Here is a 144,179-nt window from a genome sequence, read left to right on the forward strand (position 1 = left end):
TCGATTTCGCTATACAGTTTGTAGCAGCGAAATTTTTTACTTATTCCAGGGAATTTTTCGTATTTCAAGATTCAAATAAAGCTTATACGAATCTAAATGAACAGTTGCGCCACGAGCGCATGATACACCCTTCGTTTTGTGTGTGAAGTTTTATGCAATAATCATAAATAGTTTCATAGATACGGCGCAACGTTTGAAAACGACCTTTTTTTTTTTTTTACAAAAAACTCAATAACTATAATAAATTTTTTTGAATCATCACCAGAAAGTATACAGATCTTTAGATTATTATAACTTAGAAGTGTGTAAAGTTTCAAGCAATAATCATAAATCGTTTCTGAGATACGGCGCGACATGTGACCCCCCCTTTTTTTTTAAACAAAAAACTCAATAACTCTAAAATAAAATTTTGAATAATCACCAAAAAGTATATAGATCTTTAGATTAATATAACTTAGAAGTGTGTAAAGTTTTAAGCAATAATCGTTTTTGAGATACGGCGCGACATGTGAAAAAAACACACCCCTGTTTTAGTTACAAAGTCCCGTAACTCAAAACGTTTGTATCCTATTTTCACCAAAACGTATACAGATCGTTTGACTATCAGAAGAAACAACAATGTTAAGTTTCATGAAATTTGGATAAGTTGTTCTCAAGTTACGATGCGACATGTTTATCACGGACAGACAGACGGACAGACAGACAGACGGACGCCGGACATTTGTATACCGTGAAAATTTTGAAAATCCATTAACGTGTCAATACTTCAATGAATACTCCAAGACATGGTTAAAACAACTGTGAGAAATCCCCAAGACACAATTATGTATTTAACAGTTTAACGGTCACTCAGTACGGTAGGCGTTCCTAAGAATAGATGCACGTTCAACAATTAGTAAAACGAAAATATGATACATAAAGGAACTCGTTGCGTAAACATTTATAAAAGTGGCGGAATGTACCGATGGGACATTCAAATCACAATGCAAAAATGCGAACAAATTTACAAAACACTTTCAACTAAAATAAAAACAGCTGGCTGTACGCAAGTGCTACGATGGAATATTTTTATAAGTTTTTATTGACAAATAATCAGACAAACAATTTGCTGGTAGTTTCGGTGTATAGATTTATCGCTCTAAGTTCCTTCACTTTCCCAGCTCTTACGTCGTTGATGTTTGTTCTGACAGATAGACATATACAACTTCTGCATCTGCTCGAAGCACTTTCAATTCAGAGTTCAAATGATGTGCAACCAAAACGATTGCTGCAGGTCCGGCAATGGCAGATCCAATACCAGGCAATACCCAGTCAAGTTGAGATACTGCTGCAACTGCTCCTAGCTTTAAACATTTCACAAATTGTGCCTTTATTGATTCTAATTTGTTCTTTTCCTTTAAAGACGGATGTTTTAATCCTGGAACTTTTTTGACGTATTGCTGGTCAAGGTTTAGAATTCTGATATATCTGCGCACCTCTCTTGTAACTATTGCAATGTTCACAGGTAAATCAACAAACGGAATTGGGATAGCAGCAACCACCCCTGCTGCAAAAGCCGCAAATTTAATCCTCTTCTTTAATGTTTTGCATTTCAATACAATAAGTTCTGGAGTTAACAAAGGAAGAAAGAAAAGCAGCGCTTCCTCTTTACAATCGGGAATTAGAGAAGTTATATGTTTCAGTAATCTAATCAAATCCCCATAATGAAAATACTCTCTGAAGTTTGAAATAAGAAATAACTTTGAACCTCTTAGAGTACCGTCACGTGCCATTGTATCTTCTAATTTCCTCCTTTTTTGAGCGATCGCTTCTTGTTCGTTAGTTCCATTCTTCCTCGCTTTATCAACAATTACATCAATCTTGGATCTCACGAACGAATATGCGATGTCTCTTTCCTTCAGTTTTTTAACTAGCCATTTATCTTCTTCCATAAGTACGGTGTCAATAAAAACAAAGAAATAGTCTAGGTTCACAGAATTAAATTTGATAAGAAATTGATCTTTCGTCATGTTGAGCGTCCCAAATCCAGGGAAGTCTACAAGCTTGAAAGAATAAAACATAGGGTGATGATATATCTTTATCAATGTTGTACAATCTCCTTCTCCAACTTCGGCATACCCAGGATCTGTTGGACTAAGATTTAGCAGTAAATTGATAAATGTTGACTTCCCCATTGCAGACCGACCGACAATTCCAAATTGTACTTCTTCTGTTTCCCATCTGTTCAATCTTTCTTCTAATGAGGCTTCTGTTCTGGTAGCTCCTTCGGATTCCAGCTGACTGTAAAGTTCAGCGTACAGAGTTGGATTATCGAAAGCTATGAGAAAAGATAATTATAACATTAATTGTGTCAAAATATCATAATGTATTTATTTATTTCCTCTTTATACTTCCTTCATGATGTACGAACCCTGTGCTCATTTGTTTGACTCTACAATTACAAATGATATTTTTTTTATGTATGTCCAGGAGGTAAATAAAGGCAACAGTAGTATACCGTCATCAATCGATTGAGAGAAGACAAATCCGGGTAACAAACTAAAATTAATTGAGGTAAACAAATCAACTATAAGAGGAAAACAACGAAACACAAAAACAGTGCAACAGAAAACCAAAACGACAATGCAACACACACAGAAAAGAACTTTAGGATTACACCTGCAATTTTTCTGACTGGGTCTAGGACATTTTAAGAAAAAATGTTGGTTGAATCTGGTTTTGTGGCTAGCCAAACTAAGCGAAACCTCGCGCTTATATGTCAATGTTAAATTTAACACTTAAATGACATTACATGACAGGACAACAGTACAAATAAATGCAAACATTCAGGACAGAGAAATAAAAATTACAATAGGACATTTCGACATGCTAATAGTAAGGTACCAGGCTTATAATATAATAAACCATAAGTGCGTTTCGTCTACATAAGACTCCCCAGTGACGCTCAGATCAAAATAGTAAAGAAAACCAAACAAGTACAAAGTTTAAGAGCATTGATGACCCAAAATTTCAAAACGTTGTGCCAAATTCGTAATTTATCAATATTTAAGAAACGTATAAAGAAATGAGTGTTGAAAAGGAGAATATGAATACAAACTTATTAAGACCATGTTTTAATATCTTTGGGCTATGCGCACTAATATGAAGGGCTCAAATCTTTTTTATTATACCTGAAAACTAGTAAAAGAAGTTGCCTATACGCATTTTTTTGGGTACATAACGATGCTAATGTTAACATGCTGACATCGAACCCCCAAGTATATTTCGAACAAGCATGCTTTAGAATAGCGCTGGGTTAATTTGTTATGAATATCTAACAAAAATACTGGACTCCAAGGTAAATTCCTGTTTGTCCAATGTAAAGTGTGTACGTATGATTTCTTTTGCTTATTTTGGTATGATCATACATGAAATTACATGGTGTAAGATGTCCAGTTACCCTTCTTTTCTTTTCATGATGAACTAGTTGTTTGTTTTTCTTAATAATTTCTTCATCATTATTAAGCGTATGTCTATATCAACTCTTATTTATTTGAAGTGTCTTTAATGTCTCATTAATCTAATTGGTTGAGTTCTTTCACAATTACGCTTTCTATGGAAAAAGGGCGAAAGATACCAGAGGGACAGTCAATCTCATAGATCGAAAATAAACTGACAACGCCATGGCCAAAAAAGATAAGGACAAACAGACAAATAAAAGTACACAAGACACAAGATGGAATAAAGACAAAGTAACACGAACCCACCAAAAACTTGGGAGTGATCTCAGGTGCTCCTAAAAGTTAAGCAGATCCTGCTCCACATTTGGCACCCGTCGTGTTGCTAATGTTATTACAAACCCGGTAAATAGTTAAGTTCGGTAGGTCACATTCATGAAAAGGGAAGGGAATTGCAGTTACGACATAAGGAACATATGAGTTATCTTTTATCTCCAACAAAGTCGAAATGCATTGGTATTTTTATTGTTTGATTGCTATTTTTCATTAGTTTTAATTGCAAACAAAATGTCATGGTATCAAAATATATAAAATATTGATAATGTAATCAAAATTTAGTTTTTGAAAGGAATATATATCCCTTTGATTGGTTTTCATTCCTTGACCTGGTTTGTCAATGCTTTTGGTCCTTTTTTTAATGACATATGTAGCTGTTCAACGTTTGTAAATATTAGTTCTATTCAAATATGTGTGTATTAAATCTCATGGAAGACACGACATGTCGAAATCGCATCTGGTAAAATAAAATCGGCACAATTTTAGGTTTTTATAAATCAATCAGACAACGTTTTTTTTAACAAGTATTTGCTTTTTTATTTAATGTTTGTTAAGCTTTAGTTTGTCGAGCGCTAATGAATAAGCAAAATACTGCACTAGCTCTGACCAAAAGAATTCAGACTACCAAAATTCTGTTATCAACATCACATTATTACACAACATCGAATAACGAAAAACAGCTAATCTTTTTGAGTGTTTACACTAAATATAAAAATTGGTCGATAAATAACTAAACGCCACATTTTAACCCGATTGTAAAAAGTAAGGCAATACTATAGTCGTACAATCTACGAGATTTGCATGCACAAATATATACTGTAGGTACTTAAATGCCCGCTCAAGAGAAAAGAGAGACTTTTTTTAATTAAACTATTAGAATAAGATGTGCGATGTCAAAGTAAACCTGAAACCTAATCTATTAAACCGCATGATCTTTAATAAATGTATATGTATATTTTATTTCGAAAAATTTATCATGATTTATCCTGGGAAACGACAACAAACATTGAATAATGAAATAAAATAAAATTGTAAAGCAAGAGATTAACAGAAACTCTGATATACTTTAAATTTTAAAAGGTATATCAAATGTGTTAGAATCATGTTTCACAAATGAGTACATAAATCATCGTAACCTACATATTGTCGTCAACAATAAACAGTTGTTCAAACAAAAAAATTAGCAAATACATACAAGTCCATCAATTTATAAATAATCTAACAGTATAAAATTCAAATATAATTCATTTAAAGCTGTCTTGATTTTCTGTTTTCATTTAATTTTCTAACATTTGTTGTTTTATTTGAACAAATATTAACCTTAAGCATTAAAGAACGGAAGACATTCTGGCTAATTTTGGAAAAAAACAATCACCTTCATCTTCAAGCACTGCGTCACTCATATTCGAAATATCTCCACCTTCATCGTCAGTGGATCTTGTACCTGAAGATTCACTGTCAGCTACTACCATATTTGATACTGAGGCCTGTGCTACACGAAAATAGAAACATACGACAATTAAAACATGTATAACGTGTTATTTGTTTAATCATTATTTTCTTGCTTATCCATAACTTTAAGATTCAGGATTGACATAAAATATGAAGATGTGATATAATTGTGTTAACATATCATACTGTATTTTCTTATTTATTCTTTCGTCATAATATACGCCGCCCTATTTTTTGAAAATATTAATAAGTACTTAGTACCAAGATGGAAAAGTATAATAACAAAACTACCGAACTCCAAGGAAAATTCAAAACGAAATGTCCTTTATCAAATTTCAAAATCAAAAGCTCAAACACATCAAACGAATGTAAAATAACTGTCATATTCCTAACCTGGAACCGGTATTTCCATCCGTAGTAAGTGGTGGATCAAACCTAGCGTTTTAGCTAGCTAAACCTGATACTTGTATGACACTTGCATAGAATTTCATTACATTGTCAACCATGTGTCAGCAAAACAAACAGACATAATAGGTAAAAATGTCAAAAAATCGGTTACAGTGAATATAGGTTTGTGTTTTGCACAGTAATGTAATAGAGGTTTCAAATCATTTTGATAATATATAATATCTGAAAATTTATAAACGTAGTTGCAGTAATGCATCCTTTTTAGTACATGGCGTTCTTTCCTCAACCACTTACCAAACAAGAATTAGAAAATACACACGAGTTATAATTTGTGAATTAATCAAACAGTAATAAATTAAAATATCTGCCAATTCAAAACTATTTTGATTTTCTTGGTTTATGCAATTTTATAACTCAGCAATATCCAAATCAATCCATGTTTCCGTACTAACTTTTGATTTTTTTTATAAATATATTTTAACATTTTGCATTTAAAGGAGCACTATCTACGAGATATATGAAAAATCTAAAATATGATTGTTTTTTGTTCAATAATTAATGAAACTGACATATTTCGCTTTAAGCAACCCCTATAGTTAAATTTTGTCAAAATGAGGTAAGAAACGGTGGTGATGAATTATTCACTCGCAAGTGAATAATTTGACCTCATTGAATCCGTATTCATGTAAACTTCAATTTAACCCCATCGCTAGAGATGGATAATACATGAATTGTGCGTGTCCAGTTATTTAAAGGTAAATCATTTGATTGACTGATTCGATCCACAAAAGGCATTCTTATACAGGTAATAACGACTTAAATCTGGTTTTAATCTATAATACAAAATTAAACAGACTTAGAAAATTCCAATTGCACGATTTCGCTATCTTATTTATATTTTTATATTTATGTTTATATTCCTTATATGCCCATCGGAGGCATTCGAATTCAACTCGATAGTTGATTATATGGCATCTATACTCAAATAGACACGAAACAAAGTTACATATTATCGAGCCTATGCCCTGTAAATTGTTTATTTTAGACTTTTATAATTTGGATGAATGTTTTTACACTTTTATAAATCAAATATGAGAATTTGAGTCAAATCGGTGAACCCTTTAAAAAACAGAAGACATTCTTGCTAATTTTGTAAAAAAAATCACCTTCATCTTCAAGCACTGCGTCACTCATATTCCTAATATCTCCACCTTCATCGTCAGTAGATCTTGTATATAATAATTCACTGTTAGCTCCTTCGGTAACCATATTTGATGCTGATGCTTGTGCTACGTTAAACAAAACTGAAGGCAATTAAAGCATACATAACAGATTATTTGTTTAAAAGATATGAAAAGATTTGATATATATCTATATAAAAAACAAGAAACATTTATTAACCACATCAACAAACGACAACTACTGAACATCAGGTTCCTTTTTTCTTGCATACTAATTCCTGTAAGATTTACAATTGATATAAAATTTTAAAGATGTGGTATTATTCATGGTCAATGAGACAAGTCTCCACCATACACGAAATATATCGCCTATATCGCACAGCTAGCCTACAGAGGGGCTAACATGACAATATTTAAACAATTAAAACGCGAAATTAAACAGCGTATTTCATGTACAAAACAATAAAGGAAAAACCAAATATGATATATAGGAACAATCGTCAACCAGAAAATTTGATTTTGCCATTTGTAAACGGATTTTCAGATTCGATTTAGTCTTGGAGTTCAGTATTTTTGTTATTTTACCTTTTACAAGATCCTCAACATGTTTAATTTATTTAGTATTCTACAACAAACGTTCTTTTTGTTAAATAATCAGTTAGTGTCTCATTGTATATTTAGTTGCATCTTTTCAGCATAATGTGGTGACATTTGATGAATATTGTAGACAAGTGACAAAGAAATAGTTATTAAAATTTAGTTTGAAGTAGTCATGTTGATCTTTACAACATCTGAAAAGCCTGAAACTTAAATTGTTAAGTCATGTGCAGTCTTTGATTCGATTTCTTAGAAATATCGACTGCGGTACATTCAGTTCAGATGACATTGAAGAAATTCCAAGTCCATCACTTCAACCTGCATACCAAACTATTGAATGGTCCACTACAGTGAATAACATTTTCTTTGACATTGAAGCAACAGGCTTAGGTATGATTGCAGTAAAAAGATATATCTCTACTATAGAAATTTTGATTTGACATATGTTTTCAGAATTGCTTTCATATGGTCATGTGTTGAAATTGCAACCCTATTTTTCATTAAAAAAATTGAAACTTTATACATGTGTCTAAATTACCAGACAAATTCATTATAAAATTGATCAACTACAAAAACGATGAACCACACTAAAAACATAAATTATATGCAGGTACTCTAAAAGGGTGAGCTGTGTGTGCTATATGTTATACTTGTATACCTCCAATATATTGTGTATTTAAAAAATATGTGGTATGATTGCCCCTGAAACAACTCTTCACAAGAGACCAAATAGCATAGAAATTAACAACAATAGGTCACTGTATTCCCTTCAACAATGAGCAAAGCCCATACTTCCTAGTAAGCTATAAAAAGCCTCAAATATGTATGGATTCTTTGCTCAAAGAACAATGTATGGTCAAATGTTAGGTCTCAAATTTACAAAACAAGTTTATTCTCAAAATGGACTGTTCAGTACCCAGGTTATGTTATAGTCGTTGATTTGACAATTTTAGCTTCAGTTTACTACTTTCTTGAAAACAAAAACGGGGATCAATGAGCATTCAAATATTATAGATAATATGAATGACCGGCTTCAAAAGCTTGGGCTTGTATAGTTTAAAAAATTTCTAGTAAATGCATTTTTCAATTCTTATTGGCATGATTCTGTTGGCTAGTAGTGCTTGTTCAACATGCCTATCATGAAAGTAATTTACCAATGTTATGCCTTTTATATTTCAGCAAGAAACTCTCACATAACACAGATTTCTGCAACATCTGACAAAGGTTCTATCAACACATATGTACTTCCAAAGAAACCAATAACACCTAAGGCACAGGAAATAACAGGGATCAAAGTTGAAGGGAGCAAGATGTTTTGCCATGATAAGGAAGTGAAATCTGTTAGCATAAAAGAGGCGTTAAAGATGTTAATATTATTTTTAGCACAATACAAGAAAAATGTAATTATAGGTCATAACATCAAGTCATATGACTTACCAGTGCTGTTTTGTGCTTTAAATAACTGTTCAATTATGAATGAATTTTCATGTTCCATTCTTGGATTTTTAGACACACTACAACTTTTTAAATCTTTGTTACCTGGATTAACCTCATATGCACAATCAAATTTGTACAATACAGTATTAAATGAAACATATGACGGTCATGATTCAATGGAGGACGTTGTTGCTTTGAGTCGTCTTTTCCATCACTTTGCTCCATCAACAGAAGCAAAACAATTGTCATCTTTTTCCTTTGATTCAGCTGCAAGGAGATATGACCACAACCAGAAAACAAAACTACTTCTCCCTACTTTGACACCTCTTACAGAAAAGAAAGTAATTACATTAAGAACTGCAAATGTAATAGCAGCAAGTGGCATGTCTTTTTCTCACCTACGCATTTCATATGCAAGAGATGGTCGCCAAGGAATAGAAGATGTTCTGAAAGAGGAGGATGTAAATGGAAAAGTGCGTGTTACCAAATCAAAGAAGATAGTTGATGCCATATCTGACTTTTTCAAAAGTTTAAAACCAGATGAGTGATGTACTTTAGCATGTATCTTTCATATTTGTATATCCGAATTTGAACAGCATTCCAATTTTGCTTTAGGTTATTTCATATTCAAAATTTATTATATAGACTATGGTCTTCAGAGTGTAAATTTGTTTTGTTTAAAAAACTAATTGGCATGTAAATTAATGCTCAGGTATTTTTTGTTATTGAGAATGTTAATTTTTCTATCCATTTATTATCTGAAGCATGCAGTTCTGGTCTAAGCAAGAGTGGAGAGTCATCTAATTCTATTGATATTTTGGAAAATACTTATTTCAAATTGATCATAGGGACTGTATTGAGCAAGAATTTATGTGATAATTTTAAAATATATCAGCTATTACAAATGATTTATTCTGAAAAAATAAAGGGGATAATTTTGAGTATTGTCATGGACCTCTTACTGCACTTGTCAATATTTACATTGTAAGGGAACGTTGGTATCTGAATGGTGCCTTACATGTAATTGTTTTAATTCCCTTTCATTTTCAAGGTATAATAACAATTCTAATGCAACAACGTTTGTAACGTTCCTTTTGATTGGATAACGTCACTTTCTTACATGGCATCAATTAACGCGTCGCCAGTAAACTTAATTTGCGACCATCAAATCCCCAATTGATGCCGTCGGAGCTTAAAATACAATACAGTTATCTCCTAATTGTATCATATTATGGTATGCATGATAAGTTTGTTAATTGTTCCAGTTATGATGTTAAAGGGTTAAATTTTAACAAAATTCTGGATTTTTGAACTTGGCTATTTTCCAGAAACTTCCTGTGATGGTCAACATATGACTGTGTGTTACAGATTGACAAAAGGAAAAAGTTGGAGAACTATGTTTACTAGCTAACATCACATGATAATTTGCTCCATAAATATACTCTAATTTTTGTTTATGAAGTTTTTAAAGTAAAATGAGGCAGTAATACTACTGAAATTGAACAAAATATGGGCAAAACCACAGTTTTTGGAAAATTCAAATTCAGTTTATTTTCTAATTCCAACATGGATTTTTTTCTTGTATCAGTTTTCAAGATCACAATACCTTCCTTATTAACTATTAATTATTAAAATATGGTTCTAATTACTATTTTTTTAATGTTTTATCCCTTAAAGGTTATAGAAAGTCTTGATTTTGAGTAAAATCTAGTTTTTGAAAATCTCAATTATGCTTATAAATTTTCGAATTCCAGCATGGATATTTTTCTTGTATCAGTTTTTAAGATCATTAGACCTTTCTTTTTAACCCTTAACTTTGAAATGTGGTTATGATTGCAATTTCCTATTTTGTACGCCCTAAAAGGTTGTAAAAAGTGTAGATTTTGGGTAAAATCCAGTTTTTGAAAAATTCAAATGAAGATTTTTTTTGGAATTCCAACATGGATTTTATTCTTTAATCAGTTTTAAGAATCATTAGACCTTCATTCTTAAATATTAATTTTTGAAATGTGGTTCTGATTACAATTTCTTATTTTTTAAGCCTTTAAAGGTCGTAAAAAGTGAAGATTTTGGGCAAAATTCAGTTTTTGAAAATTGAAATGAAGATTTTTTTCTAATTCCACCATGGATTTTTTTCTTGTATCAGGTTTTAAGATCATAAGACCTTCCTTTTTAACTATTAATTATTGAAATATGGTTCTAATTACAATTTCCTATTTTTTACTACCTAAAAAGTTGTAGGAAGTGTGGATTTTTGGAAAAATCCATGTTATAGGTGGTGCTGAAATTTATCACCATTCTGCAAAACAAGTATTAAATTCTTTGCAATTTGACAAGAATTTATACTAAATATTATGAATTGTAATTGATTTATTGTTTTATGTTTTACTTATATGAGATTTTTTTTATTTAAAGGTAAAGGTGTTTTTTCTATTGAAAATGGGAAGAATTACCTCCCTTTTCTGATTGTATGATAAAAAAAAATTTTGACATGGATTTCTTAATTAAACATGAAAACATGTTAAAAAGTGTTATATCTTTATTTTCTATGCCATTTTGAAGCATTCTAATTACATCAACCTGAGCAGCGTACTCCCTTAAGAAACTTTTAAGACTATTTAGAATGTTGTTGATGTGTAGTGGGGAAAAACTATAACTGAAGAACAGTTTGAACATAGACTAAACAATTCCCAACGTTTTTTAAGAGTGGAGAGTTTCTTTTACACTTATATTGAGGTTTTAAAGTGTTGACCAAAGCACATTTCATATCAATAATGTGCGCACGATCAACGCTTAACAACCCCATTAAATTATAAAACGAGGTATACAATTCTTTCAATTACATATAGATGCTACAACCATGAAATTAAGGGTCAAGCTTTTGTTTGTTTTTCAAATCATAATAATTACATTGTCACGGAAAGCACGTGTAATGTAACAATAATAAAATAAAATCTGTAAGATCCCAAAAGATGTTACGGCATTGTACCAATCATCTACACTATTTGGTGTGAGTTCAACATGGTATATGAGAATATTTTTTCAATGTAAATATGTTCAAAATCTCAAATAGAATATATGCCTTAATGGTTGATATATATAAGAAGATTTAGTATGACTTCCATTTTCATTGTACTAGTATACATATTTTTAGGGGCCAGCTAAAGGACACCTACGGGTGCGGGAGTTCTTGCTACATTGAAGACCCATTGGTGGCCTTCGGCTGTTGTCTGCTCTATGGTCGGGTTGTTGTCGCTTTGACACATTCTCCATTTCCTTTCTCAATTTTATTGGTATGAGTGCAAATGAGACAACTATCCATCCAAGTTTGATACTATTTGTAAAAAGTAAACCATTAAAGGTCAAAGTACAGCCTTCAACATTGGAACCTTGGCTCACACCAAACAATAAGCTATACAGGGCCCCAAAACGACAAGTGTAAAACAATTCAAACAAAAAACCAACGGTCTTAAATATATAAAAATGAAAAACGTGAAACACTTGAAAGTTTTGAACCACAACAACAAACAACAACCACTGAACAAGCGGCATCTGACTAAGTCTGTAACACTTTTAGTATTATTGAATTAAACCTTATCAAGGGGTCAAACGCATTGACTCTGATTTTACCTGAAATATGGCTACGCGTTCCACAGTTTTGGCAAAAACTTGCATCGTTTTTCAGCAATCCTTTACATTGATTTCCATCATCCATTCTGCCCAAGCAAACCACTGCCGATTTGCTAGCTTCTATTTTAAGTCCACAGTGATCGCAAAACCGTTGACCTTCATTGATATTTAGTCTGCAATTCGGACAATTGCCACTTTGTGATGTACTCATGTTACTGAAATGAAACAACATACTGTTATGGAGTGCTATATGAACTGTAACTGATTTTGGTTTTTAAAATTTACAATTATTCATCAATAGAAGAAAAAAAATAACCAAAACAAAAAGTATAATATACCGAATTCCAATGTCAATTCAAAAAGGGAAAGTCCATAAAACTAACAATATATTATTATGTGTGATATTGTTTCGTCCCGGAAGGTATCTCCAGCTCAGTAGTCAACACTTCGGTGTTGACATGAATATAAATTATGTGGGCATTTTTATCATTTTCCTTTTACAAAACTTTGAATTTTTCGAAAAAATAAGAATTTTATTATCCAGGGAATAGATTATCTTAGCCGTATTTGACCCATCCTTTTGGAATTTTGACTCCTCCATGCTCTTCAACTTTGTACTTGTTTGGCTGTATAACTATTTTGATCTGAGCGTCACTTATGAGTCTTATGTAGACGAAACGCACGTCTGGCGTATTAATTTATAATCCTAGTTCCTTTGATAACTATTATTGTATTTTACCTTTTTACAATTCAATTTTTTCTGCACATAATACCACTTTTGTTTTGATAGTATGATTTCAAATTATTTGTTCTGCCGATATCATTTGTGAAACGGTTATTCCATAACGGTCAACCAACTCGTGATGGCGTCCGTAAAATTTGCGGAGGGATGATTTCAACTTCACCATTTGGAACTCTTGGTTTTATAGTTTCCTTGTGAGCAGCGACCCTCTATCAAGAAAATCATGATAGGAAATGCAAGCACGGGAATATCGTATCAATTGGGCGATATATACCCCGTATGCAGGTGCTGCTGGAATGTTGCTACTTAGAAATGAAAAGTTCACAATTGGAAAGCTGAAATCATCTCTTTTGTCCTAAAGGTTTGTTTTCAACCGACCCTCATTGTCAATTTCTAGATGTAAGTCAAGATATCAGGCCGACTTAACTGTATCTGTAGTATCCTTTATCTCTAGTTTGATGAGATAGATGCGTTCAACATAGTCACCAAATTTTGAATTATTTAGTGAAAGAACATCATCTATATAGCGGAAAGTAGAGTTAAAGGATATTGCTAACTTCTTATCTTTTTTCCTAAGAAGTTCCTATAGAAACTATAGAACATTTACTTTCGGGGTTGTCATATTGTAGCTGACATTTGGCACAATCTGAAGTCTTGGATTTTCGATAAAGTTTAGATCAAAATTCCACTTAATTTGAATATCGTCATTTTACAACAAGATATAAAGGGCCCCAAAAAAAACTTAAAACCCAATTAGCACCAATACACGATAACTACTAAACAAATCAAATGTTTAAATGAATTAAAGCTTGTCACTGCTGTTGGACGTTTCGTCCCCGAGGGTATCACAAGCCCAGTAGTCAATAGTTCGTTTCTGTGTGTGTTACATTTTAATGTTGTGTTGCTGTTGTGTCGTAGTTCTCCTCTTGTATTTGATGCGTTTCCCTCAGTTTTAGTTTGTAACCCGGATTTGTTTTTTCTCAATCGATTTATGAATTTCGAACATTGGTATACTAATGTTGCCTTTATTTACCTAAGCCGTATTTTGCCCAACTTTTTGGAATTTTGAGTCCTCAATGCTCGTCAACTTTTTACTTGTTTGGCTTTATAACTTGTTGATATGAGTGTCACAGATGAGTCTTATGTAGACGAAACGCGCGTCTGCTGTATTGAATTATAACCATGGTACACAGATCATTATATCATGCGTGATAGCAAATTTCATTATAATTTTGTATCGTCCGGGTTAATTTTTCAAAAGAAAGAGCTATAGTTCTTTAAGAAAATAACTCCGTTAAGGTATGTAAGACCATATTCAGGATAATTATTGACAACGCAGATATGCTAAATGGTGCCAGCGATGAGATAACCTCCACCATAACTGGCATCGACCAAGTGGTTGTAAATAAACTCATCACCCTAACAATAGATCAGTTAACATTATTATTAATCACTACTAGGGATGAAATTGAAGAGCGGGTCGCCTAAATCATTTTCTTACTAAAAAAAATCAAAATGAATAGATAAAAAATACACAAATTAATAATTAGTGTACATTTTTATATACCAGTTAAGGTTGCACGTGGTATTTCCTGCACCATAAGGATATTGATGAGTTCTAATCATGGCGAAGAACTGCCATACATAATTAACTGAAGTACTTTCATTATAGTATTCAAAAATAAATATGAATCTGTATTATAACCGTTTTCCTTTTTTACTACATGTTCATTTATTAATAAGTTAGCATACTGAATATTCTCAACATTATTATACAATATTCAAAAAACATGTTTTATAACTTGAAATTGACATTTTCTTCCTTGTACACATCAAAATACCACGAATATATAGTTCACAGAAAATCCGAACACATTTAAAATAGAAATGACGATAATCTATAAATAGATCCTAGTAACAGTAGTTCATTTTATTGTTTTGAGATACTAAAATAAACATTCAGTTTTTAAATTGTTAGTACTTTAACTGGTTACGAAAATGATTAATGATCATTACATTGATCATCGAATTAATACTATACACTTCTAATATATAAAGGACAGCTCGTGTCATATTTTCATTTATCTTAATGACATCACAAATAGGAAGAAGTAATATAATTCTATGCGACGGTTTAATTTGGTTTGGACTTCATAAGGAAATTATCTTTTGTAGTTCATGATTTGATCTGTAAACATAGATATACAATATTAGGTTAATGTCAGAAAATATCAACTTTTTGTATGAGGCTGAGAAACTGGGGAAAGGCGAGTTTGTGCCGCATACAAAAAGTTTATATTTTTATGACATTGATCTAATATTGTTTTTATACTGCAACTTAAATTGATACATTGATAGATATTCAAAGTGTAACACAAATTTCAAACTTATTTGTATCTCTTAATGAGCTCCTGATTCTCGAAAAAATGTTCCAGGGTGAAATTGACATTGTACAAAATATAGCTGTGTTACTTTATTTTAGGAATAAACACAACTAGTTGCAACATTAATATTTATATTAACCATATTCAGCACGATTTTGATGTTATGCCATCTTATCGCTATTTCACGAAATTTTCCTTTGATCTTTCTGACTGATAATTTCCTTTCTCAGCGAAGTCGAGGTGATATGAAAATTATCGCTAGAAACTAAGGAGCACTTGCGTTGCCAATGAAATTGACACGTCGTCATAGGTAAAATAGCGATAAACAGATTATCTTTGGTCATTTCAACTCGATTGCTTTTCTCACTTTCGCCGTACCGGCTCAAGCGAGAAAATCAATCTCGTTGAGATGACCAACGATAATCTATAATTATATCTGAATATCAAATGCTACAATTTCTTAGTTTTAGAACATCTCCTTTCATCGCTCAGAAGCAAAATATCGGATGATTCTATAATGATCTGACTTTTACTCGAGTTTCCAGTTTCGGGAACAGCTACCAATTTTGTAGTTTGCAAATTATTATCATACAAAGGTACCCACTTCTGACAAATGATTGCGTCATTGTAATTTCATGTCAAATAATCTTTAACAAAATATTTAATCTTGCGAGAAATTCAGAATATCATTCAAATTTTCAAGCTCCTTAAAATTGAAGCAAAATTTAGTACTAACTTACATGTAACTACGAACCAATCTGTATCAAACTCCAAATTCAGTTAGTTATTATAAACTTGAGTACTTTGAAATGAATAAATTGTTAAGTTAATGACACACTGTTTTGGTGATAAAAACTGCGTACCTGTATGATGTTTTTGTTATCCATCTCGTTCCATTGATTGATTTTGTCACTTAAATGCACATTGCCTCTATTATCGTATCTTGGATTTCGGTATTAATGTTAAACGTTAAACATTTACAGAAAATAACTAAGATGTAGGTCGTCTATTTATAGAGAAACAATAATTTCCTTCATGACATTCTCATGTGATATACATAATATATGATGCTATACAAAAATGTGTATCTAAAAATAAAAATGCTGTGCCTTTTTGTAAACGATTAAAGAGATCATAAAATGTTTTTTTTCTGAAGGTTCATCATAACAAAGGGACAAAAATAGCAGTATTTACACATAACCTGTTATGATGAACCTTATTTTTTCCCATTTGAATCGTTTGCTCATGCTGCACTTGTGTTTCGATATATTATGAATTCTAATTGTTTTTGTAAGCCAATATCTACGTTGGACATTGTTTTTATGAACAACTCTTTCAGCTTGTCTTTTTGTAAGGAATGGAGAATACTTATATATTTTTGAATGATCTCTTGTGTTGTAGAAAAAAAGCTGAAAATGTTGTAATCTATTCCTAAACCAATCTAGTTATTGACAGTTTGACTGTCCCTCTGGTATCTTTCGTCCCTCTTTTAGTTCATGACATCTTCATGTAATATACCTAAAACTACCTGTACATAAATGTGTGTTTTCGTTTGAAAATATGACAATTGTTTGTTAATAATCCATGACAAATTTGCAATGAAATAGCCGTGATGTTTTACTCTTTTAAAAAGAATGAGTCTATCAATAACCATGGTACGTCAATCTTTATAGACCCAAATTTTGCAAAACACTTACCTTCATGACAAATATGTTGTTGTCCCCTCAGATAAAGCCCCAAAACAACATCGTTTTTGTGTTTTAAACTCATTACATAAACTGCTTGATAAGTCACTTGGAAACTCAACATATATCCTAACAACATTTACTAACGAGGAAATCTTGGATAATCATTGGTCTGTTCTATGTTCCAATGGAATATCAACCAAAGATGAAAACTGGATCTTTCATCACTGTATTGGATACCTAAAGTACGAATAACGTTATATTGCTGGGTCTTTCAATTGCTCCACAAAAACTCTTTCTAAGTTATTTACATCAATTTATCAGCAATCAAATCCGGGTTTCAAAGTTATTGTGGAACTGCCTATTCTAGAGATGGCGGGAATCAGGTGCGGATACGAAAAGATCCAAAGATCTTTTAGAGTATATTCAGATTAAGACTCTTTCATCTTGCAATAGTACTAAAACATTGCACTTTTCTTCACTTTACACAAGTATTCCCCATTCCAAACTAAAAGACAAATAGAAAGAGTGGGTATCGCATTAATTCAGAAAAAGAATGGCCAACATAACTACAAGTATCTTGTCTCAGGGAGTGATAAATCATACTTTGTAAAGAATCACTCTGATTCAAACAAACATTCTCTGAACATTATCAAGATGCTTGATATATTCATTCACAGCATATCTTTTAAGTTTGGGGGATGGGTTTTTCTACAAACTATCGGCATTTTTAAATCTGTACTATTGTTTTTCTGTTTTTCTTTTTCTTTTTAGCCATGGCGATACCAGTTTATTTCGATCTATGAGTTTGACTGTCCATCTTGTATCTTTCGTCCCCCTTTAATGTTGTTATTCATATTCAAATTATGTTCCGCATCTCATACATTTATACTACAACTCATGTTCCGACACTTTTTGATTACAAATTATTTGTTCTGCTAATTGTCACAAGGAAAAAGTGAAGAGGATGTAATACGATAAGATTCAATTATCTATATTTCTGTTAACAGCTATGATTTATTGTTAAATACTAATTTGACTAGCATTTGACTTTCAAATCTACATGTCATAAAATGCATCTTCGCTGGCATCTTCGCTAGCAAAGGGTTAGGATCAACTCCGGGAACAGCTTACCAATTTTATGTTTGCAAATAATTATCGCAGAAGGATGCCCACCATTGATAACCTATTGAAAATGCAAAACATATGATTGCGCCATTCCAGGCTTGCCGAGAATGAAGATAGCTACGTATCTGCAGATTCCTTAAAAAATGAATGTTTTATTTCTCAGCTATTTGTTGTTACTTTCTGAACATAACATATTAATTTTATTACAATTATTGTTTTTAACCACTTGATTATCGTTACTTTGCATAGATACAGTTAATATAAAAATTACGACATATGGTTGATTGCAAATGAGACTAAAGTTCAAGTGAAGTGGATGTAAGCCGCTATGATCTTTAACAATGCGTGCGGGGGGGGGGGGGGGGGGGGTCTGCTGTGAATACGATAATAGAGATTTTTTTACTTCCAAGTTTTGACCTATTCATTTTGATAAAGAAACATGCCAGCATTGCCTGCATATGCAATTTACATTTCATGGTTGATACGATATTGCAGAACTTTCATTTTCAATCATGCCTTCTTCAAAGAGTTCCACGTGTAAAAGTTGAAATAATCTTTTTGAAACGTCCTCATTGAGTTGGTTGAACGTTACAGAACATCTCTTTCACAGATGACGACGGATATGTTCAACCTAAGGTACCCGTCTTCCTGCCCTCTTTTCCTCGAACGGGACTTTATCAACTGGTTTTTCACATAAAAAAAACCGGGATGCCGTGTTCAGTAGGTGAAACTGGACGCTATTTATCTAAATGCACGCAAAACACCTTTATCGTTTAAAAGACCTCATAAATTCAAAGTTTTTACGATCATAGAAAATAATTGAATTAGATTGAATAAAAAAAACTACAGACAGTTCATCTCTCAGTCTTTATGATTATGTTACGGGAATTGATAATATATCAAAAACTGATTCTGTTAACATTTTGATATACATTATCACTGTACTATTATGCATATTTTAGGGGCCAGCTGAAGGACACCTACGGGTGCGGGAATTCTCGCTACATTGAAGACCCATTGGTTGCCTTCGGCTGTTGTTTGCTCTATGGTCGGGTAGTTGTCGCTTTGACATATTCACCATTTCCTTTCTCAATTTTATGTAGTTTAAAAAAAAAACAGTTCGTAAAAACAGTTCTCATGCGCCAAAAATAAATCTTAATAAAAAAAAGTTGTACCAACAATACAAATATTTCGGACCTAATTTCTATTTAAAAAAACAAACGGCAAACATTCTCAAACATTTTCGTTTGAATTATTTTACATTTGTCGTTTTGGGACATTTTATAGCTGATTATGCGATATGGGCTTTGCTCATTGTTGAAGGCCGTACGGTGACCTATAGTTGTTAATTTCTGTGTAATTTGGTCTCTTGTGGAGAGTTGTCCCATTTGCAATCATACCACACCTTTTGATAAACTGAAACAAAGGCGTTGGCAAGAAACTTTAAATGATTGATTAGTTTTACATTATGGCTAGGATAGTTCTAACAATTAATTGTTATCTTCCATAGTGACAAGATTACAGTGATTCTTAACTGCTGACTCATTTCAACTTATTATCTCTGAAATGTGGAAGTGTTTTTATAAATTAAAATATTACTTCCTGCACTTTTTAGTAATGTAATTATGTTTTATGCAATAATCATAAATAGTTTCATAGATACGGCGCAACGTGTGAACCCCCCCTTTTTTGTATTAAAAAAAACTCAATGACTATAATAATAAATTTTGAATCATCACCAAAAAGTATTCAGATCTTTAGATTAATATAACTAAGAAGTGTGTAAAGTTTTAAGCAATAACAGTGTTTGAGATACAGCGCGACACGTGAGAAAAAAAACCCATCCCTGTTTTAGTTACAAAGTCCCGTTACCAAAAAAGTTTGTATCATATTTTCACCAAAAAGTATAAAGATGGTTTGGCCATCATAAGTAACAACTCTGTATAGTTTTATGAAATTTGAATAAGTTGTTCTGAAGTTACGGTGCGACATGTTTACGATGGACAGACAGACAGACGGACGCCGGACATTTGTATATCATTATACGTCCCGTGTAAAAATTTGACATATACAAAGGGGCAGTTTTCAAGATAATGAAATATTCATCATTAGCTTAATGAGTGATGACTAAAATCATTAACGTTCCAATACTTAAATAATATACTCCAATACATGGTTAAAACAACTGTGAGAAATCGCCAAGACACAATTATGTATTTTTAAAATAGTTTAACGGTCAATTAGTACGGTAGGCGTTCCTCAGATGCACGTTCAACAATTAGTAAAACTAATATAACATATAAAGGAAATAGTTGCGTAAACATTCATAAAAGTGACGAAATGTAACGATGGGACATACAAAACACAATGAAAACAATGAGAAAAAATCCACAAAACACTTTCAACTAAAATAAGAGAAAGCTGGCGGTACGCAAGTGCTACGATAGAATATTGACAACTTTTTATTGACAAATAATCATACTTAATGACAGACAAACAATTTTCTGGTTGTTTCGGTGTATAGTTTTATCGCTCTAAGTTCCTTCACTTTTCCCAGCTCTTACGTCGTTGGTGTATGTTCTGACAGATAGACATATACATCTTTTGCATCTGCTCCAAGCACTTCCAATTCAGACTTCCGATGATGTGCAATCAAGTCCGGCAATTGCAGACCCAATACCAGGCAATACCCAGTCAAGTTGAGATACTGCTGCAACTGCTCCTAACAGCAAACATTTCATAAATTGTGCCTTTTTTGGTGCGATTTTGTCTTTTCCTTTAAAGACGGATATTTTAGTCCTGGAACTTTTTTGACGTATGGCTGGTCAAGGTTTAGAATTCTGATATATCTGGGTACCTCTTGAGTAACTATAGCAATGTTCACAGGGAAATCAAACAACGGAATTGGGATAGCAGCAATCACACCAGTGTCAACAGCCACAAATTTAATCCCCTTCTGTATTATTTTGCATTTCAATACAATAAGTTCTGGAGTTAACAAAGGAAGAAAGAAAAGCAGCGCTTCCACTTTACCATCGAGAATTAAAGAAGTTATGTTTATCAATAATCTAATTAAATCCCACAAATGAAAATACTCATGAAAAATCGCACTAACCAAACAGAAAACTATACCTACTTTGAACCTCTTTCAACATTATATAAGGATATTATTTTAGAATAAGTATTTCAAAATAACACCGTCACCTTAAATACTTACAAATATGAAGCATCAAATGATCATAAAGTTTTGATCAGATATTGTGGTAGTTGCGGGGTCTTAATGTTCGACGATAAATGTTTTTCCTTAACTTCGGTAAAAGACGTTTTGGTTAATGTACTTTCAAAGTTAAATATAAAAATGTGGCACGCACCTTGTTCTTTTCGTTAAATAAACTCATCATAGATACCAGGATTAAATTTTGTATTTACGCCAGACGCGCGTTTCGTATTACATTGAAATTCACAAAAATCAAAGTTATATTATACGGGTTTTGTAGTGGAACTTGAGTTTTCTTTATTGAGGAAACATTAAGCGATAGCATTGGTTAAAATAAATGGAAAATGCTATTGGTTATCACTTTCGAAATATCAGATAAAAGTAGTGGTTAATGGGCCTTTTTTCTTGAAAATTCAAACAAACACAAATTAGGTTCTATCTTGATCTTTAAAGGATAGTTTATGAAAAAAAAGAGGAAGTTAACGATGCTTTCTTTTTGTATTGTTTAATCTAGAAATTTCAAGGTTTTAATGGTTCTGTTGTATAATGAATAATACTTGGTTAATTGTTATTTAACAGATGAGACACTAAAATAAAGACACCCGATTTACCGTCACTTTGTTTTATTTTGACTTAAAGGATTCCAGTCACAAATTATTATAAAATACAAGTAAAAGGAAGATTCAGAAATTGAGAAATCATAATATATCTGGTTATGAATTGAATCAATCCAAGTACGTGACTCTTTTTACAAATACATGTGCTTATCGCGTGCACGTATATTGTAAATGTATTGTTACAATATGTGGAAAATCTATACGTGGTTTTGCCTTTGGGAAAAATTGTTAGAATAACTGAATAGAAAATAAATTAAAAAAATATTATAAGGTGAAAGGCTTAATTTTCTATTTTGTTTAAAATTAGGATGAAACATCGGATTAATTACATGAAAATATATTTTAATTACACAAAATGAATTGAACCTCCCTTTACGTCACCTCTTCAGTCTGAATAATATATCTCTGATAAAAACATTTGAAATGCCATAAACAAACATAGCCATACTTAAAATTGATTTGACTGTTGTAGGGTACAACGAAGGGAGTAGATTTTATTTTTGTAATTATCGTACTTATTAAGCGACCAAAACGTCCCTTTCTATCGTCATCAGTATGTTAAGAAATCACCCAATTAAAGGAAAAGACTTAATGACACAGTTTTTGTGTTTTTATCCATTACTATTAGACACACCTCTTTGATAACAAATGCACTTGTGATCAGAAGAGAAAATATTTTTGCTTGTCATTCTACGAGCTTTCTGACCTGTATGACGGTAAGTGTGAATGTTTTCCCATTTAACACCACAATACTGATCAGTATTCAGAATTGTAGTAAAAATCCATTTAGAAAAACAATTAAAACTGTACTTTTTTAATCAATGCCTGATTTCATCAAATAACACAACTCCTTTCAATCCGTAATCCATTAAACGACCGAGAAAACAAATGCGTTTGACATTAAAAAGGGTTAATAACGCCTATGCGGACTTCGATGTCACAGATGTTCTAACACACATAAGTATAAGTTTTTCAATTTTTCTGTGGAAAGTCCTATTGTTTTTCTTCTTCTGATTATCATTATTATTATTTTCCTCTTCCGTCACTTTTTTTACGGTGCTTTTTTTGTTTTGCAAGATGTCGCTTAGATTTTTTGCGTATGATATCGAGTTATTACAATTTTGAATCTGACCTTGTTAAACCGAACACTTTTTTTTGAAGGAGGTATCTCCCCAAACACTGTTTTTCTTGTGTATAAATCTCTTTTGCACACGTTAAAGTTTCTCCAATTTGCTCGTTATATCCTCAGGATCTTAAAATGACTTTGACCCAAGCGGTACGGAAACTCCATATGACAGTTATTTCCCCTTCTGTATTTAAAATTAGTAAAATGTAAATCTAATTGGTAAACCATAAGTGATAGAGACCTAAGGTCTTTTAATTTGAGGTCCTTGGTACAAAAAAGAAAAAGAAAAAAGGGCCAAGGTCAAAGGTCAAGGTCATTTTTTTATTTGAGATTGGGCTGATATCACCTCTTTTCAAACATGACATAAGATATCGATAACATATATTTACTTACATTGTTAGTTGAGACATGTCGTTACACATACATATCGGTTTAAAGGGTACGCTTACTTCATGTCAAGAGTTTTCTCCCCTTTTTTATTTAAAAAAATGCATATGGTGATATAACTCATGAACCAAATATTATCAGGACCTAGGGTCTTTTAATTTGCGCATGAGGTCTGTGGTTGGTGACCTTGAAATTGAGCTCAAGGTCATAGATTAAATTGATGTTCTGGATTTTGACCTTTGCTTTTACCTCATATGTATATATAATAAAGCCATGGGACTTTTAGCATTAGGTTTCAAGCCATTTAACCTTGAAAAAGACAAGTGGGAGTGACCTTGTGTTTGTATTTAGGGTTAAGTAAACATTCAAATAATTACACAAGTAACATTTTTTAAACCGGAAGTAACAAAAAATCTTCCTTATTAGAAAAAAACATTTCATAGAAACCACATATGATTGAAATTAGCATTCAATAAGCTATCATTTGACGCTGCAAATTACATTTTAAACCGAATTTTAATACTTTTATACCAAAATGCATGATTTTTGGTGGAAAGACCTTCAATTGTTCTCTGAACCATTGGTTTTAATTTTATTACGTTCTCATTTTCGTTAAAAGCTTAACACGGAAGACATTCTCTTTGTATTGTGAGATAATCGAATGCAAGCCGGTTAAACTGTTTTAAAATTGATATCAGTGTGACGAAAGATATATCATACAGCACACGTAACCATCTACATGTGGAGTTTAATTGATAATCGGGAAACTGCTTCTCAATCGCATTTATTTACTGAAACTATTACATTCATTTAATTTTTTATATCTCACTCTCATTGTATAAACTAAAATTTATTAAGAAACTAAGATGAAATACCCCTATCCCCCAATTTTCACCCTGCAAAATTTAAATTGAAATAAGAATTTATAGATATATTTTGGTCAAAGTTTTATCCATGTACTTTGTGAATTGCAGTTTTTAGAAATTACCTGAGCCAACTATTTATCAAAACAATGATGACGAACAAGATAGCAAGGTGTTTTTATATTACACGACATTGTTAAGTAACAAATCAAAGTCAATATGATCAATTCTGAAAGACAACAAATTAAATGTTCTTTATTTGAAACAAATGAAATGATCATTATCCTTTACCTCTTTGAAATTTTTAAGTCATTCAATGATTGATTGTGATGTTAAGTTTTATGTTCTTCAATAGTGTCATCGATAAGGCCCGTATATGAACACTGAGTCTAGCTTATTTATCTAATCAAGATTTGATAACCATTATCACATTTTATCATAGCTTTACCAGTTAATTTATAAAAAAATATGTGTCAAAGTATAAACAAAAAACAGAACTTCAAGGTAAATTCAAATGAAAGCGTAATACTTTATCAACAAACAGAAAAAATGGAAACTCACTTTCATACTTGTGAATTAGTACAACCACTTTTCAAAAACAAATTGTAGGTCAAAACCTATTTTAGGCAGCCCAACCTCCGTCTGTATAATAGTTTTTTTTATAGTTTCGTTATATTGACAGTATTTAGGGCGCAACCAAAACCGATATAATGGTTAATGTAACAATAAAATTAAAAATTGAAATAGGGAATATGTAAAAGAGACAACAACCCGACCAAAGACCAGACAATAGACAAAGGCCACCAATGGGTCTTCAACGCAGCGAGAAAATTCCGTACCCGAAGGTGGCCATCAGCTGGCCCCTAAATAGAATTGTGTGCAATAATTGGAGCGAGCTGCTAAAACTGTGTATTCTAATATGACGACCTATTATCGTCAACCAGTATAATCACAGTATATCTACTTTTAGCGCAAGCGCATAAATTCACAAAACCGGCTGTTCCGCGTTACGCTCAACTTATTTATACTTCAAGGTATTCTCAATTTTTTACATCAAAACCCCCAGTTTACGCAGTCAAAGATTCAGATACAATATAGTTATCTCTATTTCACAGCAAAATAAACAAATCAGTCAATTTCAATTATTTTTTTCGTGGTAAAATTTTATAAAACGGAAATTCCGTGAAATGCAGTCATCGTCTTGGCATGGCAACGAAACAAGGGGACTTCACATGTATGTTTCCGTGAGCAAAAAATCAAATGTAAATACCAGACGTTTTAATGCTTCTTGTACGCCCCAGAATGCAATAAATTAAATTGGAAGAAAGTATTTAGATTAATAATGCGATTTAAAAAAATTATTATTGAATTATATAATATAGATAATGTTTTCATATGTGGTCAAACGGAACAGCCAAAAACATTATCGCTCAGGGTAAAATAATCGAATATAAATGCTCAACCCATGGTTGAATGAAAACAAATCTACGACTGTCATTTCTTATTTCTTAAATCATACATTACAGGCACACACTTCAACTGACTATAATTTATTTTCGATAAAGTATCAATTAAGTTAATATAAATACTCTACTGTTTTTTATGTTTACGTACTAATTAGATTTTAAATGTATCCATACCTTTGATAGCATTTGTTTGTTTTATTTACAAATTTATAGCATGATTTAGGCCCATGACAATTCTAAGCTTGTAAATTGTATAGACATCTATCTTTTGTTGAAGACTGTTTGTGCTCTCTTGATGTATTTTAATTATGTGTATTATTGGGGTAACTGTCTCATATAGATATTCTTACATCTCCTTTTTATTCGCAAATGTACCCGAAGTCCATAAAATCATCATAACAGTTTAGAATATTGAGTTAAAATATTAGTTAACTTGCCTTTTTATTTAGATATTAGAACTGGATATGTCACAACCTTTACTCACAGGGCCACATGCATAGTTTGTCCTATCACTATACCAGTCATTTGATAACACATACAGGTGAAAGTTGACAATGACTGAAGTTGGTGAGGACCAGGTCCAGCTAAATGATGAAGCAGGCAATCAGTCCACTCAAAATTCAGACATATCTAAAATCATTACCGAATCAGAAGGCAAGTACTATTTATTTACTCTTCTCTATGATAACACAGATATTTAGTTAAAGTCTAAACAAAAATTACCAAAATCAGCCTGAGGATATCTAAAAAATCATTAAAATCTTTTCCTCTGAAACCATTGGGTCGTTTTACATGATTTTCAATTTGTTGCTTATACTATCTTGTTTGTAAATAATATTCAAGTTCCTCAACAACCCATCACCATAAAAAAATCTATGCTTTGCAGTACGCGACGAAACGCAGGGAAGTTATGCTTATTTCGACGTTTTGGGGGTATTTCATCACCTGGAAAACCAATTTGAGGGATGTACACCTTTCAAACATAAATCGGTGAACACATTATTTTTTTACATCATAAAAACGGAAATGTATGTACAAAAAAACATATGGATTTGAAATTGAAGACTTGGTGATTTTAAGACACATTTAAGAAATTCTTTTGCCGATTGCAAATAATTTCTATACAAATATTCATCTATTTGAAAAATTCAATCAGGAATATTTCAGAAAATAAAAGAGGTAACGACATTTTTTTTTTCAATTTTCACGGATGGATAAGAACATGTGTATGTGAATATATATATTGTATAAGAAGGTGGCTGATATTTTCTATTTATTTTTCATAGTTGAAAATAATATATTTATTTAGAATATGCACATGTGATTATCTATTTGGATAGGGGAGGCGTGATAGACCACTTTTATCAGTGGAACTATTAACCATTAGTTTTCCGATCAGAGCTATCAAGCTCTTTGACTTCAATGGCAAATAATGTATTGATCCTTATATAATTTCAAAATATATTTATTCACTTCTTTCGAAGTTGCATAAATGACCTTGCAGAACTAAACATGCTTGATAAATAAGATATATTATTTTCTATTGCAGAATTTAAAGAGAGGAGCACACATATTGGGTCAAATATCCCACAACCGTAAGTTGATTAAATATCTAATATGTTTAATACATTGGTCCAAAACATAACAAAATCTAAAATTATTTATAATTAATCTAGTGAAAAATGAAATAAAAAAATACTGAATTCTAATTCAAATTGCAAAGTCACTTATAAAATGGTCAAATCACATGGTTTACTTTCTGTTATGTCAAGTCAATTTGAAAGGAAAATTTGATGTTGATCTTTATTTGAAACATTGTCATATCTTTGGACATTATTACATTGCATGTGTTAAGTTAAACAACTAACTTACAACTTTGGACACCATTTCCATTTCTGTAAACAACTTACACAAATTGCATAGTGGTGATAACATCCAGAGTTTGGAGGTTCCAGTCTTTTATATTCGGCCGTGTACTGTTCAACTTTCAGATATTTTAGATTTCAATGACAACCATCAATATTGCTCTATTTCCAAATGTAACCGTAAAAATTGTAAAACCTGTGATATACTTATAACTGATACCCACTTTCAAAGTAATTTAACCACCAAAAATTACAATACACATAGTCATGAGGATTTGAATTGCACTGCTTCCAATATTGTATACGGTATTGAATGTACTCTTTGTGAATTGATCTACGTCGGGGAAACTCGACAAAGACTCAATTTTAGGATGAATGATCATCGGTCTAATGTAAATGATCCTAATACTTAGTAACAACAAATTTCTCTATAAACATTTCAATCAGCCCAAACATTCTATTGTTTCAATGAAAGTCCGGATTATAGAGAAAATATATCATCCAACAAATGACCCCATATTGAGTACACCATATCGTTTACAAAGAGAAGACTTTTGGATAAGAGAGTTGGGAACAGTCATTTCCTATGGATGCAATGACAAAATTGATGGTGTATGTATTTTGTCTAGTCCCAGATGTAGTACCGTCAATACATTACAATTGTTTAATACTTCTGCTCGACGAAATAGAAGTCATGGTCACAGAAAATATATACCACCTGCTGTACACACCGTGACAATTGATAGTCTATTAACGTCTGTTCAAAAACCTTTAGGAATTCATCATATTAGAACTAAATTATACTCCATTCCATTGTCAAAACTTTCTTTACTATTTCAAGATGCCCAAAATACTTCCGTTACTGATTTTCGTTCTGTTTTGTATAGATTAGTTGCAATTATCATGGACATTGCTAACCATAGACTATTCAAACCCGTATCGACTACATCCAATAGTGAGGAAAAACGTTATTTTTAAGGTAGAATTCGCCAATAAAGGTTTAGATGCTGTAAATATTAGCAATATTTTCCATCAAAAATCTGTACAAAAAACTATACCTGATTACTTCAAAAATAAAGCTACGCCTGTTATTTCTTATACTTACACCAAGTCTATTGCATCCAAGATTTTCAACCACAAGAGAGTTTTAGAGGCTTTTAACCTCAAAGATACAAAATCCAAGCCTCTGGATTGCTCATGTGCATCGTCACAATACAATTACAGTCCAGCTGGTCATATTATTACTGGAGACCTTGGCATCGTTACCAATGAACAACTAAGAGAGTTGTTAGCCAAGGGACCAAAATATAGAATCCCCCAGCCCATCAACTGCAAAAAGAATTTCAAGTTACTGATGAATGCAGTTGAGGACTATGCAAGAAAATGGGTAAAGCGCGAACCAGACGAACCAGAACTGGACACTTTGTCTGAATGGATCAAAGCTACTTAGTATTCGATCATGCATTCAGAGGCGCATACAAAAACTACGATGTAATATGAGTACTAAAGTTTCTAACCCTTTCAAGAATCCGGAGTTTGGTTGTGGATGCTTTATCCTCTTTGCATGACAAATATGTCGTTGTTCCAGCAGATAAAGCCTCCAATAATATTGTCTTCATATGTAAAAAAAACATTGTTTGCAATATCTCACTACAGAGCTTGGAATTGATAAAACTACTGGTAATCCTACATATTCTTTAACATCATTTACCAAGGACGAAATTTACAAAATCATAAATCTGTCCTTCTTTCTTTTGGTATCAACATCAAAGAAAACGAAGAAAACTTGCCTTCATTATACTGGATACCTAAATTACACAAAACTCCATATAAAGAACGATACATAGCTGGGTCTTCAAAATGTTCGACCAAACATCTTTCTAAAGTACTGACTACTATTCTTTCGACAGTTAAAGATGGGCTTCAAAAATATTGTTAGGAGATATATTCTACCAGTGGTGTTAACCAGATGTGGATTCTCAAAAATTCGAAAGATCTACTGCTTAACCTTCAATCACAATCTTTGCAATTTTGCAGCAACATTAAAACTTTTGATTTTTCTACGCTATATACTACTATTCCCCATGCTCAGTTGAAAGATCGACTACACCATCTCATAAAACAGAGCTTTTTCTATAAAAATGGAAATCGTAAATACAAATTTCTTGTTTTGGGTTACAATAATTCATATTTTGTGAAAAATCACACTGAATCTCCCAGAAAATATACAAAAGATGATATTATCAAAATGCTGGACTTTTTGATCGACAATATATTTGTTGAGTTTGGAGGATTTATATTTCAACAGACAGTCGGTATTCCAATGGGTACTAATTGTGCACCCCTGCTGGCTGATTTGTTTTTGTACTCGTATGAAGCAAAATTCATTCAGAACCTTCTAAAAGACAAAAAGAAAAAGCACCTTGCGAAATTCTTTAATTTTACTTTCCGATATATTGATGATGTTCTATCATTGAATAACCCATATTTCAGCCAATACTTACATCTCATATATCCAAGTGAACTTGAAATTAAGGATAAAACTGATACTAGAAGGACTGCTTCATACCTTGATCTTTTCCTCAATATTGACGTAGATGGACGACTTCACACGAAAATCTATGATAAACGGGACGATTTCAACTTCCCAATTATCAATTTCTCATTTCTCAGCAGTAACATACCCTCTGCCCCTTCGTATGGTGTTTACATATCACAATTGATACGTTATTCTCGTGCTTGTTCACACTATACGAACTTCATATACAGGAGTGTGCTCCTTACGCAGAAACTGCTCCAACAAAGTTATGAGGAGGACAGATTAAAATTGACACTCCGTAAATTTTATGGACACCATCACGATTGGGTGGATCCATACGATGTTTCGTTGACCAAACTAGCTAAGGACATTTTTACCGCATGGTAGATTGTGTTTTGTCATAATGTCGTCTAATCTTTTAATTACCAAACGTGACTTATTCCCGATTGTGACTGTTTTGCCGAGTGTGAACTCGCATTACTATAAGACGTGGTACGGTACTTGTCTATCCCAAATTCATGTATTTAGTTTAAATGTTTAATGTTATATTTGTAATTCTCATCGGATTTTGTCAAATGTGTTGACGTCTTTTCTATTATATTTATGTGTTATGGTAAAGAAAATTAATCACCGCCTTCATTTATCAGATTTGATTTCGTGTCAACGTAATCAGTACGATATTTTACGATTGAAGTTAGATTCAAAACAAACCAGACAAAGTTTTATAATATAGTTAATTGCTACCTTAGTTTGATATTAATAAGTATTAAAATGTGCTTTGTTATTAAATGCAATATCAGTATATAGTTCAAATACATAATCTTAAATCAATCCTAATTCTGTCTTATTCATGTGACGTCATTTTTCATTTTTTGATGATCTGTTTTACAAATTCAAATGACGTCATTTTTTCGTAATTTTTTCAGTTTCAAATAGGACGTCACTTGGCGTAGAGGTTTAAACTTATTCGGATGTGTCTACTTTTGTGTTTCAAATGTCTGGTTATGTAAATGTATTTCAATTGTTTCCTGTAATTAGTTAAATTAAATACTTCAGTTTTATCATGTACATCTTTTGAATATTCATTTTATAAAATTTACTGTTTGCAAAAGTATAAATTATTCTAAATTATAGGGATTTTCTGGTTACTCACAGAAAACCCTTGCTGTTTTTGGCACAACCTTTTTGATCTTTTGGTCCTCGATGCTGTTCAACTTTGTACTCGTTTCGGCTTTCAAACTTTTGTATCTGGGCGTCACACGTAGGTCTTGTGTGGACAAAATACACTTCTGGCATATTAAAATTTTGAACCTGTTGCCTTTTGTTGGCTGTTGTTCGTGTGATTCTTTGTCAATTGTGTTCTCCAATTTATTTATATTGTAGTCCTGTGTTGTCATTTTGATGTTATATTTCACATGGCCATAAAAGTGCGAGGTTTGGCATGCCACAAAACCAGGTTCAACCCACCATTTTTTCCTTTAAAAATGCCCTGTATCAAGTCAGGAATATGGTCATTGTTATATTATAGTTCGTTTCTGTGTGTATTACATTACAACGTTGTGTCGTTTGTTTTCTCTTATTTTTGAGTGTAAATTCACATTGCGATAAGACGTGTCACTGTACTTGTCTATCCCAAATTCATGTTTTTGGTTTTGATGTTATATATATATGTTATATTTGTTATTATCGTGGGATTTTGTCTATGTGTGTTACATTTTAGTGTTATGTCGTTGTTCTCCTCTTATATTTAATGCGTTTCCCTCGGTTTTAGTTTGTTACCCCGATTTTGTTTTTTGTCCATGGATTAATGATTTTTGAACAGTGGTATACTACTGTTGCCTTTATTTATGTGCTTTAAAAAAATCAAAGGTAAAGGTTTTGACAGCGTGATTCTGCACTGATAAGGAGTCGAAGGCAGATAGTAGTATGCTAATAAGGTGCACTATCAATCTAACATGTTTCGTCGTAACATTGAGTTTATATAAAAAGTTTGAGGGTTAATATAATGTATAATCGTTATGATGCCCAAATGATTACCATGATTGCCTAATGTTACTAAGTTTAAGAGGTGATCATAAAATGTTTATATACTTTGTGGCATAGTAACTTGTTTATCTACAACAGTAAAAGAAAGACAATCTGCAGTTATTTCAAAATTCTTTGTACCTGGATTGACACTTACATTGGTATAATGTGTCCATTCAGAAGGCATACTAACAAGCAGGTTTTTATAAAATTTGCAGACTTCATCGTATGTCAGATCAAGATCTTTCGCACATAAAATTTCATGTATTGCAATATATTTTAGAAAACCAGGAATTATGTCATATGTTAAATGTTTTGTTTTTGTTATTCCTTCAAACAATGAAAGGTAATTTAATACTTTACCTTCTTTTTTTTATATGAATATTATTGTCATTGTCTTCAAAGGCATTATAAGTTTTATTTTTGCTCCATTCAACCAACATTTCGAAAAAAAGGATGTTTTGAATAAGAAAACTGTTTCAAATCGCAAAGTACAATTTCCTTTCAAAGACTCCTATTTTTTATTTTTTATTTTCGAAAAAACGTATGTTTGAATATTTTTTTCACAGAGCAAAAATGTCCCAATTTAATAGTCTACTAAGTTATCTTAGCATAAAGGCTAACAGTAAAGAAAACCACTTTAAGAATTTTCTGAAATAGAGATTCGTAGCCACATTGTGAGTTTAAAATTCCCCAAAAATTCGACACATATTTTCTTAATTTGTAAATATGACTTATAGTACTGCAACCAGAGTTCATTTTTTTAAATTTTATGTTCCGGAAGAACACATACCTAAATCATATATCGATGGAAAGAGGAAAACGTGTACAATAAGAAAAGTTTGGTCTGGTCATAAAAATCCAGAGTGGTAACATTTTTGTGAAATTTTGGTCAAGGGTCATGTCTAAAAATATCCATATACTTGATGGCACATGTTTTCTGACTAAACAGGAAAATTTCCGACATAATTTTGACATGGAACGCAAAATTACCGAAGGAATCTCTGATGTGTTTTCCTTCTTTTTCAGCACGAATTGAAATGTTTTTGAAAGCATTCTGAACGCGAACATGACCTCTCTTACCTTTGGCATAATGAAACGGCCGCAAACGATGATCCACTGTCAGTCTATTGAAAAGTGTTATCTTGGTCGCTCTTCACTTTCATTTGACGCAAACTGGAATCAATTGTGAATTGACTGCTCGTGCCATAGAATGAAACGTTCATTACTATCAATTGTCTCCGTGTTGATGACTTTATTTGTCGGCACCTTTTATCACTCCCTCCCCTTTTTTGTGTTTTAAAACAATGCCATCTGGAGCGTAAATACCGTCTTGATTCGGTCAAACTCATGCATGGCAATGTCTGTCAGATATAGTCTTACCTTTGCACAGAAAACACAACAGCCATGTGAGTACAAAGTTTCTATCAATATTTGTGACCCATATTCCCATATTCATGATATAATTGCAAGGCCAATCCCAAATGTAACGGGGCAAATGTTGATTTCGCAACAAATACGATTGATTTTGCAAATTAATAGCCATACATCTACGATTTTTTTTTATCTTTAGGGACAACATACGGTTCAAAAGCTTCTTTGTATGATTATTCATCAATTAACTAACAAATGAACTTAAGGATGTTAGCTACTCTGTTTAAAAATAACAAGCTTTTTAAAAGACTGTTATAAATTGATAGTATATAAATAAAGAAACTAAAAAAGCAGAAAAAATGGAGGGTCCGTGTGCTTGTTTTCGAGATACAAGCCATTGAAAATTTGGCGGGAAATTATTCTCTCTAGATTTTTCTTTCACTTAACATTGGCACCTTTTTTTGTTGTAAAAACCATGAAAAAATAACAAGGATTTCATATGATTTTGAAATATGACTTTTTAAACAATATGTAATAAGAATATGAAAAGAAAAGTAGGGGTTAGTGGGCAATTTATTTTAATGTTAATACATGGATAAAACCAGAGGATTCCGAAAATCTGACAAAAATTCAAAAAATAGAGGAGCAAACATCCTTAAGAAGCGTTAAGAACCCAACGAGGACAGAACTCACAAGAGCACTAGTGACAGAGTGAAGTATTTTTTCTTGTTTTACTATTACAAACGAGACGATTTTAATTTTGAAATTATCAATTTCTACCACCTTAGTACCAATATACCAACTTCACCTGTATACGGGACATACATTTCCCAACTTAATCGATATTCACGAGCTTGCAGCTCCTACTCAGACTTTGTAAACGTCGTCGGAAGGTACCAAGACCTTGTTGATAAATATTGCATATAAACTTCACAAATAATACATGATGGTCTTGATGTATAGATTCTGCATACTGACGTTGTTTATCATTTTAACAACGTGTTATATTGTTCTTTCATTTGTCTTTGTTTTATTACTGTCACTGTTTGGTCTGTTTTCTGGGATATCCATTTGACGTGGCTCGGTACTCATACATCCCGTCAATGTCTTTTTATTATCTTTCTTTTTAGCAGGTGTGTTTTGTATGTACGACTTTTTGTGTTTATTTGGTTCATATGACGTGACTCTTTACTTTTAAAGATCCCGCCAGTGTGTTATTGTTCTATTATATGTCATTGTGTTATTGTTCTATTATAAAGTTGAAAATACTTTGAACGACAAAATTATTTTAATCGCGTAGGGGTATTAACCATATGTGGATTCTTAAAAATTCTAAAGAATTTCTGGATAATTTTAAACCTCGGTCTGTTTCTTAAAATAGTTCTAACATACTTTTGATTTTTGAACCACCATTCCAATTGTGTAATTATATTTTTTTTTGAAAAAAACATTGAACGGCAAAATTATTTTATATTTCTATATGGCCACACCAATTTAATTCCGCAAGAGCGTTTAAGTCAACTTCAAATGCGGCCCTTTAAACTGTATCAGGCATTTACACAGATTTATTATCAAAGTAAATAATGCTAGTCGGATGTGATGTTCGTTATTAGAATAAAGTATGCAGAAGGAGAAGTGTTGCCTTCAACTGCAATTTCGTTAGCCGGCGGAACAAAACTATCCATACCAGCTGCATATATATTCAGATGTCCTAAGTCAGGACCCTGTTCTTCAGTACGTGCCGTTTGTTGGTGTGGTTCATAGGTTTTTCTCAGTTTGTATGTATACTAGGTAGTTGGTTTTTCTGTTCAACATTTGGGGTCCTTTATTATAGCTTGTTGTTTGGTGTGGGCCAAAGCCCCGTGTTGAACGTATTACACAAAAAACTAGAATGTACACACATTAACGAATAACTTTACCCCCTCCCCCCCCCCCCCCGAAAAAAAGACATGGCCGTGTTGCTAGGTATATGTCATGTCCTGGCCTGGAAAGGAGCAAAGATATCTATCACATAGCACTTCAATGGAGATCAATTAAAGCAGTTGAGATTTTAGTTCAACATGTGATGCCTCAGAAAACTTATATTAAGAGAACAACCATTTGACTTCAAAAGGGGAAAATGGGAAAGGGGGCATGTTATTTTTCTGGAAAAATATTCTGATCCCCAATTTGGTTGAAAAAATCTGCTCCACATGTGGCATCCATCGTGTTGCTCATGTTATAAAAAATCCGGTAAACAGTCATGAAAGGGAAGGGGATTGTAGTAACGACGTAAGAAACATATCCAATGTCATCTGTGAAACAGTTATTCCATAACGGTCAACCAACTCGTGATGGCGTCCGTAAAATTTACGATGGGGTGATTTCAACTTCACCATTTGGAACTCTTGGTTCAATAGCTTCCTCGCTAATGACTAGTATAAATATAATACTAAAATGACAACATAACATGACAGGACTAGAGTACAAATAAATGTTTATATCGGTAAAAGTTTTGTCTATCCTCCGTCAAGGAAAGTTATTAAATCTCAAAAATTCTATGCTTAAGGTTTAGAAGATTCACATGGCCGGTGGTTCATGAATTTAATGATATCTCAGGGTTATATATTGATTCAATTACAAATCATCTATTGCGTGATGCATTTTTACTTAATATATCGTATCAACATATTTTATAAGAGCACTACGACGGGTGTCGCATTTAGCGCAGGATTTGCTAATCCTTCCGGAGGACTTGAGATTGTCCCCAGTTTTTTGTGGGGTTCGTGTTGCCCAGTCCTCATGTTTCTGTGTTTTCATGGTTTCTGTTTATTTGTTTGCTTATTTGTCTTTTTTTCTTTTTTAGCCATGACATTGTTTGCTCATTTTCGAATTATGAGTTTTGGATCTTTCGTCTCTCTTTTTCAGCCATTATACTATGGTAGCAGGATAGATACTTCAGGCTGCCCTCTCATTTGATTGATCACATTCTTTTTGAGTGAAACAAAATACACATACTGTAAATTCCGAAATTATTGCAAGGCTTTAATTAATGCGAATAATACGGTAGGATAAGTATTAATAAACTATTTTGTTTCCAGGTACATTTACTTGTATCTGTATGCAGATTTTCCTTAGGTCGCATTAACCAAACTCATATTTGTTCTTTTCTTTGAAAATTACAGTATCAAAATATTCTTCTGAATTTACCGCAGTTGTCAAGGTTCTTTCTTTGTTTTTTTTCTCAATGAATTCATTGTTTGGTCTAATTCTTTATTTTAATTTGAGATTCCAGCATTTAATCACAATACGTAGAACATTAATAGCAAATCACTGTGTGTAACAGATCTAGAGGGTACTACCCTGTAAAATTATTTACAAAATAAAAAATATCCGGTACCTGAAGACACACAGCGTTTACTAGAGTCTTCGTGTACTTTGTTCATTCGACAATATTGCGTTAGGCACGAAAGTTGCGCGTTTATTTGTAGTGATAGGAAGTATGAATATGCAGTCATGTCTTGTTGGAGTTTGCTCCATAAATCTGATCACTCATTGCACTGTAGATTTATCAATATACAAATTCTAAAGCGTTTAAATTAGTGGATTGAAGGAGACAACGCATTTAGATAATGGACAAAATACAAAAAGGATAACAAAAATACTGATCTCCATGGCAAATGCAAAATGCATCAGGCTATTTTAATTTGCAAATCAACTTCTATCAATCATCGAAACGAGTGAAAATTTGACGCTTTTTGATGGGGCAGTTGATGAAACAATTCAATGAGTAATTCTTTTAAAATAAGCACCATTATTTCTTTGCATCTACACAGTTTTTCATGTGCCTTTTTGCATACTGTTTTAAATAGTGGTGATATCAACAAGCTGTTTAAATTTGTAATCAAGTCAGAACATCACGTTTGCAAGAAGATCATATTTTGATCCATGCCTGATCCCATAGTCATAGTCTCCGTCTGTCAATAACTTTTTGCATAATTAACATGCTAAAAGGAGTAGGTTCGGTTAGACCCCTTTTTGGCCCCAAAATATAGCAGTTTATCAAAATTGTTAAAGTGTATACTTTTAGTTATTTATTGGAAAGAAGAATGCTTCTGCTACATAAATATGGGCTGTTTTATGACAACAAAATGCACATATATCGGGTACTAGCATCATAAATTCATGCTAATTTACTGAAATCTTCACAATTTTAGCATTTTAGCTAAATTCAAGACGGTTTCTATCTTAAATGAAAGTGGCCGCATTCGTGTTCATTCTTAATATTGAAATGTAAGTTGTATTTGATGATCATATATAAAGGTTGAGGATGAACACGGATGCGGCCACTTTCATTTTTGACAAAAACATATCTTAGCTAGAATCGGAGCGTTTTTAATGAGTAAATCAGTTAAAATCTTTAACATTAACTTATTGAATCAACTGAAATAGACACCTAAGTGTTTAAAAAGTGTTTAAAATCTTTCGTCAGATGAACTTGAAATTTGAGGCCAAATCGGCCCTTACCGGACCTACTCCTTTAGGATAAGGTAAGTTAACATTTTATGGTAGGACAATAATAAAAGGTAAGTAGCTGAACCAGCTTTTGAAATCTGAATTTCACAGCTATTATTTAACCATGCTTGTTTGTTGTTCAGTCATTGTTGATTGACCTGAAAGTCTTACACAGTTTGCATGTGTAAAGTGTTGCCATTTCAATTTTAAAATTTGCATTATACTTTAATTATTTAAAATAATTCATGGGGGCTTGAATATATCGTGATTTTACCACGGGTTGGCCCTTTATGACAAATATTTTACCCTGAGCGATAGCGAGGGCTAAAATATCGGCATAAAGGGACAGCCCGTGGTTAAATCACGATATATTCAAGCCCCCATGAATTATTTCGATTCTAATAGGACAAATACGGCAATTCTTTTGGATCGAAGCGCTCTAGGTGCAGGCAAGTATTTGCCGTTCCAATAAATAAACACACTAAAAGAACGGAACAAACTGAATAAGTGACATCCTTAAACTATTTACAATAACATATTTAGATAGTTTTGGTTGAATTCGAATAATAATTTACCTAAAATATATAAAAACATATGGCTTATAACACATTTTAGCATCGTTTGTTGACGTTTCCTTGTTGTGCTGTTTTCGGTCTCACAAGCGTGTTTTCCCCCGTAAAAGGCTTTTATTCTTACGTCATTGTTCTATGACGTCGGGAAGCTCATTCATAAAAAAGCATATGACGCGGAACAGCCCAAACAATATAGTCATATTTTACCACGGGTGTGTACTCAAAACGTTTGATGGACGTCATGTTAGAATATTAAATTATATATAAGAGAGACAAATCTCTGTTTCAACAGTTTATTCTTCCAACAATGAAAATTAAAACAAACAAAAACAAAAACAAATTCATCCATAGTATTAACCCTTTCGCTGCCAAACAAATTTAAACAAAACCCCTTCAGTGCCAATGTCTTTTTTGATTGTCTTTACGATAACGCAAAAAATGTCGACGTCATAGTATAGGTATGAAAGCGCCAAAAGATGTCAACTGCAAGTGGCGGGAAAATTAAACATTTTTTTACTAATAGTCCATTTTCTTACATATAATACCGATTTTTGACTCCGAAGTTATAATATTTAGAAAACTTGAGTTACGTGTAATAAAATATTCTGGTCCCGGTTCTAGTAATAGCAACAAGATAAGGTAAAATATTATTTTTTTTTGAGGGAGGGGTAACTATTTTATGTGTTCCATGAAACATTACAAAATAATTGCACCGATTTTAGTTTGACTTAAATTCTTTTAGTTCCCCTCACTTGAACTAATACCAGAAATTCCCTACTATAGAGAAGGTAACCTGTCTAAAAATCATATACTCCCGAGACAAAATTCGGTAATACAAAAAGAGATAATGCAAATTAATTTTTCACTACTTATAAATTAAAGAAAGTTTGTTTTGGTGAACATTATATGAGCTTGGGATACAAAATTCAAGATTCATATAAACATTACTCAAGAAAAATATTGAATTCGTCGATGTTACATTGTCTGTCGTGTTTCCTAATTGTACTGCATGGTTTATGAACAATTTTACGACAGAGAGCACACATGCATATACATTTTTCGGCCTTTTCCTGCCACCAGGGACATTTCGTCCAGAACATACAGAACACTCTTCTTTTCGACCCGGTTATTTTCTCAAATGTCGTTTTGTTCTTGTTTTATGATCTTCGGAGATATAATTGTTCACAAATTTTCAGGTTGTTTGCGGTTTTGCTTTCTTTTATTTTGGAAGAAGGGACAAATAATAAATGAGTACAGATATGCACTGATCAAAGAACATGTATTTTACTCGGAAACAGGTTACATGTATCAATTAAAAGTGTCATGTTAACCTGGAATGTTAATTTGGCCGGCACAATCCGTCAAGAATCTTGTTTTACGATACTATACAGGACATTGCATTTTCACACGATAAATACAATATTAAATAGTTTTCCTTGTATCTCTTGTTTTATTCATGTTTAACTGTTTTGCCTTTGAAATTTCTATAAACGTATGCCGTATAAAGCCTAGAAAAATTAAACGCAGCGAAATAAATAAAAAAATTATCGAAAATTTATTCCATGTATTAAGATTCTCTGGTGGCGTTTTAATGGAACATGGGCATAACTGTATGTTATCAAGACAAACTTCTTCGTTGAATGAATTGTGAAAATCAGCACGAAATAGACAATGGTTTTGAAATTTCTCAGCAGTATTCTTTTATATGTCCTGGTTAAACTATGTGTGATCCCTCACTCAGGAGGATAAACTTGAGGATTAACCACGGATAAGGATTAGCCATAATCCGATGGATGCGTTAACAAATCACGTCATTAGATTAATTACGTCATTAACGTGTAGTGCACTTTTTGCGTACTTTTTAAGTTTTCGAGTTTTTTTGCGCTTTTTCTAATCCGTTCTTTGTAAAGGTATTTGAGTAACTTCTATCTTCTATATTTTATGTATGTAAAATTTTATTTTTATTATATTCTTTGCAAAGTAAACGCTTAAAAACTTTTAATTAGGCAGTTTAGGAAAGTAAGCCTAGAATACATAAATATACTAAATGGCCTACTGCAAAATCGTCGTGAAAAAAGAGTGGATTCGAGACTCTATAGTTCTAAATATTATAAATATATTTATAAACGCATTCTTACATAATTTTATTTTCATAAATTTCATAAAAAAAGCTCCCCTTTCATATCTTTAATCTTGTTAAAAAAACCGGCGAATGTTTCAAGACGGAGGAATTAAATTTATCACAAAAACTGCGACGTCATAGTAGTTCATAACATCATATATACTGCAGCTGTGCAATTTGAGCAGTCAAATTGCATTGACCGTATATTCATATGTGATCATGTGACAGTCACTGACCATATATCACCATGTTTATGACGTTGACAATGTGTTTCCGTAGAGTTTTATTTATGACGTCAATAAAACATACAGGTTCGCGGCAATTTTACGTTGTCCGCTCACAATTAAAGAATGACGTTTTTTACCCTAAATACTTCATTTTGAACAGTTATAAGAGTTGCAGTATATAAAGAATAACCATACATTGTCTCGAAATATCAATCTGTTATTTGTACTCGGCTCGAAACAGGTAGAAATGCTCGGCACAGCCTCGCTTTCTACCTGTTTCTAAGCCTTGTTCAAATAACATTGATATTTCGAGACAATGTATGGTTATTCTATATATTTCAATCGGCCGATGAATCGGCCCTTTGGCACTGAAAGAAGTATGACTTTGGACCGATCATCGGCCCTGTGGCACAGAACTCGTTAAATCATGTCATAATGTGACAAAAATGCATTTTAGGCATAAGACAATATTTGTAATTTATCGTTGAATTGTTATCCATAATAAATTACCCGTTTGAACAATGCGTTAACGAATAATACATATAAAATCAGTCTTTTATCCTTGGTTGTTAGGAGACGCGTTAATTGTTGCTAGGGTGCTCTCTTCGAGGTCCGTGCTCTTAGTATATAAAGACACCGATTCATTGCAAGTCGCTCATTTATTAATTGGCCGTCGACGGATGAACATCGGAAAGTGAATACCAGCCAATAAAGTAGTTTAAAAGGAAAGTTTGTAAACCTAGTTTGAGTTGAAAGCTTGTGGTTTTGAAGCAAGCGGTTTTTGAAGTCTTTACGATTGTTGCAAGCTACCGGGTTGTTCCGATACTGTAATTTCCCTCGGGAATGGTCGCAGTCCCTCGAACAGGTGGTTTGTAAAAGTCTGGTGACTTTGGTGCTTCGGAGACTGAGTATTACAATTATTGCAAGCTACCGCGTTGTTCCGAAACTGTAATTTCTCTCGGGAATGGTCGCAGTCCCTCGAACAGATAGCTTGTAATAATCTGGTGACTTAGGTGCTCCGGGGACTAGGTGCTTCAAAACTAGTTGTCTCAGGAACTAGTTGCTTCAGAGACTATTGTCTCAGAGACTGGGTGTCTCAGAACTAGGTGTTTCAGGAACCTAGGATTTTTGAAGCTTATTCTTAAGTTTAATATAATTGTTTGTCAAATCAGTTGGGACCTCGGAGTCAGTGAAAGGATCAAGGATAAATTGAGGTTCTAGTTTTCAGACTACTTTTTGATACAAAGTTATTTGTGTAAATAGTGTTATTTCTTTTAAAATTATTAAGTTGGTCTTGTAGTTTTAAGTAAAGTCTCCAAGTTGTAGTTGGGTTTTTGAGTTAATTAAAAGATTGATATTGGAGTGTCTCAGATTCTGTGAAAACGGATACGAACATATAGTTCATAAGACAAACACGTTACAAAATTGGTGGCAGCGGTGGGATCTGAGAAACTTCAGTATTATATGTAAATAATCACATTGTTTTATTGTCATTATTTCCTATTTGTCCTTAATTGCAAGAAGCAACACACTGTTTTGTAAATACATTGATTGTCAAATTGTTTAATAAAATATATTTGGAAAATTGTTTAATTTATTCTTCAAAATATGTCCCGAACATACAAAGAAGATAAAATGTTGTATGACCCTTACAGTGTCGAAACAAGAAATTTGACCAGGGAGTTAGATAGATTAAACAAGGAAATAGAGTGCTTAAGATCTAAGAGTTTTGAGAATGCCCCAGACTTTTCTCAGTCAACTCCTATCAATCAAGCAACATGGCCAAGACAATTTGACTCTGGATTTTGTACTTCCATTATTCCAGACCCCGACTTTGGTACAGGCAGCAATATACTCCAAAGTTCAAATGTTGGGAAAGGGGCGGCTAAGTCAAAAGATATGTCACGGCCTATAATAACTGATAAATATATCCCAGCTTCTAAAAAAATAGCAACAGAAGACGAATTAGGTATATATAAGGAAGACAAGTCTATACATAAAAGCAAAAATATCATAAAGCCGGCTACGTATGACGGACAAGGATCATTTATAGATTACAAGTCTCATTTTGATGCCTGTTCGAGTATAAATGGTTGGACAGAGACAGAAAAGGGTTTATATTTGGCAGTCTCATTGAGAGGACAAGCCCAGGGGGTACTAGGAAATCTACCCACAGATAAAAGGCAAGTTTTAAAGATCTTGTTAGGTCTCTTGAAGAGAGATTTTCGCCTGCCAATCAAACGGAGTTGTATCGAACACAACTACGGGATCGTCGTCAAAAAGCTTCAGAAAGCCTTCCAGAATTAGGTCAGGACATAAGACGCTTGGCGAACCTTTCATATCCAACAGCCCCAAATGACGTTAGGGAAACTCTAGCTAAAGAGCAATTTATAGACGGGCTTATGAGTGTGGACATGAGACTTAGAATTAAACAAGCTAGACCTTCTGACTTGAACGACGCGATTCGACACGCTGTTGAACTGGAAGCTTTTGATAAAGCAGAAATTAAGCAAAACGGGAAAGGTTACTTAAGAGCTATAACCAGAGACGGGGACAACAGTGACATTAAAGACAAGACAATAGAACTTCTCAAAAACATGCAGACAGCTTTGTCTGGTTTGCAAGAAGAGGTTAAAGCTTTAAAGCAGACCCGGGAACCTTTTAAGAATCGGGGATGTTTCAATTGTGGGAAATTTGGGCATTTTAAAAAAGATTGTCCCGAAAGTAGTGTGAAAAGAGGACCCTCAAACTCCCAAAACCTACCCGAATTTTCACGCGAAAAACAGAACGGTGTAATAGGAGTTAACAAATTAGCGAATGAGGCCGGTATGTTTATAGAAGCTAAAGTTAATGGTTGTAAAGCCAAGATGCTTATAGACACAGGAGCCACAGTATCTCTAATTTCAAAGAAATTATTTGACCGTATGGGTTCCCATGTTCTGTCACCAATGGACAGAGATATATTGACTACCAACGGTTCTCCATTAATTGTATTTGGGAAAACCATCATTGATATTGAAATAAATGGTGATGTCTGTTCCAATATAGCTGTGATAGCAGATCTGAACGTAGATGGTATACTGGGAATAGACTTCCAAAGGAGCCAAAGTTGTGTAATTAATATTACTAAAGGTAATATTTGGGTAAATGGAAGAGAGACCCGTTTACATTTTGAAGGTCGGATAGGCTGCTACGGGGCATATGTAGCATCGGCTGTACAACTGCCTCCTCGGTGTGAAGTACTGGTGTCTAAAACCATCACAGAGACTGTTCTACCAATCAAAGAAAAAGTTAGTATTGTAGATACAAATAAAGGAATATTGGTTAAGAATCAGGAGAAGACCTTATCACATTGTTACCAGTGTAGCAAAGTCTTTAAGAAGTCGGCTTATCGCAGACGTCATATGAAAAGGTTTCATAGGAATGATGACGTTAAAATCGCTGAGCTAAAAAGGGAACAAGACGTTTACTCTAAAGACGAAGATGTGAATCGAGATAAAGTCTCAGAAAATGACAGCTCCGAAAACGAAGATGATGATATTAAAGAGCCTGACACAAATGTTAAGACTTCTGATAAAGTGTGTCTGAAAGGACTTACATGTAGCAAAAGAAAAACAACACAAGAGAAAAATGTGGCTCCAAAGCAGAAAGAGTTATTGAAGTACAGAAAATATATAAAGTCTGTTAGAAGTATGTTAAATAGAAATGGGGTTGAGGAGAAAATTCACAAAGAATTTCAATCTCTGGTTGAAATTTAATCGTTATCGTAGAAAGCAATTGTTTTTTTTGGGTTTTTTTTATGAAATATTAATGTTATTTTTATTGTAAGTGTTGAGGTGTGTCGAAATACACTCAACACAGAGAAAAAAATATATCAATGTGAGTCCGTCGGATGGGGACGTTAAATCCGAGGCCCCATGTACAGGAACATGTCACGCCCTGTGCATGTAAAAGACCCCTCCTGCAGATTTCGTTAAGAGTAGGCTCCTTGGGGCCGCTGCAGAGGCAAAATTTGTTGTGGACATTTTAAACTTATTCTTTGGCAGTAACGCTCAACATTACAGACGTTATAATAGAAAAAAAAAGTATGTTAGTCATGCGAGGACGCATGAAATCGGAGGCGTGGGTAATGTGACAAAAATGCATTTTAGGCATAAGACAATATTTGTAATTTATCGTTGAATTGTTATCCATAATAAATTACCCGTTTGAACAATGCGTTAACGAATAATACATATAAAATCAGTCTTTTATCCTTGGTTGTTAGGAGACGCGTTAATTGTTGCTAGGGTGCTCTCTTCGAGGTCCACGCTCTTGGTATATAAAGACACCGATTCATTGCAAGTCGCTCATTTATTAATTGGCCGTCGACGGATGAACATCGGAAAGTGAATACCAGCCAATAAAGTAGTTTAAAAGGAAAGTTTGTAAACCTAGTTTGAGTTGAAAGCTTGTGGTTTTGAAGCAAGCGGTTTTTGAAGTCTTTACGATTGTTGCAAGCTACCGGGTTGTTCCGATACTGTAATTTCCCTCGGGAATGGTCGCAGTCCCTCGAACAGGTGGTTTGTAAAAGTCTGGTGACTTTGGTGCTTCGGAGACTGAGTATTACAATTATTGCAAGCTACCGCGTTGTTCCGAAACTGTAATTTCTCTCGGGAATGGTCGCAGTCCCTCGAACAGATAGCTTGTAATAATCTGGTGACTTAGGTGCTCCGGGGACTAGGTGCTTCAAAACTAGTTGTCTCAGGAACTAGTTGCTTCAGAGACTAGTTGTCTCAGAGACTGGGTGTCTCAGAACTAGGTGTTTCAGGAACCTAGGATTTTTGAAGCTTATTCTTAAGTTTAATATAATTGTTTGTCAAATCAGTTGGGACCTCGGAGTCAGTGAAAGGATCAAGGATAAATTGAGGTTCTAGTTTTCAGACTACTTTTTGATACAAAGTTATTTGTGTAAATAGTGTTATTTCTTTATTAAGTTGGTCTTGTAGTTTTAAGTAAAGTCTCCAAGTTGTAGTTGGGTTTTTGAGTTAATTAAAAGATTGATATTGGAGTGTCTCAGATTCTGTGAAAACGGATACGAACATATAGTTCATAAGCCAAACACGTTACAATATCTATCATCATACCTCCTACTATACATAAGAAAATACAATTCATATTCAATATTTACAGAATACCAACAGAAGAAGACAACATGTTGCAAGCAGCATATACTGTTCTCTTTACTGTACCTAGGGCGTTTGAACAGTTCATAGACAGAGAGTACAAAGGTGGTTTTCTCCAAGCTATCCTTGATTATAAAGATCAGCTGAAGACCAAACTCAGATCAGAGGAATGGGATAAACTCAGCCAACTAATAGGTGCATTAATAACTTATCTAAAATACGACTGTCATACAAGTAGGAGGTGTATCGCTATAAACCAGGTTGAATCCGCCATTTTATACATTTGAGAATGCCTTTACCAAGTCAGGAATATGACTGCTGTTGCCTATTCTTTTGAAGTGTTTTATCATTTGATTTTGCCATTCGATTACGGAATTTCCGATTTGAATTTTCCTTGGAGTTCAGTATTTTTGTTAATTTACTTTTTACTAAACAGTTTATTTTTGCTCTCAGATTGTACTAAAGCTGATGATAATTGGACAAGAATACTTTTGTAAATTAAATTTGCAAATGTAATGCTTCCAAACAAATTGAATAACACAATTAGTTCTTGATCATATCAATGCAAAACAAATGGAGAACAAATAATCTTTTTACTGAAATATTATAAGACATGAAAACATGATTACAGAAAAATAAATCTATTAAAGTTGACTCCTGAAAACAGAAAGCTAAAGGTATCTTTAAGGTATATGATATCCAGATACGAAATATTATTTCCAATAGTTGATTGATAAACTACTTTAAATTGCTAATATCTTCATCAAGTAAACGCTAAGTATGAACATGATTGATTCATTTTCATTTCTGTATTCTGCATGTTTTCTGAATGGAAATCAAATTTTCCATTAATGTTGAAACAGTATTAAAAAGAAGTTCTATTTTAAGGGTTCATGGGATGCTGGGCTTAGCCGAATCCCATTACTGTGCTCCACTTTTTTTCTTCTAAATTCTAATTTCTTTCTGATATGCTGCATTCGTCCTGTCATTACTGATTTCTTATGTCTTTCAACAACAGCTTCTCAATCATCTTTTGATACATTAAAAAAGAAATGGATATGAAATACAGGCAACATTGTTTAAGCCGGCTCTAAATTGGTTCAGAAACATTGATAGATGATTTTAACTGTGTAAACATGAGAAAACAGATGGACGTCAAGTTGGTTACTTATTCCCTATTCCCTATTCGTTACCTATTCGTTACCTCTTCCCTATTCCCTATTCGTTACCTATAGCTATTCCCTATTCCCTATTCGTTACCTACTTCGTTACCTACTTCGTTACCTATTCGTTACCTATTCCCTATTCCCTATTCGTTACTAATTCCCTATTCCATATTCGTTACTTATTCCCTATTCCCTATTCGTTACTTATTCCCTATTCCCTATTCTTTACCTATTCGTTACTAATTCCCTATTCCCTATTATTTACCTATTCGTTACTTATTCCTTATTCCTTATTCGTATCCTATTCGTTACTTATTCCTTATTCCCTATTCGTTATCTATTCCCTATTCTCTATTTGTCACCTATTCGTTACTTATTCCCTGTTCCCTATTCGTTACTTATTCCCTATTCCCTATTCGTTACTAATTCCCTATTCCCTATTCGTTACTTATTCCCTTTCGTTACCTATTCGTTACTAATTCCCTATTCCCTATTCGTTACTTATTCCCTATTCCCAATTCGTTACTTATTCCCTATTCCCTATTCGTTACCTATTCCCTATTCGTTACCTATTCCCTATTCGTTACCTATTCGTTACCTATTCGTTACTTATTCCCTATTCCGTATTCGTCACCTATTCGTTACTTATTCCCTATTCCCTATTCGTTACCTATTCGTTACCTATTCCCTATTCCCTATTCGTTACTAATTCCCTATTCCATATTCGTTACTTATTCCCTATTCGTAACCTATTCGTTACTTATTCCCTATTCCCTATTCGTTACTAATTCCCTATTCCCTATTATTTACCTATTCGTTACTTATTTCCTATTCCCTATTCGTTACCTATTCGTTACTTATTCCCTATTCCCTATTCGTTATCTATTCCCTATTCCCTATTTGTTACTTATTCCCTATTCGTAACCTATTCGTTACTTATTCCCTATTCCCTATTCGTTACCTATTCGTTACTAATTCCCTATTCCCTATTATTTACCTATTCGTTACTTATTTCCTATTCCCTATTCGTTACCTATTCGTTACTTATTCCCTATTCCCTATTCGTTATCTATTCCCTATTCTCTATTTGTCACCTATTCGTTACTTATTCCCTGTTCCCTATTCGTTACTTATTCCCTATTCCCTATTTGTTACTAATTCCCTATTCCCTATTCGTTACTTATTCCCTTTCGTTACCTATTCGTTACTAATTCCCTATTCCCTATTCGTTACTTATTCCCTATTCCCAATTCGTTATTTATTCCCTATTCCCTATTCGTTACCTATTCCCTATTCCCTATTCGTTACTTATTATAGGTAATAAGGAATAAGTAACGAATAGGTAACGAATAGGTAACGAATAGGGAATAGGGAATAAGTAACGAATAGGTAACGAATAGGGAATAGAGAATAAGTAACGAATAGGTAACGAATAGGGAATAGGGAATAAGTAAAGAATAGGTAACGAATAGTGAATAGTGAATACGTAACGAATAGGTAACGAATAGGGAATAGGGAATAAGTAACGAATAGGTAACGAATAGGGAATAAGTAACGAATAGGTAACGAATAGGGAATAGGTAATGAATAGGGAATAGGGAATAGGTAACGAATAGAGAATAGGGAATAGTTAACGAATAGGTAACGAATAGGGAATAGGGAATAGGTAACGAATAGGGAATAGGGAATAGGTAATGAATAGGTAACGAATAGGGAATAAGGAATAGGTAACGAACAGGGAAAAGGGAATAAGTAACCAACTTGACGTCCATAGAAAATGGAGAAATACCGAACGGACATTCAAAATCCTAATTCGACAATAAACTGACAGCACACTGGCAAAATAGAAAAGAACAAAAGACAAATAACAATAAACAAAATACAGCATAGAAAACTAAAAACTGATTACACGACCCACACCACGAACAGGGGTTGCTCATATGTGAGGGTAAGCAGATCCTGACCCACATGTTGCACTCATCGTGTTGCTCATGTGAAGAAGAAAGAAACGTTGATAGGTCTATTTCAATAGGTCACATTCGAGGAAATCACAGTTATCATGAATTGATTGCAAATATTCAAATAATTTAAACCAGCCCTTTGTACACCCACTCAATATTATAGGGTTTATAGGAAGTTTCGTGACTGCCGGAGTGTCTGTGCGTCACTTTTGGAACCCAGAGTTAAATGGAAAACTGTAATTTTTTATGTTGTTATTTTCATTGAATGTTTTGGACCACAACAGCAAGTTTATTTCGATTGTCGTTGGTTTCACATCAACCGCTCCGGAGGAATGGTCATTCTGATACTTGATTTTGGTTTGGTTTATCGAATAATAAATAAAAAACTTTTTGAAATCGATTGAAATTTTTATGAAATGTTGAAACTGAAGACAGGTTTAGTTGGATTGTGTTTTGTTTTCAGAGTTATTGAACGCCTTAAAGTTTGACAAATCGAATTGAATTTTAATGACATGTGTTGAACCACTAAACACAGGTTAAGTTCTATTTTTTTATGTTTTTACTTTTCCTGTTCCGTTATGCTTCTAAATTGATAGAATAAAATTAATGTTTTGGTTAACGCAAAATAAATGGTAAACTTCTTTGTCTAAGATTGAATAACAATTTAGGGTTAGGTACATGTATTGGACCACTTAACAGACGCATTTTTTACAAAACGATTAAAAATTTACGAGAGAATATAGACATTTCTATACTATGAATTGAAATTTTTATTCCTTTTAATATGGGAATAAATACGTGAGATCTGAACTATGGCAAACAAAATACAGCATCTTATTAATTTCACAGTGTGCTGCTACAGAAGGAAAACTCAGGGATTCATTTGGATTCCCTAACCGGTTTCAGTTTCAGGTACAAAAATTACACAAATACTGAATGTTAAAACATGCAACTGCCTTATATGTAAGTTTTTTCGCGTTTCTTTCGAATGCTTTTGCTTTGTTGAAAGAAAGTAACTTGGTATATTTTTATTTTCAAAATGTGTATCATTATTTAATACGGGACAACAAAATGGTCAAAACTATCGTTACTATCTAGTTAAATCGCCAAGGTACCCTCATGTTTAGTTTCTTTTCCAGTTCACCACAGATTGTTCCATTTCTATGACCAGATAATACAGGACACCATTTTGGATAATGAGGTCCTTGATCTACTAATTTCCAAATGTATCCTTAAGAAAGAAGACAGAGAGGAAATAGAACAACAACTGAGACAATCTGACCGCAACAAATGTATTCTAGACCTTCTAATTCAAAGACCACAAGAATCCTACAGTGTGTTATTAGAAGTTCTTAAGGAGTGTCATACATGTTTTCAAGATTTGATAGAATGTATGGAAGGTCAACTTTTCCCCCATCATAAAGTCGTTTCTCAAACCAAAGATAAATCATATAGTAAGTACTAGTACATGTTGATTTTTAGTGTGAACCGGTATATTTGATATCTAAATGCCAAAGCATCAATTTTTTCGGGAAATTCAAGTTGAAATAATTACTTCGTATATTTTACGGACGCAATCACTAGTTGGTTGACCGTTATAGAATATCCGTTATACAGAAGATATCGAATATGTTCCTTATGTCGTAAGTACAATCCCGTTCCATTTTCACGAATGTGACCTACCGAATTATACTATTTACGGGCTTTGTAATAACACGAGAAACACGACGTGTGCCACATATGGAGGAGAATTTGCTTTCAGAAAAATCACACTGAAGTGACAATTTAAATAAAATTCTACGTGTCACCTATGATGAAGGTATTGCCCCTTAAATGATTTTTTTAAAGTGTTTAGTCATTACATTAAAAACAATAATATATTAATAAAAATTTAGATAGTAAATATAAAAAAAACACTTAATATGTTCGGTCATCTTCAACAGGAATACACATATACCCAAAATGTTTAAAGCAGAGGATTAAAGAAATTTAACACGTGAAGGGATAAAAGACCAGACAGGAACTTCAAAAAGGCCAAATTCATTTTAGTTTTCTACTTATTTCTTAATCTATAAAAAAAAGTTGTTTGTTAAAAAATTATAACTCTTGAGTGAAGACTTTACGAATTTTAAAGAAAGAGAGGAATTGTACAAGGCAAAAATCTTCTGCAGGTTTTCACCCTTGAAAGACGATTTTTACCTTTTATTGTGGTTTAATTTTTTAATGTTGCAGAAACCCTTATATCAAGTTATTTTCCCATAATTAGGTTTTAAAGAAAAACTTTTAAAAGCAAAAAAGAATAAGCTAAGTCAAATCTACAAGTAAGTCAACATGTTCAAGGTATAAGAATCCTTGTAGGACAATATGTCTTTTAATGATGCTTTTTTACTAATTCGTACAATGTTGCTATTTTCTTGTTCAACTTAGATATATAGAAAATAATCATAAATTCAAGACTTTTCCAGATGATCTAGCAATTTAAGCTCTTGTGAGTCTCTTGTATTATTAACACTGTCAATGTCTAATAATATAGGGTTATTGCATGAATATTCCCCAATATTCGTGCAATAACCCTTTCATTGTATAGCATAATATTTGAAAGTAAAAATTGATTAAACTAAAAATTTTCGTTGATGACGTCATGAATTTTGAAGATTTATTGCACTAGTGCAATATTAGAATTTATTGCACGCTAGCTTTTGGTTACTATCTGTGGGGAATAATATATTGCTATGCAATAATACTAATTACACTAGTTATTGTTCTTGTGAGTGTCTTTAATCTATCTAAATGTAGAAGAAAATTAGTCAACGTTTTATTTAATAATACAGTAAATGGCTTTTCCTTTATTTAGTTACAGGATTCCATTCAGTAAGGTTACAAAAAAACTACCACAATCTGACTCAGAATTTGTCTAATACAGAAAGTATCATAGATTCGTTGATATCGAGGGGAGTTTTAGATCCTGATGATCGGGCAGAAATAGTTTCAAGCAGAGTACAAGCAAAAATAAATAGAAAACTAATAGATAAGATCAAAAGTGAACAAGATTATATTTTTTTTCTGGAAGCACTCAATGAGGATCCTACTAATTCAAAGCTGACGTCTGACTTAGAGTCAACTGACGTAAAACCAGATGAATTAAAGCTACTGCAAAGAGGTCAAGTAATTGTCTAAACAAATGTTGAATTATTTTCTGTTACTTAGAATAAAAATAAAGTACGATTACCTATGAAACAAATATCCACTTAGAGACCAACAGATGTGGATGTAAAATGAGTCTTTTTGAAAAAAAAACAAAATAAGTACACTATAGTAAGCTGTAAATTTGCTCTCTTGTGGAGAGTTGTCTAATTGGCATTCATGCCGCATCTTCTTATTTCTTTATATAAACAACATACATAATGATTTGGGTCAAGTCATATACACATTAAAAAGAACTGTGAGCAATTCAGACGTAGATTCACTAGAAGTCAAGAGAATTAAATCATTAGGTTTATTATTCTCAAGACTGTTTTTGACTACATAAGTGTCACCAATTTCATACAATGTAGACAAGACAGATGAAACTAACTTCCATATTTTAGTGCACCAGAAGGGTATCCATTTCTGCTCAATATCTTTCGTGATGATTATTAGTATAAACTAGAGAACAACAGTTTACACATCAAAAATATTTCAGGGCTTCAGTTGCCTAGTTGAAGAAGCTGAACTACTGTGTCAACGATTATATTGTGAGTTCGATTCCCACATAAGGCTATTGCGATTGACTAGGATTGTCAAAAGCGACAGCCGCAAAAAAGCACAATAGCACGTTAATAGCACTGAAAGTGCCATTCGACAACAATCAATTAATCAATCTAACACATTTTAATATGAAAATACACTATAAGTTTAAGCAAACATATTATAATTTAAAGCAAAGAAGAAAATATGTATCTTACAGGAACCATAATACATTCACTTCAAAACAGTCCAGGATTCCAGACACTTGTTATATTAGTTTCTATGGTAAAAGATGTTCAGATTTTAGATACAGAACCAGAGCGGCATCATATCAGTTTATCAGCAGACTTATATAGACTACAGTATTTGTATAAAAAGATGCTTAAAATGACAATAATGGATTCACATCAATATCAACAATTTGTTCAAACAGTAAATGAAGTAAGTTATTTTCGAAAATGGATATTATTTTGGTCCTGTTTTTGTTTAGTATTTATTCTTATTTATTGATTTTGATCTTATACAGTTGATCAATAGAATGTGCACTTAAATATTGGTTACAGGAGTACAACTTCTTATAAATGTTTTCGTTGATCAGTTACGAAATTGACCGGACCTTTGATGTACTTACTAATAAGGTGATGTGAAAATATCAAGAGTGATTTACTTCTTTCATATAATTTAAAATCAATTTATAAGGATAAAACTCTTCACAAGAATACGCTTTTTTTTTATTTGGCACTTATGAATACGGGTATACACACCAGACAGTCATTTGGAAAAATCCGTTTATGTACAATGCCCTTTGACATTTATGTTGTTAAAAACGTTATTTACCTGCTGACGAGAAAAAAACAGATCATTCACAGAACGCTTTAGTTGTTAGAAAGTACCAAACTTATGCACAAAGGGAGGGGGGCATGAAACCTGGAAAAATCCTACATTAGACTACATCAAGCAACTGAACGAATGGAAACAACTGCCATATTGCTGACAAGTAAAAGGATTTCAAAAGAAAAGCTAACTAAACCTCCTCGTTGTATAACAGTTTTTAAATGATAAATGGTAAACATTTTAAGAAAATTTAAGACAAAGGAACAAAACTCTGCAACGAATTAACGTTTCATGGTTATTGTTCATTTTGAGATCTCAACATGCATATCCAAAAAAAGTCTCCTCTTTGTCAACTGTGTCGATCTCTTGAAACTCTACAGCTGCTACTCATAGTGAGGTAATATTTGTATTTTGATACACATTTGTTTGACTATCATGTAAAAATATTGATACCAAAGGTACATTGAACTCATTAATCGAAAATAAACTGACAGTGTCATGGTAAAAGCAGGTAAGGACGAACAGACCAACAATAGTGTACAAAACACAACATAGATAACTTAAGACTGAGCAACACGAAGCCCTAGAAAATTGAAAGTGATCTCAGGTGCTTTGGAAGGGTGACCAGGTCCTGCTTATTATATTGCACCCGTTGGGCCTTTATGTTTTAGACAGAAATAAATTTGTTTAATTTGAACAGATATTGGTAAGAATTGGTGGAGATCCTGTGGAAATTAAATTGGACACTGGGATGCAAAAACTAGTAAAGAAGTTGTTTTATGGTTTAAAAGGTAACTTTAGTTACATGAATTGAATATCTGAATAATATTAATTCTTCTTCCTCACATTGGCAAAGTGTAGAAGTATTTTTGTGCAGTCTAAAAAAACTACACAGAAAACTGAAGACTGAGCAACACCAATCCAAATACAATGCATGAATGATAACTGCAATGTAACAACTATTTACCATTAGTTCCAAGCATCAACTCTCTATTTTATGTCATGTTTTTCAACGTAACTTCTATATTTCAGAGGCTTGAACTTTTATATTTTTTCGTATTACCTGTATAACATTTCAGAGGATTCCAACTACAATTGAAATCTACCAGAAAGGGAAATAGTACATAAGGTTATTTTTTTCCTTTTGTTTTGAAAACTGTAATAAATAGAAAAAACTTAAATTTGAAACAAAATGATGAGACAGACAAGATTTATTAATATGTTTACATGGACGAAATTATGAGAAGTGTCCTTCTTGAGTTATTGCTCCTCTGAAACGCCTAGGCCAAATTTAAACAAATTTTATAGTCACAATCATTATAAGGGAATATAAATTCACAAATCTGTCAGATGACTTCAAGTTACAATATAGTATGGCAGATAAATGCTAAATGATGCCACGGATATGAACCAGGACTACGTTAGATTTAATAATCGGCCCGCTGCTGTTATTGCTAAATGGGGCCAGGATATCTCAATAAGTCACAATTGATACGATATTCCCGTGCTTGCATTTCCTATCATTACTTTCTTGATAGAGGGTTGTTGCTCACAAGAAAGTTTTTCAAACAGAGTTCCAAATGGTGAAGTTGAAATCATCACTTCGTAAATTTTACGGACGCCATCACGAGTTGGTTGACCTTTATAATAACCGATTCACAAATGATATCGGATATGATCCTTACGTCGTAACTACAATCCCCTTCCCTTTTATGAATGTGACCTACCGAATTCTACTATTTACCGGATTTGTTATCACATCGGCAACACGACGGGTGTCACATGTGGAGTAGGATATGCTTACCCTTCTGGAGCACCTGAGATCACCCCTAGTTTTTGGTGGGGTTCGTGTTGTTTATTCTTTAGTTTTCTATGTTGTGTCATGTGTAATATTGTTTGTCTGTTTGGCTTTTTCATTTTTAGCCGTGGCGTTGTCAGTTTATTTTCGATTTATGAATTTGACTGTCCCTCTGGTATCTTTCGTTCCTCTTTCACAAGATTAAATGAAGATGTGCTTGGGAAATTTCTCAATGTAATCTTTGATATATCCTAGTCTAAAAATAGCAAAAAGGCATTAAGGACCTTTCGTTTTAATTTACTTCGGAGCTTTTATTTTTGGTCATTTCTCTATTCATTTGTCAATCTCGGTGTCGATATCATTTACATTACTGGTCAAGTTTTCAAGTGTAAGATAAAAACCCATTTATAGAAATATAAGTTAATGTAATATCACGTCCGTTAATTATGTTAATACTAAAAAGAAGATGTGGTATGCTTGTTATAAGATAACTCCCCACCAGAGACCAAATGAAGTAAACGGTTAGCAACTACAGGTCATCATACAGCCTTCAACAATTCTATACAACCACGGAAAGGCTCCTGGTAGCTCAATTAAACATGTTTGTGGGCCAACCAACCATCTGTTTCACCTTGGAAAATGGTGTAACAACAAAAAGTGAGAACAAACTGTAAAATAAAGTTATAACATGTCAGTTCAATTCAATCAACAGATTCAAATTACAGATATGAAAGTATTCGCAGTTAAAGCTAGTGTCAAACCAATAACAACTAATAAAAATATCGTATATTTATGATCAAATGGAATTAGCGTTGAGACGTGATCAATACGATGAGACAATTTAAACAGATATGAACAAAATTCAAAGATCTTATAGAAGTGTTGAATCGGTAACGTTTTATCACTTTATCACTTAAGATGTGCTATCCCATTTGTAATAAGTTTTGTACAGCCAATTTTTCAAACGAAATCTTTGTTGATATGTTTTGGAATAAAATCATTGACTTTATACTTTACCACTCAAACCATGAATACATATACAGTTAAACCTGCTTAAGAGATCACATGTATCAAGAAAACACCTGTGTTAAAAGATCGCCAAATTTAGATCCCCTTGTAGTACATTTCATTTAAATTGAACCTGTATTAAAAAATCACTTGTCTTAAGAGACCGCTTGTTTATGCCCCACCCACATCGTTCGGTTGTCCATACGCCCGTCTGTCCCGTTTTAGGTTAAAGTTTTTGGTCAACGTAGTTTATCATGAAGTTGAAGTCCAATCAACTGGAAACTTAGTACACATGTTCCCCATGATATCATTTTTCTAATTTAAGTGCCAAATTAAAGTGTTGTTCCCAATTTCATGCATGGTCCACATGAACATGAAAAATGATAGTGTGAAGTTCAGGTTGAAGTTTTTGCTCAAGGTAGTTTTTGATGAAGGTAAAATCCAATCAAATTGAAACTTACTACTTTTGTTTCTTATGATTTTATGATCTTACTAATTTTAATGCCAAATTAAAGTTTTGACCCCAATTTTACGGTCCACTGAACATGGAAAATGATAGTGCGAGTGGGGCATCCGTGTACTATGAACACATTCTTGTTTTACTCTCTCGTAAGGGGTCTCTTTAAACAGGTTTGACTGTATTTAGTTAATTGAAATCCAAACATCATTTCAGCCACTTGAAATAAAAATTGTAAGATAGATCTTTAGGAAAGTTACGGTTCAACCAAGGAAAATAAGGATGAAAAATAGAAACTTTTTGTCGTAATTGTTTTATACAGTTCCCAGTGTGACCTGCGATATCCAAATATAGCAAAAAAAAAGTTACTTGTGTTAATATTTGATTCATTTAAAGTTAAATCTTTTTGGTAAATTTAGGTAGTATATTTAGAGAATTCACAGTTGTTTGAGTTATTAAATCCTTTTTTCACCTGAGTTTTTAGTTTATTCCCATGTTTGCTATTATATCACTGTCCCGTATTTATTGGAGGGTTGGCCTCTCTTAGTTTTCTGGTTTGAATTGTTTCACATTTGTTATGTTGGGGCCACTTAAGCTTCCTATTGGATATATGTTTTGCTCATTATTGAAGTCTGTTCTCCGACTTATAGAGACTACTAGTTACTTCTTTTGAGTCACTGTTGGAAATTGGAATATCTTTTTACTTTAGCATACATGTATTAACACCACTGGGTTGATGCCACTGGTGGTGGACGTATCGTCTCAGAGGGTTTCACCAGCCCAGGAGTCAGTACTTCGGTGTTGACATGAAAATCAATTATATATGGTTATTTTTATAAATTTCCTGTTTACAAAATTTTGATTTTTTTGAAAAAACTAAGGATATTCTTACCACAGGCATATATTTCCTTAGCTGTATTTGGCAAAACATTTTGGAATTTTGGGTCCTCAATGCTGATCAACTTTGAACTTGCTTAGCTTAATAACTGTTTTGATCTGAGCGTCAGTGATTAGTCTTATGTAGACTAAACACGCGTCCGGCGTATCAAATTGTAATCCTGGTACCTTTGATATCAGATATGAGAATTGTTAATGATAAGTTTCGTTAAAGGAATTTTTCTTAATGTATAAGAAACATTAAGAATCATACGTGTATTCTAATTTCAGACAAAGAAGAACATTTAGATCTTAAAGAGAAAATAAAGAAAATGGAAACTGAGCTGGAAGAAGTTATACCAAAGAATATTAGAGGTAGAGTATAAGCTCTTGTAAATTAACATTTTACTACTTGACAAAATAAAAAAGACATTGATAATTAGTTTTATCATTAGATTTTTAGAACTGCGAGGTTTCAGTAGAATCTGTGAATGTCTATATTAGAATTAATGGAAATGTTTTACTAAGTTTTCTACAATGTATGTACAAATGTACACTAAGTTTTATACAATGTATGTACAAATATACACTAAGTTTTCTACAATGTATGTACAAATGTACACTAAATTATACACAATGGACCACCCCCAATCCAGCATAAAGTTATTAGTAGAACACTAGGAAGTCTTTAATTATAGTGGAGGAAGCCAAAAATCTCGCAGTGATCTATCAGGCTACTTGACGGAAAAGACTTATCGTGGAGATATTTGACCAATCGAGGCCACAAAGTGTCCTTACTAGTTAAATCTCCAGTCTAGGTAAACATGGTAAAAGAGATGTGTTCGGGAGTTTAAGGTTTTCGGCGCCCCTAGTCAAGAGTAGGGAACAAACCCGAAACCTTCAAAACAATATGTTTTTTACCACTCAACACAGATTATGTTTGAACTTAAGAGGCGTTACTTTCAATGTTCTCCACTTACGTCCATATTTTAGGAAAAAAAGAATGGATTTACAGTTTCTTAACTTATATTTGTCTCAACCAAAAGCTATGAGACTTATACTTCATGCTAACAACCTAAGAAAATACAAATAAAGTTTGAGTTTGGAGTCGTCACTTTCACCGTTCTTGAGATATGCCCCTTTTTTATTGAAAAATTTCTGAACAAGCAGTATATCAACAAGCAGGGGCAACTATAAAATAAAATTGATAAAGAAAATAGGGAATGTATCAAAGCGACAACAATCCGACCATACATGTATATAGAGCAGACAACAGCCGAAGGCCAACAATGGGTCTTCAATGTAGCGAGAAACTCCTGCACTCGGAGGCGTCCTGCAGCTGGCCCCTTAAAAATATGTATACTAGTTTAGTGATAATGGACGTCACACTAAACTCTGAATTATACACAAGAAACTAAAATTAAAATCATACAAGACTTACAAAGGCGAGAGGCGCCTGACTTGGGACAGGCGCAATATGTTTTTTTTATACAGTGTAACAGCTTATCCATGTTACCACAAAGGTCAATTTAGCAAATTTTCAAATGTGCATGTAGCTATCCTAGTAGGCTTATAATACAATCTTATTTAGGCCAAAACATTCTTTAGACTTTGACTTTCGATACTTGGTGTGAAGGAGTAGAACTATATAAATGTGTATGTGTATTACCTTTCTGGCGATTGACATTTTATCTTATTGTCAAATTAGCTTATTTCGTGTAATGTTTGGCTTTTCAAATTTAGTATATGAGCGGGGCAGGACCTTTTTCGGGAAGTCGGGATCAGGTGTCTTTACGCTCGGGATTTCGGGATTTACCCTTTCGGGATCCAGGATATCTTTTTTCGAATTTCGGGGTGTTGGGAGTTTACTTTTTTTTAAATTCGGGACCTCGGGATTTATGTTTTTAAGCCCCAGAACCCCTCCGACCCCCCTCGTAAATGGGTTCATCAATTAAAGACAACGAGTCATATACCATGGACGATGGTATCTGCCCTCGAAAATACAACTCAAGGTCAAATTATTGATTTAAAGAACCATAAAAAATTATTATGCTATAAGGCATTATTATTGGGTAGTTTTCAATTATAATGCTATCAAAACAATCGAATGGGATGTCAAGGCCACTTCAACCCATATCTACCAAAAGAAAACGTTATATAACACCGCAGGTTGTCATCTTACCGTCAGCGAAGAATATAAATGATACTGAATAGTACGGTATAAGAAGTCCAAATATGTCCAAATGGGAAACAAATTATACCATGGACTCATTCGACTACTATGTGCTTGTTGTAAATGATAGTATGTAACTCATATCGATTGGCAAATGTGCGAATTATCTACACTTTAAAATATTTTTCAGACCAAATAAAAAAACAAATAGAAGACTGGGAAAAAAAGGATGAGATTTTTGTGACCACAAGAGCCAGTGATTACGTAATCGAATGTTTACAGGACAACAGTTGTTTGACTTTGACTGCCCCGTCAGGAGTAGGAAAATCTTTTATTGCAAGACACACCGCACTAGTTTTACAGAAGGAAGGGTACACAATAGTTCCAGTGAGAAAACCTGACGATATTGGAAATTATTATCAACCTGGTAAACAGACTGTCTTCATTGTAGATGATATTTGTGGAAATTTTACTGCCAATCAACAACAGATTGAAACCTGGCAACAACTGTTACCTGTAATAAACACAATTATTGCAGACATAAGTTGTAAGATTATTGTATCTTGTAGGTTACAGGTCTATAAAGATGATAAATTTAATGTATTAGTACCTTTTAAATCATGTGAATGTAATCTAATGTCAGATAAGTTATGCCTTACAACTAAAGAAAAAAATATGATTGCAAAGACTTATATTGGTTCAAGCTTAGACACCATTGATAAATTATCACAAAATAGTGAATTCTTTCCACTTTTATGCTATTTATGTCACAAGAAAAAACCTGAAGATGTTAAAGAATTTTTCAAAAATCCATTCATTGTCTATCGAAATGAACTAGACAGTTTGAGTGGGTGTGGAGTTGAAGGAAAATATAAAATATGTAGTCTAGCTTTATTAGTTCTGTTCAATAATCAACTGCCAGAAAAATGGTTAAACGGTAAAGTGACAGATGAACAACGACATATCATAGAAGACACATGTGAGGCTTGTAGATTGAGAAAAAGTACTCCTAAGGCAGAAATCAAAGAGGCCATTTTCACGCTAGATGGCACATTTGTATACAAACAGAATGGTATTTATAAAACTGTCCATGATAAAATGTTTGACTTCCTTGCTCATTACTTTGGCCAGAAAATGATAGAATGTTTAATAGACCATGGTGACAGTGATTTGGTACATGAACGTTTTATTTGGAGAAAATTACCAAATGAAAAGAACAGTATGATAGAATTCATTATCGAAATACCAGATGATTATTTAGAAGCATATTTCGAAAGGTTTATAAAGGACTGGTCAGAAGGAAAGGTGGTAGTTATATTCTGTAACCAAAATATGCAAATGTCATTATTCAGACAACAGCTATTACAGCACTTAAAACAACTGAGAAAATCAAAGCAAATAACTTTGGCAAATACGAAAGGTACAGTTGTACCAAAAAACCACCATGTAGCAGGTACTACGGCACTGATAATACCTTGTTGTTATGGTTATACTGATATAGTACAGTGGATATTACATAATGATGCAGATGTGGATCAATGTAGAGATGATGGAGTTACTGCGCTGCACATAGCAAGTCAGGAAGGACAAACTAATGTAGTGAAGTTGCTATTAGAGAGGAATCCTAGTATTGATCTGTGTGCTAATAATGGGGGTAGTTCTCTGTTCTCAGCAAGTCAGCATGGACATACTAATATAGTAAGGATGCTGTTAGAGCGGAATCCTAATGTTGATCTATGTAACACTATTGGCTGTTGTCCACTAAGCCAGGCAACACAGAATGGGCATACTGATATAGTCAAGTTGTTGTTAAATTGTAATCCAAATGTTGATCTTTGCGACAATAATTATGGTTATAGTCCTCTATAAATAGCAACTAAATTTGGACATATTGATATAGTGAAGTTACTGTTAGACAAAAACTCTAACGTTGATCTATGTGATCATAAAGGTAATAGTCCACTGTTAATAGCTAGTGAGGAAGGACATACTGAAATTGTAAAGTTGCTGTTAACGAGGAATCCAAATGTTGATCTATGTAACAATGATAGTTTGAGTCCTCTGTACATGGCAAGTCAGGAAGGACATACTGAAATAGTAAAGTTGTTGTTAAAGAGAAATCCTAACGTAGATCTTTGTACCATTAATGGTATCAGTCCTCTGTTCATGGCAAGTCAGTTCGGACATACTGATATAGTAAGGTTGTTGTTAGAAAGGAAACCTAATATTGATCATTGTGACGAGCATGGCTACAGTCCACTTAGACAGGCAAGTCAGAATGGAAAAACTGAAGTAGTAAAGTTGTTGTTAGAGAGGAATCCTGATATTGATTTATGTGACAAGTATGGCTGTAGCCCTCTCTATATGGCAAGCCAGGAAGGGCATATTGATATAGTGAGGTTGTTGTTACAAAAGAACCCTAATGTTGATCTACATGACAATGATGGCTGGATTCCACTGAGGCAGGCAAGTCAAAATGGACATACTGATATAGTAAAGTTGTTGCTGGAGAAGAATTCTAACGTTGATATATGTGGCAATTATGGAACTGGTCCTTTATACATGGCATGCCACGAAGGACACACTGATATAGTCAGGTTACTTTTAGATAAAAATCCTAATATTTATCTATGTGACAGTAACGGCTGTAGTCCACTGATCATAGCCAGTCAGAAAGGACATACAGATATAGTAAGGTTACTGTCAGAGAAGAATCAAAATATTGATCTAAATGATGATGATCTTGATTAATAATCTGTTGTTCGTTGTTATGTTTAATCTTTCTTTGTTAGAAATATACTGCTATTCATCGCATTACTTTCGTCTCTGTTTGATATCTACTGCTATTCGTCACATTACGTGTTTCTTATAGTTCCATGTTAACAAAACCCATGCAGCGTTACTCCATATAGTACATGTAATTAGACCACCAGGAACAGAAGAGACGTATATGATTTTGATGTGCAGTAGACCCATTCTGTTGATGCAAATGAATATTACTCTAGCACATAGAAAATAATAGCGCGAGTGGGGCATTTGTGTTCTATTTACACATTCTTGTTGGATATACAATTGATAGGTTTCTTATTTCATTAAATGTATTAAGATGTAATTACACATTGCACCCATACGAGCTTCTATTTTATGTTTATTATTACGTCATTTCATTTTTTTATGTTGTTTAATTACTGTCTAAATAGAACTTGTGGTAGGATTTTTTTCTTCATATTGTCATTTTACGTTTTCTTTTATTTTTGGCTATCAATGTTGATTTTTTTCTTTTTCTTTTACATTTTGTACATAAAAGAGGGACGAAAGATACCAAAGAGACTAACACTTATGTTCATTTTGTTTACAAATTTTGCTAGCACTTGTTTTGTTGGATTATTTACTGATATGACTCTTTGCTTAAATTGTCCTTTTAGGATAATTTTAGTTTTTGCTATCAATATTGATCCCTGCTTTTCTACTTTACATGTTGCCATATCCATTTGACTTGGCTTTGTACTTATGCATCCAGTCATTGTAATGTTGGTATTATCTCTTGTGTTTGCTCTGTCTGTGTGACCTTTTGTGTTTCTTTGATGATGTGACATGACTCTGTACTTTGTTCTATTATTAGTTTTGTGTTCTGGTCTTTAATATTTGCTAATGCATTGCATATATGTCCTTTTGCGGTTTTTTTATACATAATGACGTGGCTTTTTTTTAGTTTTTTAGAAGAAATACACAATTAACCTATAGACAAGCGACAAGAATAAAATGTAAACTTCCAATTTACATTCTGCAGAGGATATGCTTAAAGAATTACAGACTATATCGTTTTCATACTTTGAACGACAAAATTATTTGATATCCCTATCTGTGTGACGTTTACATTCTGCCATTCGGTACCAGTGCTAGAGTCTTTCAGCCGTGTATGGGTGGATTTAACATATATAAATGAAATTCAAAATAAGAAAGCAAAGAATGAGGTTGTTAAGTTTGATATATGCCTTTTTTGTGCTTCTTTGTTCAATATTTGTTTGTTTTTATTATTATTAGGTTCCTTATGGTACTTGTACGTTCTGTCATTATTGTATATGATATTCTCGTATTTGTTTCTTTCATTTTTGCTAATTTGCTTTGTCTATACGCTTTTTGGTGTTACTTCGAAAACTTGTTTGTTGCTTATCTTTCATTTTTGCTTTGTGCTTTGACTATATTCCTTTTTATGTGTCTTTGTTATATATATGACATGGCTCTGTACTCATACATCCCGTCATTGTGTTATTGTACTATGGTAAATTTGTGTATGCTTGTCTTTAATTTTGGCTAATATGTTTGGTCTATATGCTATTTTGTGCTTCTTTGTTACATACAATGTATATGTATGTTTTCTTTTAGTAATTAAGATTATAACGAAATGTTGACTGCTGTATTTTTGACATTTGTGCCTATTATATCTGTTAGTTTTATTCACGCATCATTGTCAATATAATGGAATTTGATGCAACTGTCGTACAAGTGAGAGGTTTAGCAAGCTATAAAACCAGGTTCAATCCGGTATATTCTGCATAAAAAATTGCCTCTACCAAATCAGGAATATGACAGTTGTTATCAATTCATTTAATGTGTTTGAGCTTTTGATTCTGACATTTGATTAGGGATTTTCCGTTTTGTATTTTTATCGGAGTTCAGTATTTTTGTTATTTTACTTTTTAATACTCACGTTAATTAAGTTTCCAAACTTTGCTGTCTTAAATGAATTATAGTTCAGTTAGTTAACGTTAGGTTCGACGACAGTGATTATTATATGATTTGTGTCTTAGATTTGCAGACTTGACATGTATGAAGGTATATTTAAGGAGGTAGACCTAGGTTAAGGGAAATAACTCTTAAAATCATCAGTACGTTTATGTCAACCATTTTTTAAGAATATATTCTAAGCTTCTAGGTTACATAGATTATTTTCAATCTGTTTCAGGTAAATGCTTAAAATACATGGATGAACTTGACTTTTACAAACGCTTAACTGATTTAAAGAGTTATCTCCCTGAACCAAGGTCTACCCCCTTAAAAGATATAGTTATATAACTACAGACGAACCTCGTAATAACCGGTTACCATACATATGTCATTTTAACTGTATGTTTACTCAGCTTTAATCTCTTTTGAACAAAAATTTATATTACATAATTAATACATGCGATTGAATTTTTTAATCTCAGGTCTGCATCTTTCGATTATTATAACTTTCGATCTTCGAGACATTGGGGTCAATTTACATTAAGTTAACATCGACGGGACTGGAATATTTACTCAACTTGAACGAGTATTTGAAAAACTGAGTTCGACTCATCACAGGTAGTTATGCATCGATCAAAGGAGAATTTACCGAGACAAAAAAAGATATACTTCGACTCACATAGAAGTATTAGACACAACCGAGTTCGACACAACGAGGTTTGACTGTATATTAAAACATCTACAGAACTTATATTACTTGTGTATATTTGTAACGACTTTAAACGAACTGTTAAATTTATCAATCACCGATTTTTTTTGGTTATAATCAAGGATGTTTGCCGCTCTGTTTAAATGTGTTTGTGATCAGACTGTTATTGTTATGAAAGTTTATAAATAAATGAACTTATAATCAGAAATAAAGTCTGTGTTTTTTGTTTTATTTATAAGCATTTTGGTAAATTGGCGACAATGAATTTCATCATATGTAGATAATTGAGTTGATCTGTAACAATAACATCTCCATGCCTTATATATCATGTACTGTAGTACGACGCTATATTAAAACTGACGAGGAAAGGTAACACACGACCACCGAAAGCTTTATTTTTGTGAAGCCAATGTGGTCGTGTGGTCTAGCGGGACGGCTACAGTGCAGGCGATTTGGTGTCACGATATCTCAGTAGCATGGGTTCAAATCCCGGCGAGGGAAGAACAAAAAATTTGCGAAAGCAAATTTACGGATCTAACATTGTTGGGTTGATGTTTAGACGAGTTGGATATATATATATATATTTAATTTATTAATTGTTATCTTTTATATAAAAAAGAAGAAGACATGGTATGATTGCCAATGAGACAACTCTCCACAAGAGACCAAACGACACAGAAATTAACAACTATAGATCACCGTACGGATTCAATAATGAAAATGAAATAGAACTGCATAATCCCAAAAACAAACGTTTCGATTTGATTTCCAATATAAAAAAGTTATTTATAGGAGACAAAAAGGCATTACAGATTAAGAAAAAGGGTTATAAATTTTTAATTAAAAAAAAAAATTAATGAACTGTTGGAAAAAAGCATTTCAAACGAACACAAAATGCATGTGATTATTGGTTGTTGTTATTATTAGTTTTTCGATCATTGTTTTGTATAGTGTTTGCCGTAACACCACTGTTATAGAATAGGGAAGTGATTTCGCCTTACAGAATGTTGTGTGTGCGTGTCCCAAGTCAGAAGCATGTACTTCAGGGTTTGTCGTTTGCTGCTGTATATCATATTTGTTTTACAGTGTTGCTTTGGACATAAACCAGGCCTTTAGTTTTCACACTTGAATTGTTTTAAATTGTCATATTAATGGGCCTTATATAGCTTACTATACAGCTGCACGGTTAACTATAGTTGTCAACTTCTGCTGCATTTGATCGCAGGTGGAGATATGGCTCAGTAGAATTTTTTTACTGCATCTCCTCATTTTTATGTGTGTACCCTGTCTGATGGATATGTAGATGTTGCAATGAACCAAGGTACCGAATATAGTTAACATTTCTGTTCGCTATGGAGATTCCGTATATCGTCAAATTATCGAAATTTCAACAGGGACCAACTGATCACCACTTATTACAAACCTGTTTCATTATTGTTATGAGTTACGGTCTATGACTAAAACCAGAAAAGGCCCTTCGAAACAACATCTGATAGAAATATTGTTTTAAATATCTGCATGTCACTAAAGAGATTTATCCTGCTGAAAGGACTTTAAATACAGCTAAACTAATAACGAACACTATTATTTCCTAATTTTGATATTAACGGAAAGCTTTAGGAAGTTTGCTTCTCATTTGCAAAATAACAAGCTGTTCATAACACTGGTCTCAAAACCTATTTAAAATAATTGAGAGTTTATACGACTTTTACAGATGGATTAACATTATGCATGTAAAAGATTTATTGAAAGAAAAATGGGGGTCAATTGGCAATTCTTTTTTAAGACTTTCAGATAGATAAAACTAGAGAATTTCGAAAATCTGACAAAAATTCCAAAAAATGACAAGCGAACTTCCTTAATACAAATATTTACAATAAGAAAGACGATATTCATTTTCTATTGTTTATTACCAATTTTAAGATGGTGACGTTCCCCTGTCGTCATATTATGGCGTTCATATATCTCAACTTGTGCCATTCGCTCGTGATGTAACAGCGTATTCAATCAACGTGCAGACATCTTATGCGTTAAGGTATTTCACATCTAATCGTGTATGGTAATATTCTATTCAAAGCACACACATCATATCATTCATCTCAAAAGCTTTCCAAATCTTTAAACGGACTTATGTAGAAGGGATATAGTTACGATACTGTTGTCAGGTCAAGAAAGATTGCATATTTCGAAATTAATATTGGTTCACTTATAGGGTCTTTCCATCGGAAATAAACACATGTTTTCTAAAACAAGTTGTTGGCATGATACCGGTTAGGTTTTTCTCATATACTGTATAATTGTATGATACTAAACCTCTATTAAGTTGGATTTTGCTTGAATTTCATACGATGCAGTCTCTTTCAATCAGTTTAATTTAATTTAAAATCATGTCAGTAACTGCAGTAGTTCTTTGTTAATGCATGTATCATTGTAATCTTGCTTAGTGTCTTTTATTACCTATTCTGATATCGGACTCGGAATTCTTTTGAGCTGAGTTTTATTGTGCGTATTGCTGTGTGTTTTTTCATTCTACATTTGCTAAAGGTAGAGTGGGATGGTGATTTTTTTTATCCCATTCACTACATCCGCATGTATGCGCCTGTCCAAAGTCCGGAGCATCTGGCCTTTGTTAGTCTTGCACATTTTTAAAAATTTTAGTCCATTAATATGTTTCTGAGTTTAGTGTGAGGTCAAATTTTACTGAACTAATACACATCACTATAAAAATCCAAATGTCTGAAACGACCAATTTTTGTCTAAAGGATGTACTTGGGTGAGGTTAAGTGAAAATTAATAAATTAAGAAGTTAAAATTGATAGAGCATCAATTAAGGATAAAAATAAGCTAAAAATATTGATAGGTCATGGACCTCCTTTTCGAGATATTTGAGATTTAAAAAATGGCGGGAAAAGGCTGACTCGGACTTTTACCTTATATTTGCATTGGTATTATTAGGTCTCAAAACAAAAGAAAGAAAATTAAGAATCTTCTAAAATTTTGGTAAATGACCTTTCATGAGCTATTAAGTCTTATATGAAAAAATAAATGGGTGTTATGGGGCAAAATATTATACATTGTATTATATGGAAAAACACCAAGGAGTCCGAACATTTGACACAAATTCCAAAACCCCACCTAAGTACATCCTTAATTTGCATGAACAATTAGTGTTGGCCCTAGAAGACTTTTAAAATGGTTATAGAATTGTAAAGCTCCTCATTATCTCCCATTGGTATAGAAATACATTTTTTTGGCATTAAAATTGAAATATCTTTTTTAACTCATCGGTGAGCTATATTTCTATTCTATTTTTTTTTCAAATGAGCTCTACTTCAACTAAACAATTATAAAATCTAAGCGATTTCTGTAGTTTAGTTTTTTTTTTTAATTTCGATATTACCTCTATTTCTATTACGTTCATTTAAAAAAAAAAAAAACGAAATCATACATAAAAAAAATTGAATTTATTCCCTCGAGCTCCTTGTTATGCTAAATAAACAATTAATGTACCAACATGTGGTTTTTGTCATTAGCAAAGTATTGTTGTATCCTTATTCTTCTAGGTTTAGCGATAAGATTGAGTATATTACAGCAAACGAACGTGTTTAAACAAATGAAACAGTGTAGAATGCGTTTATACACAATTCAGACAAATTCATACTGTTGAGATAGTGTCAAGATATCTTTGAGATCGTCAAAAATGCGTCGAGACAGTTTTAAGAATATCAAGAATGTCAAGACTGGTTGAGACAAATTTAAGAAGTCAATAATTGTTTAAGACTAATCACGACTCTTATCAAAAATTTTATTAGATAATGTTACTTTTGTCAAGACATTTGTCAAGAAAAATAAAGATCCTTATTAGACAAATAAAGAATGTCAGACTTTTCGACTTTTGTAGTGCATGTTTGTTAAGGTGCCAACCGACGCCCGCTTACGTATTCGGGGGTTTTCATGCTGTGTTAAAGTGAAGCCCCATTGGAGGCATTGAGCTGTTTTCTACTCTTTGTTCGGGTTGTTGTCTTTTCGACAAACTACCAATTTCCACTCTCAATTTTATCCCATTTACTTATAATAATTGAAAAATTAACAGAACAAAAAAATCAGTATCATATATAATCATTTTACCCAGTGAATTTGTTATTGGGTCTAGCTGTTGATTAGATTACATTTATCACTTTATCAGGACTGGATTGAAATTGACCTCCAAATTTTGAAAGCTGTATATACAAGGTACCAGGATTGTAGTAAAACATTCTTTGATCATCAATGTTACTACCTGTTAACCCACGAGTTAACCAATTTAAATAATCAACAAGTTATCAGCGTAATAGGCTAGGTAAATTTGTTCAACGATTGTTTTATTGTTCTCCTCAATAAAAAAAGTGCCTGTTTCAGTATACTGAAAATAATATTATTTTATAAAGAAGGATGCATTTAGATCAAGTTTATGAAATTGTGACATGGAAATAATGATAATAATAATTATAATAATAATAAATTTCTATATTTAAAGAGGGTAAACTCAGTTAGTTTATACAAAGAATGTCATGATCTACAAAATCAAAAGCTTTTTTAAAATCTTGTAAAATTGCTAGGTTTAAATTATCATAATTCATTTCTTGCAACCATTGTCAATGATATTAATGTCAAGCTCCATCCAGTATATATTTCAAGTTATAGACATATAATAATGCTATTAAAAAACCAAGTCGTAACCATCGCCTTTCTCTTTTTCCTATTTACATTGTAAATGACTAGATAATAATGATAAATAGTTTTCAACATTGTTCAACTATTTTTGTACTTTTTTGTTTCCTCTACTTTTGTATCAAGGTATAATTGATATGGCAAACTAAGCACCTGCATATTCAATCTATTCAAGACTATTCTTTACCTTAAATTCTGGAAACTGCAGAATTTTTCTCATATCAGTCTTATGTGAGCGGGACTATTTCTAGTTTTTTGGTAATCTGGATTAGTCTTTTGTCACTGTTTTGACCATTCTGGGGCTATAGAAAAAAACCATGACAGAACTATTAAAATTATTTGTGTATAATGTTTCTGTACAGTCATGTAACTTGTAGTACAAACATTAGCTTAAGTGTACAAATAAATAATTGTGATTTTAATATCTTAATATTATAAAAAAAAGATTCAGTTTATATTAATATATTTTAATTAAAACATGACTAAACACATATAAATCAAACTTATTTTTCCGGGTGGAATCTAAATTAGTCATTACTAGCTATGACTTTGACTTCAAAAATATCAACAGGGATCATCATCATCATCATCTAATTTTACGAGACCGTATTTATTTTGGGGTAAATTCCTGCACACTTTGTATAACATGTACATTACATTACACATTAGGTAGAATTTTGATGCACACAATAATGCAATCACATTTCAGGTGATACATGTCTTACGTTGATTTTAAAGAGTACATTACAGTTTAGGCTGACCTGAGGTCAACATGCGTAAACAATGATATCAAACTATTGGTTTTTACTGTAATATAATGATATTGTGACATTTACGGGAAAGAGCTAGTGTAGGAGTTGGTCATACTGGTCAATTGACAATTAATCATTATGATAAATAAAAGTAACATTATTATTTCTAATTGTTGCTTTGTGCTGGTATTCTAGCCAGTGCACTATAGTTGTGATGAAATGCCAGTCTTTTTATATTCTTTCGTAAAGATGTATTTCGCGGTATTCGCAGCGAGTCAGTGCGATATGTGGTTCTCAAGTTAATTTTTTTGTAAAAGGGGAAGTGTTTATTACTATATGAAATTTACTCAGTTTTGGATTCAAGAAAGATTAAAAATAAAATACCATGAACTCCAAGGTTCCTGCTTTATAACCTCGATGTCTGCATTCTCGTCTTTTTATATAACAAAAGTTAACTCATTTAATCATCTGTTTACGACTTAAACTAGTCCGCCTTTCCATCGCAGCGTAGAGATACGCATGATAAGTGAATACAACAGTGGTCCAGTTTGTTACAGGTAACGGCTGTACAAACAACAATGCTAAAACATTTTACCCTGATCGATAAAATATTTGTCATAAAGGGCCAACCCTTGGTAAAATCACGATATATTCAAGCCCCCATGAATTATTTCGATTCTAATAGGACAAATACGACAATTCCTTTTGATCGAAGAGCTCTAGTTGAGTCAAATAATTGCCGTTCCCATAAATAAACGCACTATTAACTTGGCGTAAAAAGAACGGAGCAAAATAAATTGTTGACATGCTTAAACTATTTACAATAACGTTTTTAGATACTTTGAGATGAATCTAAATGATAGTGTACTAATATGTCTTATGTGATTGAAAAAATGGCTTTTATCACATTTTAACATCGTTTGTTTACGTTCTTTGTTGTGATGTTTTTCGGTTTCACAAGCGTCTATTTTCCCGTAAAATGTCTATATTCTAAGGTCATCGTTCTATGACGTCGGGAAGCTCATTCATAAAAAAAAACCATATGACGTGGGAGTACGACCGGAACAGCCTAGGAGATATATTCATATTTTACCATGGGTGTGTTCTCAAAGCGTTTGAAGGACGTCATGTTAGAATTGACGATATACGGATTCTCCATAGCGAAAAAAAAATGTTATCTAGTACAAAGTGCAGATATTGTAACAACGCATGTCCAAACAGCGAACAGATTCCAAATCACCAATATGAGCATGCAATTTATCAAGGAATCCAACAAATTTTTGACAATCCAAAAGTAATTAATTCCTTTATTTTTATGGCAATTTATTACCAGATTTTTTATTGTAACAACTGTACTAGTAAGTAAAATGGATAGTTTATAATTGGAACAATGGTTTGAAGATGAAATAGTATACCTCTATATTTGCAAGGTGTATTGTTATTCGGTAATCAAGAGCCTGCAGCTCCTGCTCAGACTTTGTAGAACGTCAACGCTGTCTGAGCAGAAAGTTGATGAACCAGGGGTGTGTCAAAGACGTCTCGTCCTTATTTCTAGAATTCGTCAGAAGGTACCAAAATCTTGTTGATAAACCTTCCGTATCAACTTCAAAAATTATACACCATGATCTTAGCTTGATGTATGGATTCTGGGTCATGACGTTATTTTTTGTTTTATCTTAATAACGTGTTATAGTATTCTTTTATTTGTCGTTTACTGTTTAGTTTGTTTTAGGTGATATCCATTAAACGTGACTCTGTACTCGTATTTTTTGTATTCTTGTCTTTAGTGTTTGCTAGTGTGCTTTGATTTTGTGACGTTTTGTGTTTCTTTGATAGATATGACGTGGCTCTGTACTCACACATCCTGCCGTTGTGTTATTGTTCAATGATAATTGTTTTATTCTTCTCTTTCATTTATGCTTATATGATTTATCTTTGATATTTTGTGTTTCTCTTTTTTTAGAAGGAATTCACAATAAGCATTTATACAAGCGAAAAGCAAAGGACAAAGGAAACTTTTAATTTAGATTCTGCATTCTAAAAGAACTACATTGTATAGACTATATACCGTTCATACTTTGAACGACAAAATTATTTTGTATTTACCTGTGTGCTGTTTATACGCTGGTCAACATATGTACGTCAAACGCGCGATTCTACGTCAGTTATTGTTAACCTAACCATGTGACTGTCAGGGTAAGGATGTTGTCCAAGTACTTAAAATCGTTCAATCCTTAATGGGTGGAGATAAATAAAATTGTATAAAAAAAAGGAATGAATGAGGTTGTTAATTATAGGCAACAGTAGTATACCTCTGTTCGAAAGTCATTAATCGATCTAGAGAAAAAAAAAAAAAAAAAAAAAACGACAATGCAACACACTCAGAAACAAACTGTAAGATAACAACTGCCATTTCCTGACTTGGTACAGGACATTTAAAAATAAATTGTTGGTTGAACCTGGGTTTTCGGCTAGTCAAACCTCGCGCATTGATGACAATGTTAAATATAACACTAAAATGACAGATTTACATGACAGGACTACAGTACAAATAAATGAAAGAACTTTCAAAACTTTGAAATACACAAATAAACATTACAATAGGACATTTCGACATGCTATAAGTGATCATATGTACCAGACTTATAATGTTATACGCCATACGTGCGTTGGTCTACATAAGACTCACCAGACGATCAGATCAAAATAATAGAGAAAGAATTATATAAATTATAGAACAGATAGAAATTCTTTCTTTAAAAATGTAAACAATTTTACAAAAGAAAATTCTATAGGCATTACTCTGGTTGCCGGCGATTTCAATGAAGCGTTGAAGACTTTAGATAGGAAAACCTTAAATAAAAATACGAAATTTTCTGATCCTGTTAATAGCTTAAGAGTTCTAATGAAAAATCATAATTTTATAGATATTTGGCGTATTTTACATAAAAACACACAACAGTTTACATGGAGAAGAAAGGATAAGACACAAGTCAGTAGGATAGATTTAATTTTAATTGCCAAAGAATTTCAGTTTCTCGTTGAATATTGTAAAATTAAACCGGCACTGATTAAAGTGACTGACCATCAAGGGATAGTTTTATACTTTAAGACAGGGGTTTCAAAAAGAGGGAATGGATACTGGAAACTAAATAATTCTATTTTAAAGGATATTGAACATAAAAAAACAATCAACAGAGTAATAAATCAGTTCGAAAATCGTTTAATCAATAATTACAGTAGCGATATCCGTCTATTATGGGACAATCTAAAGGTTGAAGTTAGAGACGAATCTATTTTATACTGTAAAAGAAAATCGAAATTATCAAGGGAGACAACAAGAAAATTAGAAAGCGAATTAGAACACTTAACGACAATCAGAGATGAACAATTAAACGAAGATGAAACACTTACAAATAATATAAAACAATTAGAATTACAATTAGACACAATTTATGAATATAAAGCAAAGGGGGCTTAAATTAGATCAAGGGAGAAATGGATAGAGCTAGGGGAAAAGAATAATTCTTATTTTCTGGGATTAGAAAAACAGCGACAGGTAAAACAATCTATTAACAAACTCAAAAATGAAAATAACAAGGTTACAACAAATCAAGAACAAATTTTAAAAATGATTAAAAACTGTTATAAAATATTATATACAACCACGGCTCCAGATAAAGATCTACTGCATAAATATGTAGGTGATACTGTTATGGAAAGGGAGATAAATGTAAATGAATTAAAAATTTGTGATGGGGAGGTTACTATAGATCGATGAATGTACTAAAGCTATTAACACGATGAAGTTAAATAAATCACCGGGTCTAGATGGTTTAACATTAGAATTTTATAAGACGTTCTGGTAAAAATTAGAAACAGTGTTAGTAAAAGGGGACATGAGGAAAAACTTCTTTCATATACACAAAGAACGGGTGTTCTTCTTTATTATTAAAAAAAAAAGATCCATTATCTTTAGACAATTATCGTCCAATATCATTATTAAATGTAGATTTGAAAATACTATCTCATGTTTTAGCACAGAGACTAAAAAAACTTCTTCCTAAATTAATTAATGAAGATCAAACTGGATATGTAAAAAATCGATTTATTGGATTTAATTTACCGCAAATTCAAGATATAATGGACTATGCAGAATCAAACGGAATAGATGGGGCTATAATATTTGTTGATTTTTCAAAAGCTTTTGATTCTTTGAAATAGGAATTTATGTTAGGTGTTCTAAAACATTTTGGTTTTAATGAATCATTCATATCATGGGTGGAAACATTATATAAGGGAATACAGACGTGTGTAATAAATAATGGATGGGTATCCGAAATTTTTGAAAACTCTAGAGGAATCCGTCAAGGGTGTCCTTTATCGGCTTTACTTTTTGTTTTATCGGTCGAAATTATGGCCGAGCGATTGAGGCAAACCTCAGACATTAAAGGTTTTCGCATTGCTATAGATAATAAAACACATAGCATCAAAATATCACAATTAGCTGATGATACAACTCTGTTTTGTAGATCAAAATCAGATATATTTAAAGCTATGAATATAATTGAAACATTTGGCTCTTTCTCAGGGTTGAAGCTAAACCGTAATAAAACAGAAGGAATTTGGATTGGGGCGCTTAAAAACAGCGTAGATAAGATTGAGGGCATACGCTGGACAGACAAACCTGTCAAAGCTTTAGGCATTTATTTTGGTCACGATAGACTTCAATGTGAAAAGTTAAATTTGGAACCTAAAATAGATAACATGAAATCATTAAATAAAACATGGGAAAAAAGAAAATTAACAATGGATGGGGAAATATTGATCATGCAATCTTTAATATTTACATTTTTGGCTACTTCGTGCAAAGTTCCAGATATTTACTTGTGAAAGCTGCTGTTTCAAATATATTTGGGAAGGAAAAAATGACAGAGTAAAAAGAAACACACTTATTGGCGAATACCAACTAGAGGGTCCAAGGACCCTGTGTCGCTCACCTGATATTTTTATTTACAATTGTTGCATGATAAATGCAACTGTTGTACTGTCGTTTAGTTTCAGAGATATAATACTAAAAAGTGCATTTGAAACCCATGTTTTATTTCAGCCATGTGGGCAGGCAGGGTCATCATACACAGTGGTCCCTGGATATCCTAGTGGTGATTTAAACTAAGTTTGTTTAAATTCAACAGTTGTTTCAGGGGAGAATTTTTGTAAAATTTATCTAACAAGAAATGCAAAGTAATGAGAAAGTTGTGAAGTAGTTTTGTTGTTGCGCAACCCCCCCCCCACTTTGCCAAAAAAACCAAAAAGGTAATAAAAAATTTTCATATAAGGGCAATCTATCCTATTAATGATTTCTGCAAAATTCAGTTGATTGTGCAAGGGTTGTATAGCCAGCTGAGGTCCTTAAAAACTCTCTTTCTTTTGTTGTTGCAGATAGATCTTGACCTGATAAGCAATTTTACCACATGTCAGATTTGCTCTAAATGCTTTGGTTTTTGAGTGATAAGCCAAAAACTGCATTTTACCCCTATGTTCTATTTTTAGCCATGGCGGCCATCTTGATTGGTTGGCCGGGTCACCGGACACAATTTTTAAACTAGATACCCCAATGATGATTGTGGCCAAGTTTGGTTTAGTTTGGTCCAGTAGTTTCAGAGGAGAAGATTTTTGTAAAAGATAACTAAGATTTATGAAAAATGGTTAAAAATTGACTATAAAGGGCAATAACTCCTAAAGGGGTCAACAGACCATTTTGGTCATGTTGACTTATTTGTAGATCTTACTTAGCTGAACATTTTTGCTGTTTACAGTTTATCTCTATCTATAATAATAGTCAAGATAATAACCAAAAACAGCAAAATTTCCTTAAAATTACCAATTCAGGGGCAGCAACCTATCAACGAGTTGTCCGATTCATCTCAAAATTTCAGGGCAGATAGATCTTGACCTGATAAACAATTTTACCACATGTCAGATTTGCTCTAAATGCTTCGGTTTTTGAGTGATTAGCCAAAAACTGCATTTTACCCCTATGTTCTATTTTTAGCAATGGCGGCAATCTTGGTTGGTTGGCCGGATCACCGGACACAATTTTTAAACTAGATACCCCAATGATGATTGTGGCCAAGTTTGATTTAATTTGGTCCAGCAGTTTCAGAGGAGAAGATTTTTGTAAAAGATAATTAAGATTTACGAAAAATGGTTAAAAATTGACTATAAAGGGCAATAACTTCTAAAGGGGTCAACATACCATTTTGGTCATGTTGACTTATTTGTAGATCTTATTTTGTTGAACATTTTTGCTGTTCACAGTTTATCTCTATCTATAATAATATTCAAGATAATAACCAAAAACAGCAAAATTTTCTCAAAATAACCAATTCAGGGGCAGCAACCTATCAACAGGTTGTCCGATTCATCTGAAAATTTCAGGGCAGATAGATCTTGACCTAATACTCAATTTTACCCCATGTCAGATTTGCTCTAAATGCTTTGGTTTTTGAGTTATAAGCCAAAAACTGCATTTTACCCCTATGTTCTATTTTTAGCCATGGCGGCCATCTTGGTTGGTTGGGCGGGTCACCGGACACAATTTTTAAACTAGATACCCCAATGATGATTGTGGCCAAGTTTGGTTTAATTTAGTCCAGTAGTTTCAGAGGAGAAGATTTTTGTAAAAGTTAACGACGGACGACGACGACGGACGACGGACGACGGACGACGGACGCCGGACGCCGGACGCCGGACGCCGGACGCCGGACGCCAAGTGATGAGAAAAGCTCACTTGGCCCTTCGGGCCAGGTGAGCTAAAAAGGGGGGTTAAGAATGATCGATTTTGACAGTTATTTTACAGCACTGAAAGCCTCATGGGTCTCTAAATTAACAACAACCAATATGCCGAAATGGAAGATTATTCCTACTAAATATTTTAACAATCTTGGTAAAAACTTTCTTGTTTTTAACATGAATTTAGATAATATTAAATCAATAGATGGACTTCCAAAAATACCCGATTTTTATTTACAAATAATTTCAAGTTGGGTTAAAACAGGGGGAGGTTTATCAACATTTTCTAATCACTGTTCTAATATTAGAAAACAGATTATTTTGGGAAATAAATATATTAAATGTCGCAACAAATGCTTGTTTTTCCCGAGCTGGGTTAAAAGTGGATTGGTTTATATTAACGACATATTTGATCGTGAAGGAAATTTATCCGAAAGTTTTATTTAAAAAAAGTTAATTAGTAAAACAAACTGGATTGCAGAGTTTAAGATGTTAAAATCCTGCATCCCAAAAGAATGGATGTAAGTTTAAAAAAAAAGAAAACTCCATTAAGAGTATAATCAATATATGTAAGGTTAAATTAAGATGGCAAAATAAACAAATTGAAACAAAAGATATCAACAATAAAGTACTCTATAAAACTTTAGTAGATAAAAAATATATAAAGCCAATCGGTATCAACAATTGGACAAGATATTTAAAATTAGAATACATACCACAGATGTCATTTGTATACGATTTTATATTTAAAATTTTAAAGGAAAATAAGTTAAAAATTTTCAGATGGAAACTGCTTCAATATATTATTCCTACAAAGCAGCTACTATTAAAGTGGAAAATATCTGAGAACGATAAATGCAATTTTTGTAAAACAAAAGAAGAAGATTATTTGCATTTCTTTATTACATGTTCATTTTTGAAAGATTTTTGGGAGAAAGTACAAATATCTTCTAGCAAAAATGAATTTTCAAAACAAGATATTAGCAAAACATATAGTATTTGGATACAAAATATCAGATCAAGGGTATAACGGTTTTAATTATTTCTTGACAATTATAGGTTTTTGTATTTACAAGTCGTACTATGTATCCGAGCAAAAACTGAAATTTTTAGATGTGTATGCTATGTTTATAAAGGATTTACGAAGGTTTATGAATGAGAACAAAACAGTATCTCAAAATGTATTTTTCATAAAGTTAAAAAGATTAATATAATTGATGGGAAAAAAAAATGTTTTATTATATTTTATTATATTCTGTGTATTTTCCTGGATACTCAGAAAGTAATCCACAGGGATACTTTATTGAAGCTTGGACAATGAAGTAAAGATGTAACAAGCAATTTGAAGAATAAAGAATATTTATTTGTTGGTAAAAAAAAAAAAAATAAAAAAAAATAGAGAAAGCCAAACAAGTATAAGGTTGAGAGAATTGATGACCCAAAATTCCCAAAAATGTGCCAAATACGGCTTAGGTTATCTATGCCTGGGTTGAGAAAATCGTTAGGTTCTAGAATAATTCTTACTTTTGCAAACAGTAAATTTATAAAAATAACCATATAATTGATATTCATGTCAACACCGAAGTGGTGACTAACCACGGAATAAAAACGAACACGTAAAACAATAATTTAATTTACGGCTTTTTTTTGCTTCCTTGTTACATATTTGTTTGTTTTTATATTCGTTAAAATTATAACATATGGAGGCTACTGTACCCCTATTTCTGACCTACGATATATGTTTGTTTTGTTCACGCATTGATGTCAATATAATGGAATTTGATGCAACAGTCGTACAAGTAAGAGTTTTAGCTAGCTATAAAACCAGGTTCAATCAACTGTTTTCTACATAAGAAAATGCCTGTACCAAGTAAGGAATATGACAGGTGTTATCCAATCGTTTGATGTGTTTGAGCATTTGAATTTTCTCTGAGTTCAGTATTTTTGTGATTTCATTTTTTATTCAGGTTACAATCAATGTTCTTGGGAAAATGTTTTCATACGTCATTTTTTTGTAGTTGTTTAGATGTACTTTTCGATAATACAGAACGCCTATATCTGTAACGATTATTGACTCGGGCGGAGTAAATAAGTATTAGGAAATCATTACCTTTCCCTTTTTATTCTTAATGAATTTGATAACCAAGGCACACATCAAGAACAAAAAGAGGGAATGTAGTTATAACGTCGATAAAAACGATACCGAATTAAGTGAAGACAAACAATTTAAAACAAATATCGGATGTGAATATTTTAATGACACACCTATTCACTCATTTATTAGATACGTGATACTTAAAATAAGACAAATAGTACAAACTAGACATTACAATTAAATGCGGTTCCTTCAACCAACATACGTAATAAATCTCAAGACTTTACACCGTTTAATTTAATTTCATTAATATGAAAGTTTGTTGCCTATAATTAAGATAATAACTAACAGTGTTTCGGGATTTTTGCTTATACTATTAAAGCATGGGTCCCTTTTCAAAAGTCTCCCAACTATTTCCTTGATTTAGCAAGGTATTCTTTGATATTTTTGTTACGTTTATACGCTATGATAGGCACCTGGGTGAAGATTTCACTGCATTGTTTGTTTTTTGGCAGAATGCTCCAATCTTTTCTTATAACTTTACTAAGGTTTTTTACCATTTGATTATACTTAGTAATGAGAGTGAGTGGAACATTCTTTGTCCTATCGGCCTTCAATAAAGTTGTTTTTCTGTTTGTGGTATTTTTAACGTTTCTAATAACATTCTCTGTTTTATTTTTACAGTATCCACTTTCAACTAACTTATCTTGTAAGTAAGTTAAATGTCTATCTAATTCAATGATGTCTCTATTATTTCTAATATGACGTATAGATTCACACACTGTAATACTTGTGAATGTGTGTTTCGGATGTGCACTAGTGATTGGTAAATATTGATACGTTTCAGTTTTTTTAATATGTGATTTAACATCAAGGATGTTATTATTATGGAATCTTTCACCTTTGTACACTTCGGCATATAAATAGGTTGTACTAGATCTAGACACCTTAAATGTGAATTTTAGCAGAGGGTCAATTTTGTTCGCTATGTTAAAGAAATATTCAACCTGTTTTAATGTGCCTGTGAAGAACATAAAACCGTCATCTCTATTACAAAATTTTTGTAGATCGTATCGAAATGTACTGTATTAAGTTTAAACAGATAAGAATTGTACCTTTAAATCATGAACATGAAATTGATAATCAACCAATTTAGATATTCAAACGATGTAGCTTTCCACTGTTTAAACATGTTCTTCTTTTAGCAATACATTTGTTCAGTCAATTAATTGTTATGGGTTAATGATTATTTGTATCGTAAAATCGACTTCAGTGTACAAACGATTTTCTATGAACTACCAGCATTTTTTCAATAGTTTACCAATGTCTAAGATAGAAATAAAATAAAAGACACTTTACGCGTCGAAAGGTAAACTCAATTTGCGACAGTAAAATCTACGAATTACGAAGGCCAAGCTTAAAATACAATACAGTCATCTCCAAATTTCTCCCACCATAGTAGAAATATACCAACTTCACCTGCATATTGGATATACGTTTCACAACTTAATCCGTGTTCAAGATCTTGCAGCACCTACTCAGACTTTGTAAAACGTCACCAGTGTCTGAGCAGAATGTTGACGAACCAGAGGTATGTTAAAGAACGTCTCGTCCTTTTTTCTAAAAAAGGTCTTCGGAAGGTACCATGACCTTGTTGATAAATATTCCGTATCATCTTCATAAATAATACACGATGTTCTTGAAGTATAGATTCTGCGTACTGGCGTTGTTTATCATCTCAATACTTGTTCAAGTGTTCTTTTATTTGTATTTATTAATATTATTTTACCGTTTGTCCTTTTTTTGTGTGATATCCATTTGACGTGGCTCTTTACTTATACATCCCGCCATTGTGCTGTTTGCATTATCTTTAATATTTGCTTCGTTCGTGACTTTTTGTGTTTCTTTGATGAATATGACGTGGCTCTGTACTTAAACATCTCGCTATTGTCATGATTGTCAAGATTGTGTTATTGATCTATTATGATTTTTGTATTCGCGTCTTTAAGTTTTACTTATATGCTTGGTCTGTATGCCATTTTGTGCGTTTTTGTGACATTTTTTTATGTTTTTAGTGATAAGAATTGTAGCACAATGCTGACTGCTGTATGATTGACATTTTTAACTGTTGTGTCTATTCGTTTTGTTCACGCATCGTTGCCAATATAATGGAATTTGATGCGACTGCCATACAAGTGAGAGGTTTAGCTAGCTATGAAGCCAGGTTCAATCCACAATTTTCTACATAAGAAAATGCCTGTACCAAGTCAGTAATATGACAGTCGTTATCCATTTGTTTGATGTGTTTGAGCTTTTGATTTTTGCCATTTGAGTGTCCGTTTTGAATTTTCCTCGGAGTTTTTACTTTTTTCTATTGTAACAAGCAATATCAAATTAATGACTCGGATACCAATGTGTTCATATTTTACAAAAATATTTTGAAGGGTTCAATTAAGGTTGACAATCTCCTTTCTGGGACTCTTTATAAAACAATTTATTTTTGGAGTTATCGTAATTTTACATATGTACACATTATATATTCAATATAAACGTTATAATTTAAAATGTTTATATTGCCTTACCTGTCGCGATCACCATCTGGTGTCGGATCTCCATCCGTGCTTTGATAGTCATAACCGTTGTCTGTGTCCTTAAATTAATACGTAAATGAAACAACAGTGTATACTGATAAAATAATTAGAATTATATTTGTCGATAAATAAAACTTGATTTATTTGTTTATAGTTATCAACGTATATAGTTATCTGCCTCAAATCTGGACTTACATCTTAAATTGAAAATGAGGGTCGGTTGAAAAAAAACTTTACGTTAAGAAAAAGGATTATAATTTAATACGCCAGACGCGCGTTTCGTCTACATAAGACTCATCAGTGACGCTCAGATTAAATTAGTTATAAAGTCAAACATATGCAGGTTTTCATCATTTGCCTTTTGACATTTAACAAGCTCTCTTCTTGAAATTCATGCATTATTTGCCTCCTCCTCCATGTGACTCTTTATGCATAGATATATCTTATTATCTAATAATACTAAAAAGAAGGAAATTTAAAATACCACATTTGTGTCTTAGTCAGTACGATCTGCCTGTATTCATTTGACGTGGTTCGGTACTTATACATCTGTCATTGTGTCATTTTGCTATGGGGAATTTGTTTATTCTTGTCTTCCGTTTTGGCTCATGTGTTTTTTATGTGCCTCTTTGTTGTTTTTATAATTGTTTGTTTTTAAAGTGTTTTAGATTATGGTACAATGTTGACTACTGTTCGACTATTTATGACATTTTTACTTATTAATATGTCTGTTTGTTTTGTTCACATAACGTTGTAGACATGAGGCGAATTACATTGCAATGTATTGGATTATATTATAATTCCTTTGACAAAACCATGCATTAAATTGCAATTACAATTACATGCATTTACTTAAGTAATGCATGGAAAAACGATTTCTTTTGTAATGGTGATGCATTGAATTAGACATTACATTAGTAAATTTTATTATCAAGTGAAAAGAAAAAGTCAAACATTTTGAAAAATAAAATGAAGACACAAACAATGCTGGCATATGCCAAAACTGTTCCATGCATTGAATTTTAGCACACAGTCATGTAAAAATTTGATTCACTGCGGCTACTATAGGCAACAGAATCATTTGTTCAAAAGTCATTACATTTCACCATTATAAGGGTGTCGAAGTTTTCAACCTTAATATACATTCGTTGTTTTTATATATAGATCTCTGGTCTTTTTTTCTTAAAATGTATTAAAGAGATGGAGTTTAATACTTATATCAACTAAATGTAATTTTTTATTTCATAAATACGCATATTTTTAAAAATGTCAATCACGATACTTACGGAGAACTTCTTTCGTATATTATATAAACATAAATTAATTACACATCGCATGCAATGTAAAGCATAACAATGCGTTACAATTATAAATATTCATTATCCTAAGCCGGCAATGTTGTCAATATAAAGGAATTTTATGCAAATGTCATACTAGTGAGAGGTTTAGCTAGCAATAATAACCAGACTGAATCCACCATTTTCTATTTTAGAATTCCTGCATACAAAGTCAGAAATATGACAGTTGTTATCCATTCGTTTGATGTGAATGCGCGTTTGATTTTGTAATTTGCTTAGGGACTTTCCATCTAGATTTTTCTTTCTATGTATTTTTTTAAACTTTTTAATGCACCCTTCTTATTTGTTGTTATCCCTGTTGTCTGCCTTTTGGTCGAGTTGTTGTCTCTTTGACATATTACCCATCTCCATTCCCAATTTTTAAATCAAAACATATATATTATAGTGCAAAAATCCATAATTAGTTTGAGGAAAAATGTATGGAATATTTAGAATAGAATACAAACAAAACATGTACAGTACATGCGTGACACATTATCATGAACACGATCTTTATCAGTCAAATTAAAATACACTATCTATTGCAAATGACGTGGATCTTTGTTGGCACAATCATTTGATTTTCTATTGACACCATTTGTATACTTTTTACATTATTCTTTACATATGAATAAAAATTGGAATACCTGCATATGCTAACAAACTCTGATTTAAATGTACTATAATCTAAACTCCCCAAAAGAAATTTTGACAAAAAGGCACAAAATTTACCAGTATTGTTTGCTTTTAATTATTTTTGTTTCATATTGCCCCCGGTTATTTGCACAGGGCAATAATAAGACTTATGAAAATTAGAGTTTTTGTACATATGCAACAGCAAATATTTTCGTCACATCTATGTGATAAATTATATGACTCCATAATATTATAATGAACATTAGGGTGAAAAAAATTAAAGATAAAAATTATTGGATATTATAAAGACTAGAATATTGAATTAAAACCTCAAATCCTGCAGACTCTTCATTATAACTTTAATATACATCTATCATAACATATATGTACCTCTGAATCCAGTTTTAAGTTTTCAATGTCAGGGTCTTCTGTCTCAATGCTGATTTTACGTGTGCGCTGTGTTTCATTTATTTCAAATACAAAATACTCATGGCTTCCTATCTGAAACTGTACAAAAATAAGTATGTACCGTTTTAATGGGAATCTATATTTCAATTCCTATCCAATGCAGAACGCATTCAAGTAAATAAAGTAGCATGGAGATTAAGTCTGTTTTTTTTTTACATCCTTGGCCTTACATTTGCAAGGTTCTAGATAATGACTTTCAACATCTGTTCAAGGATAAAACGGTCAGAAACATCTTGAGATGCCAGCTATTGCTCGAGGCGTACTTGTGGTCAAAAATTGTTTTCGAAGATATATAACAAAATTGCTATTACCCTCATACCAAGCTATCAAGTAATTTATAACACCATACAAAACACTTTCTAAGGAAACCTACATATACAACCTGGCAAAAAAATATTATGGACATGATGTATAAAATGTATATGTGTTTCTGCATTGTAACAAAAAAACCCAACTAAATATTTGTTATGAGTTAGAAATTATTGTCCCGATATGGATTCATTACAAAATGAAAAATTGAACCACTTCATAACTGCACACTTTATCAATTTCATTGCAAACAGCCGGTCTTGGTCTACCTCAACCAACAAACCTCAAACGCAAACATGTGAACACAGGGATCAAGAAAATGACAACCATGGTAACACGAAAAACTTAGGGAACGAAATCAACACAAAAAGGAGCAAAAGCCGCATGTTACACACTTTTTAATTATCGGAGTATGTTTGTCAGCTTAGTTTCGTGCATCAATTCATCAATTATAATTTGTAGAAATATTTTATAGTATAGACCTATTTATGTCACAATCGAATCTGTTTGTAGTAAATGATGTTTGCTGATAAAAACCAAGTAAAAGTCTTACTGCATCTTAAATTAATATAAATAGAGCAATGGAGGTATTTAAAGTGCTATTTTATTTTTCGTGGATTGCATCATCTAAAAATCAAGGACAATACGGAATATATATACAGTTTATTCACGACACAAAGTCAGTACATGTATTTGTAGGCAAATGAATACCATTGTATTGGCCAAAGAATATTAAAAAAAGCAATGATTCTGCAAAACAGAAGAGAAACAAAGTATTAAGGTAGATGGGGTGTCTAAATTATAATCCATTGAATCTTTTAATAATTTGCCAAAATGTAGTTCATATCCTGTTTGTTTAAAAACATTAATAAAAAGAATGGGTCACCGGACTTATTTTCACGCTACAGGTGGTTCAAAATTGTAAAGATTTTGTATAGATTATGCATGGAAAACCCATTTTTCCGCCATAAAACGCAAACCACACCATAGAATTTTGAGATAAAATATGAGAAGATAGCTTCAATATTATGCTTTCAGATAAGAAAAAGAAAAAATGGGGTCACTGGACTCGTTTTCTTGCTACATGTAAAAATGGGTAAATTCCTAACACATTCTATAGTAAAAGTAACACTATCTGGATTACCTGCCCTTGCATGTGAGTTGCTTCCCCTTATTTGACAAAGTTGGAAAAAAATTAATCAAACAACAGAATTCTTATTTCTGTAAAATACAATCATTAATATGATCAAACATGGCATTTTCTATATTAAAATGAAAATTCTTACACATGAATTACCTACTATTATAAAAATTTGCACATTTCATCAAAGATCTAGACCTTGTTTTCTGGTATTTCAAAATCCAAGATGGAGGAAGACACCCTATCTACCTTAATTGATAAAAAAAACCTTATTTATCATTAGATAAACATTGCCAATGCGAAAGGTCTTGATCGTTGAATAATTGATGCAATTCTTATGATCTCCTTTGTAGTCATTTCGTCATAGGACAGTCCAAACGTACATTTCTATGAAATACGCGTTGAAATGTTAAACCAATTTGACAATTCTTTTTTTTTGTAATCAATTATCTATTTATAACAAATACATATTAATACATTGAAAATATGAATTAGAAAAAACTTGACCAGAAACAGCTGTTTTTAGTTCACAAAATGACGTACCCTCGTTTGAAATATATATCCTGCATGTTTCGCTATAAATCTATCAACGAATCCGTCGGTGTGGGTCTTATTTATTACAACTTGACCTGTAAACTCTCCTTCAAAAAGGTCTGAATTGCAAGGCATATTCAAGCATCACAACACGAAAGTTATCAAATATATATGCATTTTATATCCTCTGCTGGTTGTTTGATAATTTAAATGACGGTTCTACAGGTATGGAATACACATGTATGATTAATAAATGACCGCATTTCTTTTGTTACCTTATTTGATATAAATCACAGTAAATTTAAAAGACATTGTGCCAATGTTATTCTATCATGCATATATATAAACATTAAATTATATATTAGGTTTTCGTCAATGAAATACCATCTAAAATAAAACAATAGAACAAAAAGATTAAACATATATATATAGGAAGCAAAAAATAAACAACATAATAGCATAATACATGAATACGGTGTTAAGTAATCACACACAAACTTCTTTTTTTATATTTTCGTATTGATTGTTAATTTTCTATTTTTGGACGATGAAGTTTATTTGGTTGCTTCATACGTTTTGTCTATCTCACAATTTTACCGCTTTTGCCGTTATTGTAGTCACGTTTTTGATTTCTATAAACGGACTTGATGTGTAACTGATAAACTGATGTATATATGAATCAGCTTGTTTTTGTTTTTTTTTCATAGAAAAAAGATTAAAACCTTTATTTTTAATAAAAGGGGTATCACAACTCTGACTTTTAAGGTGATTTAAAAACACCGTAAAAAATGATCGATCTAAAATAATTAATCCTTTTTATAAATTTCCTGTTTACAAAACTTAGAATTTTTCGGAAAACTGAGGATTTTCTTATCCCAGGCATAGATTAACTCAACCGTATTTGGCACAATTTTTTTGGAATTTTGGATCCTCAATGCTCTTCAACTTTGTACTTGTTTGGCTTTACAAATATTTTGATATGAGCGTCACTGATGAGTTTTATGTAGACGAAACGCGCGTCTGGCGTACTAAATTATAATCCTGGTATTGAATATAAATAGTCACAAAGGTTGTCAATTTAACATAGTGTTCAGTGTATAGATATTCGTTAATTGGTCCTAATATTTATTTTGATTTTGAAAATTAAAACAGAACATTTTTGTACATTACATAAGATCATGCGTTACTGCAATTGAGTTTGAGGTCTGTACACTAAATCCGCTTGAGTTGTTCTGCTCGATACTTCGGTCTGGGAGAACATGATTTATCTATTAGTTGTTGTTGACGATAAAATAGTTTTAAGTACCTGTGAGCATTATAGTTCTTTGTGTTTAGTGGTTTTTTTTGTTAGTTGTTCTTGTGACTCGTACCAATATTTTAGTTAGATCAATTGCTATTATTTTTTACAGTTTGTTCTTATGTCTGATTGCTACAACACTGTCCCAGCTTAGGGTGAGTTTTGCACTCACAAACAGGTCTACGCCGACCAATTTTATGTGCATGTCGAAAGTTTAGAAGTTGGTTCATGTTTGTTATATTTGTTTTTCGTAATGTTTTTTTTTGTTATAATTAAGGCTGTTTGTTGTTCTTGTTTGAATTGTCCACATGTCAGGTCCTACAATTTGAAATGATTAGATATAAGTGTAAAGGAAATGAATTTTCAAACATAAATAATTTTAAATAGGTACGTCATTTCCTAGAAAAAAATGTAACGAAACGAACTTTATATATTTATAAGCTTTGCATGGATTATAAACAATATTTTTTGAGAAATAAGTGAGACCTGAATCTGGGTCGCAATTCAGAACGTTTTGAAATAGGAAAAATTCGTAGGTCTATGGTCCGCTCATAGAAAAAAAAGAACATAAGGACATATGAGCTACGGTTCCGCAGCTAGGCCTTTTATGGTCCACACAACCGAACCGATTTTTCTTATTGTTGAAGACTGCATTTGCCTTTTAATAGATCCACTGTTTACCTCCATCTTGGATTGTATAATAGCAGTACATACTCAGTCTAGCTCTTTGCCTAAATCTGCAAATTTTGGAACAGATTTGCAATTCATGTGTATTGCTGTTTGTTTGTATAGAGACAAATAAAAGATTCATTGCATAACATAAATGTTTTAAAAAAATGCCAATATTTTTTTTATTTTTAAAACATTATTTTCACCTTGGCATGTAAGATCTAACTCTTACAATCACAATTTTATACTGGAATGATACGGAAATTTTCGTTTTTGACTTGTAACAAGAAAACAAGTTCAGTGACACCATTTTGTCTTTTTCTTTTCTTATATCATATTATAAATACATCACGGCCGACACTCGGCTAACCGAGAGATTGGTCGGTTAACCTATATTGAGTATGTGGCTATATCGGCGGTGGGTCTGTTAATCGGGTTGGCTAAAGTCTGTTAATCAGGTGTTATCGAGGAAATCATTGGAAACTCTGCATGTTTCATTGTATAACTTTTTAAATATATCTTTATCATAAAAAGTATTCATGTCTAACAAAACAATTCAATGTACTGAATCCAGTGGTGTAATTATTATTTTTCTAGCTTCGATGTACGATCTATAAAATGAAAAGGCGTGTTACTCATCAATAAATTTATACACATTTTACACACACAAAATGTACACAAAAAGACACGTTGGTTGAATTTACTTGCATGCGATATTTTGAACATCGAACAAAGACAGGCATTATGTTTGTCAACCAAATTGATATCATTGTGTGAAAAATCTACACAAAAATCTGTATTTTGGTGACATAAATCAATCTTTATTTAAATTCTGGTCTGTTAATGGGTCGGATGTATAAAACCCGGTCTGTTAATTGGTCTGTTAAGAGTTATGAATGGCAATAAAAGTATAATTTTATTGTTGTATGGGGTGTTATCGGATCAAATGGGTAGGCTCAAGACGAGTGGCTAAAATATACGGAAACAACACATGAGCAATGAAACATAATATATTCGGAAACACTGACATGAACAATGAATTTAGGTTAAGGATATTGAAAACTGATATAAAAAAGTGTAATATTAAAGTATTATTATACATCATGTTAAAATGCCATATTTTTATTGCTCTATCACATGGCTGAGCGGGTGACAATTTTTTGGAATGTCACCCTCTCGGCTAGACCAATCAAAAATCGGCAGTTTAAACGACAATGAATTGAATCTACATCAAGTTATTTTATAGACAATGCTTGAAGTTCTAATTTACTATACTACGAAGCGTGGAACGACTCAAACTTATTTCTTTTACAATTGTTGGAAAAACGTATTTCACTTGTTAATATTTTTACTTTAAAACCTATAAATCATTGTGTGTTATGCTTATTGTTGATATTAAACGCATTCGTTCACCATCGATGGGTTTCAACTGGTGATGTACATTTCATCATGTTCATTGTGATGTATATTTCTCAGCCAGATATGAGGCCTTTTGAAAGGGGTATTTACCCAAAATTTAAATAAAATAAATAACAATAACAAAATAAGAACAATTGAAAAAAAAAAATTCTTGATAGCAGAGCTTTTTTCCCGTTTCGGGCCTTATCCTTGTATCGTTTATATGTCAAGTCAATGCACTTCTATTGTCTATTTACTTCACTTCTGATGATTTTTCAAATACCCGTTACGCTGTCAAGTACGTGACTACATAGGAAATACTTTATAATAAAACTCATCTGTTAAAGAAAATGATGATAGGACATTCATTATAATAAATCAAATATCACATAGCTGAGAGGGTGATAGAGCAGATCGGTATCCCAATCTGCTCTATCACCCTCTCAGCTATGTGTTATTTATATCTTATCACATATTTGTTACGGATACGGATAAATTTTTAAGATTTACCTGTTATGTTTCATTAAATTGTTATAATTGAACTTTTTTCCCCTCTTTTCTGCAACACTTAAATATGTGATAAATAGCTTAAAGATTATAACATGTTTTTCCATATTTGCCCTGGTATCATCCCTCGACCCATATCGGCCCTCGGCTAATGCCTCGAGGCCGATGTGGGAGTCTCGGGATGATACCAGGGCTAACATAGAAAAGGGCATGTTATAATCTATACATATTGATTTCATCCAAGAATTGTCGCATATATCATGTGGATTCTGTTTAGGTTGTCATGAATGACACTAATTTGTATCTAAATTGGTATTAACCTGTATATAAATCAGAGATAAACGTCGTAATGTAACTAAACATCAGTAAGTAAAATATATTGGGATGCTAGAATATATAAAGAATAAAGAAATAATAATGAGTAAGATAAAATAAAATGTAGAGAAAAGTAACAGACAATTTAAAGAATATAGAAATAAACAACACCCCCCAATCCGGACCCTCATTGTATACACGAGAATCTGGATGGAAACACAGAATATATAGAATAATAGATAAGGACAGTAGGAAGTGACGCATTAATAAAAAAGATAGAAAAAAATAATAACTGTTTGAGAATAAAGACATGAAACACCCCTGGGTGTTGAAACAGTAACGGATTGCTATGTACTCATATTGGTAATAAATGCTAAAAGTTTACATGCGAACAACTGCAGTTCTCCTCTGCACTTATGTAAAAAGGAACTAAACGGAATCAAATGAATTAAAACTTAAGATAACCAAAATGTAGCTGCATTCGCTCCTTTCCATTTACTTCTTTAGACTGATTTGTAAACAACAGATGATTCAGTAATAGAAGAAAAGAACCAATCGAATGATGTTGACGATTTAAAGTTTAACGTCCAGTGACAAATATCATGTGCATATGAGAACGACAACACGTTATATGTACCCTGTGTTGTAATAGAAAGACACTTTCGGACGGATTTGAGAACGTGCTACTTTGAACAGACACAAAAATTAAGGCTGAAGAAAACGTTAATAATATATTCATGCATATTCCAGCAGGCAATCCATATCCATATATTGAAGTGACACACCCCTTAATAAAATGCAAAGGAAGTCAAAATAAAAATGTTCTTACTAGAAGGATACTGTTGCAGCGTATTGTCATTTTTTTTTACTCAAGAGCATCTCATTCTTAACTTTTTCAAAGGGAAAATATAAATGTAGCACAACTATTGTCGTGGCTAAATAACTCTTAACTGACACAATTTCAATTGCCCAACCCATTAACAGACTTTATTCCCATAATGTTCACTAAAACGTGGTATTACTCACGTTATATTACAATTATGAAATATTTACTAATTTCAATTTATATTTTAGAACCAAAGTACGATTTTGTGTCCTTTAAATGATATCTAAAATTGTTTTTTTCGCCTTTCATCACAAAAATTGCTATGCGTATAAGCATAAATACTACATACTTGCGCGACGCCTTTTAGTTTTACTGAAAACTGCGTAGACTATGAAATGTTTTTACAGTTGGAAAATGTTCTATGATATATATCATTTTGTCAGACACTTTTCTTTTTTTGATTTGATTCTTAAAATGTACCTAAAATCTGTATATTAAATAGATTTTAATATTAAAATTGTGCGTTTTACTCTTAACAGACGTATAACCAACCCGATTAACAGACCAACCGCCGATATAGCCGCATACTCAATATAGATTAACCGACCTATCTCTCGGTTAGCCGAGTGTCGGCCGTGACATGCAATAGTAGTATAACGCTGCTCAAAAGTCATAAATTGATTGAGAGAAAACTTACCCGGGTTTCAAACTAAAACCGAAGGAAGCACTTCAACTATAAGAGGAAAAAAACGAAACAAAAGAACACTGAAGTGCTACAAAATACAAACGACAATGCAACATACATAGAAACGAATTATTATATAACAACTGCAATATTCCTGACTTGGTGCAGGACATTTAAAGAAAATTTGAAGGGTTGAACCTGATTTTATGTTTGTCAAACGTCTGCACTTTATAGCAATCTTGAATATATCGCTAAAATGACAACATTACATGTCAAGAATACAATATAAATAAATGAAAGAAAACCAGAGACAGAGAATTACTCAAATATATAATACAATAGTACAATTTCGACATGCTAATCACAGAAAAACAACAAATAACTAAAATAAATTTAAGACAGTACACAATAAACTCATCATAGATACCAGGACTAAATTTTGTATATACGCCAGACGCGCTTTTCGTCAACAAAAGACTCATCAGTGACGCGCGAATCCAAAAGATAGAAACCCATTGATAGAATTACGAATGTGTTTCTGTCACATGAAAGCATCAACGCCATAAAATGTAACGTCACAGGTAAATTAAAAAAAAAATGGATTTTAATCAAGATTAAGTTTCTGATTATGTAAGTTGGTGTATTTTGTAACAAATAAAAGAACATTAATATAGAATTGTGTCAGTAATAGTACTACTAGCTATGTCGACCTTTCTTCCAAAAACAAACTGTATACAACACATAAATCCTGTGCACATAGTTGTTTTTAACTAAAATCATACAAATGAACTGAGTGATTAATTATCTTTATATTTACATACGAATAGAGAAAAACAGAATCACAACTAAAACGATAAGATACAAAACAATATCCGATCAGAATGACAAATAAAACTTCGTAACGTAATACATGAACGCTGGATATACAAATACCAAGACACGTCTTATAGCTATGCGAATTTACACTCATCAAAGCAGTCATATTCTATGTTTAGGTCACCTTTTTTTCTCATATTTTATTCTGTGAATTTTGGCAATTTGACCATGTTTACACGACTGTAGCCTGAAATACAGCACAATGACTCATACTTTTTATTGTATTTTTAATAACAGCACATCGAAATCTACATTTTGACAAAGTATATGAAAATTCTATCTAAGAAATATACCGATGATCCATCTTAATTGCTAACATCTACGGTGGATTCATTTATTTTCGTAGGTATCAATTTTCGTGGATTTCTGAAATTTTGCATTTTCGTACATGTAGATATTTGTTTTCCTGCTGTTGTCAATCATGAATGTATACAGAGACTATTGAAAACAATTTATTCGTTGAACATTTAAATTCGTGGTTCACCTCTACCCACGACACCAACGAAAACTGGTATCCAACGAATAATAATGAATCCTCCGTATTTCATTTGAACTCTGGTGGATAGTTGTCTCAATGGCAATCTCATCACATTTTTTATTTTCATTATGTTTCCTTTTATATTTTTAGTATATACTAGTGATTTTGTGTCGTTTATTGATATTATTTTCTCATTCTCCATGGATACTCTGTATCTCAATCTACTGCTTATAGCTTTCCAATCGAATGATGTGTGTTTCAAAACGTTATAGCATAACCATATATGCATATGTTGCAATTGATGTCGTCATAGCTTTACTTTCAAATCAACATATCAAGAATGAGACAAATTTAACATGATTTTAAACTCTGCTTTACAAGAAAATCAACGGCTATGTCTCATTATTTATTTTGCGAATACACATTATGCATGTTGTCTTTATATATTTTAACCGGATTAATTACCATAACAGGATGAGTGTACCATCAATAGATGGACTGGTATATGATGAGCGAACGGGTTAAACTCTGCCCAGCCTAGTAATTTGAATCGAGAAATAAATATAACAGTAATCACAAAAATAATTGCAGAATATAAGCATTCAAATAAATAACACGTACATGCATAGAAAAAAAAACACTTTCTTAACTTATGTGTATTAAGATGATTTTATTTTATATTGTACCTGACAGTTGATCTCTTGGCTAATTCTGAATAAGGTTAATGTAGATATATAAAACCAAGAAGTTTTTCACAGGTAACACTTTCTAAATGTTCATTTGAAATATTGACAATATAACTGATCCCAATAATAATTGATTAACATTTTTGGCATTTAATTTTAATACAATTTTCCGAAACACTAGAATTCAACTATATAAATATTAACTAATTATATGTTTAGGGTTGTTCTCAATCTGGCTAATACAAAAGACCTGTAAGCAACTGTCATATATGCAACATATGTCCATACACATAAAAAGAATATCGTCAACTGTTTGACTTAAACCAACACATGCAAATTAAAAGTAAACTGAATCAATTCTAACTGGATGGCAAGAAATAAACAATTATTCAATGAATCCTTTTTTGTGTATTGAGTGTATACTTCTGAGTCTATGAAATGAAAACATTGAACAAAACAGTTTGACGGGGACACAATGTATGACAGATAGTAGAAAGAAATGTTTATCATTGAAACAATGTCATGTTTGTAAACGTAATAACTAAATCTTGAAGCTTTACAAACACCCCTTCAACCTTCAACTCCTTGCAAACGTGTATTACTAGATACCACATAGCCCTTCAAATGGCATTGCTGAAATTATCTTACAATTTCATCCCGAAAGTTAACTAGTTATCTTAAAACGCATATATTTGAACCCTTTTGTAGAACCCTAAGCTATATGTTTGATAATTACTTTACTAGGCTAAAGGGTTTTTATTAAACATGCACGTGTAGGTCATTGACCTTTCATTAACTAACCGTTTTTCAAGTCATTCATCAACAGGTTCAATGATGATGTCATTTGGCCTCTACGAAATATAGTTTCTGAGTTATGCAAATAAAGGCCACATATAACACTTTTTTGTCTCAGGTTAAACGTCAACATCTAGTGAAGTTGAAGCTATTTGTCTTATCGCCTCACCATAATTTGCTGTTTCTGCATCATAGTATCCGAGAATTAATCTATAACAAGATCTATACGTCATCTTGGAATTTATCCAATGACTAAAATTAGTTGTGCACATGTCCAGAATTTAAAAAATATAGACAGGACTATCTACGAGTAATAAAATTAATGTTTTGGCCTCTCATGAAGCTTCTTTAACTTAAGCTGAAAGTACACAACTAGCGAGTGGTTCAACAATTTAAAGTTAAATGAAATAAGTTCTAAGTGTTGAAATCAGTTCATTTTCTTTCTTTCAAACAATTACGTGTTCGAAAAGTTATCAAAGGTAGCAGGATTATAATTTTAAGACACAAGACGCTTGTCTCATCTACATAAAACTCATCAGTGACGCTCAGATCAAAATAGTTATAAAGCCAAACAAGTACAAAGTTGAAGAGCATTGGGGACCCAAAATTCCAAAACGTTGTAAACATAATTGTTTATTTTATTGTGTAGTAACAAGTTTATTATCGAATACGTATATCGTTATTTCCTATTGTCATACAACTGCAAAACGTGTTAATAGACATAACTGTTTATGTTTTTGTGAAGTAACAAGTGTATTATTGAATATCGTCATTCCTTATTTTCATGCAACTGCAACACCGGCAGTGCACACTGTTGCTCCTGCCGAAAAGCATTTTGCGACTACAATGACAATGACACCAATCACAATTACAGCGACAGTACCACCTACTACAGCAGCAACTACTATCGAGGTACTTATACCATCATCATCAGCTGGAAAAAATTGAAAAACATTTATTTGAATTATAGTATTTGCAGATAATATCAGACGATGATCAATTGCCAGTGATGTAATTCAAAATAGTGAAATATCAGCTGGATGAACTTGTCGAGCAAGGTGTTAATGTCTGTCAAATTTAAAACCAGTTGCACTTTATAAATTATCAGAAAGCCAAAAAAAAAAATCCATATGTATATCAAAACATTTATTGATACAAGAGCTGCTACTTATGCTGATTAATATGTTGAAATTTATTGATAGACGAGGGGATGGACAAGAGGATGACAGTGTTTTTAGAAATGATTTGACGTTGTAGTCACGTATTATTTGTGAACCATGTAATATTTTAAAAGGGCGTATTGTCTGTATAAAGTCAATAATTATGTGGATTTTTGAAGCCCAAACTTTCTTTTGCCTTACATACGGAAATGAAAAATCTAAAAACTATTCCAATACAGAACGACATGTTTATGAAATTACAGTAAAACATTTGGTTGACAATTGTGTTATTCGTTATTGCAAATAATGAGCTAAAAATATTTGTCATAATCTTCCTACCAAATTAACCCCCATTACTTATTATGATGTCGACCGGCCTTTGTTATTGAATCTTATGCAAATTAATTGGATGAAGTTATTATTAGTTTACTTTCAAACTGTTTATGCTATTCATATATATATATATTGATTAAACCAGAACGTGCATGAATGTGCACAGTTACTTAAATTGCCCAATAAACTGGACACTGGACGAGTCCTTATCATATTATATCAATGAAAGTTAAGGTATGAAAGGTACGAATTGCCACTTCTTATTATTTCTCAAAATTTATCGAATATATAGTAGATAAATTATTTATTAAGAGCATATTGATGAGAAAAATAGAGAAAGTGTATAAATCCGATGTCTAATTTAATAAAACAAGTATATATTTTTTTTCGAAAAGAATATAATAATCAATTATATATATAGTATTTACGAATGATTCAAAACTAAAAGAGTCATTAAATAAAGTAAAAACTTGTCCAATCTGCAAAATTTTGGACATAAATGTCAAAACAAACGTTTTTATGCCAATTTCGTCTACCTCACTAAATCTCGTTAGGCACTATAATGAGTTTGAATGCCCTATGGTATCTTTAGCCTATCGTTTACAGGAATTAAGACTATTAGAACAACTATTTAGATATACGCTTTTTATCCAAGGCTCATCGTTCTGACAAGGGGATATATATCTTAAGCAATGTAATATGAGCTAAAACATTGATACACCGAGGTGTAACTGTCCCAATAAATTTGAAATCCCTGACAAGGCCTTACTAGTGCAAAATTAAAAGACAAATTTTCCTTATGTAATTTCCCTGTCGAACATATAAATAAATAATGTTTAGAAAACTCTGTACTGTGAAATATGCCTACCGTGAAGTTTAGTATTGGTATATTGTTTGTAAAAGTGAAGTTAAATGTTATTTTCTCCCCTTTTCCCTAAGCATACTAAATAATTTCAAATGTCTATACTCCATCATCGCAATCCAATTACATTATATTTATTTTAAAGATATGGACGTTCGTGTGTGAAAGTGTGTTATTTTATATTCTATAGTAACTATATTCAACTTACTAGAAAGAGGATCTGTTGAGTTTTCTTGAGTACTGACAGTAGCTGAAATACAATAACTTTAAAAGTTATCCCATCATCGCAATCTATTACAAGACTGACTTGTTTTCGTGTTACCAAATATTTCATTTACATGATAAGAACAAAAATCTGTGAATGATAAAGCAAACGAATTTTCAGTATACCAATAATCCTTTTTACTGATAATATTATGTACCAAGAATATTTTGCAGAAGATACAATACCAACTATGAATACATTACTCTTTAGAAAATGTAATCTACAAAAATATAAAATGGGTCAATAGTATGAATTAGTACAGTAATAGCATGTGCGATATGAGTGAGGGAGGGTATTTTCTCATAAGCCTCAACAGTTTCCTCTCTAGACAATATACAGTCAAACATGAAATGCATATTCTAGACGATAACCACTAACTTGAAACAAAGAAGTAAAACATTGAACTCTTATATATATATATATATATAAATGAAAAAATATTGCGTTGGTGAGTTTTCCTCGGTTCAGTGCGTTACCCAGATTTGTTTTGCCGTAATAGATTTTTGAACAGCGGTATACTTCTGTTGCTTTTATTAAATGACTTATGAACAGCAGTCTACTACCGTTGCTATAATTTAATGACTTTTGAACAGTGGTATACTACTGCTGCTTTTATTTAATGATTTTTGAACAGCGGTATACCACTGTTGCTTTTATTTAATGACTATAGAACAGCGGTTTACTACTGTTGCTTTTATTTAAGATTAATGAACAGCGGTATACTACTGTTGCTTTATATCATGACTATTGAAAAAGCGGTATACTACTGTTGCCTTTGTTTATTTCGGGAGAAGTTTAAACGATATTTATTGTAAAAATATTTCAACACTTAACACGCAGAGAAGCTGAGTTACCTGTAATGAATTGTAGTTACTAGTAATTATATTGTCTGACAGTCTTAACCAGTATATATAAAAAAAAAGAACATGTGGTATGATTGCAAATGAGACAACTCGCAACAAGAGACCAACATGACGCAGAAATTAACAACTATAGGTCACCGTACAGCCTTCAACAATGAGCAAAACATATACCGCATAGTCAGAGATAAAATGCCCCGAAATGAAATACGTTAGCCATTATTTCACTGACAACTGTAGGTTTATCATAGGGTTTATTTGTACAAATCCCAGTGTTTTGAGACAGTAATGGAATGCATTGGTCTGTATCTAAAGCATGCCATTTAAACTGAATAAACTCAAACACACACATACCATATATTTGGAACGGGGCGTCAAACAAAGTTGTTTTTGTCTCCATATTATATAATGTCTTGTTCACAACACAAGATCAACGACTACATATATCTTAGTGTACACAATATCAATAATACAAAAAATTCTAGATAAGTACTTATGAAATCAGACAACTGTGAATAAAAATATTCTATAAATATTTAAAGCAATTTTATATCATTTAACATTCAACCATCAAACAAGATATGAAATTTTTCATTGGAATGTGTATATAAACTTTATTTATTTTTAAGATATGAACGTTTGTGAGTGGAAGTGTGTTATTTATAATATATAGTAAATATATTCAACTTACTAGAAAGAGGATCTGTGGACGCTTCTTTAGTACTGACAGTAGCTGAAATATATTTACTTTAAAAGTGACTCCATCATCGCAATCAATCACAAGACTGGCTTGTTTTCGTGTTACCAAATATTCCATTTACATGATAAGAAAAAAATTAATGAACAGCGGTATACTACTGTTGCCTTTGTTTATTTCGGGAGAAGTTTAAACGATATTTATTGTAAAAATATTTCAACACTTAACACGCAGAGAAGCTGAGTTACCTGTAATGAATTGTAGTTACTAGTAATTATATTGTCTGACAGTCTTAACCAGTATATATATAAAAAAAAGAACATGTGGTATGATTGCAAATGAGACAACTCTCCACAAGAGACCAAAATGACGCAGAAATTAACAACTATAGGTCACCGTACAGCCTTCAACAATGAGCAAAACATATACCGCATAGTCAGAGATAAAATGCCCCGAAATGAAATACGTTAGCCATTATTTCACTGACAACTGTAGGTTTTATTATAGGGTTTATTTGTACAAATCCCAGTGTTTTGAGACAGTGATGGAAGGCATTGGTCTGTATCTAAAGCATGCCATTTAAACTGAATAAACTCAAACAAACACATACCATATATTTGGAACGGGGCGTCAAACAAAGTCGTTTTTGTCTCCATATTATAAGATGTCTTGTTCACAACACAAGATCAACGACTACATATATCTTAGTGTACACAATATCAATAATACAAAAAATTCTAGATAAGTACTTATGAAATCAGATAACTGTGAATAAAAATATTCTATAAATATTTAAAGCAATTTTCTATCATTTAACATTCAACCATCATACAGGATATGAAACCTTTCATTGGAATGTGTATATAAACTTTATTTATTTTTAAGATATGAACGTTCGTGAGTGGAAGTGTGTTATTCATAATATATAGTAAATATATTCAACTTACTAGAAAGAGGATCTGTGGACGCTTCTTTAGTACTGACAGTAGCTGAAATATATTTACTTTAAAAGTGACTCCATCATCGCAATCAATCACAAGACTGACTTGTTTTCGTGTTACCAAATACTCCATTTACATGATAGAAAAAAAATTAATGAACAGCGGTATACTACTGTTGCTTTATATCATGACTATTGAAAAAGCGGTATACTACTGTTGCCTTTGTTTATTTCGGGAGAAGTTTAAACGATATTGATTGTAAAAATATTTCAACACTTAACACGCAGAGAAGCTGAGTTACCTGTAATGAATTGTAGTTACTAGTAATTATATTGTCTGACAGTTTTAACCAGTATATTTAAAAAAAGAACATGTGGTATGATTGCAAATGAGACAATTCTCCACAAGAGACCAAAATGACGCAGAAATTAACAACTATAGGTCACCGTACGGCCTTCAACAATGAGCAAAACATATACCACATAGTCAGAGATAAAATGCCCCGAAATGAAATACGTTAGCCATTATTTCACTGACAACTGTAGGTTTATTATAGGGTTTATTTGTACAAATCCCAGTGTTTTGAGACAGTGATGGAATGCATTGGTCTGTATCTTAAGCATGCCATTTAAACTGAATAAACTCAAACAAACACATACCATATATTTAGAACGGGGCGTCAAACAAAGTTGTTTTTGTCTCCATATTATATAATGTCTTGTTCACAACACAAGATCAACGACTACATATATCTTAGTGTACACAATATCAATAATACAAAAAATTCTAGATAAGTACTTATGAAATCAGACAACTGTGAATAAAAATATTCTATAAATATTTAAAGCAATTTTCTATCATTTAACATTCAACCATCATACAAGATATGAAACTTTTCATTGGAATGTGTATATAAACTTTATTTATTTTTAAGATATGAACGTTCGTGAGTGGAAGTGTGTTATTTATAATATATAGTAAATATATTCAACTTACTAGAAAGAGGATCTGTGGACGCTTCTTTAGTACTGACAGTAGCTGAAATATATTTACTTTAAAAGTGACTCCATCATCGCAATCAATCACAAGACTGACTTGTTTTCGTGTTACCAAATATTCCATTTACATGATAAGAAAAAAAATTAATGAACAGCGGTATACTACTGTTGCTTTATATCATGACTATTGAAAAAGTGGTATACTACTGTTGCCTTTGTTTATTTCGGGAGAAGTTTAAACGATATTTATTGTAAAAATATTTCAACACTTAACACGCAGAGAAGCTGAGCTACCTGTAATGAATTGTAGTTACTAGTAATTATATTGTCTGACAGTTTTAACCAGTATATTTAAAAAAAGAACATGTGGTATGATTGCAAATGAGACAATTCTCCACAAGAGACCAAAATGACGCAGAAATTAACAACTATAGGTCACCGTACGACCTTCAACAATGAGCAAAACATATACCGCATAGTCAGAGATAAAATTCCCCGAAATGAAATACGTTAGCCATTATTTCACTGACAACTGTAGAAATAGGGTTTATTTGTACAAATCCCAGTGTTTTGAGACAGTGATGGAATGCATTGGTCTGTATCTAAAGCATGCCATTTAAACTGAATAAACTCAAACAAACACATATCATATATTTGGAACGGGGCGTCAAACAAAGTTGTTTTTGTCTCCATATTATATAATGTCTTGTTCACAACACAAGATCAACGACTACATATATCTTAGTGTACACAATATCAATAATACAAAAAAATCTAGATAAGTACTTACAATGTATGAAATCAGATAACTGTGAATAAAAATATTCTATAAATATTTAAAGCAATTTTCTATCATTTAACATCAACCATCATACAAGATATGAAACTTTTCATTGGAATGTGTATATAAACTTTATTTATTTTTAAGATATGAACGTTTGTGAGTGGAAGTGTGTTATTTATAATATATAGTAAATGTTTTCAACTTACTAGAAAGAGGATCTGTGGACGTTTCTTTAGTACTGACAGTAGCTGAAATATATTTACTTTAAAAGTGACTCCATCATCGCAATCAATCACAAGACTGACTTGTTTTCGTGTTACCAAATATTCCATTTACATGATAAGAAAAAAAATCTGTGAATGATAAAGCAAACGAATATTACGGTTTATTGTATAGCAATATAATATTTCCCACAGAACGTAACCAAAAGTTAGCGTGCAATAAATTCTAATATTGCACTAGTGCAATAAATCTTCAAAATTCATGACGTCATTAACGACAAAATCTTAGTTTAAACCAATTTTTACTTTCAAATATTATATTGCTATACAATAAAAGGGTTATTGCATGAATATTGGAGAATATTGTCCCTCGTAGAACATATATTGCACTCGCAAGCTCGTGCAATATAAAATTCTACTCGGGACAATATTCCCCAATATTCATGCAATAACCCTATAATACCAATAATCCATCATAGTGATAATATTAAGTACCAACAATATTTAGCAGAAAATACAATACCAACCATGCAGACATCGCTCTTTAGAAAAACTTATCTACTACAATACAAATTGGGTCAATAGTATGAATCAGTACAGTCATAGCATGTATGCATTTAAGTGAGGGAGGTTATTTTCACATAAGCCTCAACAGTTTCCTTTCTAAACAATATTCGGCCAAACATGAAATGCATATTCTAGATGATGACCAGTGAATGTGTATAATACCTACATTCATTTTAAAGATATGGATGTTCGTGAGTGGAAGGGTGTTATTTATATTCTATAGTAAATATATTCAACTTACTAGAAAGAGGATCTGTGGACGTTTCTTGAGTACTGACAGTAGCTGAAATATATAAACTTTTAAAGTACTATTGATAAACCGTTTCATTTAGACAACGATAAAAATATATATTGCCTTGCCAGACAGTATTAAAACGATTTGTAATTATCGTTAATGACGAACGAAAGCATAATATCAAACTAGTATTGCTTGGCGGCTAAAACATGTTGAACAACTTTTATTGGTTTGTTTGTCTTTTCTTTTTTGGCAATGGCGTTGTCAGTTTTTTTGCAATCGTTGAGTTTGAATGTTCCTCTGGTATCTTTCGACCCTCTTTTTTGTTGAGCAATTAGATAAAATACAACAATTAAGACACTCCAAACTAGTACCATGACCTAACTGCTGTGTCATTTTGGTCTCTTGTGGAGAGTTGCCTCACTGGCAATCGTACCTCATCTTCTTTTTATATATATAATAGAATGATAGTATGATATGTACTTACTGATAATGGTCTGACAGTTTGACCCGGAATAACCATCAGGGCACTGACAACTAAATGAATAGGCGTTATTTGTACAAGTCCCATGGTTCTCACATGGTGATGATATACATTGATCTATATCTTAAACATGAAATAATAATCAAATTAACTGAACAAACTGAGCACTTAAACACATAACATATGGAACCGGGCGACAGAAAACGCTTTTTTTTTTATTGTATATTATACAATCGACTCTCGTTATTTCGAGATCAGGTGGAGCAGAGGAATATTTCGGCCGTAAATTGCCTAAAATGAATACCGAGAATTTGACAAACCAACGGACACAACTCTTGCTCAATTTGGTAAAACTAAAATAAATCAGATTAGTATATGTAAACGAATCGATATGCTGATCTATTTATGTATACTTATGTAATGGTCTTTTATCATTATAATAAAATTATAATTATTTTTGTTTGGTCTGTACGATATTTCTTTACATAGTCTCAATTTTGATTATTAGGTTAAGAACGAGAGAACGATTTGCAGTCGATCTTTGATTGACAGAGTCGATTCTCGTTAACAAATGATTTGGGAAAATAAAGTTTTCTTTTAATTTTTGTCTGCAAAAAAAGGAAGAATAAGGACGTTATTTTAGTAGTTTTAATCACATTATGCACAATCACAGTCAATCATAAAAGTATGATTATGGTTGATTAAAAAGGAAAGATTTACAATGTATCACTAATTTACTAATCAAAATTCATCTTATTTTAACAATCGTGAAAAAATGACGTCATTAATAAATACAGAAATGAACACCCATTTAAATTCCCAAGGTCATTTTTGACAAACGTCTATATGTTTTTAGAATTATTGATGGCCAGGAACAGACTTTTCTCTACTACTACTACATGCCTATGTAGGATCATGTAGGTCGAACCTGTGATTTCATAATTATTGAAATAGTTTTTATATTTGTGTACACAGATTCCTATGTTGGATTTATATTGTTATAACTCATTGATGGAGAAAAAATCTAGATTGCTTATGGTCAGTATTACGACTCCCGAAAATCTATATACACATAATGAAATAAATTTTAAATTTGAATTAAAAATTTTTCCACATTAAAACGACCGTAAAAGATTCTGAATTTCTTTTGAGCGCATGTTTTATTTGTAATACATTACATTACAATTTTGTTATCCCTTTGATATTTTTTTTATAGTCATTACAGAAGTCTCAGATCTTAAATTGAATTGTCTTTTTACATACACGTAAATGTATGTGCTTTCATGAGTGAGAGTGTGCTACTGTATATTATATGTGATAGTTTTATTCAACTTACTAGGAAGTGGATCTATGGAAGTTCCGTAAAATGTGATCGACCAAGAACTGACAGTAACTGAAAATATAAATTTATTTTTGAAATACTTCCAAGAAAACTTTCAGGTTTTATTTTATACAGAAGAACTTAACTCTGTACGTGCTGATTTTTTTTTATATTTTGCCACAGTTTGAATAGTTAAATTACAATCGTATTACCTTTGACGGTAACAATTAACACAAGTCTCAGTCATAACAGTAGTAAGCATCCTTGTTTAAAAGGCAAACACAAAAAAAAACCCCACATGAGTCCTAATTTGAATATTAAACAAATGATAATCGGAAAGTTACTTACCAACTGTAAGGCCGAAGCTGGATTTAAACATCAAGGTCCATTGTCCAATTGGACTTTCCCACCAATAATGAACTGACATAAATTTCAAAGACAATGAACCACTAGATGTACCAAAATAATCAGATTTCCCATCTCGATGATGCATTAAATGGCTGAGTGTTCCTGAAGGGGACACCAGGTAAAATTCACTCTCGCCTCGATATCCAGAGTATGAGAACGAAATGTCAACTGTCACATGTTCCAAATAAGCTACGGAAGAGCAATCAGTTGTTGAGATATTTCTTATGTCTGTTTTGTAGTTTTCACCAGACGTTGATCTGCAAAAAAATGATTAAAATATACATGTCTGTGTCTTTAATCCTCGAATTATACCTTAAATGTGACATAATCGGTCATCTCGGTACCTTAATTTTCGACAAACGAGACGATTCTTATTTTGAAATTTTCAATTTCCTTAACCGTAATAGCAAAATACCAAGTTCACCTGCATATGGTATATATATTTTATAACTCTTTCGATATTCAAGAGTATGCAGCTGCTATTCAGACTTCACCAGTGTCTGAGCAGAAAGTTGATGAACTAGGGTTATGCCAAATAACATTGATGAACAACTCTTTCTTCTTCTACAAAAGTTCCTTCGGGGATATCAAGACCTTGTTGATAACTTCCCGTTTCAACTTCACAGATAAGACATGATTGTCTTTAAGTATAGGTTCTAGTAACTGACGTTTTTTTATCATCTTAATTACGTGTCATAGTGTTCTTTTATTTGTCTTTATAAATGTTCGAACTTTTAACCCTTTGGCGTGGCTTGTTACTTACACATCACGTAATTGTGTTATTGTGCTATGGTCAATTATTGTTATTCGTTTTTGCTTACGTACTTGTCTTTATGACATTTTGTTTTTCTTTAATGACATATTTAGATATAGGAAGATGTGGTATGAGTGCCAATGATACAACCATCCATCCAAATAACAATTTAAAAAAGTAAATCATTATAGGTCAAGGTACGGCCTTCAACACAGAGCCTTGGCTCACACTGAAGAGCAAGCTATAAAGGGCCCCAACTAGTAATGTAAAACCATTCAAACGGGAAAACCAACGGTCTAATCTATATACAAACGAGAAACGAGAAACACGTATGAACTACATAAACAAACGACAACTACTGTACATCAGATTCCTGATAGGTACAATTGGCAGCGGGATTAAACATTTTAATGGTACCAAACCTTCTCCCTTTTCTGAAACAATAGTATAACATCTAAACATAGAAAAACACACACTATATAATATTAATCGTAAAGCTTTACTCAATCAAAAATCGCAAACTAACACACAATGAACGAATGAATTTGATCTTCGATACCTGAATGCAAATTCATAGTTAATATAATTTAGAAGTGATAAATAATTAAGGTCGAAGTAAATAAACAGGTTTAAACACAGTTTAAGTAAGATACCACTGTGAAATATTATACAATTTATAGAAATTCATCATTTTTTGAAAAAACTGCGTCATATCCTACACAGGTAAATGAAAATAGTTTTGTCTTTACGTACACTTGATCGTCTGTGTCTATAAAATCTTTCGTTTATGAATACTAAGAAATTTCTTTAATATCAATAAAACTAATCTAATACTTGGTACATATGGGGTGAATATCAACAATAAAACGATACAATTAGATCTATATAAAACTTCCTGTACAAGTGCAAGAATAGTATGTAAGGAGAAATGAAATAATTTTGATGTTCATAGTACGAAGAAGTGAAAATTGGTAGTAATTCCAAATAATCTGCTGATATATAGACAAGATCCATATTAATGCTGGCGTCACACATCGGCGTATAGACCGGCGTGCACCAAACGTACAGAGAAAATTGACAAAGTATGTATACGTTAGTTGCACGCCAGAGGAACTCTAAGCAATCATTAAACGCGCGTTGCATAAGTTTGAAGTACGTCGAAATGCAAAGGTATACGCATGGTGAACGCTACAATTGGAGGAAATTTTTATGCAGCATACAAATTTTCATCCAGCTCTAGCGTATATCTATACGATATGCGCACGTTATACATACGCTACAAGCGCGTTTACCAAGTACCAAGTCAGGAATATGACAGTTCTTGTCCATTCGTTTTTTATGTGTTTCATTATTTGATTTTGCCATGTGATTATGGACTTTCCGATTAGATTTCCTCTAAGTTCAGTATTTTTGTGATTTTACTTTTTAACGCGCTACAGATAAGTTTGAGACACGTTTAGGGCACGTTGTATACGCTTCGAGATCGTTCGACTTTAACTTAAACGTATGCGGGTGTGTTTGTAACAAACATCCCATAATATAACGTCCAAGAAACGACCGGGACGCGTCTCAAATACGTTCAAGAAACTTTTTTCCTTCGTAGCGTGCATTCCATCTACGTTAGACAAACGCTAGGCATACGCAAACATACGTTTCTTGAACACCCTATAAACGCTTAGGTACGCTTCTCGTACGCCCAATACACGCTTAAAGCTCGTTGTGCACACGTTACAGATATGATTGACAGGTTGAATGCATCCAACATTACTAGCGTATTGAAAGCGTACATGATTTTTTAACACGCCCGGCGTACGTCGGAGCTATACGCTGATGTGTGACGCCGGTATAACATAAAATAACAAAACGCATTAAAAATAGTATCAACAGGTCAAATTAACAAGGAAGTACTCGCAGTTACTGACAGCTAGTTAAAAGGCAAAACAATTAATAACAAAAACAACATGCATCAGAGACTAAAATCAACTAAAACACATCCCAGCAATTTAGTATTTTAACGTCATGAACAGCCAAAGAAGACATGACTTGTGCAATGCCAAAAATAAATGTATCGACAGGTAGTAGGATAGTAAGGAGTGACTTCTTTATAGATAAAAATGAACGTTGCTAATGACAAAATCGATATTAGTGCCAATATAAACTATATTCAGAGATCTAATTACAATATTGGTACGACAACCCTTACTAATAAGTTAGTTTAAAGGTTCGATGAGTTAACACGGATCAAATAGTGATTTCCGCGCTTTAAGTCGTTATTACTGTTACATTTAGGATGTGAAATACCATTTTTAATTAGTTTTCTACAGGTACAGCCAAATTTACTAATCAAATCTTTGTATCTATGAAAGAATTTAGTAAAAGTTTTAAGTAATTTATGGTAACGAAATCCCTGACTTAATAATTTACCAGTGATTACGTTCGTTAAAATCTATGACATCACTACACACACGGGCATACCGAACGAGATGGGATATATAAACACCGTATGATGGAGCTAAAGGCACATCGCCGTCAAAGAAAGGAAAATTAACAAAAGGGAATGAAAAATCGTCTCTTTTGTCGTCAATTTTAGTATGGAGTTTCCCTTAAGAAATTGAAATGTCTAAATCTAGAAAAGAGCAACTGCTGCTGTTAATGTTAGATTCAGTTTAAGTTATAAAAAAGAAGATGTGGTATGATTACCAATGAGACAACTGTCCACAAGAGACCAAAATGACACAGACATTGTTAGTTCGTTTGGGTAAATTTCGGAAGTATATTAGGAGAACTCTGGATTATTAAACGAAAAATAACATTCAGATAACGGTAGGTATTGTTGAATGTATCAATTAATCAAATATAACAATGATGTGTCTTTACTGAGATTGGTCAAAAACTGAGATTCATAGCAATATAGGAATAAATCTGCTATTAAAGGGGCGCAGTTAGTGCCCATCGGAATACCTACTATCCGACGATACACTTTATCGCCGAAACGTACATATATGTTATCTAGCAGAAAATTTAAAACTTCAATCATATCCTCACATTTCCAGTAAGTGTATCTAGCATACTTTCCTTATTTGTTACAGAAAAAGGCTTTACACGAGTTACAGCAAATACAATTACATGGAGATTGTTCGAAAAACCATTTCATAAAATACAAAGACTTTTTCTTTACTATATTATGTGTAGTGTACAAGGTAGACAAATCATAACTGTCAACAGAATTAAAAGGACCACCAAAAGCATGTCATTTATCTAAAACCTCTAAAGAATTTTTAACACTCCAAAAATAATTAATACCATTATTTTCATAAGATTTATTACAAAAGTTTATGACCAGTTCTTTGATAGTAGTAAGGGAGATAGTTAGAAGCACTGACATATTAGTAGTAGAACACTTACTCGATGCGGAGATGAAACGGAATTTAAATGTTTTTGTGTAATTTCGGTAACCAGTACATGGTAGGGACTTTCAAATGTTCGGAAGAGGCTTTAAGCTGGGTAGTGGCAGTGATATGCTTGTTAACGATTTGACTCTCTGTGGTACGTACGGACCTGAATGTAGAGGAATTGATAATTTCGTTTTGAAGAACTTCCGTGTAGTATATGCGTCATACCACCACTACATTATTGGCTGCCTTGTCTGTCGGTACGAACACAAACCGCTATGCGAATATTTGGAGTTTATTTTTTATTCTAGAAATGGGAATATCATGGACCCTATTATTAATTTCAGAATTGTTTTATTTAATGACATATTTGTCTGTTTTTATCATGATTAAGAATATATCACAATATTTACTGCAGTACCTATATTTTGACATTTTTAACTATGATGTCTAATTGTTTTGTTCACACATCATTATCAAAAGAATTAAATTATATGCGAATGTTATATAAGTTAAAGAGTTAGTTTAGCTGTAAAACTAGGTTCAATCCATAATTTTCTATATACGGAAAAGACTGTAACAAGTCAGTAATATGGCAGTTGTTTTCCATTCGTTAACGAGTTTAAGCCTTTGATTATGACATTTTGTTATCAATAGAGATGAAATCTGAAGATTGCTAACGGTCCTATTATCTGATATAAACATGAATAAAGATGTACACATGTATCGACCACGTGCATTTTTTTTAATGTCTGTTTAATTTCAAATTGAAAGTTCATCATCGTTTTTAAGAATGATTTTTTTTAATCGATTCTGTCAACCAAATGGTGCATCCTTGTTTCACTTGCAAAGTTGACATTTGTTTCCTTGAAAGTGAAATTGAAGGTCACATGAAGAGGTTATTTAACTTATTTTGTCTATATCTACATCTAAATCGTTGAAATGCAAATTAAAGGGTCTAAGACCCATGACGCAAGTACTAATTTAGTCATTCAATATGTGCTCAATAAAAACTTATTTACATGTGAAAGTATAATTAAATGATTGTTGCGTGACTTCTCCGTTAAATAAGACGTGAGGCTGTTCTTGAATGCCTCTTCATTTTCTATATTTAGCAGTCTTATTGGTAAGGTATTCCAGTCTTTGATGGTACGTGGAAAGGAGCTGTATTTGTAGGTGTTTGTTGAAGTTTGAAGGTTTCTAGATTTACTTTGGTGGTATTGCCGTGTTGTCCTGCCTTGTTGTTCTACATAATCTGGAACATTTAGGGCTATTTTTTAAAGCTTTGTGAAACAAGCAAAACCTTTTACATTTTCCGTCTAGTCTCTAATGATGGTCGTTTTAGCTCATTTAGTAGACTAGTAACTGACCCAGGTTCTCTGCTGTATTGATGTCTGATGAAACTTGCTGATCTTCTTTGTACCAATTCTATCTGTTTGATGTGGTTTTCCTGATATGGATCCAAGGCACTTCTTGCATATTCAACGTTTGGTCTCACAATGGCTTGATATACTCTCTTCTTAATATTTTTTCTGGGAATTTGCCGATGTTTCTCATCAGAAAGCGTAATGATTTATTTGCTTTTGCCGTGATGTTGTTGATGTGTATATCCCATTTCAGGTTGTTGGTAAACTGAACTCCTAAATATGTGTTTTGGCTTACATTTTCTAAAATTTGGCCATGCATGTATGTTAAAATTGATCAAAATCTGCTGCTTAAACGAATTATTGTTTGAAAATAATTCACAAAACAAAATTATATATCATTATAAACATTTTGTTTATAATTTTTTTAAATATTTGTCTGCAGTTAAACTTATCCCAAAGAGTTTTTTTTTACATTTTAAGATTCGTGCTCTCAGCTGATGTTTAGCAGTATTGTTCTTGTTTTAGTACGAGTGTTTTGGAAATATATTTATGTAAACAGATTTACCCGGATCCAGTGAATGTTGATGTTGTGCATGTTTTTTGTGTCGGAACTGTCGTCCAATTTGCAGCCTGAGTTACCATTGCTTCAGCATCCATCAAACCAAACCCAAGCACCTGGCTATCTGTAACACAAACAAAATATCCAGAAATAATTAAAAGAACACACTATTTAAATCGCATCTACACATCACTACCAAGTTAAAGACTGCACATTATGCAATTTTCAGTATTGAATATGAACATAGGAGCCTACTTTCATACGGGGATGATTTTATTAGACGTCAACTATTAACTTTGGCAGTATAGTCGTCTTGTAGTAGAAGAGGGTAAATTATTTCATATCTCCCTCATGGAAACTCCTATTCCTTTCACGTCTTTGGTTTTACTGTTTTTTTTGGTTTTTTTTGGTTAATCCGTTCTGCATCTTTTGTTTTAATAAGGTTTGAATTTTCTTTTGTCTTGGCGTCGAGAATAATCTCATCATAGCAATGCGCATCCAGTGAAGTAATACTTGTTCCGTAAATTGCATAAGTAAGCGATGACGTTTCTCAAACAGGCCAAGATCTATTTTATGACCTTGACCCAATCAGAACTAAATAACAACTGTACAACAATTGGTGTTATACTGACACTTTTTATAATGAGAGTTTCTCGTACATTCAGTAAGTTTATGGGCACCTATTGGTACACATTGTGGCCCAAGTACCTCTTTTTATAGATATGTATAAAATATACGAATAGTGTTTATGAAAATCATATCTTAAATATGATTTTGTCTCAAAGTACTAAAAAATAATAAAAGAATGACTAAAGATACTAAAGGTACAGTCAAGCTCATAGAGTGAAAATAGATTGACAACGCCATGGCTAAAAATAAAAAAAACCCCAACCAAACAGACAAATATATTACAGAAGACACAATATAAGAGACTAAAGACTACGCAACACGAACCTAACCAAAACCTGGGGTGAAAAAGTGCACCTTGCTCAGAGTTTACTGACTTCAATAGTAACTGTAACCATAAAATGGTTCCATGTACAAACCACTTGCACTTGTGTACATGATACGAATAGTGTATACGCCTTTTTGTGCTTATATTATTCAGTTTTGTTTTTGTTTATACCACATATATATAACTTCTGCGGATGTCTCACTTATATTTGAATGAATTTCCAAACTCAGATTCAATCCCGAATTTAACTATCCATGATAAGAACAACTGCGTTTAATTTACCTACGCGCCTGTTGTAAAAACCTATTCTCTGCCTAGTCATTGCCTCTTTTCTCATTATCTTTAAGGATGAGGCCAAATTGTAATAGCTATATTGTAATGCCGTCAACCCTTCTTTTTGAATATGCTGTGTTATTATGTACAAATAATAATACGTCTGTGAGATGATATGCTTTGCATATGAGTATATTTAATATGCTGATCGTACTTAAATTCATTGTCAAGATGCTATGACTGCTGAAATTGTGTGATTAACCTTACGAGTATATGAGTTATAGATACTTAGCAACTGCTAACCATGATTTAATTTAATAGCCAAAACGTATCGTTGATATATGTATATTTGAGTAAATGCGTTCTGGATTTAGTTTAAACCTATTTATTTATAGTGGAATGGGAAACAAGTTTTGCAACTTATATTAATCCCTTTCCACTTTGCGGGTGCGAGTGATGCTTTGTAACGGCATACAAGGGTGTCTTTAACGTTCAAGAGATATAGCTCTCTCTTAACACGGATCAGCCATTTATCGTCCACTTCCGACGAACTATCATGGTTTCCTCAAGACCATACTCGCAAATGGTGTCAAGGGAAAGCTGAAAATTCAGTCCCAGAAATTTTAATCCAGGAACGGGAACCGAACCGATTCTTAGCAGATGACCAATATTAGATGATTACACTTGAATATGTTGAAAATAAACGGTGTCATTCAAACCTTGGGAGTAAATGAGTTCTGAAGTTTTACCACATATTAACCGATATATGATTGAACTTGACGGTATAACTGTGTCATTCAACCGATACGATTGAATCAGTTGATTTGATTCCGGTTTTAAGCAGATTTTAACTGAAAGATTATTAAACAGACAGTCAAACTATATAATTCAAACCATGCGAGCAGTTCACTCCTTGTTTTTTTTACTGTTTTATCAAGAAAGTACATACATTCTTTTCCAGCTCCATTTTTTCCCCAGCTGGCATAAGAATCGTTAAAACCATTTCTCGATGACGTCAGAACAATCATGTGTTGAATATCTCTCCACGTGAGTGCAGAACTAAAAAAGACAAATAGACGATTTCTACTTCAATTTTATATCAAAAATATGCTATGTTAAAAAAAAAGGACATATTCCTATTTCACAAAGAATTTTGAAATTGCAAATGATTCTTAGTGGTTTTAAGTTGCATTTTAGAAAATCCAATGGATAAAGTTTCAAGAGAACTCACTTTGCATGAAGTGCTAACGCTATAATGCCAGAAGCAATAGGTGTTGAATACGAGGTCCCTTGTATACCATCACTTGTACAGCCGGAAGAAGTTGTTGTTGAAGTCTATGAAGTAATAAAAAATAATTTTAAGACGTTATGATTTAGTTGCATTCACAATAAGCCAGAATAAAATCGTTTAATCCCAACATATTTATGTCAATACATGCGAAATATTCAAGAAATGACTAACAAGAAGTTTCAAATTAGCTTTTAAGAGTAATAAATAAAAATAATTAAACTCTGGACTCTGTTTTTCACGCTATTTTGGTTACCATGTTCTCACATGTTTTATATAACTTTTGACAATGGAGAGCACCTGATGAATACATGTATATACTCAGAAACACTTGGTCTACAACGAGATGCCAAATTATACGTTGTTTGTTTTTGGTGGAAGAATAATAAATGAATGTCTTCAATAAGTAAACCTCGTTTTATAAATCACATTACTTCAAAATAAAAGACTTGTTTGCCGTTAGATTGTTTAGGATTAAGTTGGATAACTGTTGAAAAAATATCTAACTTTAAATTATATTTGAAACAAAACGCTATCACGTAAAATCAAAACTTTGACATTTTTGAAGTGGGATAATTTTTTAGTTAAAATATATAAATAAGAACATACTCAAAATAACCTAGTAAAGCTGTCGATGGCGAAATTTTCACTTTCAAAAATCATTCATAATACTGTATATAAAAAATACATATTTGTTTCTGGTGGTATTTCATTTTTGGGAAGGTTATAATAAGCTAGAGTGAATTATAACTGTTAGAAAAAAATGTACATTTAGGATATCTATATAGATATAAAAAGATGTGGTATGAGTGTCAATGAGTCAACTTATTATCCAATTTGTGAAAGTAAACCAAAATTAGTGATATACCTATATTTTATGACGCTTACTAAATATCTATAGTCGCTACTTCCACCGTAAGTCGCAGCTAATGCGGCTGCGCAGACTTCAGAATACCATGCATTTTTCCCTTCTTCTACACTTGTCACACCTATAGTGTAGATGCTATTTGTATATCCGTCTCCATTACAATTATCGAGTGTTTCACCATTACCTGATGCCCATGTATAAATAACACCTTTGCCATCCCTGCCCTGTTGGTCAATAAAAACCCGTATACATGAACGAACATAATTTTGCATTGACTACACATAATAGAAAACACATAATTAAGCACTCTCAAGTGTATAAAGACTTCTATTTTTTTCAGCATAAAATTACGATAAGCATACTATAAGTAAATAAATATTCGACAAGTTAACCCTTACGAATGTTTTGCTCCTTTTGAACTACAACAACGTAAACGGTCATCAGTGTGTGCATAAACTAATTTTTATTTGGAACAAAAATACTATTTTGAGCTGATTGGAAAATGTATCCTAATAATTGACCATGTTTCTAAAGTATTCCCATTAACATTTTATTAAAACAAATTCAAACCGCGACAAATTGGTATCTAAAACATACACTAGTTACGCCGTTTAAAAATGCGTCTTTGGTAATTGTGCCGGGTTCGCTAAAACCATATCCATCAGGAGGACCCCAACTGTTGGAATAAATATCTACACCGCTAAGATGATGATTAAGTGCTTGAGCTTCTTCCGAATCTGTTAATCCCTGAGTACCAAGAATTCGAACACCTTTTAATGAAAAAATAAATGAGCATTATACAGCAGAAATACATCTATTTTGTAACCATTATGTCCGTTAAAAAACGTCAGAGAAGCATTTTCAAATTTGTTTTATATTAGAAACACATGCATGACAGAGTTTAAGTCCTGTCACGTTGAGATGTCATCAAAAACGTATTTAAAGATTCATGTTCTAGCTGGGAAACAAATGGAGATGGACAATGATATGTGTACGTTTTTATACAGTGAAAAACGATGTCATACAACATAAAATGCAGTTTTATAGATTGAACACCTGACGTCATTCTTATATATATTTAAACAAGACGTCATACACCTGATATAGACTATGATAGAGGAGATTGAAAATAAATCGGGTTTGAACATTAAATAAATTTAATGTATTTTGCAACAGCCTTGCGCAAACGCAGTCGACGTTTTCTTGGATACTTGCGTATAATAATATTGTAGAAGAAGCGTTATAACCATCATTTTGTGGTTCGACGCTGAACGTGGGTAGTAATGTAATGCCCGTAGTTAACTGATTTTCAAATCTGATTAATCAATTGAAAAATGCATTTTGAATTCCATTGTCCTCATATTCGAATCTTAAAGAAAATATGCGAAGATGCTTGTTATGTATTACACATCGCAGCTCTGGTATATAGTTTTGAGGTTTGTCTATTTTTAGAGGCAACCTTAATTTATTGACTAATACATATGAACAACTTCAACCAAAGTTTCATGACAAACGTCATGGATCTAACTTTCTTATTGTCAATTTCTCATTCCGCCTGAGCAGAATTATACCCTCTTTTATATTTAGCATACCATAAAATATGTAACGGTCATAGAGGATCAATCAAATTGGTATTCATAATCTGAGGAACAACAAAAACATTTCTCACTGAGAACGACTGAAATCGACATTACATAATTTTCAAGGTCTCCATTACACATAAGGTGACTTTTACGTAAGAGTTGTGTATTAACTAACTAATATCATGTTTTTAGCGTTCTTTGATCCTTTGATTCTAGTACCAGCATTGGCGTCCGGTATTTAAATTAACTAGCTGTGTCTTATTCCCCATTATGACATGTAACTTTAAGAGTGGGGTGGTATTGCATGTGTGCACGCATAACAGGAAACGCTTATTCTGTCAACGCGTCGGGTCTTGTTCCGTTTAAAGTCTTTTCAATTTTTCATTTATGGTCTTAAATAATTAAGGCAACAGTATTATACCGCTGTTCCTAAATCGGTTGAGGAAAAAAAAAATCCGGGTTACAATCTAAAACTGAGCGAATCACATCAAATATAAGTCTACCTAGTTATCAAACCACTCGATAATTGGGACAACATATCTTCCCGTCTAGAGACTTTTTTAGCTGACATTAGTAAATGGATGTTAAACATGCTGAAACTGAACCAAGACAAAACGGAACTGATCTTATTTTCACCAAAAAATCGTGTAAAGGAATTTTCAAATTGTCATCTGTTATTTGATGGATCAATAGTAAGCAATGCATCTGTGGTAAAAATTCTTGGTGTTTATTTTGATAGAACATTAAGCATGGAAAAGCAGGTCAATGGCATCACGAAGTCGTGCTTCTTCCAAATTGGGAACATTGGTAGAATTCGGCAATATATCACTGAGAATGCCTGTAAAACTTTAGTCTGCTCGCTCGTCACGTCACGTCTAGACTACGGAAACGCTCTGTTTTATGGAGTAAATACCAGCTTAGTCAATAAGTTACAGCGAGTACAGAATACGGCAGCCAGGCTCGTTACACGTACCAAGAAACATGATCATATAACACCAGTTCTTGTGTCTCTTCATTGGATTCCGGTGCAGTACCGAATACAATATAAACTTCTTTTGTATACTTTCAAAATCCTGCATGGCCTAGCGCCCGTCTATCTTGAGGAACTCATTAGTGCCTATCAACCATCAAGATCTCTTAGATCGGAAAATGACATGCAGCTTAAACAACCTCGTGTACGCACCAAAATCTATGGAGAAAGACGTTTCGACAAAGCTACTGTGAGTCTCTGGAACAATCTTCCTAGCCATCTAAGACATGAACACTCAATCCAACTTTTTAAGAAAAATTTGAAAACCCATTATTTAAGACTCGCTTTCAGTGATTACATGTCATTTTTTATACTGACAATGGCTCTTAACTTTGTTCTTTTCGTTGTAGTATAATATGCCTTTTAATTATGATTATTTATTTTTTTAAGTTTTCTGTTCCTTTTGTTTTTTTTTATATGTGTTTCAAAATTTTATTTCATTCTTATTGCATTGATTGTTTTAATGTTTAAAACCTTTTTTTTAACTGCATTGGTTGTTTTATGTTAAGCGCTTAGGGTAATTTTAATTAGATAATGCGCTATATAAGTATTGTAAATACTAATAATAAATAAGAGGAGAACAACGACACAACAGAAACACAACACTGAAATGCAACAGCTATCAAAAGGTACCAAACCTTTAATTTAATACGCGAGACGCGCGTTATGTATACACAAGACTCATTAGTGACGCTCAGATTAAATAGTTCGAAAGCCAAAACAAGTAAAAAGTTAAAGAGCATTGAGAACCAAAAGTTTCAAAGATTTGTGCCAAATACGGCTAAGGTTATCTGCCTGGGATAAGAAAATCCTTATTATTTAGAATAATTCATGCAAACAATAAGTTTATAAAAAATGACTATATAATAGATATACATGTTAACACCGAAGTGGTGACTAACTACTGAATTCAAACTTATACGTTAAACAACCTAAATCAGCACATAAAAAAGGACAGCCGAACAACAAATTATGTGTCAGCCGTAGAGATCAACGCACAAAAGTGACGTCACCTTTAAATTTCTATATTTTTCCAACAAATCGGTTAGAGTTTAAAAGTAGGTTGTTAATAATGATATAACATGTATTAATAACAATGAAAATTACAAAACTTATTAATATAAATTTGTAGTAGTAATTAGATTATTAGTTGTATTATCTAGCTATATGTCGGTATTTCTTCTAAATCAAACTGTAAACCAAATACATCGTATAAATTTTAGTTGACCCAAACTAAAATCTTATAAATGAACTCCGTGATTAATAGAACTACAAATGATAAGACATTTGACAAAATCCGATGAAAATAACAAATATATCATTAAAACTAAATACATGAATTTTGGATAGAAAAATACCGTGAGACGTCGTATAGCAATGCGAATTCACACTCAGCAAAACAGTCACAATCGGGAATAAGTCATTTTCGGTACTAAAAAATTCGACGACGTAATGGCAAACCACAATCTAACACGTGGTAAAAATATCCTAAGTTAGTTTGGACAGACACATCGTATGGATCAACCAATTCGTGATGGTATACATAAAATTAACGGAATGTTATTTGTAATCTGTCCTCCTGATAACGTTTTTGGAGCAGTTTCTGCGTTATGCCTAACCTCTGTGGTTTCGTAATTGTTAAATGAAATTTGAACGATTGGTAAAGTACTTTTGCCTCGAATGCTTATTAGGACTGGTGTAAATATGCGATATAACAACTCATAATTACCAATTATAGTAGATTCGTATGCTATTCCTACTGTGCATTCGTTATTATCCTTTTCTGCAGCTATCAAACCTGCCACTTGTGTACCATGGCTTAAATATGTAAAGGATATGTATTAAATTAAGTGATCGGTTTACTGTTCGATTCAATTCCACAAACAATCTCCATGTCGTTCTTGATAATATAAATAACATGAGTATAATCAACATTATTATCTTTTCTTATAAATAAAGGCAACAGTACTATTTGTATACCGCTGTTCGAAATTCATAAATCGATCGAGAAAACAAAACAAATCCGGGTAACAAATAAAAACTGAGGGAAACACATCAAATATAAGAGGTGAACTACGATACATGCACTAAAATAAAGACACACAGAATAGAGCTATAAAATAACAAAAAAAAAATTTCCTGACTTAGTACAGGACATTTTAAGAAACAAATGATGGGTTTGACCTGGTTTTGTGGCTTTTATGGCAATGTCAAATACAACATTGAAATGACAACATTACATAACAGGACTACAATACAAATAAATGGGAGAACATATAGGTAAAAAAGACACACCAATAATAGCTTTCAAAAGGTACCAGGCCTATTATTAAATACGCCAGACGCGCGTTTCGTCTACACAAGACTAACCAGTGACGGTCAAATAAAAAAAGTTCATAAGTCAAAACAAGTACAAAACTAAATAATATCGTGGACCAAAAGTTCCAAAAAGTTGTGCCTAAATACGGCTGAGGTTTTCTGCCTGGGATAAGAACATCCTTAGTATTAGAATAATTCATACTTTTGCAAAGTTTTGTAAATTCAAAAAAATGACTATATAATAGCTATACATGGTAACACCGAAGTAGTGACCAACTACAGAAGAAAAATACATAAAACAACATAAACCAGCACACAAAAAGTCACAGCCGAGTTAGCCAAAGAGATCGACGCACAAGGTCGAAAGTGCGGGTCAAGCATGAATTTATTGCCAGCTACAAACATATTGTATAGGTTAAACTGTCAAACATGGAGACTCGCTGTCAACATTGTGGTATAATCTTTATCCCTATATTAAGACAAACATATATGTCAACCAAGATAATCAAAATTACTCATAGACACTCTATTGACAAATCACATTATAGTTAAATTAACAACACAAATACAATACGTAACCATAGCACAATAAAACACAATGAGTAAATATAAATACCGGGACACGCAGCAAGGATACAACAAAACATGAACAGTAGCTCAGTAAACGTAAACACAGTGATGTTTTTTTTCTGACACTTCATATATTATAAACATGCAAATTTTATATTGATAATATCAACGTCATCGATTCTTTTTGCCATACCTGTCATCAGCAACGTCGGGTGTCGGATCATTATCCGTACTTTGATAATCATAACCATTCACTGTGTCCTGAAATGAAAACACAAATGAGGTATAGTATTAAAAAGTACGTGATAAATATAAAAACGAAGATGGGGTACGATTGCCAATGTGACAACTCTCCACAAAAGACCAAAAATGACACAGAAATTAACAACTATAGGTCATTGTACGGCCTTCAACAATGAGCAATGACACAAAAATTAACAACTATGGGTCACCGTTCGTACTGCAACAATGAGCAAAGCCTATTTCTATAATAAGAAACAAATTTCCCGTACTCGAAAACCATCTTGTGTTTGTACAACCCGACCAAGCTTTTTGATTCTCTCGAAAGTTTTGACTTTTCAACTCTTTTCACAAAACTTCCATAACTTGTTATTAAACATAGTTTCCCTATGTGATTAAATGGTTTTTTGAAAAATTCAGATTGCATGTTAGACCTGTCTATCTTTGCATTAAATTAATAAATTCAACTAAACTTACCTTTCTCTAAATAATAATTTTCGTTAAAAAATCAAGCATGTTAAAAATACACTGCAAACCTTTACCCAAATGAATTACTTAACATAATTCAAAAATAAAATGCACTTGCTGTCCTTTTCAAGATTTTGGAACGGTACTTTAGGGTAACATGGAAAACTTCACACACACATTTATGACAAAAGGAACGATTTTTCGTTCCAAATTAGAAATGTTTGTTCCAGTGTTTAAAATGTCCCAATTATCTGTGCAATCGATATGATAATAACAAAATATAAAAAAGTGCAACATGAGCAATTGAAATGAATGATATAAAAAAAACATATGCATCTAATTTCCTCAAGCACGAAATAATCCTAACAAATCCTACAAAATGAAGCCAATCATGAATACCACATTTGCATCTAAGTCAGTATGATCGGTCTGTAAGCCATCATCAAGGATAGCAATTTTTATCCCACTTCCGGTATACCCAGCATTCCAAGCTTCATTGACCTTCATAGAAGGTGATACGTCATCATTCTGTAAAATATTAATAGATTACAACATTAAATATGAAATCATATTCAGTTGGTATGTTTAAAACATCTGATTTGTTGATAAAAACTATTTATTTGCTATTAACAACAATAATAATAAAAAAAAACCCATATCGTATGGTCAGCTATTATTGACATATATATATAAAACATGTGAAGCAATTCAGTCGATAATTATTCATTCTAATTACAAAATAACTAACGAAACCATTGATAACCACTAAAATACAAGCTCCAACCTTAGGACAGTGAGAGAAAATTATAGCGGTGTTTAATATGTTTGTAAGCCATCAGTCATCTTCCTAACTTGGGACTAGTTTAACAGCACAACACAATAAGATACAAAATCAGTTGCAAATATCTGAGCTCAAAAGAACAGTACGAGAGATGAAAAACAACTAACATAAAAACTGTGGACACTAAGCTTTGATTTAAGAGTACTCGCTGAACATAAAGCAAGGTCAAAGCTAATAACAACTTAATTAAAAATCTTAAGTATAAAACAGTAAAATGCAAACGAATTTAGATTTCAGAAGTCATTGTGCAATGCAAAAAACTAAGTGAACAGAATTGATAGACCTACATGATACATGTTTCTTCCGATACATTAGTTATCATTAAGCGTTTTATAATTCTAATTCAATAAATTGACTACAGGTAATTACTTGGACAAATCTAATTTAATCCCTTACCAAGTGCCACAAATTTGACCATTCCGTGTCACTTGTCTTTGGTACTCTACGAAATCTTTTTTCTTGATTTACAAAATCTAACTACAATAGAAAACATTGATACCGTTAACGAAACTAGACCTCCACTGCCATTAATACTTGTTGACAATCAGCAATTAATCTAAAAACAAATCTGACATTGGTAGACAAACAAGACGTTTAAAGGTACTTGAATTAATATGATCTTAATCAGTCACATTGATACCGTATCTTTTCCAGAAAGACGTAGATCTTTGTCAGCACATCAAAAGATTATATGTTATAAAGTTGGTATGAATAATAAAATAAAAAGACCAGACAAAAACTTACTTTTCAATTAAAATATATAGAAATGTAGATAACCAATTAAGAACTTATCTTTTGATAATTATTTTGTATCCATCTTAAAAAGTGTACCTCCGAATCCCGTTTTAAATTCAGAATGTCCGAGTCTTCTATCTCCCTACTAATTTGACGTGTGCGCTGCTTTTCGTTTATTTTAAATACAAAGTATCCGTTTCTCCCTATCTGAAACTACAAAAGAAATTAATTATAAACAATTGTAGTAGAATATTTAACATCACTGCAATGGGAATGATGTATTTTACAAAAACAGAAAAAAATCATATTCAAGTTTTTTTTGTTATTGCGGAAAGTAACAAAATAATCTATGTGAATTAACTCATTATGCATACCAGAATTAAATGTTTTACTCCAGACGATTAAATATTAATATAATATCATGAACATATCTAACTGATTTGACAATCTGACTAGATATACAATTTGTTTGCACGCTTGTTGTGTGTGCAAAGCAAATTAATGCAAGAAATAAAAAAAACCTCATTATTTGACGGGATGTTGGAATGTTTACTCTTCTGATGTGGTTCATAGTTTGTTTAAGAACCTTTTAATTTGATATTTTATGATTTTTAAAATTACCATAGCATTTTAATTACCTTGATTAATTAAGGTTAATTAATCGGGCTTTTTCGAGTGTGACCACTTTTTTACGAGTGAATATGAACAAAAATGTAATCAAATAGACTTCATCTCTAACAAGACGTGATATAGACGCTTGTGTTTAATATACAAAGTTATATTATGCATGATAGTATTTGATATAAAAAGATATTACTAACCCGCCATTATTTTTCGTTAAAAAAAGTTAAAATCAGCCTTAAAATGCTTTAATTTCAAAATACAGAATATAGCCATTTTTATGAACATAACACTGATAATGATGAAGAAAATGCATACATGGAATCTATATATCCTTAGAAAACCAGATTTAACAAAAATGTTTGTTATTGCATTGAAAACGACATTTTGAGACTAAATTCATTTATTTTTGTTCGTTTTTTTTTCGAGAGCATTTCGGGGCTTTTTCGAGTGTGTCCAATTTTTTTCGAGTGATTGTACAAATTGCCTATAGTTAAAAATGCTATTTGTCAGTGTATTTACGATTAAAAATAATAAACAAAAGTTTCAAATAAGTACTTTTCCAGGCATGAACCAATGCATTCGTCAGTTTGATAATGGTGTTCTAACATTTACAAGTTAATAACATTCGTTCATTTGTATATATTTTGCTGTTTGTCATATTTTATAACTTTCCTGTACAGTACATATTCGGGATGTCAACATTATAATGTACGCATAAATAATTTGGATTGAGACGTACATACAGATATTTATATTCCTGATGAGCTATTCATTTCATTGTTTATTATGTATAAAATATAATTCAAATGTTTTTTGTCAATAGGAATAAAAATCGAGCGGATTAATTGTGTCTGTGTTTTTTTTTTTTTTTTAAATTTTTCATTCATTTTTTTTTGTTGGGGCGGGGGTCAGGCTTCATATACAGGAGTGTGCTTCTTACGCAGAAACTGCTCCAACAAAGTTATGAGGAGGACAGATTAAAATTGACACTCCGTAAATTTTATGGACACCATCACGAATTGGTGGATCCATACGATGTATCTTTGACCAAACTAGCTAAGGACATTTTTACCACATGGTAGATTGTTGTTTGTCATTAATTCGTCTAATCTTTTAATTACCAAACGTGACTTATTCCGATTGTGACTGTTTTGCTGAGTGTGAATTCGCATTACAATAAGACGTGTTACGGTACTTGTCTATCCCAAATTCATGTATTTAGTTCAAATGTTTAATGTTATATTTGTAATTCTCATCGGATTTTGTCAAATGTGTTGACGTCTTTTCTATTATATTTATGTGTTATGGTAAATAATATTAATCACCGCATTCATTTATTAGATTTCATTTTGTTCTACGTAATCAGTACGATATTTTACGTTTGAAGTAAGATTCAAAACAAACCGGACATAGCTTTATAATATAGTTAATTGCTACCTTAGTTTGCTATTAATAAATATTAAAATGTGCATTGTTATTAAATGCAATATCAATATTTAGTTCGAATATAATCTTGAATCAATCCTAATTCTATCTAATTCATTCAAATGACGTCATTTTTCATTATTTGATGATCTGTTTTACAAATTCAAATGACATCATCATTTTTTTGTCATCTTTTACAATTTCAAATATGACGTCACTTGGCGTTGAGGTTTAAACTTATTCGGATGTGTCTACATTTTGTGTTGCAAATGTCTGGTTATGTGATGTATTTCAGTTGTTTCCTGTAATTAGTTAATATCTCAGTTCTATCATGTACAGCTTTTGTTTAGCAGTTTTATAAATTTACTGTTTCCAAAGTATAAATTATTCTAAATAATAAGGATGTTCTGGTTACTAACAGAAAACCCTGGCCGTTTTTGGCACAACTTTTTTGATCTTTTGGTCCTCGATGCTGTTCGACTTTGTGTTTGTTTCGGCTTTCAAACTTTTGTATCTGGGCATCACTAGTAGATCTTGTGTGGATAAAATACACTTCTGGCGTATTAAAATTTTCAACTTGTTGCCTTTTGTTGGCTGTTGTTCGCGTGTTTCTTTGTCAATTGTATTCTTCAATTTATTTGTATTGTAGTCCTGTGGTGTTGAGTTGTCATTTTAATGTTATATTTCACATGGCTATAAAAGGGGAGGTTTGGCATGCCACAAAACCAGGTTCAACCCGCCATTTTTTCCTTTAAAAATGTCCTGTACCAAGTCAGGAATATGGTCATTGTTATATTATAGTTCGTTTCTGTGTGTGTTACATTTCGCGCGTCTGGCGTACTAAATTATAATCCTGGTACTTTTGATAACTATTTACACCACTGGGCCGATGCCACTGCTGGTGGACGTTTCGTCCCCGAGGGTATCACCAGCCCATTAGTCAACACTTCGGTGTTGACATGAATATCAATAATGTGGTCATTTTTATAAATTTCCTGTTTGCAAAACTTTGAATTATTCGTAAAACTAAGGATTTTCTTATCCCAGGCATAGATTACCTTAACCGTATTTGGCACAACTTTTTGGAATTTTGGATCCTCAATGCTCTTCAACTTTGTACTTGTTTGGCTTTATAAATATTTTGATATGAGCGTCACTGATGAGTCTTATGTAGACGAAACGCACGTCTGGCGTACTAAATTATCATCCTGGTACTTATGATAACTATTGTTTTTTTAACTTCTCTGTAACCTTTGTACTTGCATGGTATTATGAGAATAAACTATCTATCTATCTATCTCTTATTTTTTAGTGTAAATTCACATTGCGATAAGACGTGTCACGGTACTTGTTTATCCCAAATTCATGTATTTGGTTTTGATGTTATATTTGTTGTTCTCGTGGGATTTTGTCTGATGATTGGTCCGTTTCTGTGTGTGTTACATTGTAGTGTTGTGTCGTTGTTCTCCTCTTATATTTAATGAGTTTCCCTCAGTTTAGTTTATTACCCCGATTTTGTTTTTTGTCCATGGATTTATGAGTTTGAACAGCGGTATACTACTGTTGCCTTTATTCAGGCCTTCATTAGTAGAATGTGTTTTATTACATAGGATTTTTCTGATTCTTCTTTGCTGTCTAGTACTGAGGTATCTTACTCCGTTTTCTAATCAAAAAGTAGCCCTACTCTGACACAAAATAGTGCTTTCGATGTACTGCAATCCACGGTATACTAATTAAAGATTTCGAGAAAACCAGGAGTTATTTTAGAATACCTCTATTCGAAGGTTTTTTCTTTTCTTAGAAAGGTTTGAGGATATTGGCATGTAGAAAAATGATACATGTACATATCAGGATATACCTGATTTTTAGGAAGTTGAACTTAGGGTAAGATATATAGAAAGCTGTGAAAATTGCAAAATTTGGTAGAACAGATAGGGAATTTTAATTGGAAGTCTGACACCTTATACAACATCATAAGACGATATTATGGCTTTTTCACTGGCTATTCGTTAGGTCAGTGATGACCTTCAAAGGTTACGACGATGTGCATTTCGTGTGCAAAATGCTAGAACAACGATTTTCGAAATTTTCAGTTTTACGCAATGAGAGGGTTGGCCGTATTAAGACAACTAGGTTTAATAAGTTGTAAGAATGGACTATCGCTTGATATCAACTCTTGTTATTTAATTCAAATAATAATAATAAACTCACCACAGGCTCGTTTATTATTGTATTGAAATTAAATACTCGAGTTGATAAAAAGCGTTATCTATTCTCACTCGTTATGACACCTATAAAATGATTCCTCAATGTCAAAAACTTTACTTTTTACAAAAATCTTCTCGTTTGAAACTACTTGGCCGAGTTAATTATAGACAGAGATAAATGTAAACAGCAATAATGTTCAGTAAAGTAAGATTTCACCATCACCTAAAAGATTTCCGAACAGAAAACTTGCATTAAATTCAAAAAGGTTAGTTTTGATCAATGTAGTATTATGTTTTTATGATTTATTGAGAATAAATAATATTTTCATCCATTAAATTACAGGTATAAACTAGAAAAGTCATTTTTAAAGTCCAGAATACTTTATTTCTTATTCAAATTTTCTGTAAAAAAACCGGACCATTTGTCTAAAACCTGAACGATTTCACAGATGCTCTCGATAAAAACCGGACAATAATTCACATTGAAATTTTGGTTTCAATAGTTTTTTACAAGGAAATTGTGCTTCTTTGTTGATCGAAACATGTAAAGTATTCAATATAAGATGGATAGTACTGTAAAAAAAACCCTATTAATGACGAAATAGCAGTTAATTGAACTTATCGCATGTGTTTTAACTCGAAAAAGCCCGAACTACACTCGAAAAAGCCCGAACTACACTCGAAAAAAGTGGACCGAATCACTTGAAAAAACACGATCCTAGCCGGACACGATATCTACCTTAGAAGTATACGCCAATGAGATCAAGCACATACAACCATGAAATGTCGGAAGGGAAAGAAACATTCAACAGATACATACATATTTCAGAAACGTCTAGTTATATAGTTTTAGCAAATTTCTATGTAAACCTGTAAATGTTTTCCTCTTTCGTGCCGAACAATACTTGTATAAATCCTCTGTCAAAAATTTTAATACACCGTTAGGAGAAAGGCTCGTATGCTGTCCACCTGATCCAAAAAATACTTTAGGAGAAACAACCTATCAAATCATCTTTAAAATAAAGCTTTTATCAAAAGCCAAGAACCAGAAAACTACAAGTGAAAAATTTATATAATCTCTAAAACAGACCGTATCTTAACTCTAGAATAATGTTGTTTTTTAATTTCATAAATTAAATACTATGTGTAGTATTAAATGTTAAGCCGATAGTCACATTTTTCCTGTTATGCAGGTATTCAATAAATAGAAAGGAAAATACTTTGTTTTTTACCGAATTCCGACCAAACTTCAAAACAGAAAGTCGATAACCAAATGACAAAATCAAATGTCAAAATCAAACGCACAAAACACATTAGCCGAATGTATAACAACTGTCATATTACTGACGTGGTACAGACATTTTTTTTAATTAAGAAATTGGTGGATTTAACCTGGTTTTGTAGCTAGTTAAACTTCTCACTTGTATAACAATTATGATAAAACTCCATTATATTAACAATAATGTGTTAACAAAACGACCAGACACAGTAGGCAAAAAAGAATAAATAGGGATAAAGCAGACAACGCTGTGTTAACAATATTGAGACGGGGCTCACACTGAAATTTGTTAATTAATGATTTTCAATAATAAAGGAATAAAGTTTGATATCCTACGTAAGAATTTCGATGTATTAATTACGTCATATGACAACAAAAATGTACAATGCTATGAAATACACATTAAATTGTTATATATCTTGACATTAGAAAGTCTAGTAAATTTTAACCCAGTTGACTCAAGTCATTTGAGATTAAGCGTATCGTAAAGATACTTTTTTATGGAAGCAAACATCTACTTTTAAAATTTTCATGATTTCAGAATAAAATTAAGGTTGTAAAGAAACTATTTTTGCAACTACAAAAAAAAAATAGTCCGTGTTAACAAAACGACGTACCTTTTTTAGAAAAATATATCCAGGATGTTTCTTTATAAATCGATCAATAAACCCTTCCGAATTGGTTGTGTTTACTACAACTTGACCTGTATACTCTCCATCAAAAACTTGAGCACTGTAGTACAGTTTTAAACAACAGAGCATACCAGTTAACAAATGTACGTGCATTATATCTCCTGTTCTGAATCGGTTTGGTTATTTAAATGACTTATGTTGAAGTTAAGTATAAAAAATTAATGAATGACTGCATTTTTAAAGTACTGTTTTTTAAGTAGGAATACCATAATAGTAAATTTAAACGGCATTTTTTAATGCTATTCTTTCATGCATATACAAATGTAGATATGATTTGTTGAGTATACCTTAAATGATTCGATGTATACCCACGTCTTGGATTGTATAATAGCAATACATAATCGGTCTAGATTTTTGCCTAAATTTGCAAATTTTGCGACAGATTTGCAATTTATGTATAACACTATTTAATATTCATATAGAAAAGTAAGTAGTTTGTTGCATTATTATAACCCAATAATGGCTGTTGTAACCCTTATTTTGACATTTTTAGCTATTATGTCTTTTTGTTTGGTTCATACATCGTTCTAAATGTGGCATTGTATGCGACTGTCCTACAAGTGAGAGGGTTAGCTTGCTATAAAACCAGGTGTAATACACCATTTTCTACAAGGGACTTTCCGTTTCGAATTTTTCTCAGCGTTAAGTGTTTTTGTGATTTATCTTTTTACGTATACTCAAATCAACTTTTGTACTTTGCACTAAACATTTACTAAATAAAAGGCAAATTGTCAAAAAAAATATATCTGCAACAAAAAATTACGGTTAAAAATGCCCGAATATCGCCATTTCATATTAAGAGTTTTCATAATGATTAAATTTCTCATAACATATAGCATGTATAAGTTAACTAATACAAACAACTCATTTCATGAAATCGGTATTCCATATGTTTACGGCCACAATCAGGAAATAATGAACGATACAATGTGTCTGTTTCTTAAATCACTGACAACATTGTTTTCTCTGTTTAATAAGACTAAATTTATCATGCAAATTTACTTTTTCAAGAAATGATACAAATGTTTAGATGTGATTTGACCGGTGCGGGACGTTTTTCATTGGACATTTGCACTTTTTTATGGACATTTCTGCTCCAATTCATGGGACATTTACGCTTTTTAAAATATTGACTCTTGCGCTTTTAATATAGTAAATTTGCGCTTTTACAATATTTTCTTGATGTTTAAAATTTGAATAGTGACATTTTATAGCATATTCATGTTAAAAGTAATTTCATAGCACATTCTTATAGTTATATATACTTAAAGTAATTATGATGAAGACATTGCAGACATGCATAGTTCCTAAGGGAGTTTGCTTGATATCTGAACCCCAAGGACTACAAATTTTGCTCTTATAATCCGTCCTGTCGCCCTCATTTCAAATACATATTCTAGTCTCTATTTTTCAATTCTTGACAAAAATGCTTTTTCAACAATATAACGTATTTTAATGTAATTACTGTTGTTCCATGATTTTGCAATGTGAACTAGTTAACGCCTGAGTAGAAACGACAAATACAAGTTGAATTTATTTACCTAACGCATTACAATTACAGGTTGACGGGTAAAGGTAAAAAGCGCGAATGTCCGATCAATTTACTACAGGGGTGGTGTTCTCGAAGCTTTCTTATGATTAGACGTGACCTAAGACAATCTAAAGTCAATTTTTTGTTCTAAGTCGTGTTCTCTTAACTTAGAATATATCTCATTTTTCTTCCTAACTTTAGGACACCTAATAAGTTGTCTTAAGTTCATCCTATCGTCATTCTAGCATGATAAAGTTTTGATTTAGTTTTTGCTATTATATTATGTGAAGGTGTACATGGAGTGAAACGCACCATCGGTTATTAACTCGTATATAAAAAATTTGTTCATGATTTTAAACTTTGAACTTCTTGTTTCACGATACGATACGATACTACATGTGTAATCATTATTTCAAAAACTAATTATTTTCAAGTTAATATTACAATCCTTGTTTATATAATTACATTTGAAATCTTGCTTTCAATTCTATACATGTTATTATTTAATTTTTAAACAATTTTATTACATGGTTTCGTCATTAATAAATGTTTATAGAAAAATTACATTAACGATTTAAATTTATGTTATCAAAGAACGTCATAACATAAGATGCGTCTGACATAGCTTCGATACACAACTTAATAGTGTCCTACAATTGGTCTAAGATATGTCTAGGACGAATCTGAGAATACTTTCGAGAACACCAACCCTAAAGTTGTATCAAAATTGAAAGCGCAAATGTCCATAGTGTTTGGAGTGAAAATGTCCTATCGTGTTACAGGTAAAAATATGCAATCGTCCTGTGCCTGATTTGACACACTTTTCCATTAAAGTCCAATGTATTTGTAGTTTTCAATCATATTTATTTCAAAACCATTTACCATTGACAATAACTAGATCGTTTTCGTTTTATAGCGACATAATGTTTATCTCTCCATGGTAACAAAAAACATTGATTGATAACCAATCGGCTATTCTCGGGTGACTCCGTGACTCTCCTTCTTGAGGTACGGAATCGGCCGAGTTGTGACGAATGGATTGATAACAGGATACATCCTGTTTAACATTATAATCGTAATTTAAAATAAAAATACCCCTGTTCTGACACTACAGAGATATTTGATGTTATTACGAATTGGATTTCATGTCGTATAGTGAAAAAATGCATGATTAATCAGATCTCGAAATGAAATATGTTTGCACATTGACATCACTCACAGCAAAATCAAAGATATCGTACTAGATTTTCTATTGCTCTTATAGTTTGTTTTTAATTTAAATCACTTGTGTGCTGTAATGATGAATGCATAATGTATAAGTCCACTTATATTATTAGTTTTACCGAACCAACAGTACCTCTATTCTACATTGATTATTTTCATCATCCATGAAATTAAATAGGTGCTTATCAGGTTGTCTAAGCGGTAACTGTAAATTTATGTGTCAATGTGTTTCGAGAGGCAACAGATACAAAAGAGACATTCAATTTCATAAATCAAAAATAAACTGACAACGATATTACTAAAACAGGAAAAAGATAAACAGACAAACACTAGTACTCAAAACAAAACATAGAAAAATAAAGACGAAGTAATAAGAACCCCTGCAAAGACTTGTGAGATAGCAGGTCAATTTCACTAAAATAATGGGTATATACTCATATGGTCCGATCATACGGTATGGTCGGGGTAATTAACACGTTTACTGTTAAAACTTTTTTCCTCTTATATACCTATATGGAGTTATTTTCTTTCAGAACGACAGGTCATTCTTTTTCAGAATCAACCCGGACGATACCATGTTTCAATGAAATATGTTCAAAGGCATAAAATAATGACCTGTGTGAGGTCATTATTTTTCTTGATAAAATTGCAATCTATAATTTACTTCAAAATTTTATTCGTCTGATAGTTTTTTGTTGCCGATTTGGAAATTTATATTTTTAAGTTCAATCGATGATAGATATAAAAGAAACCTTCATTGCCCGCATTTTAATTTTAGAAACAAATAACGTGAAGTTTTGTTAATTTATCGCTACGATAAAGAAACATTATCATATATATGAGATGAATTTTAATATAGACTTTCATAAATAAAAAGGCAGATTTAACATATTCGTGTGTTAGATTTTGAAAATCATATTGAGTCACACTGAATAGGTTGGTTGATTTTTAGTTGCTTGCTTAACGTCCAGTGGCAAATATTTCATGCATGTTCAGGACGATAAACGCTGAATAAAAAATCATACTGTGACCTACATGTATTTATATTTGTCTTTGTGTCAGTTCTTAACTTTTTTAAATTTATGTACACCTTTTACTCTATCAAATGATCAACTAATAAGATAATCTTATATTCTATTGAATAATATTAACGTAAATTAGAAAAGGGTCGGGTGCGGAGGGTATATAATTATATCCTGATTATCTGTTAATAAAATGTATTGCTATTCAAAAGACAATCTTTCTGAATTTTTCATTCGATTCAATTAAAATTGTTAAAAAAATAACCACTTTTGATTTCCGCGATAGAAATGACATAACAAATAGAAAAAAAAAATACCCTCCCCCTTTTCCATAAGCTAAGTGGTACAATAAAATACTTACAATGTGTCTTGTATTTGTCATACACCGTTATCGGATGGTAACAATACATTTGTGTCTTACTTCATGCAGTTACAGTAATATTTTTTTATTGTGTATGGATAATATTTTTTAAAAGGTTTATATCTAGATTAATTAGTGAGTTTTATTTCACATTCTAAATGAGCCGTAGGTCGTGTTAAAACCTGGACGTATTAGAAAAGAATATCCCACTAGTGTTGTCGGTAAAATAGGATGCTAAATTTTACTAATCTTTATAAAAAATTATATTTTTTTGACGGTATTACAGTCAGATAATGCATATTTTAAGTTTTTTCTTGTCGAAGAACACACCTCGGGGTGTCAGGAGTGCACAAAAAAAGACCTCCCTACGGTCGGTCTTTCATTTGATCAATCCTGACACCCCTCGGTGTGTTCTACGACAAGAAAAGCCTTAAAATATGCATTATCTATAACATAAGGTATGATCCTTCTAGTTGTCATGTCATTGAGAAGACGCTCTCAAATGTCATTTTATTAATTAATTAAACGATTAACTAAAAAAAAAAACAAGCAGTTTCATAAAGTTAATTTTACCCATTGTTCAATACTATAGTAATTATACCAGTCCTATGGTCATTACTGATTTATTATTACAAGTGAATGGCAATATGTCGACTTGGGAAGATAACTTCCAAATATTTCTGAATGAACTATTACACATGAAGTCAACTGTTTTACTAACTGACGAAAAGGTTGAATGGATAACGAGTCTTTTAATTGACACTAGAGAATGTAAGAAAACAGATACACCCAGATTTAAACAATATGTGAAAGACAAAGGCTTCAAACTTGTAACTTGTGACGTTTTTGAGCTGTGTGTTCCAACAAAAGAGGTTAGAATTTTACATATAATACCTTTGCTTAATTTTAAATCTTTATATTAATAAGGATTATCAGTGCAATATTCACGTTTTGTTTCCTATATGTGTTTTTGTTTTTACTTGCTGTCATCGCATCTTATATGGTCTATAATAATTGTAAAACGAACAGGTTTATCTTAGTTGTCTGTTATTACAAAAATAAGAATATTCATGTGGTATTATTACCAATGACACAACTCTCCACTAGAGACCACATGACGTTGAAGTTAGCAACTGTAGGCCTTCAACAATGATCGTTTTATTCATTCTCTACCTCTTACTTACTTATTTTTATACCTTTCTTTCGTTTTCCCCTCATGAATGTGAGATACCTGGCCTGCTTGCACACTGGCGTCGTGTAGTGACAGTCGAAAATATGTTCAAGACTTTAAAGCTAGTTCATGAAGGAAATCGGTCTCATACAGGTTATCACAAATTATTCAAAGATGTTGTTAAAACCGATTTCATCCAAACATTTTATGCATAGGGGTCAGTTTTAGTTGATAAGCGTGAAGATCCTGACGGTCCATTTTGCTGGATTGGACATTACGTTGATCACTTTTCCTAATTTAACTTTTTGTGGCCACAGGAACGTAAATCTGCCAATGACGTTTTACATAATCTAAAGGTACGCGTATTTTCTGTCATTGGAGTTTCGTTCATTCTACAACATTACAATGGTCGTGAATTCGGCAATGATATTATAAGAGAAACAATTAAGATTTGGCCAGGTGGAAATGTCAAGATTATAACTGGTAGGCCTAGACATCTTCGTGCTCAAGGTCTTGTAGAGCAAGTGCATAATTCATTACATAGATAACTTGCCGCAAAACGATCGGAAACCCCTGGCTATTGCTGGCTTAAACATTTGTACGAAGTGCAATACTCTTTGAACACGCAGCATCATTCAAGTATAAAGGTTACCACGTATAAGGCGGTCTTTGGTCAAAAGGCAAACGATGGGGTCTTTGTATGAACTAACGGACGAATTTATTAAGGAAAAAGCAATAGAAGGATTTATAAGCGAGGATATACCGCTGAGCAGTGTCTTACGTGAGGAGAACGACTACCAGACAGACAATGGCGCAAAGGCCGACATTGACTCACAGACAGACAATGGCGCAAAGGCCGACATTGACTCACAGACAGACATAGACTCACAGACGGACAAGGATTTACAGACCGACATTGACTCGCAGATGGACATAGACTCACAGACGGACATAAACTCACAGACGAACTACGATTCACAGACCGACATTGACTCACAGACGGACAACGATTCACAGACCGACATTGACTCGCAGACGGACATAGACTCACAGACGGACATAAACTCACAGACGAACTACGATTCACAGACCGACATTGACGCACAGACGACTTACAGACGGACATAAAATCACAGACGAACTACGATTCACAGACGGACAACGATTCACAGACCGACATTGAATCACAGACCAACAAAGACTCGCAGACGGACATACACTCACAGACGAACTACGATTCACAGACCAATATTGACTCGAAGACGGACAACGATTTACAGACCGACATTGAATTAGAGACCATCATAGACTCACAGACGGACATAGACGCACAGACGAACTACGATTCACAGACCGACATTGACCCGCAGACGGACATAGACTCATAGATGGACATAAACTCACAGACGGACTTTGATTCACAGACCGACATTGACTCACAGACCGACATTGACTCACAGAAGGACTACGATTCACAGACCGACATTGACTCACAGACGGACAATGATTCACAGACGGAAAATGACTCACAGACGGATTAAGATTTTCAATTGGTTGTCTCACCCATAGTTCATAGCTTAGACTGTCATGTCCAAGAAGAAGTGCATACTGTAGCAAAACGTAGGTAAATTGATATAGAGACAGATAGTGATTGCATAATCTTGAATGATCTTTTGACAGAAGAAACTGGTACAGTATCAGAAATGTTGTCGTTGACAGCTGTCGACTCATATGACGAAATCAGGCAAATAGTGGAAAAAAATTATAAATACTCTGTTCAAAAGACCATGCGTAAGTACAATAAGAAGATGTCAAAACTAAATGCACATATTGTAAAAGGCTGTTTTGTAACTTTGCGTGTACCGGTAGCTGACAGGGCGTCTGGTGATTTACCGAGTTTATTGTGTAAAGTAGATGACGTCAACGGCAAAGACTAAAGTTTATTTAAGTTGTCCTATGAATATGGTGTATTACAATCATGTTATGATATTCAAGATTTAGAGCTTCTGAAAAACACCATAGACACATCAGAGTGGTCCAAGACTTCGGTAACTCTGCACGCAGCTGCTAAGAAGTCTAGATTTTCACTTGCTAGAAAATGGTGTTATTGCAAAGGATCATGTACAACCAGGACGTGCAAATGTAGAAAAGCTATGGTAGCGTGTGGTAGTAAATGTCATCCTATACATACATGCAAGAACACAAATAGCGAGGAAAACTAACTCGTGTAACTCTGGCTACAATATATTTAATGTTTATGTAACCTTTGAAGATCTTTGAATCATACAATTAATACATTTTCATGTAACCAAGGTTGTGTTTTTTAAGACAAAGTTTATTGTATTATTCAAACGTTTCTTATGCATATTTAGAAAATAACTATATGGTCCAAATACTCATATGTTCCGACCCGTTAATAACCAAACGAGTATATACTCATATGAGTATAACCATTTGGTCATGACCATACGCGTATGGTCCAAATACTCATATGGTCCGGAACATAAATATAGAACATTACATGTATGTGCTTTATCATATTCAATGCTGTATTTTCTAAAAATATACAAACATTTTTTTTATATATTTTTTTTTCAAACATACCAAAAAAGGGGAAATAACTCAAATAGTAGGGCAGATAATTCAGGCAGTAGGGGAGATAACTCAGATAGTAGGGGAAATAACTCAGATAAAGTTATTTTATAAAAGAAAGTGTTTTGAATTTACCTATTTTAATGTGTAGCAAGACAACAAGTTGGGTGACCCAATTTTGTCTTTTCCTGCCTGTACCAAGTCAGGAATATGACAGTTCTTGTCCATTCGTTTTTGATGCGTTTTGTTATTTGATTTTGCCATGTGATTATGGACTTTCCGAATTGATTTTTCTCTGAGTTCAGTATTTTTGTGATTTTACTTTTTTCTTATCTTAAAATTATATCGTATAGTCTTCTTTGTATCACACAAAATTGGATATTCCATGAATAATCTATACAATATCTGACATTTTTGCACAACCTGTAGCGTGGAAAAAAATTCAGTGACCCATACCTTTTATGATATTTAGAAAAAAGCATGATAAAAACTTCATTTTGACAAATTATTCAAAAAATCTTAAGGGATATTTACATTAATTTTATAGATACACCTTACTTTTTTATTTTCTATTTCAACAGATAAACACAAGGATATTTTTGTGAAACCAATAATGAAAATCGCGGATTTTTTTGCGGTATATTTATCAAACAAAAAACATCATCGTTGACATTGGTACAAATAATCTTCATACGTAATCAAACCTAGTGCCATTTTATGAAGGAGCGGTCCATGTACTCGTTTTCAAGTTAAATCAGTACACTGAATTGGTAATGTAAACAATAATAAACACTTAATTTGTTACCAAACAGTTGTTAAAGTATATTTAATAAACACGTAAACACGCAATCAACATTTAATTTAGTCAATCGTTTATAAGTTTACATACAAATGTAATCATTGTTCCAGTTTGAAGGAATACTTAATTTAGAACATCAGTTCATTTAAACAACAACATTTTAGGTTACATGTCGTTAAGTGATTGGAAAAAATAATACAGTATCAATTGAACATACTTTCCCAAAATGAGGGATGAATTAGGTGTAGACAAATATGAAATAATTTTACAACAGGTAAAAATAAATATTTGAGATTTTTGTTTAACATTGTATTCCATGCATGATGAAACACCTAAAACACTAGTGCTCTTAGGTTTTTAAAGATACAAAAAAATTAAACCGGTATGATAATATTCAAATTCATTTCTGAATAGTATAATAAAAGTACTTCAGTTACCTGTTAATATAGAAATTTTGGCAGTGTTAGAAAGTGGTAAAAATTCTAAAAGGCTATCATTATCGCTTATAGGCCAGGAAATACTACCGTGCCCCCTTAACTACTGTTGCCTTTATTTATCATTCTCTCTATAAATTTGTTTTTTGATTTATTGACTCCAGACATGAATAACACATTATAATTGTAACAATTTATTTAAAAGAAATTATCAAATAAAACATAACAAGGAAATACAAGTATAACTGTATCGACAGAGTTTTTTTATATGTTTAGACAAGTATTGACTCCATTTATGTATATATTTATTATTTGGCCTTTTAAATATTTTTGAATCGAGCGTCACTAGTGAGTCTTTTGTAGACGAAACGCGCGTCTGGCGTAAGTAAAAAATTTCAATTCTGGTATCTATGATCAGTGTATTTACAACCACTGGCCATCGGTCGATGCCACTGCTGGTAGAGTTTTATTTACCCGAGAGTATCACCAGCCCAGTATTCAGCACTTCTGTGTTAACTTGAGTTATCATTGGTATGTTCATAATTATAAATTAACTGTTATCAAAACTTTGAATTTTTGAAATACAAGGCTTTTCTACCTCAGGAATACCTTAGCTGTATTTGGCAAATATTTTAGGAATTTATGATCCTCAATGTTCCAGTTTGAAGGAATACTTATTTGTAGAACATCAGTTCATATAAACAACGACATTATAGTCTACATATCGTTATGTGAAAAGATCTCATCAATCTAAAGTATAACTAAGAGGTTAGATACAGGAATTTACATGACTGGTCCGAAATAATTAAAATAAAGTTGTACGTTTGTTTTCTCATAACTGCTACAATATATTAATGTGTTCGTTTTTCGTCCTCCATTGTTTCTCGACATAGTCTACAGATTTTTTCAAATTCACAAAACTTTATATGGACCAACATAGACAAACATCAAACGCAGCTTTATTGCAAATCAGTCAAGCAAATCTTAATTCATAATTACGTCTTGACGGGTGTTTAAACAAAAATCGTTTGATAAATTTAGTTTATACATAGCGACTAACATGCATGTATTCCGTCTTAAATTGCAAATATATATGTATATTTGGTGTTTTAGCGTTAAATACGCATATTGAGATTTCAGTGGTAAAATGTATATTTAATTTTTAAATATAAATGTGAATATCTAACCAATAATTATTTTTGATTGGACACTCCGTTATCTTTATAGGAAGCGTTATGGTTGGAAAATCCACTGTAGTTCAAGCCGATGATGCCGTGTCCAATGGAGTTGTACATATCATCGACACCGTTCTTATTCCACCTTCCCTTAGATCAACACTTCTTCCATGAAGGAATCCTTGATGCAGTGAAGAGGATGATTCACATTTTTAATTATTCATTGAAATGAATGTACAGTTTTATATTTATATTAAAACTTATTTTGTTTTATAATATTCATGGTTAATGTGATTTTTGTTATACTGATAAAACATATTCAAAATGGGTGTCGTTTATAACATTGATGAAATGCGGTATGAATATGCCAATGAGGCGAACACTTTCAACCAGAGACCGAATGATTTACATGTTAGCAACTTTATGTTAATGTAAGGTCTTTAACAAAGAGAAAAAAACATACCACATAGAAAGCTATATAAAATGCGCTGACATGACAAAATGACGATAATGTTAATTTATTGAATCGAAAATTTATTTACTAGTACCAAGTAAACGAAAAAATATGAAAACAGCAAGACACGACAACCACTGAACTACAGGCTCTTGCCCAAGAACAGGCAGACAGAGAATGTGACGAACAAGTTTGCGGGCACCAAACCCTCCTCTAATACAGACAGTGATGTGATAACACACCATAAAACCAATGTCAGTCTGAGGTATGAAAACTACTGAATTTTGTTTACGATTCAATATTTTGAATAAAAAAGGACATGCTGGCACAATCTAAATTGATGCGAACAAAATTTTTTAGTCATAATATTCAAATATTGTTACCTATTTTCTTATACAATCAATCCTTACATGAAAATATAACTCATTTACTATGCGGCTATATAGATTTACATAATAAAATGCTTATATGGTCAGTTTTGGTTGTTGCGGACAAATAATTTTATTATATGAGTCAGTCTGAGATATGAAAACTATTGAATTTTGTTTACGATTCAATATTTTGAATAAAAAAAGAACATGCTGGCACTCTTAATTGATGCGAACAAAAATGTTTTAGTCATAATATTCAAATATTGCTACCTATTTTATTATACAATCAATCCTTACATGAAAATATAACTCATTTACTATGCGGCTATATAGATTAACATAATAAAATGCTTATATGGTCAGTTTTGGTTGTTACGGACAAATAATTTTATAATATGAGTCAGTCTGAGATATGAAAACTATTGAATTTTGTTTACGATTCAATATTTTGAATACAAAAAGAACATGCTGGCACTCTAAATTGATGCGAACAAAATTTTTTAGTCATAATATTCAAATATTGCTACCTATTTTATTATACAATCAATCCTTACATGAAAATATAACTCATTTACTATGCGGCTATATAGATTTATATAATAAAATGCTTATATGGTCGGTTTTGGTTGTTGCGGACAAATGATTTTATTATATGAGTCAGTCTGAGATATGAGAACTATTGAATTTTGTTTACGATTCAATATTTTGAATACAAAAAGGACATGCTGGCACTCTAAATTGATGCAAACACAATTTTTTAGTCATAATATTCAAATATTGCTACCTATTTTATTTATACAATCAATCCTTACATGAAAATATAACTCATTTACTATGAGGCTATATAGATTTACATAATAAAATGCTTATATGGTCAGTTTTGGTTGTTGCAGACAAATAATTTTATTATATGAGTCAGTCTGAGATATGAAAACTATTGAATTTTGTTTACGATTCAATATTTTGAATAAAAAAGGACATGCTGGCACTCTTAATTGATGCGAACAAAATTTTTTAGTCATAATATTCAAATATTGCTACCTATTTTATTATACAATCAATCCTTACATGAAAATATAACTCATTTACTATGCAGCTATAAAGATTTACATAAAAAAATGCTTATATGGTCAGTTTTGAGTGTTGTAGACAAATAATTTTATAATACGAGTCAGTCTGAGGTATGAAAACTACTGAAATTTGTTTACGATTCAATATATTGAATAAAAAAAAGACATGCAAACACTCTAAATGGATGCGAGTAAAATTTTAGTCATAATATTCAAATACTGGTACCTTTTTCATTATACAATCAATTTTTACATGAAAATATAACACATTTACTATGCGACTATATAGATTTACATAATGAAATGCTTATATGGTCAGTTTTGATTGTTGCGGACAATTAATTTTATTATATGAGTCAGTATAAGGTAAGAAAACTATTGAATTTTGTTTGTGATTCAATATTTTGAATAAAAAAGTACATGCTGTCACTCTAAATTGATGTAAACAAAATTTGTATGTCATAATATTCAAATATTGCTTCCTTTTTAATTATACAATCAATCTTTATATCAAAATATAACTCATTTACTATGCGGGCTATATAGATTTACATAATAAATTGCTTATATGGTCAGTTTTGGTTGTTGCGAACAAATAATTATATATTACGAGTTAGTCTGATGTATGAAAACTACTGAATTTTGTTTACTGTTCAATATTTTAAATAAAAAGAGGTCATGGCCGTTAGGCTGGTACAAAAATTGCTGTCAATTGTATTATATGGTCAATTATGGCATAAAAACATAAATGAATTACTTCTATATAGAATAAGATAACTTGTTAAGAGGTAAATATTGTCAGTTTTGGTTATTGATATCAAATAATTTTGTTTTACGAGTCAGTCTGTCTAAGATGAGAAAACTGTTTGATTTTGGTAAGGATTAAATTACATGTATTTGAATAAACATACTTAAACTTTTATTTGCGAAGAACAAGAAATTTACTATAATTATTGTTCAATTAAATACAAATGTGTGACATTTTTAAATAACTTTAATCGTCAATATGTCAAGCAGAAATGACCAGTTGGTCAATTAATTTTGATGTTCCTTATCATTTCATATTTTAGGTCAGTGTATCCAGGTTACCATGACAATCTGCGTTAACGGGCGTTTACTACAAACAGTAAACGCGCGTTTACTTATTACGAAAATAGAAGACGCGCATTTTTCCACGTTAACGCGGAGGTAAACGGGAAAGTAAACGCCCGTTTACTCTTTACAAAATTAGAAGACGCACCGTTTTTGCGTTAACGCGGAGGTAAACGCGAAAGTAAACGCCCGTTTACTTTTAATGTCTACTGCAATTTCGGAGTTAACGCACAGTTAACGCGGCGTTTTCATGAAGTGCACGCGAGTAAACGCCGCGTTAACGTTTTCGGCCCGTCTACATGTAATGCTTGGTCTGCCACCCAACTGTATAGGGGGAGGGTTGAGATCTCACAAACATGTATAACCCCGCCGCATTTTTGCGCCTGTCCCAAGTCAGGAGCCTCTGGCCTTTGTTAGTCTTGTATTATTTTAATTTTAGTTTCTTGTGTACAATTTGGAAATTAGTATGGCGTTCATTATCACTGGACTGGTGTATATTTGTTTGGGGGCCAGCTGGGGGACGCCTTCGGGTGCGGGAATTTCTCGCTGCATTGAGGACCTGTTGGTGACCCTCTGCTGGTGTTTTTTATTTGGTCGGGTTGTTGTCTCTTTGACACATTCCCCATTTCCATTCTCAATTTTATCACACATCAAATTTCACTTAGTAAAAATTAATTGAACAAACAAAGGAATACTAGCAGTTACTGACATGCCAGCTCCAGACGTCAATTAAACTGATTGAAGATTATGTCGTCATCATATGAAAATCAAGCATAATTCCTCCCGTTAGGGGGTAAAAACCATACCATCATAAAATATACGAGAAGAACATGCATAATCCCTATCATGCCAGCAACTGGTTTCAAAATAAATGTGTTTATTTCTGGTGTAAAGACCCTATGAGTGAATCAATAATAATTAATATCAAAATCTTAAATGACCTTACAACAGTATCGTAACTATATTCCTTCTTAATAAGTATGTTTAAAGGTTTGGTTGTGCATGACGATATTTGTGTGCTTTGTAAAGAATATTACCATTAACGGTTGGGTGTAAATTAACTGAACGTATAAGATGTCTGCATGTTGATTAATAATAGCGAAATTCCAATGATGTCCTTGTACCGATGATAAAATATAGTAAATATTTTGACTAGCTTGGGATATCGAAAACACTGGTGTAATAATTTTTCAGTAATGCAGAGATTTCTTTTCTTAAAATAAAGTTGTTTTATACACGAGCGAATCGAACCAGATGGGATATGTAAACACCATACGTTTTTTTCATTTTTGTTTATCTATCGTTCAAGATTAATGGTCTTTGCGAAGGTTCATTAGATGGCCTCTTGTCTGATATAAAGACGAAAGTTCGGTATATTATAACGAGTCCATGAGGTTTTAATTGTTTGGTTTTTTTACATGAAAATATGGGAATTTGAATCAAATAAAAACGATTGATTAATTGCT

General features: G+C 32.3%; 6 protein-coding genes across 9 annotated transcripts; 4 read left to right on the top strand and 2 right to left on the bottom strand.

Annotated features, from left to right (window-relative positions):
• Window positions 1-1,063: 1,063 nt before the first annotated feature.
• On the bottom strand, window positions 1,064-16,735 carry LOC139515888 (interferon-inducible GTPase 5-like). 4 transcript variants are annotated; one of them, XM_071305639.1, is made up of 5 exons: window positions 16,468-16,735; window positions 12,479-12,693; window positions 6,800-6,922; window positions 5,149-5,265; window positions 1,064-2,317 (listed from the first exon to the last, which is right to left on the bottom strand). In XM_071305639.1, exons 2-5 carry the CDS (start codon window positions 12,687-12,689, stop codon window positions 1,164-1,166), a joined length of 1,605 nt encoding a protein of 534 aa, XP_071161740.1. In that variant the 5' UTR covers window positions 12,690-12,693; window positions 16,468-16,735; the 3' UTR covers window positions 1,064-1,163. The 4 variants fall into 4 exon arrangements, with proteins under 4 accessions (XP_071161740.1, XP_071161741.1, XP_071161739.1 ...); XM_071305640.1 differs by having other exon boundaries at window positions 16,345-16,618; XM_071305638.1 differs by having other exon boundaries at window positions 6,800-6,937; window positions 16,468-16,608.
• LOC139518139 (protein PML-like) lies at window positions 7,127-9,746 on the top strand. Its single transcript, XM_071309833.1, has 3 exons — window positions 7,127-7,131; window positions 7,614-7,801; window positions 8,591-9,746. The coding sequence occupies exons 1-3, from the start codon at window positions 7,127-7,129 to the stop codon at window positions 9,394-9,396; spliced, it is 999 nt and encodes a 332-aa protein (XP_071165934.1). The 3' UTR covers window positions 9,397-9,746.
• A 9,912-nt stretch (window positions 16,736-26,647) lies between the features above and the next one.
• Window positions 26,648-63,227, top strand: LOC139515065 (uncharacterized). Its single transcript, XM_071304624.1, has 9 exons — window positions 26,648-26,747; window positions 27,643-27,688; window positions 46,484-46,671; window positions 50,743-51,057; window positions 52,458-52,763; window positions 53,550-53,770; window positions 54,864-54,954; window positions 58,594-58,677; window positions 60,666-63,227. The coding sequence occupies exons 1-9, from the start codon at window positions 26,648-26,650 to the stop codon at window positions 62,342-62,344; spliced, it is 3,030 nt and encodes a 1,009-aa protein (XP_071160725.1). The 3' UTR covers window positions 62,345-63,227.
• LOC139515066 (receptor-interacting serine/threonine-protein kinase 4-like) lies at window positions 62,543-63,226 on the top strand. Its single transcript, XM_071304626.1, has one exon. It carries the CDS (start codon window positions 62,543-62,545, stop codon window positions 63,224-63,226), a length of 684 nt encoding a protein of 227 aa, XP_071160727.1.
• Window positions 63,228-96,594: 33,367 nt separating the features above from the next.
• On the bottom strand, window positions 96,595-122,121 carry LOC139515067 (furin-like). Its single transcript, XM_071304627.1, has 12 exons — window positions 122,014-122,121; window positions 121,100-121,167; window positions 119,747-119,835; window positions 116,002-116,174; window positions 115,425-115,628; window positions 114,480-114,583; window positions 114,198-114,307; window positions 112,027-112,144; window positions 105,889-106,205; window positions 105,556-105,612; window positions 104,223-104,342; window positions 96,595-96,746 (listed from the first exon to the last, which is right to left on the bottom strand). The coding sequence occupies exons 1-12, from the start codon at window positions 122,119-122,121 to the stop codon at window positions 96,595-96,597; spliced, it is 1,620 nt and encodes a 539-aa protein (XP_071160728.1).
• A 13,292-nt stretch (window positions 122,122-135,413) lies between these two features.
• On the top strand, window positions 135,414-135,854 carry LOC139515068 (clumping factor B-like). Its single transcript, XM_071304628.1, has one exon. The coding sequence runs from the start codon at window positions 135,414-135,416 to the stop codon at window positions 135,852-135,854; it is 441 nt and encodes a 146-aa protein (XP_071160729.1).
• The last annotated feature ends 8,325 nt before the right edge of the window (window positions 135,855-144,179 follow it).

The sequence above is a fragment of the Mytilus edulis genome, chromosome 3 (assembly GCF_963676685.1).
Source record: "Mytilus edulis chromosome 3, xbMytEdul2.2, whole genome shotgun sequence".
NCBI lineage: Eukaryota > Metazoa > Mollusca > Bivalvia > Mytilida > Mytilidae > Mytilus > Mytilus edulis.

Excerpts from the sequence above, each read along its gene's own strand:
- LOC139515067 (XM_071304627.1), bottom strand. The coding sequence starts at position 122,121 with ATGAAGGTCAATGAAGCTTGGAATGCTGGGTATACCGGAAGTGGGATA. Across the intron at positions 119,836-121,099 it reads CCCGACGTTGCTGATGACAG|CCATGGTACACAAGTGGCAG; the intron begins GTATGGCAAAAA and ends TACATATTTAAG. Across the intron at positions 115,629-116,001 it reads TTTTAAACGGCGTAACTAGT|GGCAGGGATGGCAAAGGTGT; the intron begins GTATGTTTTAGA and ends ATTGACCAACAG.
- LOC139515888 (XM_071305638.1), bottom strand. The coding sequence starts at position 12,689 with ATGAGTACATCACAAAGTGGCAATTGTCCGAATTGCAGACTAAATATC. Across the intron at positions 6,938-12,478 it reads AACGCGTAGCCATATTTCAG|TTTTGTTTAACGTAGCACAA; the intron begins GTAAAATCAGAG and ends AATTGCCTTCAG. Across the intron at positions 2,318-5,148 it reads CGCAGTGCTTGAAGATGAAG|CTTTCGATAATCCAACTCTG; the intron begins GTGATTGTTTTT and ends CTTTTCTCATAG.
- LOC139515066 (XM_071304626.1), top strand. The coding sequence starts at position 62,543 with ATGGCAAGTCAGGAAGGACATACTGAAATAGTAAAGTTGTTGTTAAAG.
- LOC139515065 (XM_071304624.1), top strand. The coding sequence starts at position 26,648 with ATGACTGAAGTTGGTGAGGACCAGGTCCAGCTAAATGATGAAGCAGGC. Across the intron at positions 26,748-27,642 it reads AATCATTACCGAATCAGAAG|AATTTAAAGAGAGGAGCACA; the intron begins GCAAGTACTATT and ends TTTCTATTGCAG. Across the intron at positions 52,764-53,549 it reads ATTAAAGCTACTGCAAAGAG|GAACCATAATACATTCACTT; the intron begins GTCAAGTAATTG and ends TGTATCTTACAG.
- LOC139515068 (XM_071304628.1), top strand. The coding sequence starts at position 135,414 with ATGGGGTCTTTGTATGAACTAACGGACGAATTTATTAAGGAAAAAGCA.
- LOC139518139 (XM_071309833.1), top strand. Across the intron at positions 7,802-8,590 it reads CATTGAAGCAACAGGCTTAG|CAAGAAACTCTCACATAACA; the intron begins GTATGATTGCAG and ends TTTATATTTCAG.